Source organism: Ornithodoros turicata, chromosome 1, assembly GCF_037126465.1.
Source record: "Ornithodoros turicata isolate Travis chromosome 1, ASM3712646v1, whole genome shotgun sequence".
Classification (NCBI taxonomy): domain Eukaryota; kingdom Metazoa; phylum Arthropoda; class Arachnida; order Ixodida; family Argasidae; genus Ornithodoros; species Ornithodoros turicata.
Window position 1 is genome coordinate 217186408 of NC_088201.1, and position 144179 is coordinate 217330586.

Genomic DNA, 144179 nt, shown 5'->3' on the forward strand with positions numbered 1-144179 from the left:
GGTTGTTTCGTATCTTTTTGTTTCCCGGAATACTGACGGCACTCATTTGAAACACGTCAACTGATGAGTTTCCTTCATCTGGCCGCTTGGGAGTTTGGGAGTTGCATTTTTGCCTTAATTACTCGTTCATTCTGTGCAGTCTACCGTCCTTTCGACAACTGCGGATACGTTGAGGTCCGCATTCCGAGCACGCTTTATACTGAACCAGCAAGAAGAACGGGAAGTCAAAGTAAAGCGTTGAACACGCTATGTGAGTTGAGTTTCGTTTTCGTTTTAGCGACGCTCATTATACTGCGGCTATGAGTATGCTGAGAGCGAAAGCGATTCAATAAAACTCCTTATAACCTGTCACCCTTAAACGAGTACTTGAAATGGTATACAGCTGCGCTTACCGTGCTGTTGTATGCAACTGCGTGCTGCACAGTGTGATAACTACGCGTTGTACTGGTTTCGCCGAGATAAACTTCGATAAACAAGGTAAAAGAAATGAGAACAGTGTCCGAAAGCTAAAGTAAACATTAGAGGACGTATTATGCCCCAAAATTTGATGTCAATAATACCGCTTGTTCTGTTTCTCTGCGGATAAATCGTGAAAATTGAAAAACCGCCGCTGCCTCATCGGTTATACTTCTGTTTCAGTTCCTTTCCGTCAGATGGCGAAACGGTCGAGCGCGCCGTTGCATAGGACATCGAAACCAAGTGAACATGTGGAACTGAATCCAGACTTGTATTCTGCAACGCCGCATTCGACAGTGTCGCTATCTGACGGAAAGAAGCTGAAACACAGGTATAGCCGATTTGTCAGAGGCGTTTTTTTTTTTTTAATTTTTACGATTTATCCGCAGAGAAACAGACCAAGCGGCATTATCGACATAAAATTTGAGGGCATAATACGCGCTCTAACATCTACTTTAGCATCCGGACACTGTTCTTGTTTGTTTCATTTTCGTTACAAACCCCGAAGTTTATCTTGACGAACCCTGTACACTATATTGTAAAGGCTAGGGGCTGCAACGTCTTCATTAAAACAAGCGGGATGTGAGCCATTGAAACAATGACCAACAGAGTGACTCTTATTGTATTTCACCTGTCTGAAAGTGAGCCGTTATACTTCCTCATCGATTGCGTCGGTCGCATGAAATCCTCCTATCTTTCCGCCAGGTGTCTGGGTGTGCTTTTAAGAGCTCCCTGTCACACGATAACTTGTCAGACTTTGTGGAGTTAGGCCAACAAACCAGGGGCAGTATCCAGCCGTCACTTGTGCAATCGTTGAGTTTCGTGGTCGTGACAGGATGCCGGCTGTCAGGAGTCAGTGATTTTCAGGACACTGTAAGTCAATTATTCTGTTTCTCAGATTGGAAGATAGCGAACGTCGGCGCTAATCGTGGTCTCTAAACATACACCTGTACCTTAGCTTCTGTTAAGTATTTAACTTATGTATCTGAAATACTTTTGCGAGTAACTTGGTGTCTTGCGATACTTAGTCAGTATTTAGTAGAGATGGGCCAACCGAATCAACCAATCCCCAGGCAGGGATTTGAGATTCGGGAAACCGAATCACAGCGCCCAAAACGGCGAATCGGATCTTTCGAATCTTTCTGTAGAACATGAGCCCTGGACCGGTAGTCCAGAAGATGTGGGTTCGAGTCCTACAGCTGGCTAACCTTTTCTTCCATCTTTCGGGTTTCTTTGTTGTTGTTTAGTTGTTTTGTTTTTATATTGGCGCCTCCGGAGACCGCCGAAAGCATGAATGGCCTAAAATGTTTCTGATCACACTCCTCATCGACAGTTTTGTCAGAGGAACTCTTCAGCACATATGGTATCGTGGCTGATAAATAACGCAGTAGGAGCGACTGAGAATTCTGGTGTTTCAGCACAAAAAAATTGCAAACTTTCACCGGTGTTTTCTTGCTTGTTTATCTGCATTGCTCAACTGAGTGTGTTCAGCCAGGGACTCATACATTGCAAGTTTGAAAATAATATGGTTTTCTTTTTGGTTGTTTCTCAGCTTTCGGGAAAGAATTCAGACTCGATAGCTTTGTGTATTTCCTGTAGCGCATGAGTTAAATAGATTACACTTAAGAAGTGTATGAGTATGCTTCCTCTTGAAAGTGAATCATTATTGAATTTGCATTTCATTAAACTAAGTTGTCATAAATTAAGTTGTTGTGAAATTCTGAACCATAACACATTTCAGTAGGAGTTTCTTTTTTTTTTTTCCTGGCTTGTACAACTTTTTTTTTTAAGTAAAGGATTCGTAAGACCCGTGGACTCGGAGGACCTGCTTTGGATTCGCATTCGGGTGCCAAAAATTCTGGATCCGTGCCATCAATACTATTTAGTTATACTACTTAAATACCTTTCCGAGTCACTTTGAAGATATGAACGTGCCAAAAGATTCTTTTTTGTCTTAGCAATTCACCTTGTCCTGTACATTTGCTTTAGTGTTTGGGTTGTCCCGGACATCCATTTGGGGAAGGGCCAGCGTACGGTACCTCGACTTCGGGAGCTTGGGTGAGGCGATGTGAATGCGGGAAGTCACTGAAGCGGCGTCTCTCAGGCAAAAGAGAAGACTCGTACCGAAGGCCGTAGCAAGAGAGGGCACGAATAATATTAACTCTTCAGGTTGAAGCACCGATATCGAGAACACCCAAAGTAAATTACGTCGTTTCTGTAGAATGCCTGTGCCTGTGTGTGCGATTGGATAGACATTTTGAAAAGCATTTCCTACTGGCTAATAAATGCTTTTTAGTATTGCCGTTAATAACTTGACGCTATTCGTATTTCTTTGATGGAACATTCCAACTGTTCGTCAAAGTGTCCAGCAACTAACGATTTATTTTGAAAATTATTTAGTACTCAATCTAAAAGTGTCACTACGGACAAAACCTCGTGTCTTCAGAATTCCACCAAAGTTATGTTGCTGAAATCTTGTCTCACTTTACATTCCTGAAAAATATATTTGCTCTACGTGACGCGAAAGGTAGAGGAAAGTAATTTTTATTTTTGAGAACTGTGGACGTCATGTTAGACTCCGACGGAGCGCCCGGCTGTCATCTGGCATCATTGTTGTCCTTGGCGTCTTCCGGGGGGCTCATCTTTTGCACTCCGTAAGCGAAGCCCCACGCGACATATCCTCCGACCTTCGAGAAAACACAACGAGAGAGAATACATTTCGACAATTTTCGCTTCTTTCGATCAACGTCACGTAACTTCTCCACCACCTGACCCACCTCGCACGCCGGCGTCGTGGCTAGGAAAAGAGTGCCCTCTCCAAACCATGGCATCATCATAATTTGTGGGCTTATGATTACGTAGCCCGCTCCTGGCGTCAGCGAAACTCGTGGAGGATCGGGAGACGTTCAAAAATTGACAGAAATGCACAGCCTTCGCAAACAGGGTTGAAATCTCGTGTGTAGAATCCTTGATGCACCTTCTTTTTCTGGACTAAATAAAATAAGCGCTGTTTTCCGAGTCTGGAGTGGCACTTTAAGTACTTTTGAAGACATTGTATTTTTACTCTACTCAGTTACCTTTTTGCCGGGTACTTAGTAACTTCAATTAAACACGTTTTGCGGGTACAGCTCGGACCAAAAGTTCATGAAACTCGGCACCTGCGTATTTCGTCATCCGAGTGGCCCCCTGCTAGACATGACGAGGACACCAGAAGGTTGTCGCTCCAATGGCGAAATGCAACACGTCGGAGTTCCGTGAACTTTTGTTCGAAGCTGTACCTTGTACAAGCTTGTAAAGTGCCCGTTTCTAATTACAAGCAATCTAAAATATTATTGCATAAGTACACGGCCACAGAAGGAACTCTCTTGGAGCGTGAATATCATTAATCTTCACGAATGAGGGTGTTATGTGCAATGACAACATGTGTTCCTTTTTGTGGGCGATGCCGTTGCTGCTTAGAGGAAAAGGACTGAGCCGGTGTATAGGGAATAGTCCCAGTAAAACCATTCCCAGTAGTACCCAGTTTACCCAGTAGTACCATTCTTGCAGGTGTCATGTTGTGGTGCACTAAATGCGGATACGTGCGTGGTGTATTTAGATCTTGTTGCGTCCCGCAGCCCGCGACACTTCCCTCCACTGAGACAATGTCACGTAGATAACAGAGGCACTCTCTCGATAACGTTACGTACCAGGACCGGCTACTATACTTTTTCAAACGGGGGGGGGGGGTCTCTTTTTCGCGCTTTCCGTGACGTAATATGTATCGATGGCCAACAGGAATAGCAGGGCCGGTGCCTGTCGTAACAGTTCACGGGCCTTCCGTTATCTTTGGTAACATTAGAGACGTTGTAGAAATTATGCAGCAAAAAGACAGGGCCACACAGGAGGAAGACACAACACCAAGACTGCAACTCACAACTTATTCACAGAGGAGAACAACATGAACGGTTAGGGAAGGGGAGGAGAGAAGGTTAATGGGGTAACACAGGTCGCTCGGTTTTGAGGACCAGCGTCCGCAGTGTCCCAAATACTCCATTTCGGGGACTGTCAGGGTAATGGGCAGACAGCTTATGCAGCGTTCCGTTCCAAGCTCGGTAATGAGGGATGATTCTATAATTTCTCTAGTGGTCTTGTCCTTTGCCCTCGCCACAACAGAAGTCTGTTTGAAGAGGGATGACGTCCCCAACTACTCCAACTATCAACAGTGCTACAGCATTAGACAGTTTTAGTCCATCGTAGGCTATCGCCTTTGCGTACGGAAATGATGATGGTCGTGGTTCTGCGCACGCGCAAAACATAGAGATTGATTGATTGATTGATTATTTAAAGAAAACCAGGGAGAAATTGAACTTGTCTCCTGACTAGTTCTGCTACTCCGAAAACAAAACAAAACAAACAAAAGTACATTCCTCATCCCCAACAATTAGAGAGTTTCGCGCGTTGCGCCAACCGTTTGTTTGCCGTTATTGTTCATTCCGTCTCTTGTGTTCTGCATTCCTTTCCGCATTCAAAGCACAGTCTATAGTGAACAAAAAAGAACAACGGGGTGTCAAAGAAATGCGCTGACCCGTAATTCCCTGCTTTTTATTTGCGCTTTCATTTCTCGCTTCCTTCCTTCATCGCCTTGTGAGTGTAGTTCTTGATTTCCATTTTTCAGCGACCCTCTTAAGCGCCTAATAAAAGGCAAGATGAGTGCAATACCTGCCTTTACGGCACACGATCATGCAAAAGAACACAACAAGATAATACATTAGATATAGTTTTTCGAGAAATCCAGTTGGAACGGCTGTCGCATATTTTCAGCACACAATTTTCAGAAGATAATGATAATAGCTTCGCACGAAATATTAACCAGAAATCCGTTCAAAAACTGTATAGTTTCCTTGTGCCCCGCAGAACGATGCAGTGCTGTTGTGTGCCGGCAGTGATTTACCCAGACCCCCGATATCCCCTGAGAGGTTGATGACAACTCCCAAACCTCTTTACCTGCGCACCACTTATGGAGAAAGTGGGTTGCTCTTTCAGCTCTTATGACATGGCGGTAATGATACGATAAGCTGCTGTGACGCAACTGAAATAATGCTTCCCAGCCCAATATTTTGCAACCCCATCCATGCTTGGATTTCCGAGGAAGCTACCGTCTGCCAGCAAGAAGCTACATCTTAAGTGTTGCATCATGAAGCCCGTAAACCTCGATATTCTCTCTCTTCCATATAGAGAGCTCTCTATCGACGTTGGAATTTGACCCTCTAGAACTGATTGCCAAGCTCTAGCTTCCTATCTCCTTATCACAAATGAGGAACCACTCGATTATCCCCTTTCTTTCACTGCGTGTGTATAGACACGGAGTCAAAACTCATTAAATGAGTAAGATAAGCACATAATTAGGTGTGTGTGTGTGTGCACGAGTTTGTCGTTGTTTTGTTTTTGTTTGTTTGTTTGTGACGTTAAGTTCGGCTCTGTTGTAAAGCACGTTTCAGTATGGAGTGCGCTTAGAACACGTACTTCATCGTCAACCTATACCCATACCAAACGTGCAGACAAGGGTCCCAATAAAATATTTTCTCTCGTATTGAAAACACTACTTTTTTTCTTTTTCTTTTTTATTATTCTGTGGCAGAAGTCTTGTTCTGTCGAATGACATGGACTGCCACACACTGCGAATTGAACTTTCGTTTTCGTCTTCAGAGATTGTTCGCTGCTCCGCTATAGGGTGCTCGCTACAGACCACACGATAAGCAACCGCGAGATTATTTGACCCGCGAATTTTAAGGAAAAGGCGCTAACAATGGCAAGCAGGCCGTGATCGCGACTTTTGCGCGCAACGTTTGACGGCGTGTGAGATACACAGGGTGCATACCGCGCCTTCGAGTGACATAAAAAAATAACGCCTAGTAGGTGATGAGACTAGCAGAAGAAATAGAAAAATAGGAAAGTTGTGGGTTACACTAAGGGACCGAAACGAATCTAGGTTCGGTTACGGTTACCGGATTCGCCATTTGAAAATTTGCGGTTACCGGTAACCGAAAACTTGGACCGGTATGTCTTTCGATTTGCCCCAGGATGTATCTGCGGGCTGCCTGAATATCGCAAAATAAGCCACAAAGTGCAGGCGGGTAAAAATGAACATATTTCTCTGTTGCGCTCCGAAACGGTGGTGCAGTGCCACCTGTCAGGTCGAATAAAGAATGGCGCACTTATGATGTTTCCGACATTCCCCGTAAAATATTTCTTGGGGTTTCTATTATCTCGTGCGCGCGTATTTGACTCGTGCTGTAACAAGCTACGAGTGAAGCAGTTAAGCAAACAGATGTGGAGATAAATATCGTCCACCGCTCGGTATCTTAGATGATTACAATACAGATCATAACTGAGAGGGGACGTACGCATTACATGTGATACGATATGTTATCCGATAATGCGCATAAGATGGCGTGTTCTGTACGCAACTTCTGAATGAAAAACACAAGACAAAGAGATCTGCTTTATTAGAAGCCATATTACACTACTTAACACTAATCACAGTTATAAAGCCATACAAATATTGCGTTCGAAGTTGTTCGTGTTCATGCTTTAATCAATTCATCTGAAGCGGTAGCCGGAATAACCCTTTTCGGTTTAGGTTACGCTTTCGCCTAACTGTCAATGGTAAATTCCAAAAACGTTTCCAAGTTACAAGCGGTTTTCGGTTTACGGTTCGTTTCTGGTTTCTGTCCTACTATAATTCCTGCTATCCTCTCTTCATCTCTCCACATGTGTCCGCGTCTCGTAGCCGCAGTTGTTTCGCGGCGCTAACGCAGAACTGTAAAAAAAAAAAAAAAAAAAGACTAGGGATGGGCCAATCGAATCTTCGAATATCTCGAATGCTGGGCAAGGACTCGACATTCGGGAATCTGGATCCTACTGTCCAAAACGGCGAACCGAATCTTTCGAATCGAACAACCACGTTTCTTTGCGTCTTTTGAAAATTGGCGCGTCCGGAGTGCACCGAAAGCGTGGTTGGCCGGAGGGCCCCAGGGCGCCCCAAAACCGCAGCATAAAGCTCCGACATTACATGTTTGGAAGTAACGTGGATTAGCTTTTGATTGTTTCTTAGTTTTGTGGAAAGAATTCAGACTCGACAGTTTATGTATTTCCTCTAGTCGATGAACAACATGTGAAATAAATTACATTTAAAAAGAACTACACAGGTATGTTTTCACCTGAAAGTGGACTGTTATTTCATTTGTTTTTCTTTACACAAAGATATCAAATTCTGCTTCAAAACGCTTTCCAGCAGAAGTGTCTTTTCCCCGGGCCTTTTCAAACTCTTTTTCTTTTTTTTTAAGAATGATTCTAAATATGCGAGATTCATCAGATTCGTGGATTCGCATAACATTTCTTGGGTTCTAATTAGGAAATTCTGAATTCGTCACATCTCTAGGAATAAAAAAGAAACAATCATAGCGCGCAGGAAAACCTCAGCGCAGCAATGAAGTCTCCGGTGAGAACTATATCAACGACGCACGCGCTGAAGCACACACAGTAACGATTTCCATACAGCAGACGTGCCGACAGAACGCCGAAGTGCATGTGAGAACTTGCCAGTTGCATCCAATAAAAATGGTGCACTCTGACATCGAAGTCGGGTGGGAGAGCCCATAGTGATACTGTAAAAAATACTGTACAAAAATGTAAAAAGTGAATAATATTTCATATTTCTTCACATTAAACTGTATCGTGTATTAAACATATTTGCCAAATCAAGTAAGGGCATTTTCAAGAGGACATGGACATAGATTCTCACACTACCAACATGGTGATTCATAAAGGTTGCACACTTTACACCCCTAGCACATCCCAATCGCATGTATTACCTCCCTACACCCAATTTACACTCACATCTGGTAGGATTTTTGTTGAATGAGTGTAGTAGCGGTGTAGGTAGGGTGTATATGGCAAAATACACCTCTCTTACACAGACATGGGTGTAAAAAAAGTTAGTGTGTGGGGAGCCAAGCCACCTGTTTACCATTCAACAAGTTCATATGACACCCCACTTTCAATAACGCAACTGAGCGAGTGTCTAAGGAAGTGCGATTTCTGATCACGCAGGTGCCAAGGCCCCAGGACTTTCTTCCCTGAACGAGTGCACGTCCTTATGTTTCTGAATGACCTATCCTGTTCATGAAATGAATGTGTGTGAGCCTTTTTCTAAATCCCATCATTTCCTCCTACAGTTCCCGCACTTACGCATCCCAGGAATGAAAATGCCTACACATACAAGATTTACTGGCAACGGGGCGGTAAGTGCAAGTGGGGGTACGCTTACGGGAGGTGCATGCTACAAGTTCGAGTACATCGTAGCGGCATCGCTTCTTCCCGGGTTAATTTCAGTGCGAAAAGTCAGACACTGTCTTCAGTAAATTTTGAAGCTTAAAGTAAAGACTAGTGGTCTGTTCTTGTCGATACATTTGTTTCTCTTTCCGGTGCTGATTAGGGTTGTGCAACGTTAGAAAATCGAGCGGACCGGTAAGCGGACCTTAAATGCGTGCCTGTGCTAAATGTTAAATGTAAAAAAAAGAAGAAAAGAAAAGAAAACACGGCAGCTACAGGCCCACTAAGCCAACGACAGCGACACGGTGCTTTATTCGACCTCGCTTTTCTCTATGTGTATCGCTCCCCATGTTGCAGCTGGCGCTGAGAAGAAGCGGCAACCTCCTCTGTCGCTTTGTCTGACGTGACATCACGTCACAGACAACAGTGACCCTCCGAAATGACCAATCTTCTTCTGACGCCTTTTTCTCGTTTCTTCTCTTTATCTCGATCATCCAGGGAATTGTCCCGTAGGGCTGCCCAAATTAGCTCCTCATCGGATGTCACTGCTGAAACCGTACATGATATGCCTTGAAACAAAGAAAAACGTCCAGTATGCATATGTGAAACGATGCAAGATGATAATCACCATTTGTGCTAACTGTGTTCATCTGCACGGGAGCTATACAGAGACGAAGTGGAACCAGCCTAAAGAATACAGCAGAAACCTTCCACGATTCCTAATCAGTACGGAAGAACTCAACTTCGCATATGCAAACCAAGCCGTCTCCTGGAAACATGCACTTCAAAATGCCTTTCTGAGACTCAGGCCGAGTTTCGCCAACGTTGGTTAACTTTAAACTGAATTCCTAAAACTTCATGTTAGCACTCATTTCGTTTTTTACAAACGTTAGTTGGCGAAGTGATGAATGTTTCTGTGACAATAACTCCCTGTATGAGGTAGAGTTCAGAGCAAAATTCAAGTTAATGGACCGCTGATCTCTGTTGAAATGTTAATCGGCGTTGGTGAAATCGGACCTCAGTCAGCCAGGAAATTTCCGCTACTCGTATAACTGAGCTATGAGATCATCCCGCAAAGGCTATGCAGATACACTTCTTACCGTCCATCACTGTTGAGGTATACATGATGCTTGTTCCAAACTAAGAAAAAAGCTGCAGTATGCACGTGTGAAAATATAAAAGTTGATAATCCCGATTTGCACCAGGCGTGCACTACCGTATTTGCATTTGTATGAGAACCATGCAGAAGCGAATTGAAACGAGCTACAAGAAGCAAGCTCCTCACAGACGCACTTGGGTTTTTCAAGTTGAGTTGTTTTTGAATAACGAAACATATTTATGGGAATAACTGCGCTCCTATACGTATTTACCACGAAATATGGCAAATGACGTGACATAACAGTTCATGACAACATAACAGTTCAATGGTACATCTATAAGTCGCAGTGTGCAGGCAGCCTGCATGCAGAATTTCTGCAAAATTTCTACAGGGGATAACGCTAAAGAAAGTCCCGATATGTCGATAAAGATTTGAGTAGACTTTGGACACAGGAAGGAACAAACCACAGAAACACCACCGGCTACACAAAAAGTACGCTTGACACCTTTCGAAAGGTGGTACCTGCCATTGTAAGGGGATACATGTAAAATAAGCTGTGAATTATCCCCGTAGGGCTACTCAAATAATCTCCTCATTGTACGTCACTGGTGAAAGTGCACATGATACGCATTGTAACAAAGAAAAACGTCCAGTATGCATATGTGAAACGATGCAAGATGATAATCACCATTCGTAATCGTAATAATGAATATGATCTATGCAGGACCTACGGGAATCTACAGCATGTCCGGTCGTCGTGCGTCCCCATCACGATGCCAACTGCTTCGAACTTCGGAGTGATAAATTATCAAGTCTTCTCACCAACAGCGATATTGCTGACCTCCCTGTGGTAGTCTTGTCAGTCGCAGGGGGCTTCCGACTCGGAAAGTCATTTCTTCTCGGATTCTGCATCAGGTGCGGACTCGTTTGTTTGTTATTTATTTTAATTTACGCTTGTTACGCTACATTGCGCTGTGGCATACCGTAGCGGAGCCACAGAACTAAGAATGAACATGTAAATAAAATTACGACAATCGCTGCACTAAAACCGTCATGGAAACGATCATAGTTCATAAAAGGCTATAAATTAGTTACAGGAGAGAAGGTATATCATACTCCTCAAAGCTGCAAAACCTAACCAAAATTGATGAATTTTACTGCCGATACAGTTTCTATCAACACAGTCAGTACTCATTACATTATTGACAGTAAAATATCTCTTTCTTGCAAGAGTAATGAGGAGGAGAGAGGTTAAGTCGATGAACTTTACTGCACACTGTAGTTCCAGTTGTATACAGTTTTTTGGGGGGGACATGAATGCCTAAAACTGTGTGTTCTGCGAAGATAGCATGTCAACTTACTGTGGTGGTCTAATCTTGGTGAGATAAACGTGGGAGGGCTCAGATACAGATCCTTTCAAATACCAATCTTATCATTTGTGATATCATCCACAAACTTAAGTCGCAGCTCTCTTCTTCTCGACGATAATGTATCCAACCGAAGTGGATGTGGTTAGGGCGATAGCGACCCTCGTGGAAGATGGGGACGAGCGGCAGGACTTCAGCATAGATAACTGATTGATTGTGGATCCTCCGAGTATGTTTTCCAGCCTTTAGCAATGAGCTGCGGAGTCTCCCATATTGTCACTATTAGGACCATCTCTTAAAACATACTACTGTCGAATGTAACATGAGTGTTGATCGTCTTAAATGGCGTGGAATAGGGTCAAATGCCACATGTGTCAAGTGACTTTCTCTCCATGTACCGCTGGGATGGGCCTAAATACATTTTTCTCTATTTAAATGTGAATACAAAATATCTGAAAGAGGTATTTAAATGTTGTGCATAAATACTTCAATATAAGAATTCAAATGGAAAACATAAATACAGATTTTCAATACCACAACTACTACCATAAATACTGTGAGGAATATGCCACCTGGAATTACAGAAATGATGATGAAACGATATAGAAACGATGAAACGATATAGTGTGTCGGCGACCGTGAACTCTAAGCGGAACATTAGCTGACCCCTACACCCATTTGAAGTGTGCTGAATATAAGATACGTGCTTATTTTCACATCCGCAGTATACCTTCCAACTACGATAATTCCTGGTTCGACGTCGCGAGACACGTACGCTCTGCAACCCCATCGCTCTGAGCATCTTTAAAGGGCCCATGAAACGGTATTTGACAAGCCTACGATCAGTTTCGATTTGTTCTTCTGTACTCTGGCATTCACCATGTGGAATATGACGTTGAAAATCGTCCAAATTACGAAAATATTCTGTAGTAACCACGGCGTAAATGGCGGCTGCTACGACACGCCAGCGAGGTGAGCTGCCCGTGACATCATACGCAGAGGATGTTGCCGATACCAGGCGATCACTTGCCAGTAGACTGCAAGATTTGCAAGCAAGCTTGCAAACTCCGCCGTGCATTATTTTTTTAACTTGACCTGGAGCTAAGATCGTGTATACTCACTGACAGGAAATCCAACGAGAAGTGTAATTGTTAGGCTAATTTCTCAGCATAGTTACCGGAGCACGTTTCCGTCCCTGCGCTGCTTCTTGGTTAGAAAATGGCGTTGTCTGTGGCCTTTGTTTCTTTCCATCTGTGTCTGAATGATCTGAACCACAATCTTCGTTCATTGTTTTGTTCCGGGAACGCAACACAGCAGCTACGACCGGATTGGTATGCTACTTGTCCGCTTCATGCAGGGTGACGTAACACGTTGGCCTTCGGAAGGGAAAGTTTTTGAGACTCCTTTCCACATTCCTGTTTCGGTTTGATTTCTCGCTTATTTGAGGCATAATTCGTCACACGAGAAAGAAATCGAGTTGATGGCAGGTATACTGTAGCTGTTATGCACCAAGTAGGATGTGCAGCAATTTTTTTCATCGATCGTTCCGAAGTATCCCTTTAAGGTATATTCATGGCATGCCATGTGTTCATGCCAAATATCATTCTGAGGCTCGTACCACTCCCGCTTGCCGTACTTCGTTTTGGTGGTGCTTTCCTGTGGGAAGCGGAACAATCGCACACCGACATCGCCTTGAATGTTTCGGCAGTCCACGACGCAACACATTACAGGCATTGCGAAAAAAAAAGCTTCGCCAAGTTGCATCACAGCATAAACCGTACACAATTCGTCATGATGCTTTCATGCCAACAAACACGCCCTTGGCCGCCTGGGCCTGCGCAGACGCGCACCCAGAAATGGTTCATTGGGTGAAAGGACTGGACGTTGATGACGTAAGCCCGGCTTCGAAGGGCTGTATCCGGCGGTCGCGCCCCGATATCTTTGTGCGGTAACTGCGCCCCCTGTGCATCGAATACGGCTAAAAGTCAATGTGTGTATGACAGTGAGTGACCGTCATGCTTCCGGCAGAGTAATCGGAATTCGCGAAAATCATTTCATGGTCGCTTTAACGGTATCCCGAAGTTTTACGGTGCTCCATGTATGTTGAACCAGGCTTTCTGAGAAACTGTTATCGTACGTGAATTCTATTAGTAGCTGAGTGTAGGCAGTCACATTGCGCGAGTCACAGCGTATATTTGTCTAATTGATTAATTACCTTCATCTACATATGCATTTGCTAATTCACTTTAGGAAACGAATGTTAGTACGAAAATGGAAGAGGGCGCACAGCAGGCACCTCGTCAGCTGCTTCCGATGAAATGCCCCTCGCCTGATTGCTTTGCCAGGCTAGCGCGGAAGAGAAAGAAAGATAAAAACCGCACAAGAAAGTTCGCCCCTTGTCAATTTTTTTTTTTCGCCGCCCCTTGTCAATTAATTAGCGGTAATTAATTTTATAACTTTTTAATTATCGGTTTTAGCTCTCAGGTGTCAATGAGGAAGTTGTAGTACATGTCGAAAAAGACGCAACTGAAGTGGTTCGAGGTCGCTATGACTTGTCGTTTCGTTTTTTCCCGGGTTTAAAAGTTGGTGTCAGATGCCGGGCGGACCGCAGATCGCTGCCCACAATCCGGCACCCGCGGGCGACGATTCCAGCGCCCTCCGGCGTACATTGACCTTCAGATTAGCGCTTGGAGACCATCCTTGAGCCACGTCACCCAAGAGGAAGATATTTCACCTGTTTCACGGCACACCTATCAGAGTGCACTGCAATCGTCGCGCGCGGGCGCCGAATTATGGGGAGCGCTCTGTGGTGCGCGCGGCTTCTGAAACCAATTTTTAAACCCGGGAAAAAACAAAACCACAAGCCATAGCGACCTCGAACCACTTCAGTTGCGTCTTTTTCGACATGTACTACAACTTCCTCATTGACATCTGTGAGCTAAAACCGAAAATTAAAAAGTTATAAAATTAATTACCGCTAATAAATTGACAAGGGGCGATGAAAAAACATATTTTTGGATAGACCACACAACTGCCAAGCACGTACAGTTGGTTTCATATGTGTAGTGCACTCCGTTTTTTCTTTAGCCCCTGGCCCTTTTTCGGTGGGACACCCTGTATATATGTGTATATATATCTTGAAAAGTTGGAGTTGGATCGGACGGCTACGTAATTATAGTTGAAATAAATGGGAGACAGAAGACGAAAGTAGGGGACGTAACAAAAAAAGGGTTTATTAAAACTTAAGAAATTATAAAAGTTAGGGAGGATGTCTACGTTACGGCGGAAGCTCCGCCTTCTTCGGGACAAAAGAGCTAAATGTGGTCTAAATGTGGAGAATTTATTGGCTTATATTGGCTTGGAGAATATATAGGCTTGATATATATATATATATATATATCTATATCTATCTATCTATATATATATATATATATATATATATATATATAGGGCAGCTAAATAGGAGACGCGGAGAGTGCATTTTGGGAAAGTTGGTATAGTGTAGGCAATGGAATGGAATGCACATAAAGCACGATACAGAATTTCTTCAGAGAGAGAGAGAGAGTTTGCTTTCTAACTTAATTGAAATATAGAAGTGTAGTCAGGAGGAGCATTTTACTCCAAACAGCTCTCGTGAAGGATCTTTCGCTTGAGATTATATTATATTTTCAAAGCGATTCGTACTGTGCCGCCACACCTTCCAGTGTGTGCAGATCCATAGGGGAGGAGAAAATGAGTGTGCCGCTGCGTGAGCTTGCATGGCGTTCACTCAGGGGTGGTCGCGTGGGAACGAAGATGGCAACCAACAGGAGGCCGCGAAGCCTTTGCCTGGCTTAGCGTGGCCTGGCGATGAGTGAGGACGCCATCGTGACATCACAGCGTTGTCTCATCAGGCCGCGCGTATGTTTCTGTGCCCGGGAATTTCAAATCGTGCGGATTCCAGTGCCTTGGGATGCCGCTGCTACATTATACTGTTCAAGCTCACGCAAGGTAACGCATGAACCTGGTAAAATAGGAAGCCCACTACAGTCCTTAGAAAAACATACAATGCGATCCTCTTGAGGGCTCCCTTTCACGATTTCGACAGTGCGTCCTCTGAAATGGTCGGCATTGTATTGTCACCAAGTAAATTACATTTGCTTCTGGACCGCGAGAGGAAATATTTTTCATCTAATAATAATAACATAGCTAAATCTATAAATAATTATTACATACATATAGACAATGCTCCAAATACACACGCACAATAGACCACAATACCAAAATTCCTTCACTCACGCTATCTGAATGGCGTCAGTGTGCAGCAGGTTTTATTGATGCACGATGTAGTACTCTTTCTTTCTTTTTTTTTTCTTTCTTTTTTCGGAAAGCATTGTTGAACCTGTTGGAGGCATCCCGTATATTTTCAAGCTGGTGGTTAATACCTAGCATTGGTCGTCCACAATATTGTACGATATACAACCACACTGTAAAAAATTTCACCGTAAAATAAACGGGCAAATGCAAGGAAAGTTGGCTGCCAAATATTGGCCGTTTTTTTTACGGTGGCCCCGTATAAGTTTTGCCCGTGAAAAAATACTGCATTGTATAGTAATTTTAACAGGGATACTCCATGTAGCGTTACTGTGCTGTGGTCGTTAAAAAAACTGCATTGGCCAGTAATTTTAACTGGCATATGCCGTGTAGCCTTATCGTGCTGTGCCCGTCCCTGGAGCCCCTCTTTTTTTTTCTACCCACATATAATCGTAGCAATGAGAGCAGTTTAAGCAATGACCATTCGCAACACATTGTCATGCTTGTCACATTGGGATTTATTTTCTATGTACATAGTGATGAAAATGCGCCAGTCACCTCTGGCACCAAAACCCTGCAAAGAGAAAGGGAACTGTTACAGGGAGCCGGGCAATTGACGTGCAATTATACTCACCGTTTATTTTTTTCAAAGGAGGAACATACGAATGAACCATGTGCACCCATCAGTCAGCTCTGGCATCAAAACACTTCAAAGAGAAAGGACATTAGACTCACTGTTTTATTTTTTCTTCAAAGGAAGAACAAGAAGGTGCACACAAAACGCGGAGACGACACGGAACTTCATCTGGCAGCGTTCATAAGGACATCTGATCATGACCTTCTGTACACACTGTGTACACACATAATGCATGACAGCACGGTATTCTGCTCACTTCATGTACACCTCTACGGTGGTCAACTAGCCCATCAGAGTGTAGAAAGCACAAGGGCACCTTCCGCAACGATACATTACAACAAGAGCGCCTTGATCATCCTACGAGCCAGGACGTACACGCAGAATTAGGGAAACGCCTCACAGCAAACGCGAGCCACGATTTACTGGTGTCACATAAGTTGAACAAAACCAGGCATACGGTGCACCACGCTCAAATCGCAAAGAACAGGATGTGCGAACAGGAATGTGCTTACCTGTCTACGTGCATTCACGAGATTTACAACAACCGCTTCGTCCTCCATCGTCAGCGCACGATGTTCCGCTTCCGGCGGTTGCGAACATAGAGTTAATATAGGAAGACTCTAGAGAACGTACTTGGCGCGCCGTCAATGGGATTCTCCTATCCCCGAGCGTGACCGCCCGGGCGCAGCCATCCGTTGGTCACGGACAGTGTTAGCGGACGAATTTCAGCCCCCTAACTACAGCGGAGCTGCCCCGTTTGTTGCCAACACTATGCCGTCACGTGGGATGACAAACTGTGAAACGAGCCGATGGAGACAACGGCGTCCACCGTAGGAAGCGAGGCGGCGAGGCCCGCCGGGTAATTGCGTTGAGAACGCACGAATCTTCGGGATACGTACAGAATTGAGTAGTGCTATCGGAATAACAAGGTAAACGTTGCCATATCAAACGTGAATCATATCTTATGTATGAGATTACCTGCGACACCGCCAACTATTTGCTTTCCACCGACACGGATGAAGATGTTTACCGCCTATGACGTGTTGAAGTGGCGTTTGTATGCTTTGCGAGCGAAATCAATAAATCGTTACCCATCGTAACAAATGTAGGCGTGTATTTCCGAAGGCAACAGAATTCCAAAGATGAATACACACAGTAAACCGCCATTTTCATGCTGCTCTGCAAACCAACCGGAACCGGAAATGGCAAAACCGAAACCACCCGCCATTCCACGCTGTGGTCTGTCGAGTTTCGTGATAATAAAGTGGTGAACGAACGGCAGCACACAAGCAAGTGATATAGTTGGAAAATATCCACTGCTTATTTGCTTAACAAATACATATGAGATACGCCCATAGTACGCGGATTTAGATAGCAAGTGATGCATTTTGGAAAAGGAGGACGTCCAATTTAGCGGAATGAAGCAGCCAACGGAAGGCAACACCTTCCACGACCAACGGATGGCAGCTCCCGTATGGTCACGCTCTTTTGAGCGAGTCCGACCCCCCTGGTTGCGAATGACGGCAATGCCCCGTACTTGGCTTAGCCTTGCCTCCGCATTGAAGTTTTTGGCCGGCGCATGATGATGTCGCCAGCGTTTTATGTAGTTTTCGCAGTATATGTGATCACGGTAACACGCCGTCGTCAGATACTATTAAACGCCCGTAGAAATCACAGTATTTTTTTTTTACAGTGCATGTATATCAGTTGAACGTGTACATAGTACAGACTTTAAAGTATGCGAGAATATCGATCTTGTGGGCTCTACTAGAATCTGTAACTTGTTCATACGTGGCTTACACTTCTCCGTGCAGATGGAACGAACTTGTTTGCTAAGAATCAGTAATTTTCCTCGGCCTAATATATCGGAGAGCTGCATGTTCAATCTCGAAAACAAAACAGTTAGAGAGGGTGGAGATTATCCCTGGAGATATCGTGTGATGCAATTTACTGACATACATTGCTTGTATCTAACTTGTATGACCGACTTAAGCTTACGTTTGTCACCCTTCTGCGACCTTATTTTTCTTTTATCTGACGTTCCAGGTACCTCAAGCACCTAGGGATGTCGTCAGACCCATCAGATTGGATGGACGAGGACAATATACCCTTGACAGGCTTTTCTTGGAGGTACGGCAGCGAAAGGGAGACCACTGGTATTCAGCTTTGGGGCAAAGTGTTCAAGGTGAAGACGCGAAAATACGGGCTAGTGGCAGTCGTTCTGATGGACACAGAAGGCTCATTCGACAACAGGTCCACGATGGAAGGAAATGTCACAATTTTCGCAATGAGCATGCTACTGAGTTCTATCCAAGTGTACAACCTGACCAAACATATAACGCAATGCAATCTGGAACACCTGGAGGTGGGTGCGAATTTACTTATGTCGTTACTTGAAGGTTGTTTCGCTGTTCACTTTGGGCATGCAAACGCGAAGACGTTGTAACAGCTACGAGAGTGTAATGAGAGCTTCGTTTCTAACATATGCGTGTGGTGTCCAAACTGTCTGAAGCAACGCTGCTGTGGTGTGTCTCCCTTTTCCCCGTTCTTTTACTTTCTATCGTGATTGCTCGTTCTTTGAGCTCCTAGTTGTAGCCCAAGCAGTAGAATGACCTTTTACAATCTGTCTAGATTCTTACCCACTATTCATGCACAATCGTTATACCTAACATGAACGAGTTACACTTCCTAAAAACGAGAGTGTGCGTAAAAGTTTAACATTGTGAGTTGCAGATCTAACGTTGAGCAGTGTGCATAACATATGAGTTGGACATGAGAGAACTGATGTTCTGAGGCTGGAACGACATAGAAGGGACAAATACATACAAAGCCTCAAATTGCCTAAGAAATTAACGATGAAAGAGCCCTGGACCGGCAATCCAGAAGATGTGGGTTCGACTCCCACAGCTGGCTAACCTTTTCAGTGACTTTCATCTTTCATCATATGAGTTGGACTTCAATGCGCACGTGGCGTTCGAGCAACCACATATCCTCATGTATTGCATTCAGGCTGGAAATCGTACCACTGAAAATATCTCGGAAATCTCTTAAAACTCAATTGGGTGTCTTGCAGGCAAATCCCATTGATAATCAAAAGGCTTTCCAGTCCCAAATAGACTGTATGAGACAAATATTACGTTGAAAGAGCGCGGGTTTTTAAAGTGTGTCAGTAAGACATCATCCCTTCTCTTCCTCATCCAACCGCTTTCAGCCGGTCCCGGCTACCATCGACTTCTGCCGGATTTCGTACCTGCTGCCGGAATTCGGTTTTCGAAATAAGAAAGCACTGACTTAAAGGCCTGATATATTGGTGCACTGCTCATACAAATCGCATTGCGTTGCTGACACTGTGTAACGAAGTTCGAACTTGAAGCAAAACGAACATGCTGTTCAATTCGTAATACCGAACCAGTCGCATTAGTGCGTACCATTTCTTGATGATTTCCTGCTTGCAGTGCGTCACATATTGCAGCGAAGCGGAAAGCACTTGTGTGGCACACAATCATGTCTTTGTTGTCAGACCTCTAAACCCGACGGCGCCCGAACGTGTTATTGCTCCTCCAACCACTCCAACTCATGAAGCATTCCGGTTCCGCACTTGATAGACTGTTCGTTGTATCCAGAAACATCACAACACGCGTTGAGTCACCCTCACGCCTGAATAAACCCACGAATATATTTCTACAAGCTGTGCTGTCGCAATCGACAACACCAGAACGCGGAACACAGGACGGCACCGTGTTATATCGAAACCATGCTGAAACGACCGAGACGCTGCACGCACATGCGAGCGTACAAAATTCGATTTCAAAACAGTGTCGACCAATCGGAGTGCGCACCTCCCGGATAATTATCTAGCGACGACACTTGTCTGGGCGAAGTGGTACATACTCCAAGGCCAGGGCCAAGCCTCAGAGCCCCCAGTCTTCGTGGCAGTAAAAAAAAGACAATGTTCACACGTCATAACCACGTGGTATTACTGCGTCAGGCATCATAGTAAGTACCCATTGGGCGAAGGATGTTGTGCGCTCAGCGATTGGTTTGCAAAGTTTCGAAATAGCATTCTTTCGCGGGCAGCCGGTCTGGCAGTCGGTTACGAGCAGCGTCGAAGCATATCGATGTTGTCGGTAGAGAAAACCGTAACCGTATAGTTATTATGTTCTGTTATCGTGTATTGGAGTTGTGTTCATGGATTTCTTCGTGTTAAAGTGACTCTGCGTGTTTTGTGATGCTTCCCGACATTGGTATCATCCTTTCGCGGGCAGCCGGTCTGGCAGTCGGTTACGAGCAGCGTCGAAGCATATCAATGTTGTCGGTAGAGAAAACCGTAACCGTATAGTTATTATGTTCTGGTAAGTAGTAATGTATCAGCTCAAGTATCCGGAAACTCACATCTTCGTCTGGACGCCATTAATTAGCAATTAGAGCTAATTGGGACCCCCCACATTAATCAGGACCCATCAGGGAGTCATTACACTAATTGGGGATCATCTAAGACACGTCCAGACCACTGTGTGAGTTTCCGGCTACTTGAGCTGATAAAAAATAAAAAAATAGGTAGAAAATAAAATGAAAAGATAGAGATAGAGTGGAGAGAAGGAGTTTAGTCGAAGATCAACGACGCCATCTTGTAGAAAGCGGTCCGGAACGGCCGCTGACTGTCGCTGGGCGACGGAGCACGGAGGCAGGTTGCAAAACATCGCAGCACCAGTTCCGGACATCCTGTGACGTCAGCTGTGACGTCATCATGGCATGTCTGGGCAAGTTAGGACAGCTCTGGACATGCAAGGAGAAAAACACTCGTAATACAGAGGCTGGGAAAGCAAGAGTATGCAAACCATCAATAGCTAACAAGAAAATAGAACTAGTTACACAACAAATGATCCCACCACAACAGGAGCGCAGAACCATGCGACTGCTCCATCCGAGAGGCAGGCAGAAACTGACTCGTAATGTTTTTTTGTCGTGTATAAAGCCCCGCAGCTGCACCCCCTAGCGGTTACTTTCTCAACTAATCTCACAACAAAATTATTAAGAATCACGCCAGCGCTACTGCCGTTCCCAAGGCAGAAGATGATAGAAAATGCGGGGGATGCCCGGTCAACAGCAACCAGCACTGGCACGAAAATCGCAAACAAAGCGGGAACAAAATTGACAAAAGCATTAGTTACGCAACAAATCGCCTCACCACAGCAGGAGCGCAGACCGATGCGACTGCTCTCCGTGACAGCCCGCCAGAAACTGAGCGAGCGCGGGGAGCGCACGTCTGCTTTCTGCGACAGCCGGAGAGAAACTGACTGGGGCGCCACTCCGCGGCCGCTACGCATACGCGCTCCTAGCGCCCTCTGGGGCGACCACCTCCGAGAGGCTAAGAGTGAACAGCATTCCAGCGCCCTCTTCTCTCGTTGCTCATTGGTCGTGAGGCTAAGTGAGAAGAGCATTCCTGCGCCCCCTGCTGGCCGTTCTCATTGGTCGTGACGTCATTCTATTGTCTCAGGGCTACCCTGTTTTTTTCCCACTAATGCTCCTTTGGTCAATCTACAATGAAGCCACAGTATGACGTCATCATGCACCTGCGTGGCTCAAGGACGCGTACACTGTACACAGGGGACCTATTATTTATTGAATCACTATCCCATGATTATTTCCTTTATTCTTCTATAACGATTGCATAGGAAACTATTGCAGAAGAGCACCATGCATGAAAGCTGATCGTAGGAATTCCAAAGTCTTACTAAATGAGACTTGCAAAAGAACAAAATATCCTAACACGTAACTCCATCAACGGCAAATAAGAGGACTAGGTACTCAACAAATCAGCACAGAGTACGGGTAACCAGGAGCGCAGAACTCAGGGCAGCACTATCGTCAAGACAACAATGTTCCTTGTCAAAAGAGAAAAAAATACTAAGTGTCAACAAAGGAAAGCATGCATATTGGGGCATGTCAGAACACGTCAGGACAAATCGTACGACTGCTGGGCAACAGAGGAAAACAAACACTTGAACAGAGTGAAAAAGGCACTCACCATCATTTTTCCCGTTCACAGCATTCCCTCATTGTAAATCCGCTCGTCACAAAATCCACCTGCATCGTCGAACACCATTCACCAGTGACGAACCACATCCGCACCCCATCAGAGGCAGACAGAACCCCACCGAAGCTACGCTCTTCCACTGACGGCCAACGCCAGGAGCAGAATTTGCGTGTCGAGACCCGTCAGTGTCCAAGAGAGAAGTGAATCCTTGCGCCCCCTGCTGGCGGTTCTCATTGGTCGTGACGTCATCCTATTGTCTCAGGGCTACCCTGTTTTTTTCCACTAATGCTCCTTTGGTCAATCTGCAGTGAAGCCACGGTATGACGTCATCATGCACCTGCGTGGCTCAAGGACGCGTACGCTCTAGACAGGGGACCTATTATTTATTGAATCACTATCCCAAGATTATTTCCTTTATTCTTCTATAACGGTTGCATAGGAAACTATTGCAGAAGAGCACCATAGACAAGAGGAGATTGTAGCATTTCATTCCCAAAGTCTTACTGTACAGGAAAAAAAAAAAGAAAAAGGTTCAGCAAGACATAAAGTCACACACCTGTCCCCCTCGCGGTTACTCTCTGAACTAAATGAATCGCAAAATTATTAAGAATAGCTCTACTCCCATTCAAGGCAGCACTATCGTCAAGAATATGCCTTGTACAAAAAGAAAAAAACTACATGTAGAAGGAAAGCATGTCAGAACAAGCCCAGGCATGTCAGCACATGTTTGTCAGACAAGGGGGAAAAAGTGAAAAGAAACAAAGAAGGAAACCAGCATCAAACTATTTCTAAGCACACGCACTCCTCTTATTCAAAAACAGTGCTCATCATAAATCTGCCCAGGACAATACACACTATTTTTCTATTGCCACACTTTTTTCCAGTAACGGTCAATGCATTGCTACAGACTGCGTGACGTCATCACATCCTGTCTGAAGAAGGCACCGACAAAGACTCCTATTATTTATTGAATCGCAATATTATTTCCTTTGTCCTACTCTTAATGACATTGATTCTCTCATTAAAATTCAACAAAAAAGCACCCCGCATATTAACGATTTTCACCCCAAAGGCTCATCATGGTCATTAGAATTACAGTAAACTGCCACTGCTCTTTTAAAATAATAAGTGAGACCACTCAACATCACCTCCAGGCTTATGTAATACGTGACCCTTTCTATGCTCATACATTCGTTGTCTCAGACTACACCTGCGAGCAAAAAAGGCGCGGAAGCCGGGTGGCCAAAGTTCCATTCGCGCATTGCGAGCATAAAGGCGGGAAAGCCTGGGAGCAAAGTTCTATTCGCGCATTCCAAAGCACAAGACAGAACGCCTTTACGGGAACACGATAGCATTCCTATACTATATTAATGATTATTGCATTGCAGTTTAGAAAAACTACAACTAAACTATAATTTTAGGAGCCCAACTTGCTATGGAAACTATAATTGCCCTATTACTTGGATCGCTACTAATGAAGCGCTCCAATTTTTTCTCTCTTCCCATTTCAGCCTTGTCATGCAGGGAAGCAGACTCATATCCAAAATAATTAATTTACACTGAGGGTGCCGTGCTTCAGGAATTCCTATCCTGCGCTCAGATGCAAGCATTTCTTCACGGATACCTTTAACAGCTGACTTCCTCAACATATCGAACACCCAACAAAATCAAACAAACAATCAGAGAAACCCTCTTCTCAGCTGCACCATGCGACTTTCTTCTGCGTAAAATCGGTGATCTGAGGAAGAGAGCAGCGAAAAATTGCGCGCGCTTGTGCTCGACCTGAAGCATATGCCAATAAACCAAGAAAAAGGCACTCATGTCTGGTATCTGATAGTGCCACATACACAGACGCATTGCCCTTGCGTAAAGAAAGCACAGGACACGGATACACAAATTTCCTTAGGTGAGCAGGGAAAAGGCTTAAGACCACAGGTCACGACACATCGCCACGCGGCTAGCACAACATGACACCAACAAGATACTAGCAGCGGGAAGAACTGCAACACTGCTAAACAAGTCCAGACATGCCACGATGGCGTCACAAATCAGGAAAAAAAAAAAAAGCACACGCACGCACGCACGCACAGAGGACAACGCATTAAACACACGGAGCGCTCAGGAATAATCGTAGCGTCACCGCACATCGCTACGAAGCTAAACGTCTAACACAAGACGACACCAACAAGATATTAGCGAAGGGTAAAAATTGCAACACTACCGAACAAGTCCAGACATGCGACATCGCATACAAAACACTGCTCATCGGGGAAAAGGCCTAAGCCTGCGGCGGATCATCATAGAGCGTACACAACTTCATTTTTTCTATTTTGCGTAAACTAAACGCGGTCTGCTTGGAAAACGACGTACAAATTTTCTTAAGGAGCAGAGAAATATTTCTACTCCGTGCTCAGATACCAGCATTTCTGCTCAAAAACCTGCAAAATTAAACACTGCTTACTTCGTCAAGATATCGAACAAAATCAAACAAACAACCCCACTTCCACTGGTAGAACACTATTCAGCTTTTACGCAGGAGGCTTTCTTCTACATAAAAAGTAGAGAAAATAAGAAAAGAGCAGCGAAATATTACACGCACATTTGCTTGACTTAAAAAACCTGAAGCATATGCCAATAAACCAAGAAAAAGACACTCATGTCTGGTATCTGATAGTGCCACATACACAGACGCATTGCCCTTGCGTAAAGAAAGCACAGGACAGGGATACACAAATTTCCTTAGGTGAGCAGGGAAAAGACTGAAGACCTCAGGTCACCACACATCGCCACGCGGCTAGCACAACATGACAGCAACAAGATACTAGCAGCGGGAAGAACTGCAACACTGCTAAACAAGTCCAGACATGCCACGATGACGTCACAAATCAGGAGAAAAAAAAGCACACGCATGCACGCACAGAGGACAACGCATTAAACACACGGAGCGCTCAGGAATAATTGTAGCGTTACCGCACATCGCTACGAAGCTCAACGTCTAACACAAGACGACGACAACAACAAGATATTAACGAAGGGTAAAAATTGCAGCACTGAACAAGTCCAGACATGCGACATCGCATACAAAACACTGCTCATCGGGGAAAAGGCCTAAGCCTGCGGCGGATCATCATAGAGCATACACAACTTCATTTTTCTATTTTGCGTAAACTAAACGCGGTCTGCTTGGAAAACGACATACAAATTTTCTTAGGGAGCAGAGAAATATAGAAATTTGTACTCTGTGCTCAGATACCAGCATTTCTGCTCAAAAACCTGCAAAATTAAGCTCTGCTTACTTCGTTAAGATATCGAACACCCAACAAAATCAAACAAACAACCCCACTTCCACTGGTAGAACACTATTCAGCTTTTACGCAGGAGGCTTTCTTCTACATAAAAAGTAGAGAAAATAAGAAAAGAGCAGCGAAATATTACACGCACTTTTGCTCGCATAGCTATAAGAGAAAAAAATAAATAAAATAACGACGCACACGCTAATAAACTGTGACAAAGACACCCATTTCTGCTATCAGATAATTATTGCATAATGCTAAATATTCATTTGCATTGGCCCTGCGTAAAGAAACCACAGGACAGGGATACACAATCTATCTTAAGCGAGCACGGAAAGTCACTTCTACTCGAACAGCTTAATACCATAAAGTCTGAATTTTTGCAAAGAAAATAAAGCCTGAACAGCGCTACGAAGGTGACAGACACATACAAACATACAAACAAACACTTCTTCGAGTCTGTATTATCTTTTAAAAAATAACGAAAGCACACATAAAAAAAAATCAAATCGGCTAGGTAGCCTACCAGACGTTGTGCCTTAAAGTTGGCTGCACGCAATGTGCGGAAGCATGCTGTGAAGCCAACTTGCGGTTTTGCTGGATGCACATGAAGTCCGATTCCAATTGGAAATCGCGCTAAGGACGTGCCAAACGTGGAATTTTCGCAAGATTAATCCCAATACCTGGAATTCTGTTCATTTTAGCGGGAATGCTGGCGCTTGTGCTCCATTATTCGAAATTTTCGAATATTCGAATTTCTCGATTATCAAATTTTCGAATACGAATAGGGTTCGAATATCAACAATATTCGAACAATATTCGAAATTTCGAATATTCGCACACCTCTAGTGAATACTGACACTCAACGATATATAACAAAAAAACAAACAAATTCCATTCTCATGAACTCTCCTCTGCCGAGCGGCTTTCTCCTGCTCTACCTGGATGCTGACTTTTTCCCCCCTCACCTACATTCTGCGTAAAAACAGTGACAGAAGAAAAGAACCGCGAAAAATTACACGCATTTGTGTCACAGGACAGAGATACACAAATTTCCTTAAGTGAGCAGGGAAAAGGCTTAAGTCGGTACCGCTCAGGAATAATCGGAGAATCACCGCGTATCGCTACGCGGCTAGCGCTTGAACAGCGCTACGAACGTGACAGATACATACTAACAAACAAACAAACAACAGCAGGACCGGCGTCGGGCACTCATAAAATACCCTGGCCAAAACAAAGACTTCGCCAGGTTCGCGAGGCAATTCCATTAAAAACGCTCGTCCTATCCTACAGATAGCAATGCAAACGCGACTGCCCTTATTTTTTAAACCACTATTTCACGCAATAGTACATAAATGTATCACTCGTGCCACACGAAAAGGCAAACACTTACTTGTCAAGTGGGGTCCCAGCGCGTGCGCGCGCGCACACACACAGGCACACACACACACACACTAACATTTTCACACTCACAAACACAAAGTCTATTTTCACAACCACATAAATCCATATTATTCCTCAGGTCAATAATTATCCTGCCGTCGTCAAAAGACGGCACAGACATGTATGCTTACGCAAGACAATCGGTCCTCGTTCCGGATGTAATAGGATATCGTCACTCGGCCGGCGCGAACCAATAAAGAAAGAAAGGAATGCATGTTCGCTATACGAAGAAAACGGTGCCGTGCTTCTACGCAGCGATCATTATACAGACGCGTAAATGTGAACATCATTCGCTACACACTGTAGCTCTCATCATTTTTAAACCAAACCGTGTTCATAGGTCTTCACTAAATAGGTGAGCCGATAATGACTCCAAATAAAATAAAATAAAATAATCATTCCAGCATCGCTGGCTGCAAGCTTGGGTACCCAACAGAGCAGCGCGCTCCTATCAACACGCCTTGGGCTGACCTTACACACCCGAAGCCTTTTCTGAATGCATTCTGCCGGCGCTGGAATAAAAGATTTATCGCGAGGGTACTACGATGTCAGCTCTGTTGCTGTTGAAGTGATAAAACAGTGCGCTTACTCGGGCAATCGCGCGCGTCCAAACCGCGAGAACGGGTCCGCGTTGCGCTCGCGCTGCGGGGAATCGCACGCGTCGCGAGTCCAAACCGCGAGACCGGGCCCGCGCGCGCGCTTCGCGGTTCGGGCGCACTGTTTTATCACTTCAACAGCAACAGAGCTGACATCGTAGTACCCTCGCGATAAATCTTTTATTCCAGCGCCGGCAGAATGCATTCAGAAAAGGCTTCGGGTGTGTAAGGTCAGCCCAAGGCGTGTTGATAGGAGCGCGCTGCTCTGTTGGGTACCCAAGCTTGCAGCCAGCGATGCTGGAATGATTATTTTATTTTATTTTATTTGGAGTCATTATCGGCTCACCTATTTAGTGAAGACCTATGAACACGGTTTGGTTTAAAAATGATGAGAGCTACAGTGTGTAGCGAATGATGTTCACATTTACGCGTCTGTATAATGATCGCTGCGTAGAAGCACGGCACCGTTTTCTTCGTATAGCGAACATGCATTCCTTTCTTTCTTTATTGGTTCGCGCCGGCCGAGTGACGATATCCTATTACATCCGGAACGAGGACCGATTGTCTTGCGTAAGCATACATGTCTGTGCCGTCTTTTGACGACGGCAGGATAATTATTGACCTGAGGAATAATATGGATTTATGTGGTTGTGAAAATAGACTTTGTGTTTGTGAGTGTGAAAATGTTAGTGTGTGTGTGTGTGTGCCTGTGTGTGTGCGCGCGCGCACGCGCTGGGACCCCACTTGACAAGTAAGTGTTTGCCTTTTCGTGTGGCACGAGTGATACATTTATGTACTATTGCGTGAAATAGTGGTTTAAAAAATAAGGGCAGTCGCATTTGCATTGCTATCTGTAGGATAGGACGAGCGTTTTTAATGGAATTGCCTCGCGAACCTGGCGAAGTCTTTGTTTTGGCCAGGGTATTTTATGAGTGCCCGACGCCGGTCCTGCTGTTGTTTGTTTGTTTGTTAGTATGTATCTGTCACGTTCGTAGCGCTGTTCAAGCGCTAGCCGCGTAGCGATACGCGGTGATTCTCCGATTATTCCTGAGCGGTACCGACTTAAGCCTTTTCCCTGCTCACTTAAGGAAATTTGTGTATCTCTGTCCTGTGACACAAATGCGTGTAATTTTTCGCGGTTCTTTTCTTCTGTCACTGTTTTTACGCAGAATGTAGGTGAGGGGGGAAAAAGTCAGCATCCAGGTAGAGCAGGAGAAAGCCGCTCGGCAGAGGAGAGTTCATGAGAATGGAATTTGTTTGTTTTTTTGTTATATATCGTTGAGTGTCAGTATTCACTAGAGGTGTGCGAATATTCGAAATTTCGAATATTGTTCGAATATTGTTGATATTCGAACCCTATTCGTATTCGAAAATTTGATAATCGAGAAATTCGAATATTCGAAAATTTCGAATAATGGAGCACAAGCGCCAGCATTCCCGCTAAAATGAACAGAATTCCAGGTATTGGGATTAATCTTGCGAAAATTCCACGTTTGGCACGTCCTTAGCGCGATTTCCAATTGGAATCGGACTTCATGTGCATCCAGCAAAACCGCAAGTTGGCTTCACAGCATGCTTCCGCACATTGCGTGCAGCCAACTTTAAGGCACAACGTCTGGTAGGCTACCTAGCCGATTTGATTTTTTTTATGTGTGCTTTCGTTATTTTTTAAAAGATAATACAGACTCGAAGAAGTGTTTGTTTGTATGTTTGTATGTGTCTGTCACCTTCGTAGCGCTGTTCAGGCTTTATTTTCTTTGCAAAAATTCAGACTTTATGGTATTAAGCTGTTCGAGTAGAAGTGACTTTCCGTGCTCGCTTAAGATAGATTGTGTATCCCTGTCCTGTGGTTTCTTTACGCAGGGCCAATGCAAATGAATATTTAGCATTATGCAATAATTATCTGATAGCAGAAATGGGTGTCTTTGTCACAGTTTATTAGCGTGTGCGTCGTTATTTTATTTATTTTTTTCTCTTATAGCTATGCGAGCAAAAGTGCGTGTAATATTTCGCTGCTCTTTTCTTATTTTCTCTACTTTTTATGTAGAAGAAAGCCTCCTGCGTAAAAGCTGAATAGTGTTCTACCAGTGGAAGTGGGGTTGTTTGTTTGATTTTGTTGGGTGTTCGATATCTTAACGAAGTAAGCAGAGCTTAATTTTGCAGGTTTTTGAGCAGAAATGCTGGTATCTGAGCACAGAGTACAAATTTCTATATTTCTCTGCTCCCTAAGAAAATTTGTATGTCGTTTTCCAAGCAGACCGCGTTTAGTTTACGCAAAATAGAAAAATGAAGTTGTGTATGCTCTATGATGATCCGCCGCAGGCTTAGGCCTTTTCCCCGATGAGCAGTGTTTTGTATGCGATGTCGCATGTCTGGACTTGTTCAGTGCTGCAATTTTTACCCTTCGTTAATATCTTGTTGTTGTCGTCGTCTTGTGTTAGACGTTGAGCTTCGTAGCGATGTGCGGTAACGCTACAATTATTCCTGAGCGCTCCGTGTGTTTAATGCGTTGTCCTCTGTGCGTGCATGCGTGTGCTTTTTTTTCTCCTGATTTGTGACGTCATCGTGGCATGTCTGGACTTGTTTAGCAGTGTTGCAGTTCTTCCCGCTGCTAGTATCTTGTTGCTGTCATGTTGTGCTAGCCGCGTGGCGATGTGTGGTGACCTGAGGTCTTCAGTCTTTTCCCTGCTCACCTAAGGAAATTTGTGTATCCCTGTCCTGTGCTTTCTTTACGCAAGGGCAATGCGTCTGTGTATGTGGCACTATCAGATACCAGACATGAGTGTCTTTTTCTTGGTTTATTGGCATATGCTTCAGGTTTTTTAAGTCAAGCAAATGTGCGTGTAATATTTCGCTGCTCTTTTCTTATTTTCTCTACTTTTTATGTAGAAGAAAGCCTCCTGCGTAAAAGCTGAATAGTGTTCTACCAGTGGAAGTGGGGTTGTTTGTTTGATTTTGTTCGATATCTTGACGAAGTAAGCAGTGTTTAATTTTGCAGGTTTTTGAGCAGAAATGCTGGTATCTGAGCACGGAGTAGAAATATTTCTCTGCTCCTTAAGAAAATTTGTACGTCGTTTTCCAAGCAGACCGCGTTTAGTTTACGCAAAATAGAAAAAATGAAGTTGTGTACGCTCTATGATGATCCGCCGCAGGCTTAGGCCTTTTCCCCGATGAGCAGTGTTTTGTATGCGATGTCGCATGTCTGGACTTGTTCGGTAGTGTTGCAATTTTTACCCTTCGCTAATATCTTGTTGGTGTCGTCTTGTGTTAGACGTTTAGCTTCGTAGCGATGTGCGGTGACGCTACGATTATTCCTGAGCGCTCCGTGTGTTTAATGCGTTGTCCTCTGTGCGTGCGTGCGTGCGTGTGCTTTTTTTTTTTTCCTGATTTGTGACGCCATCGTGGCATGTCTGGACTTGTTTAGCAGTGTTGCAGTTCTTCCCGCTGCTAGTATCTTGTTGGTGTCATGTTGTGCTAGCCGCGTGGCGATGTGTCGTGACCTGTGGTCTTAAGCCTTTTCCCTGCTCACCTAAGGAAATTTGTGTATCCGTGTCCTGTGCTTTCTTTACGCAAGGGCAATGCGTCTGTGTATGTGGCACTATCAGATACCAGACATGAGTGCCTTTTTCTTGGTTTATTGGCATATGCTTCAGGTCGAGCACAAGCGCGCGCAATTTTTCGCTGCTCTCTTCCTCAGATCACCGATTTTACGCAGAAGAAAGTCGCATGGTGCAGCTGAGAAGAGGGTTTCTCTGATTGTTTGTTTGATTTTGTTGGGTGTTCGATATGTTGAGGAAGTCAGCTGTTAAAGGTATCCGTGAAGAAATGCTTGCATCTGAGCGCAGGATAGGAATTCCTGAAGCACGGCACCCTCAGTGTAAATTAATTATTTTGGATATGAGTCTGCTTCCCTGCATGACAAGGCTGAAATGGGAAGAGAGAAAAAATTGGAGCGCTTCATTAGTAGCGATCCAAGTAATAGGGCAATTATAGTTTCCATAGCAAGTTGGGCTCCTAAAATTATAGTTTAGTTGTAGTTTTTCTAAACTGCAATGCAATAATCATTAATATAGTATAGGAATGCTATCGTGTTCCCGTAAAGGCGTTCTGTCTTGTGCTTTGGAATGCGCGAATAGAACTTTGCTCCCAGGCTTTCCCGCCTTTATGCTCGCAATGCGCGAATGGAACTTTGGCCACCCGGCTTCCGCGCCTTTTTTGCTCGCAGGTGTAGTCTGAGACAACGAATGTATGAGCATAGAAAGGGTCACGTATTACATAAGCCTGGAGGTGATGTTGAGTGGTCTCACTTATTATTTTAAAAGAGCAGTGGCAGTTTACTGTAATTCTAATGACCATGATGAGCCTTTGGGGTGAAAATCGTTAATATGCGGGGTGCTTTTTTGTTGAATTTTAATGAGAGAATCAATGTCATTAAGAGTAGGACAAAGGAAATAATATTGCGATTCAATAAATAATAGGAGTCTTTGTCGGTGCCTTCTTCAGACAGGATGTGATGACGTCACGCAGTCTGTAGCAATGCATTGACCGTTACTGGAAAAAAGTGTGGCAATAGAAAAATAGTGTGTATTGTCCTGGGCAGATTTATGATGAGCACTGTTTTTGAATAAGAGGAGTGCGTGTGCTTAGAAATAGTTTGATGCTGGTTTCCTTCTTTGTTTCTTTTCACTTTTTCCCCCTTGTCTGACAAACATGTGCTGACATGCCTGGGCTTGTTCTGACATGCTTTCCTTCTACATGTAGTTTTTTTCTTTTTGTACAAGGCATATTCTTGACGATAGTGCTGCCTTGAATGGGAGTAGAGCTATTCTTAATAATTTTGCGATTCATTTAGTTCAGAGAGTAACCGCGAGGGGGACAGGTGTGTGACTTTATGTCTTGCTGAACCTTTTTCTTTTTTTTTTTCCTGTACAGTAAGACTTTGGGAATGAAATGCTACAATCTCCTCTTGTCTATGGTGCTCTTCTGCAATAGTTTCCTATGCAACCGTTATAGAAGAATAAAGGAAATAATCTTGGGATAGTGATTCAATAAATAATAGGTCCCCTGTCTAGAGCGTACGCGTCCTTGAGCCACGCAGGTGCATGATGACGTCATACCGTGGCTTCACTGCAGATTGACCAAAGGAGCATTAGTGGAAAAAAACAGGGTAGCCCTGAGACAATAGGATGACGTCACGACCAATGAGAACCGCCAGCAGGGGGCGCAAGGATTCACTTCTCTCTTGGACACTGACGGGTCTCGACACGCAAATTCTGCTCCTGGCGTTGGCCGTCAGTGGAAGAGCGTAGCTTCGGTGGGGTTCTGTCTGCCTCTGATGGGGTGCGGATGTGGTTCGTCACTGGTGAATGGTGTTCGACGATGCAGGTGGATTTTGTGACGAGCGGATTTACAATGAGGGAATGCTGTGAACGGGAAAAATGATGGTGAGTGCCTTTTTCACTCTGTTCAAGTGTTTGTTTTCCTCTGTTGCCCAGCAGTCGTACGATTTGTCCTGACGTGTTCTGACATGCCCCAATATGCATGCTTTCCTTTGTTGACACTTAGTATTTTTTTCTCTTTTGACAAGGAACATTGTTGTCTTGACGATAGTGCTGCCCTGAGTTCTGCGCTCCTGGTTACCCGTACTCTGTGCTGATTTGTTGAGTACCTAGTCCTCTTATTTGCCGTTGATGGAGTTACGTGTTAGGATATTTTGTTCTTTTGCAAGTCTCATTTAGTAAGACTTTGGAATTCCTACGATCAGCTTTCATGCATGGTGCTCTTCTGCAATAGTTTCCTATGCAATCGTTATAGAAGAATAAAGGAAATAATCATGGGATAGTGATTCAATAAATAATAGGTCCCCTGTGTACAGTGTACGCGTCCTTGAGCCACGCAGGTGCGTGATGACGTCATACTGTGGCTTCATTGTAGATTGACCAAAGGAGCATTAGTGGGAAAAAAACAGGGTAGCCCTGAGACAATAGAATGACGTCACGACCAATGAGAACGGCCAGCAGGGGGCGCAGGAATGCTCTTCTCACTTAGCCTCACGACCAATGAGCAACGAGAGAAGAGGGCGCTGGAATGCTGTTCACTCTTAGCCTCTCGGAGGTGGTCGCCCCAGAGGGCGCTAGGAGCGCGTATGCGTAGCGGCCGCGGAGTGGCGCCCCAGTCAGTTTCTCTCCGGCTGTCGCAGAAAGCAGACGTGCGCTCCCCGCGCTCGCTCAGTTTCTGGCGGGCTGTCACGGAGAGCAGTCGCATCGGTCTGCGCTCCTGCTGTGGTGAGGCGATTTGTTGCGTAACTAATGCTTTTGTCAATTTTGTTCCCGCTTTGTTTGCGATTTTCGTGCCAGTGCTGGTTGCTGTTGACCGGGCATCCCCCGCATTTTCTATCATCTTCTGGCTTGGGAACGGCAGTAGCGCTGGCGTGATTCTTAATACTTTTGTTGTGAGATTAGTTGAGAAAGTAACCGCTAGGGGGTGCAGCTGCGGGGCTTTATACACGACAAAAAAACATTACGAGTCAGTTTCTGCCTGCCTCTCGGATGGAGCAGTCGCATGGTTCTGCGCTCCTGTTGTGGTGGGATCATTTGTTGTGTAACTAGTTCTATTTTCTTGTTAGCTATTGATGGTTTGCATACTCTTGCTTTCCCAGCCTCTGTATTACGAGTGTTTTTCTCCTTGCATGTCCAGAGCTGTCCTAACTTGCCCAGACATGCCATGATGACGTCACAGCTGACGTCACAGGATGTCCGGAACTGGTGCTGCGATGTTTTGCAACCTGCCTCCGTGCTCCGTCGCCCAGCGACAGTCAGCGGCCGTTCCGGACCGCTTTCTACAAGATGGCGTCGTTGATCTTCGACTAAACTCCTTCTCTCCACTCTATCTCTATCTTTTCATTTTATTTTCTACCTATTTTTTTATTTTTTATCAGCTCAAGTAGCCGGAAACTCACACAGTGGTCTGGACGTGTCTTAGATGATCCCCAATTAGTGTAATGACTCCCTGGTGGGTCCTGATTAATGTGGGGGGTCCCAATTAGCTCTAATTGCTAATTAATGGCGTCCAGACGAAGATGTGAGTTTCCGGATACTTGAGCTGATACATTACTACTCTGGTATCGTGTATTGGAGTTGTGTTCATGGATTTCTTCGTGTTAAAGTGACTCTGCGTGTTTTGTGATGCTTCCCGACATTGGTATCATCCTTTCGCGGGCAGCCGGTCTGGCAGTCGGTTACGAGCAGCGTCGAAGCATATCAATGTTGTCGGTAGAGAAAACCGTAACCGTATAGTTATTATGTTCTGTTATCGTGTATTGGAGTTGTGTTCATGGATTTCTTCGTGTTAAAGTGACTCTGCGTGTTTTGTGATGCTTCCCGACATTGGTATCATCCTTTCGCGGGCAGCCGGTCTGGCAGTCGGTTACGAGCAGCGTCGAAGCATATCAATGTTGTCGGTAGAGAAAACCGTAACCGTATAGTTATTATGTTCTGGTATCGTGTATTGGAGTTGTGTTCATGGATTTCTTCGTGTTAAAGTAACTCTGCGTGTTTTGTGATGCTTCCCGACATTGGTATCATCCTGCAAACAGTCTCTCCAGTTCAGGTCTGGAATGCAGTGGTGAGCTGGCGCCTGAGAAACAAATTTGAGCCCCGTCGCATTTTCAAATTCAGTGACATCTGAGATACGATTCGGTGTTGGAGCAACCCAAGCATTTCCCCTTTCGTTGAAACCTCTGATGCTCCTCAAGGAACGAAAGAAGATGCTCACCATGAAATCGCATGCACTCATGTGGGCGTTGCTCGCTTCTGGGAATAGACTGTGTGTGTGTTTTGCGAGTTCAAGCTTGGCTGGGTTGCACTCTCTCAAGAAAGGCAACGCTTTGGGCCCCGTACGCACAGTGAATACTTGTGTGAGACTTTCCAGTCAATACGATGCAAAAAAAAAAATGTGTATTTTGTCAAAAGTGTAAGACGTGAAAACCAGTAAAGGGCGATGGCAGTCAGGACCGCCCGAAAGGCGAGCCAAACTGAGAGACCCTGATTGGCCAAATGGTAGGCAGCATATATTTCATTTGCATTGGGTGCATGCCCAGTGTTGCCAGAATTATCTCAAACTATGTGGTCTACGGCGAGCTGTCGCAGCTTGGCCACGACGGCGGGTAGCGGGTTCAGTTCTCTGTTTGGCTACCGCTGGGTATGGAGGTGTCGCGTGTCGGTCTTCGCGACCGTTGGTGGTGGTGATGACGGACAACCTATTGTGAAGATGGTATTGTGTGGTGAATGCATGCATACAGTTTGCGCTTACCTAGCCTAGTGAGCAGTTTCCTCCATGTCCACTACAAACAAAGTATTTACCTCGTTAAATTTGTATAGCTGGTTGCAAAAATGCAAATAATATTGCAAAATATTTACACGCAAAAAATATTTACCCCGTTGCGGTTACTTTGTAGTTATTCTTGTGCATGCATGCCCGCACATGTTCGCGATCAGCAGTGTGTGTTCATGATGAGTAGTGTATTCTTGGACTGGCCTGCAGGTTTTTCTGTTGGCAGCATGTTCGCGCGTGTTGTTCCCCTCGCTAGCACTTTTTTTTTATCTATTCCACGGAAGCCGCTGTGAGGACGACGGTGCTGCCAACAGACGTGATGCTCTGCAACAAGGGGACGCACCTGGTATGACGCATTGCGAACCTGTGATGACGGTGCCCATGTCCTGATGCTGTTACTGAGCCTCATGCTACTACTGACTCATTAACGAATTCATAGTGTATAATAACTGCACAGGTTGTTGAGGAAGGGAACAAGGGAGGAAGATAGAAAGCTGGAATAAATAGTTTTTGTGGCACCTTCTCCAGGAAAACGGTGGCGGATTTCGCTGCTCCTTTACCGAACCTGTTGCACGTCATATTATTCACTTTAATTGTTAAATGCGTTTACAAAGTGTATTCCTGCATATGTGCGTTTCATTTTGAGCGCACGATTTTCCTCGATATCGTTAAACAGATGTGGACATGACACGTTTTCTCCTCTCTCTTTCTTAGGTTGATTTCAAAACGCATTTATTGATTGAAAATTATATTTTACGATAGGAAATTGCATCGTTGTTCAGTTAGAAGTTGAATAAAGCGAACATTTTGAAAAATAAATCGAAAAGCTCAGAAATTGATTTTTTAATTGGATTAATTGTTAAGAGGAAATGGGGGCAAGACGGCTCACGTTGGAATTTACTTGACCTTGGAGCACAAACACGTTCCAGCAGATGTGAATGCAGCACCGATACGTGAGTTTCATCCAGAACCAGGAACAATAGAAGTCGTTGATCCATTCGCGTCAGAGACAAACCCCGCCTAGGACCAATGGTGAAACCAGTGTGCATGATGCGGATGTCTTGTGGATATATATGCCGAACATTAAGGAAAACAAGACTAGAAAACGCGTTTACCCATTCTTTGTCAGCAGTCTGTGCTCTTTTTTTTTCCTTCCAGCTATTTGCGGAGTATGCTAGCATGGCTAAAAGTGCTGGTGGCAAGAACAAAGAAGTGTTTCAGAAGCTCCTCTTCCTCATTCGTGATTGGCAATATCCCGGAGAGAAGCCATTTGGACTGGAAGGAGGACGAGCGCTGCTTCACCCTTTCCTTCAAAGGGACCCCACACTGCCACGTGAAGTATCCGACTTGCGCGAAAAAATCAGAACCAGCTACAGCGAAATGGCATGTTTCCTCATGCCCAGACCCGGTGACGCGGTGGAGAACAAGAGGTTCGACGGAAGGCTTCGTGGTAGGAATGCTGTATATTCAAGCTTTATTCATCCCCGTAGTGGAGTATGTAGGAGGTCGTAAGAAGGAAACAGTAGTCCAGGTTCGTGCATCCCATAGATTTTCCCACAAAAGGAAAGGTACACGGATCTCGAAGTGACTGCTGCACGAACACATGTCGTAATGAAACGTGCCCAGAACGTCGCAATTGGTTATCTTTGATATCAAAGTGTGATTCACGCGGAGTATGCAGTTTCCCTACCCTGTAAGCAATATGTGCTTCGAAATCGGTGGCGGCGTGAACCGCAAGCGCTTTGTACACGGGATTTATAACGCTTTTATTCGTGCGCCAGTTCAATATACCGCGGAAAGGTGCTAAGTGTGCTAAATGTCATTCCAGGGCCCTGATCTTGAACACTCATGCAGCGACCGTTACCGTCATATTTAAAGTTCCCGTGATCAAAAGCCCATTAGGTATGCTCGCGCAAGAGCTCATGGCGTATCACTGGACGAGGTGACGCATTAAACGTGCAGCAGCTCGCGTCATTGAGTTATTAGCGTGCCGGCCATGTCACTTCGAGACAGGGAGGTATCCTGGTTTAAATGCAGGTGCCCGTTCTCCTGTTTGGGTTTTTTCCTGGGTTTCCCTCCAGTTGTTTTCAGGCACAGTTTCTTAAGAAGTCGGCCCAGGACGCACATTTTCAAGCACGTCAGTCGTGACGTTGCCCCCGTATGTGAGGCCGACAACGGCTAGCGCTTTCACCAGAACCACCACTATTTAACGCGCGTTATGAGATAACGAAAAGTAGGAGGTGGTGGCCTCGAACAGTTCTCGAATATGGACAGGCGCGGAATTTAGTGAACTGATCAGCACATTTGCAGCGTACAGGGAATGTGGTGTTTTTGTAGCAACCCGTCAGGGCTCCCGAAAGGAAGGCCAATTCCGATGCTGCTGTGGTCATTTGGAGAGCATTTAGTACAGAGTGATAGAACATTTTCGAAAATTGAAGGAAAAAATCACAGGACGGTTACGGCTGTGTAACGTGCATTCCAGCGACAGCTGTTGTAGGTGAACATTGACAATTATATTTATGTTGAATGCACGGCTACTACAGTGAGACAAGTGCTGCCTTGTGATATGTGATCACTGTGAAGTGTGTCACAGTGATCACTGTGTGATCACTGTGAAGTGACTGTTGATGTGGTCCATATACTTGACGAGTTATTGGGTTTGGAAGAGCACGTCAATGCCGCTATAGGTTGCTACGGCCGCTCTTCAGCCGGCCAGGTCCAACATCAACGTTTCTTATAGGCTCGTGATAAAGTTTGCGTTCTTCTGCGTCGATGTTAAATCCCCCAGCAGCAGCATCGACGATGGCACGTGGAGACTGCTAAGGCGTAGGAGAGGTGCGACGCAGACGGGAAACGAGGCACTAACATCTGTTGCTGTAAAAGGGAGACGCGGCAAGTGCTCCTGATTGATCAAAAGGCGAACATTTGCGTCAGCACACAGCATCTCTGTCACTGACATAGAAGGAAACTTAGATTTCAACAGTAGCGTAGTCATGCATACAACTGTCTTCGAAGTGAACACTGGGTTTTGGGCTCGAATAAGATTATATGACTATCACGTATTGCTGTCATCGTGGCCGTTTCTCGAGTCGCGGACATTTACAGATCAGATATAGGAATCCGTTTCCTACATTGAACGTTTTTCCTCGTTGCGCATGGTTTCCTACATCACTACCTCCACAATGCCGTTCTTCATATTCAGATATATCTCAAGATTTTAAGCATCACTTGAAGAAGCTTGTGCCTTATCTTCTTTCGCCCGAAAGGCTGGTTCCAAAAATGATCAATGGAAGAATTGTCACCTGCAAGGAGCTCGTGTGCATGTTTCACGTAAGTTTCGTTCGTCTACGTTGACTGTCACAGAATGTGGACATCGGCATGGACATCGGCAACCTTTGTTTTTGTCCGCTTACATTTACTATATGTGTTCGTTCGTATGTATGTATGTTCGTCTGCATGCTTCATTTCACTGCCTTTAGCCGAAAAATTTGCCATCTGCTGACGCAACTTTTCACGCATTTACCATTTATCACACTCTAGGAATGATACGACTTATTTATATTGAACTCTGTGCTTGAAAGTATCGGTGGCGAAATACACAATGAAAACTCTTTCACATTTTTTCAGGCTTATTTCAACGTCTTCAAAGGAAAACAGCTCCCGGCACCCATGACGGTCTTCAACGTAGGTTTGACAACACGCCATCTTAGTACTATAGAAATGGGTTACAAGTGACGTTTAATGTGATATGCATTATTGGGCTAGCTCCTGAGAAATTCATGAAGTGTGCGCCGGAAACTCAGCTCGAACGACAGATGGCGCCACAGGGATCACGGTCTGAAAAAAATATTATGCCAGGGTGTTCAACGTGGCTTCTCCCGTTACATGCAGCTCGTGTGCAAAGATTCGCTTGAGAACATTCTGACGGCTAGGAGTTCCTAGTAATTCATAGCATCGGACGTGTTTGCTAGGTGAAGTTATTAGGAGGTAGCTGCGAGTATTGGAATGTTACGTTGAATTACACCTTGCAAGTCAGACTGCCAATGCGGGAGAGCGGCGTCTTGCTTATTGGTGGCTTAGGCCTGTCGACATGAACAAACGGTCGTGTTCGCACTTCCCAAGTTGGTGGCCGTCGTCTACGCGTTACAGAAAATCAAGTTAGGCCTGTCATCATCCTCACGACATTCATATGAATGCTTCATTTAATTCATTATCAATTCTATTCACAGGCAACTGCATCTGTAAACAATCAGCTGGTCATCGAAGAAATCGTCAATTACTATGAAACCGAGATGAAAAAGGTAAGCTACTTATTGACATGTGTCTCACATCCGATTTTTTTTTTCTTTTTTGTAAAGGGGCACAAACGGCCGTATGCCACTACAGAGCACTTTCCGTCCGTCATGCTAATATCATCCTGGTCATCGCTCGCGTACTTCAACGAACATATATATCTTACGAAGAGAGGGTAGAAAGAAAGACGGGGAGGAGGATCGGAGGTGTGCAAATAATTTGAACGGGGCTCTTCCTTCTCTCAATGTATGCGCTCGGAGCAGGCGCAATTCCGAAAACTGTTGGCAACACTTGCTCCGCAGAGGGAGAGGAAGCATTAAGCAGGCCTTCTGCATCTAGGTGGCGCTGATGTGCGTCTTTCGAAACCATAGCAAATAATAGTACGCCCTCAGGTTACGCGGGAGAAAGCAGCCGTGGACTGCCAGCATGACCCTCGCATGGCGACTTTCATCTGTATGTGTTTCTTTTTCAATCACGCACTGGTTACACACGCTTCAGTTGCGCAGATATATGTCACGAGTCACACACCGCGGCAATAGGTTACGTCATGACGTACTGTCCTCCTTTCCTCACTCTTCTATCCGCTCTTTCAAGGAGTGGAGGATTTCTGAGAGGTCAGGCGGAAAACTGTAGCAGCTCGTCCGCTACAGGTCACCCGTGCCCGCTGTTGTTTCATTCATGATCAGGTAAACACGACGCGAAAGACGACCTCATTCCCCTAGCTGCAACGCTGGCGTCCGGGCGGGGGGGGGGGGGGGTCACGTGGTGGAGAAGTCACGTGACACTAATCGAAAGCGAGGAAAAGGGGAGAGGTACGTGTCTTCGCCCTCCTTTATGTTTTCTCGTAGGTCGGCGCGGTAGGATGATATGTCACATGGGGCTCCGCTAACGGAGCGCAAAAGGTAGACCCTCCGGGCGACGCAAAGAGCAACACCGTTGACACATGGGAGCCGGCCGCCCCATCGGGGCGTAACATGACAACAGTTCTCGAAAAATTAATTTTCTGTAGCTTTCGCGTCACGTTGAGCGAAAATACTTTGCAGAAATGTAAAGTGTGACAAGAAGATTTCAGTAACATCCCTTTGGTAGGATTTTCGAGACACTGGATTTAGTCCGTAGTGGCATTTTAAGGCTATGTTTGATGGATTTGACAATGGAAGTGCGGCTGCCGCGCCCAAGTACAAAACGAGCGGTTTTAGTTTGTACAGATTCAATCGAGTCTGAAAAGGAGTTCTGGCCGGAGTCCGATACGGAAGATGCATATTCCAAGTTGGTTACTGAACACTTAAAGCGACTATCGCTTCCGGTGACGTATGTTTGAGACGGATACGGTAACATTCATCACCGCTTCATAGTCAACTTGGCCAAGTATTCTCTTCCGAGATAGCTTGCATACTAAATAAACCAGTTTGAAAGATTCGCAGCCCTTCTGCAGGTAACAGCATGATGACGAAAGCCAAGCACACGAAGGGGAGGGCAGCGCAGGCGATTCTCTCTGAGGTCGTCTGCTTGACGTTCATATCGCAATATACTAAGCGAAATGGCCTCACGTAAACTCGCCTACTTTCGCTTACGTGTTTCAGTTCTACAGTAAATGTTTTTTTTTTGTTTTTGCTTTTGTTTTTTCTGTGAACACGTCCGAGGTTAATCAGAAACAATATTCCGGAAGAGCATCACAGAGCAGAAGCCGTTCCCTAGTATTCCGACTCCTCAGCCCGCCTGTCGGTCGGATGGTCGCCAATGGCACAAGGGTCTCTTGAGCCGCTCCCCGATTGGTCTCGTCCGCGCCAAAGGCCGCTCACTGATTGGCCTCGTCGGGGTGACGTTTCCAGAGAGGGAATCCTGGAATACTCTCAGTATGCGTCGTCTGCCCTTGCGTTGTGTTACACGAAACTGTGCAGGAGCAACGCCACCAATTCGCGTTCATTTTTCGGCGTTTGTATCAGTGGGAACAGCACTGTAGTTTGGGGATCAACTAGGACGGATGCGCTTAATGTGTAAACAGTAAAAGTAGACTGTGCTCCTAAGATTTGTACAGTACGGTTGTCACATCTGGGATCGATGAAAAGTTCGGGATGCGTTGGTAATTTAACATGTCACAACGACGTGTCTCTGTGTCGAGGAATTGGACGACGTGTCTCATTGAGTCCTGGCATATTGTAGGCTGTCACCAACTTGCTGGCGTCATTTCCCACTGCGTTTTTTTATTTTTTATTTTTAAAAGGGGGACTCGAATGCGTCGAGAACCAGGCTGTCAATTGATGGAGAGATGCTGCAGCCAGGAAGTGTCGCACGCGCATTGATTTCAGCACATAATTGCTTTTGCAGATCGCCTGGATGGATGAATTTCCCGAATGTGACACTAACATCAAAAATGAACATGATACACTGATGATGGAGTGTTTGTCAATGTTCGAGAACGAAACCACGCTGGGAAGCCACGACACAGAGCTTCGGGAACAGCTCGTGAAGGTGACGTACCGTTGAAGCTTCTACGTTCGCCTCTCAAGAACATGCACAACATGGTGCATATTGCAGTAAACATGTAGGTTAGTTTGTGCTGAAAAATATACTTTAAAAAGGCAAGGGCAGCATTAATACCATCTTTGCGGCCTGTGTATGCAGACATGCGAACGTCTTTTGGAAGGGCGCATGTAAGTACTGGACAACTAATTAGCTAAAACTCACAAAAAGTACTAATTGTGTGATTTTTAAATTTGAGTTTAGAAGTCTCAAAAAATATTCCCGTGGTCGAAGATCGTTTCGGGAAATACGAGACGTTGTTGGCACCGATCACTAAAGGCAATCTCTGCTGTACCTACGCGTTTCACATATTTGCTCCTGTGGACTGTACCCTATAGCAGTGGCAGCTTTGGTGATTCTGCTCTTGTGATCCTGTTTTATCTTTATGATTTAAAATTGATGTTCTTTTCTTCCTTTGGGCCAGAGAATGACCCCTTTTAGGTCATTCCAAAGGACCGTAGTACAACATGCAACACCTGAAGGAAGGAACGTATATAAGGGATTTTGTGTAAAGACAACACTTAAAGGCCGATTGTGATTGTGGATAGCGAATAAGATCTATAAGATAATTCTAATAAGATAATTCTACGCGATAGAGGGTAGAGATGAAAACTAGGGATTACGAGACTATTATCGATGAATGCTTGTGAATATGGGAAAGAGAAGAGGTTACAAGGCTAACACACATAAAACAATTTAGTGGCGATTAACCATGAGAAGCTTTATTTACTGAAAAGGGACAGCACATACCGATGCAATGCCGTGTTTGTGTCTTCGTTGCAGGATCTCACTGCTCGCTACGACATGAGCCAACGTACTCGTAAACTGTTGAGGGAGCATAAAGAGGTAAGTCCAGTTGCGACGTAGCGATACTAAGGTTGCATGGCGTCCTATAAGTCTCACTGTTTTCTCTGCAGGAGATGGAGCAACGCATTCGGATAGATAGAGAAGAGGCTCAGCGTCTTCATGAAGAAGAAATCAAAAGGGTATACCCTTACCGCGTCGCTTTATGTGATTTTACCTGTCGGCGGCTAATCTGTAGTCGCTTCTATAACCAAGGTTGGCTACTGAAACTAATAATATATCCGATCCCGTTGCGGGATCCTAGAGAAATGGAATTTCTGTTTCTGCCGTTGACTCTGAGACATTTCCTATGCTGGTTTCGGCTTGCAGTTTGCTTAAGGTCGTTCTGTCTGCTCGTGGTATTACGGTTCAGATTTGTATCAACGCGGTGTAAACAGAGGGACAGTATATCGTATTCGCCACCGTCACTGAGTGGTTTGATGTATAGTTTGTCAGATATATAACACATTTCACTAAATTAAAATAAAAAATAGGCAGTGAATTCGGTTTCTCATATCGTTACCGCACTTCAATTTCGTTTCCATTCCGGTTTTTGGCGAGGGAATGGAAAATATCTTGGTTCCTCTTTCTGTTCGCGTTTCCTCCCGAAATTCGTTTGGTACACGTTTCTCATTTCCGTTACCGTTTCTGTAACGAACGCTAGCTCCTAATAAACACATTTCATTTCATTTCTTAACATTTCTTCGTACTTAATTTGATGCTATACGAATGCAGAATATTTATCTCGATTGCGCAACGAAATTAGTAATATTTCACCTGAACATCGGAATAACTTCTAAACTAGCTTCCGATAACATGTGAAAAGCACCGACGCAACGAGGGCAAACGTAGTAACATGTAGTGAAGAAGCAAGCGATCTGGCGAAGTTGGTGCATAATGTAAAACCCCGAGACAAGGAAACCCAAAGGGACAGACACAGCACGGAGTTTCAAAAAGAGGGAGAGACTTCGTGTTGTGTCTATTCCTTTCTGTTCCCTAGTGGCGGGTTTTACATTATGCAATTCTATTTGTTTCTGTGAAGCTGATGTACCTGTGCAGGTGCCTTTACTTGACCAACTCATTATCGCACAAATGCTGACCAAGGTGTCTGCCGTCGCTTTTTTTCTTTTTTCGCTTAGTTCACGCGTAGTCCAAGGAGTTCCTGTTGTTGTGAATGCGAGGTGGTGCTATCGGGAGCATATATTTAATGGATGAAAAAAAGCGGAAAGGTTAGCCATACAAGCGACATGCTATTCGCAAAAAAGGAAAAAGAAGCAGAGGAAAAACAGGAACACAGAAAAAATACAAGGTCTATTAGACATTGTCGGATTACTCTCAAACCAGTAGTCTCCGTGCGCTCCTTGGCCTTGTATCCAGCGGCAGCTCAACAGGGGTGGACTGCCAAAATTGCTCTTCCCATTCGGATGAATGCTGATGGTCGTCGTCTTTAATGAATATGAGTGACGATAACGTAACGTTGTCATTCGGTAAACATTTGAGTCGCGTGTCCACGTTCGAAAGACGAAGGAAAAAGAAGATTGCCCGCATGCAATATGCGCTGTTGTTCACGAGAGGAATGCTGGCCGACGCGATATCGTTTCTGCACTGGTTCCCGATGGGACAAAACGGTCTAGCACGAAATGAACACAAACTAACACGAAAGTGAACGCAAACAAACCGGGAAAAACGCAGGAACTCGGCATACGGCACTCCACACGTGCACTTTTTCCTGTGACTACAACGGGGTGGCAGCGCTAATAGCGCCTTGAATCGCGATTTTCTGTAGATACGAAGACTAGCTCAGTTAAGGGTGGTTTAGAGTCTGACGGAGCGGTGCGTAACTACGCGCGGCGCACCGCCGAGCATCGCCAGCCGTCGCTGGTGAGTTCATAGTTCGACGACACTCGGCGAAGCGCGGCGCGGCGGCAATGCGCGACTACGTCAGCCGCCGTCGGGGAAGTAGAACAATGCTCTACATCTTGCGGTGGCCAGCGAGCCGTGCACGGCGTGGGCTTCGGTAGACTCGCATTTGCTAACACGGCGTCACCCATTGAGCTTCTGATCGAAACTGTAAAGGAACATCCATGCCTACATAATAAACGACGGATGGACTAGAGAGACAAGCAAAAGAACGAGAACAGCTGGGAAGACGTGCGACTTTCTTATTTAATTCGGTGTTCATGTTTTGGGGCACCAAACGCATTACAGTAATATAAACTTAACTGTGCCAACGATGGGAACACGGATTATCATTAGTCGGATTCCAGCACGCGGATACATATATGGCTGCTTTCCCACTACGAAATGTGCTGCTGCTCTTTTAGTTGCGCTACGCCGAATCGCGTCGGGCTATATGATCCCTGTAGCATGAGGAAGCGCGGCGTAGCGAACGCTGGCTGTCGGCGCGCAACGCGGGCGGCGATGGGCGAATGCTACGTCGGACTCTAAACCAGCCTTTAATGGTTTTCTTATCGTCATACTACGCCTTCGCTGCGGCTTTTGTTGTTAGCTATGTACTCGGTTGTGACAGCACTTGAGCCCGTGGGTCACTATTGAGCAGCACCAGCGTTCGGCGAAGATATGCTGTTGAGGGTTATGTATGAGGGTTATAAGTAGGGCCTCACTTTTTCGGGTTTTATTTTTGGCCAAATTCGGGGGGTAAATATCGTGTGATATTTTTCATTCGAAAATCCGGGTGTATTCGGGTTAAATCCCGTTACGGCATATTCTGTCGTCAGGAATTCGGGTGATTTTTTTTCTTTAATAAAAATTTGTCTTAATATGGAACTAATGTTTAGCAATGTTATCAAACTTTATTTTAATGCACGCTTATGAGTGTGCCACGCGACCCGGATGTTTTCGGGCAGACTCGGGTTAAACCCGAATTTTACAGATTTCGTTCGGGGGGTAAATATCGGGCGGACACGGGTTTAACCCCAAAAAGTCAGGCCCTAGTTATAAGGTGACATTTGTATGCATGTATGTACGTACGTGTGTGCATTCCTCAAGGGCGTTACATGAGGAAAGCAAAAACGATAACATGTCAAGATAACATAGCAACTTGACTTGACAACATATCATAACATCGGAAACACAGCGACATTGACCAAATAAACATGAACATGGAACAGGGCCATGTATGGATCAAAACATATGAAATATATGGCGTATATAAACAACCAATCATGAGTACACAACTATGGTATGCATGTTAGACGTACACGGATAGTGAGCGTTTGAATGTGACAAGATCTGTGATCGTGTGAAAATAAGTACTGAGCCGTATACGTCCATCGATGGGTTCTAGTTTCAACGAATAATCCAATCGTACGGATACATAATAAGCAGGCGAAAAAAAAAAGACGTGCATTTAACGGGTGAGTTTAACGTGGACGTAAACCTTGATTAATTTGTCGTACTAAAGCGGACGGTCGGCGCGATCAACCTGTGTCTTACGTCCGTGTCTTATTTCCTCAGTCTCATGTCTGAATATTTGAAAGTTTGCGTTTCCTGATCGGTAAACCCTCAGCATGAAAAGTAATTTGGCAATGCACATGCAGCTTGTGTTGAATGACATTGCGGTACTTTGTAAACGTGCGGTTTGAGAGTGTCTTGCACTGTGCAGTACACATACCATCTTATTGCAAAAAATCGAAAAACATGCATCCAAATATGTCACTAAACAGCCATCACGAGTCAAAACGATGGAGCCATGCGCATGACATAGTACGAACTTAATGATGAAAGTTCAAAGTCACTGAAAAGGTTAGCCAGCTGTTGGGCTCGAACCCACATCTTCTGAACATCCCACATCTCGAGAACATGAATTGTCTCTTGTTCATAGTACGAGCATCGGGTCTCCCCCTCTAATAAGCTGTCTCTACCGCACTAGGTGATTGAAGAGGAGAATGCGAGACATAGGGAAGAGATGGCTGCTATGGAAGAAAGACAGCGCAGAGAGATGGAACAGGTGAATTCAGAGCACCCTCCTCTTTTCACAGTTATAGCCCAAACGTTCAGCCGTCACAGAGAAGGGGCAAAGATTCATAGCCAGTATTGAGCCAGGTTAAAACAACTCCCGAAATTCCATGGAAGTATTGGTGAAGCCTTGTTTAATATTCACGAGCTTTCATGCATAAATGTAGACTACTATGTCAAAGCTTGTCAATATTAAACGAGGCTTAATCCACTCCCTTCCACTCCTTCCTGCTGCCCTCTGTCCATCCGTCCACGTGATGTACGCCGCTCATAGTCATAGTTGCTTCGCGGCGTTAACATGGGATGAAAAGAACAAAAAAATAATAAGGCTTCACTGTTCGGCTTCCTGCATATCGTTACTATCGTGGACGCTGGCTGGTTTTTTTCACTTTCCTCGGAAGTTCAGTGATCAGTGATTAGTTTCCGGGATACCGTCATGGCACAAAAGACCAATACTCTAAATGCTGGCAGCACTTTGGAAGGCAATTCACTATCTCTGGGAACGAACAACTGCAGTTGCGCTCTTTGTACAGACAGCTTTAAACTATACCCCACACTGTCTCCAAAGTTTGGTGCTGCGCATGTTAGCTGCTGTACGAATCACGTGCTGGGATTTCATGGTACGAACTCATCTATGGCTGTTGCACGGAGGCGTACCCATTAGGACAATGTGGTCGTATTGTTAGGGGTTGCACGTAACATAGCTGAAGGGAAGACTAAAGGGAAAACATATGCTACACTGCAGTGGAAAGCACGGAAGACAAAGAAAACGGAGTTCGAAGATGTGTAGGTGCCTTTATAAATGCACTACGTTGTTGAACATTTTGATTTCTAATCCGAGTTGAAAGTGCTAGCGCCGTACTACGTTTCTTCTTCTCGTAATCACTACCAACAATCCCTTCCACTTTCGCATACATATGTTTTCGCAGCTTAATATGTTTTTTGGGACATATTGTCGATTTCATAATTCGTCCTTCAGTCTTCTTCCATTTGCAGTATTTATCGTGATTGTGGTAAGGGGTGTTCTGCAAAAACCAACGATTCGGAATTTTCCTGGAAATCAGACATTCCCAAGAACAGGCTCAATTCGATTTCACTCACATTTTATTGTAGATGGTTTACACTAGGGTTGCGGATTTGCCACTCCGGAGTTGGAATGATTCCATAATCATTACAGATTTATCGCAGCCTGGAATGGAATGGGAATGGAATGGAATTAGGCCTTTTTTTCGCAGGAATGGAACCGGAATTTGCGCACACGCACCGCACGTGTACACACGGCCAAAAGCGAGATAATATTGTTGAATATTCGGCATGTATAAACGGGGCTTCCTTTCTCCATCGTTTGGGAAATAATAATACAAGGAAACTCTCCGCGGTCACGCAGGCCTCCACACAGCTTCAGCATACGTAGAACGGGTATTTCCCACAGTTTCGCATATTATGACAGCACAACGAAGTTGGGTATCGGGCACATCTTTCCAGCACCTCATCCTCGTGTTTGTGAACCGGAACACACGATATCACTGATCAGCAAGATTGCTTACATGTGCCTATATTTAAAAAAAAATGATCATCACCATTACTAGTGCATCGATGTTGTTGTGATGTTGGGAACCTCTCCGCACCTTGTCTTTGTGCTTTTTCCGTGCTGGGTAATGCCAACATCATCTAGTGAATTATTTTTCGGTTGCGCATGTTCTTTCGCAGCACTTGGCTCAATGCAAAGACCACTCGCTACAGCTGGTTTGGTCCAAGTTTAATTATCTGTGTTGTTCTTCCAGATCCAGCGATCGCAACCCAGAGATGATGATGAAGATGATGATGATGAAGATGAAGATGATGATGATGATGATGATCATGATGATGACGACGACGACGACGATGATGATGATGATGATGATGATGACATTTGCGTTATCCTTTGACAGTTAGAGGCGACCAGGCTGTCCTCTCTGTGGACTATTCGATCAAGAAATACTCAGGCAGCAGTGTGATATTCGTACTGGTTGTGTGATTGGTTGGCTTTGCCGATGTCGTACTGGGGTAGATCGAATGGCGATATTGGTCCAATTTGGTTACTGCAGCACGGCTCAGTTGGGATCAGTATTGCATGCTGTCACTCAACTCTGCCATTGCCAAAGTGGTTACGATCAGGCAAACCCTTACCATAATTCGTTAACTTTTACTTGCAACATACCCAGTGTCCCTCATGGATGTTTTAGCCCATGCACGACGATCACATGAAACTTTGCCATAGGGGGGGGGATATGTTTATTAAGAAAAAGAAAGGAAAGGCTTTGCCATAGATTTTACAAAAAAGTTGCTGTGTACGCAGATTACCAGACATATGATGAGTTACTAGATTTCGTATGGCTGCTTTCGGGTTAGTGTTTTTAGTTCCCAGTGAATAGATTTCCGTTAAGGAATGTCCTTTACATTATTTTCTATTGTGTGGAAGAGCCTACTCGTTCCCTACTTCACCTCCGGTGCTTAAGATTGTCTATGTCTTTGACTTCCCGTGAAAATAAAAAGACCAAGCCTCTGGTATTCATATAATTGGCAACATGAGTGCATTGGTGCGCCGTCTATAGGCAACCGGAACGGTTGTCACACGGTTCATTTGTCCCTTACTTTCCCCAGAAATCGACCTTATTTGGGGCGGAGGTGACCTGTTTGGAAGCGGGGTTATATGTTTAACCTGAGATACTTCAGAGGGTGTGTTGTAGAAAACCATGGGGAGTGTACCGACCCTTGGAGTGTGCAGGAAAATCCCTGCGTTTGTCCGTCTTCCTTTTTATCGCCATCTTGCACTCGCAAATTTCACCTAGCAAGCTCCTAGGCAACCATCATTCCGAATGACATGGTTATCTCTCATCGTTTACTGAAAGCGGGACGCCTTTTTTGTGACACGCACTGCGCAATTGTCACAAGAAAGTCCCACGCTTCCTATTTTCATCAAATCAGGGTACAGAACGATACCATTCGGGATGATGGTTGGCTACGTGTGCATGCTATGTGGTGAAGTTGATTCTCAAATGTGGGACAAGTGTCTAGTAATATTTTGCTCGACGAACATCCTGTCTACACATAAGCCGACAGTTGCTTCTTTAAGCTTTCGTCGGTCCCGCAACGAAATCCTCAGAGGGAGATCAAGGATGTGTGTGCTCGAGGAGGGATGTGTACTATAACCATTTTCAAATCTTTAAACGTGTAATAACGTGCACGGCGCACACCCTTTTAGTGTAATTTTGCTAATTTCATAATGGAGTAGGGTTTAGCACGAGCACTCTTTCAAAACCTCAACATTGTTGAACAGTACTGTACACCCTTACACGTGCTCGATTACCGGTAGCGATGCATATTGCCATTACCACGTCTCTACGTTATCCCAGACATAATGAAGGCAATGTTTGCGCTGATACCTAGTAGAAATGTGGATGAATGATAATGAAGATGACGATTCCGGCAGTGCTGTTGCTGTGATCCTACGGTCGTGGATGGATCCAGATGATGTCAGCAGCAGTTCCGGAAGGGTTCGGATGTGGATGTGGTCAATGGAAGAGTCAGACCCATTGGTCAATGGAGACGCCAATTTATTTTCAGTAATCTACATGGCGTCTCGCAGAAACAAGCCTTAGGTTGATTTCCAGAATATCTCCACAAAGCCATGCATCTCCTTTTAAAGGAACGCGGTGCATGTTGCGTCATATCCCGCCCACATGTTGACACCAAACTAATAACCTATAAACACTCATGACTTGGGGACAAACTTACTTTTCGAGTAACGTATGAATCACATCTCCAGGAACTGATATGTGAAGGCCCATCAAATCGGAAGTCGTAAAACTCCCGCAAATGACAACGAAGCAGGGAATTCCAGGGATCGTAGTGAATGTGTTACGATTCTCAGGAAGGCGGTGATGATTAAGAAACACAAAGCCTGACCACGCTTTTCCTTCATTGGGAGTAGGCAGCTTGTCTCCCCCCATCCCGTAATCCACATTCTCCGTAACTGTACCGCAAAAGTGACTCCCTATTGAAGTCCGCAGCTTAATGGGCATTGTGGGTTAACCCTGGCTTTCTTACTTTGGGCATTCGCGGCACTTCGCCTCGGCTAAAATGGCGTACAGCTACATGTGGAATCATTTACATCTTCGGAGAAGTGAAAAAAAAAAAATAATAATAATAATCACGACGTAACACACGTGATTTTTTGTAATGCTTTCTAAATTTTGTAAGATATGACCCTGGAAGTACATTTAATTAAGTACAACTACATTTAATGTGCATGACGCACACCTTCAATGGTGTGAAAAAGTTTACAGCATTGGGCTTCAATGAATATGCTTATTCCATGCGTTTTGTATTGTGCATGAAACATAAAACACGGTCAGTTGAAAACGACACACCAGACGAAGTGCTACACATAAACTGCGCTTCAGAGATGTACGAGTGTGACCTGTACTCTGACAAAAAATAAAATAAAAGAGGAATCCCAGGTGATCCCCCGTTCGCGCATGCATAAGCCGGCATTCGCCAACTCACTTCAACCTTTGGTTTAACGACCTCAGGATCTAATTGATCAGGTGAACTTCCCTACTGTGATGACTGAAAGCTTGAACATGACCGCAGCAGGTGCGCATTATTCGCATTGTTACGAGACGGGCGAGGAAAGGGAAGTGATAAGGGACAAAGTAGCAGACAGCAGATGGAGTTCGAGGGTTGAGAGCAGGGAGCGTCGCAGCTTAAGGCGGCCACGGTGCTCGAGCGAAACACGGCCATGTATCGGTGGTTTTGCATATCTCTGTAGGAGATACAGACATGATGCGGAACAAGATAATTGATGGCGGCATGCCCATACTTCCCGGTATAGCGTTATTCTTGTGGAAACAGCATTACCCACTTCTCTGCAAGATATGCGTATGGCGGCGCTCCAGGTGTCTGTGTTACAGGAGACGCACAGTAATCCATCACTAACTTGGAGCGGTCCACGGTGGTGAACGTGGTGTTTCTTGTCTACCGTATGCTCCTTCCTCATAATGTGACAGAGCCAGTGATGGGGAAAGTACCTCAAAATTGTACTTCAAGTAAAGTACTAAGTAACTGGTGCCATTAGTACTTCAAGTACAGAACAAAGTACCCAATTCCAAATGTAGTTCAAGTAAAGTACAAAGTACTAAGCAAAATACTTCAATTACTCATCAAGTACTGGATCAATTTAATTTATCGCTTTGCATTTCACTGTTTAGCATCTTTGTCTTCCTTTTTCTGGCAAAAATTTAATGAACATTCTTGACAAATGCTCTGAAACCATAAAGTCCTAGGTTAAGCGCTAACCCGTGAAAATGAACTTGATCAGATGTTACAATTAGCAGTTACATGTAGAGAGGTAATCAGTCAGCTGTAGTGCGGTTACGCAAAATAGTATTATACCCTGACTGATCCAAAGTCACCCACCTAGTGTGGTGTTCCGGTACTAATCTTCGGGAATGAGAGGCTAGATAATTTCAGGGGGGAAAAGTACAAGCCAACAGAGATTATATATTTCTGGGCATTCCTTCCTCCTTTTTGGAATACAACATGTTTTAAAAAAAACGAATACGAAGAAATTCATGTGACCAGTTAAAAAACTGTAAGTATAAAAATGAAAGCATGTGTGTTTTTCAGAGTGTTCATCGTGTAATGCAATCACACATTGTGATATAAATTGATTATTAATTGCCAACGAAGGAAACAATATAAAAAAGCATAGAACCTTGCATTGGCAGAACTGAAATTGCAATCGACCAAGTGACTGTGCTGCCGGTTGCAGTATCATAATGTGTGCGTGTCGTTCCATTCCATTCGTTTTACATAACCATAGAAGCGTTTATACTTTTTCAACATTTCAAGCCTCTCAATAATGGATTTGCTTCAACAAATATGATGTTTAAACGCACAAAAGTCCTTTTGGTAAAATGGCATACTGGGAATCTTGTACTGCATTCCACTAGAAGCGCTAAAATAACGCTAAAAAAGCTAAAAAAAGCTAAAAAAGAGCTAAAAAACGCAAAGATTTATAGCCCTATCTGCGTGTTTTCGTCGTCGTCTTGTCATTTTAGCACTTTTAGTAGGGTGCATTTCTCTACTCGCTTATGATTTTTTGTCTGTAGTCCAAGTTTGGGTACTTCAGTACTTGATTGGAAAGTACTCAGAAAAAAGTACGTTAAGTACAGTACAAAGTACACGATCTGAAATATACTTAAAGTAAAGTACAAGTACACAGAAATGTACTTAAAGTACTACTTGAGTACTTGGTACTACAAGTACTGCCCAACACTGGACAGAGCGAAGGTGCAAACCTTGGAAACGTAAGTACGCGTACTGCGGCACATTGGGGTATGACTCAGTGCGCCCAACTACCCATCCATGCGAGTGTTGCGTGGGAGGGTTGGCTGGTGCTGTAGTCCACCGTGGTAGTGCCGGTGCAGAGCTGTACCTAATTCTGACCTCATTCCTGTATCTGCATGTCTACATGCAACATCCTCCTACGATTAATCATTCGCTGAATCGGTTGAAGTCTTTGGGCGACAAATATTCATTGTTACAATATGACTGCCTGCTGTTATGATGAAACTTTTTTCGCAAATTAGGAAACTCACTGCAACCTAGTGTATATTATTGTCGTCTGGAATCAAACCTGATACATTAGTTATCAGGGACCTCGACATTGCGAAAAGCGAACGTCACGCTAATATCATGCATTACCACCATTACCAAGCTAATTAACCGGTAGGATATTTCTGCTCCCATTGGACCCAAAATATGTTACCTCAATTTCATTTCTGACGACCTCGTGAGGAACACAAGCGATGCGCTCGCCCCATAAAAAAAAAAGAGTTTTGTCATCAAGAAGCACAGACGTGTCCCCGTAGAGTGTTAGGTTCATGATACTGCACTGCTGCAGCGCCTGCGCTCTTCACAACGCCAAAGAAATAAAACACAGAAACTGCAAGAAAGCTTGTTACTCTAATAAACAGTAGTTTGAGTGATTTCATCTTTTATTCACTTGTGTTGACCGCGCTTGAGAAAGTTTCTGCATTCGTCGGTTGCTATATCCGGATGCTACAACAACCCTTCCTGTGTCAGCTTGCTGGCGCCGCGACGCCGACCGAACCGGAAAAAAAAAAAAAGACAGCGCGCGTTCCACTATTGGGCAAGACACATGCTGTCAGCAAGTGGAGGCTGAGGAAAAGACAATTTCTGACCCGCATGATTCAAAACTCCGCACATTGTATTGGCTAGCCTCGGAACAACACATTTTAATGGCTATACTGAGAAAGAAATATATGTTGTTTTAACAGAGAAGTACTAGAAAAAAATAGTCCAGAAGTCCTGTTAGTATCCTGTCCATATGCCGGTTCAAGAAATCTACAGGGACTCTTGATATAATCGGTATTGTCTGTTGTAGCAACATGATTTCCTGTTATTGCATTAGAACATGTCGATATAAACTTTACAGGGCCCCAGTTATACGTGTAACTGACGTAAAACTAACGTATATTACATGCTTGTTCTCTATATCACAATTACAGCACTCTGTCCACTACCTTGGAAGGATCTCTTTTTGCAAGTAAAAAATCTGCAAGAAACTTGGTGAAGTTGTTGACAAAACCATCAGTTCTAGAACTGCTCGTCTTTAATGAAGGTTCTCCTGTAATGTCATACATTTGCAATAATAGATTCACTCTTCTCATGTGCAGAAGAACTACCCTGAATATCTTTCTTGAATATCTATATTTATGTAGTACATATTTTGACGGTAGGTGTGTAAAAATGTGCGCTTTGTACCGCAGGTTGGAATTGCTTGCAGAACAACATACACTCAAAAGGTGTATTCAAGAATCCGGGATTTTGTTTCAGGCTGCTTGATGCACGCAACAAGACAACCTTCTCTGCCAGAGTACTCAAACAATGCTTCTTGCGCCTTCATATAGCTCCAGCCCGTGGATAGATCTCAAGGAAGAATCCAAAATGTAGTTCCCATCCAAATTACTACATCACCAGGAGCAGGTAGCACAAATGACAGCGCAACCGTACAACTCTAATGTTGGGACTAGGTACATAAGCTCGGCATTGTTATGTCTGCATATGTTTGAAGGCTGTATGGTCCAAGGTATTCAAATCATACGTGCAAATTGTCATTTGCGACACTTTCGTACTCTGTGCGTTATAGTTAGCAGGAAAATAACATGGATGAATAAAATATCGGAGGAAACTATTGGTACGAACGTTTCTCAGCACGTCCATGATCTCTCCAATGTTTCTTTTCTTTTCTTTTTTTAGATTCCGGAACGAAAAGTGCACTACTATAGTGTGCTTCATAATGCAGCGGAGCACACCTGGCTTCAACAACACTATCTTAGCACATAACTTGCGAATTTTTAATATGACTGGCGTGGATGGAACAGAGAAATACTGAATTCGTTGTCCGGCCTGAAAAGCAACGTGCACTACTATAATGTGATTTATAATGCAGCAAGCACACGCTTCATTAACGCAATCTCAGCACAAAGCTTAGCTGCATGGGACAATTAGATATTTTATGCTAAATTTTGTCAGTACCTGCAGTATATGTATGTATGTATATATATATATATATATGTATATGTGTATGTATGTATATCAATTCTGTCAGTACCTGCAGTTCTTCAAGAAGGAATGATTCACTCTCCTCCATACTGGAAATCGCTGGAGCCGGCAGTTGTTGCTCTTTACGAGCACATTTTCTTACCAGTGAGAAGAGAAAACCGAACATGAAGAAGACGCCTCGCATTGTGTTCAGACGCATAACGTGGATACTTATGGTTGCTGATATTAAGATGTTTCCCTTGATACCTAACGTAACCTGTACGTGAAGTCACCGATGTTGCAGCTTGTATTTGTACGTATCAGTGAAAAAAAAAAACGAAAAAGAAAAAAAACGCGTAACTTACACATACCGCGACATGAACAATTATAATACGCTCAATAAAATGTGTGAATATCGTATACAGGAGCAGCAAGAATCACGAACACAACACCATACCAAATGCATCAACACAGCTTTCCTTTTGCTGCCGTAATCGACGTACGAACCGAATGGCGCAGTAACCCTACGAACACCAGTGACAGCGTCTGCTTTTCGCCTGCGGGGTGTCTAGTAGGAAACACCATATCTCTATTCTAATCAATGTATGTGAACAAGCGCAAACTATCGTTACCGGAGCTATTCGTTGCAATTGCAGCACTACGGGAACATCAAGTGAAGTGTACATACCGACGCTTCAATACGATCGCAGGGCAGGCAAAGAGAAAGGCGAAACGAAATCACGGTTGCTTGGGCGTCCGTGGGCATTTTGAAATGTTACTGCGGCTCCTGCAGTTCTTGCTTCCTGCTTCAGTCTTCGGGTTCTTCTGCAGGGTCACCTGACTGCTGCAAAAAATACTCCTACTCTCCACGGCGGAGACCGCCCCAACGACCATTTTTGTTTCGTTTTACCGAGCAGCCCTGTTGGAGCAGATCTACAAATGGTTCAGTATTATTTTACATTTAAACGGTTCGTAAATATGTCTGCTTTCCAACGAAATTTCTTAGAGTGTAGTTGCTACAGTGTATTCATTAAGATAAGCGGGATGCGATGCTGTTTAGCGTAGTTGGCTAATAATGTAACAACGTGCTTCTTGTTAGGTTTCACCCTGTGTAGGACCTAGCAGCCACTTCCTCATCGCTAACATTATCGGTCTTCCAAGAATAGCGTAACCCATGGCAATCTTGAGATATAAGTCTGCAATGTTCCCGCCGGTTCACGCAGAGCGCTTTCAAGAGCTCGCTATCGCAAAATAAGATAACGCTTTGAGTGCATTTGAGGTATTCTCATTCAAGCGGCAGTATAGACAGCGATCACTTGTGCAATCGTTGAGTTGCGTGTGGTCTGGACAAGAAACCGATTGTCAGAATTCAACGATTTGCAGCAGGTTGTAAGTCATTTATTCCACGTCTAATCTTGCATGATATCGGTTGCTCGTGCTAACAGTGGTGTGAATTTTCTAAACATAGGAAAATGCCCCTGCCTCTCCCTTACTGTCTAGCGCTGCGCCAAGAAGACGCGATTTAGTCACTGTATTACACTGTTTAACTCGTTTCTCTTACGATAAGCGTGAAACAAAATCACATGCCCTTATTGCGGGGTGTGTCACGCATAACCAAAACGAGTTCCGTGTTTCTATGAGTGGTGCCTCTTGTGCAGGCGACTTTGGAAAACGGAAGTTTTGCAATTCTCTGAGTTCTTTATTCCGACTTTGGGAATATGACGTTTCAGCTGATATCTACAATACTGCATTCGATATAAGAAAGCTTCTTGCGTCATGGCGCTAACAAAAACTAAAGAATAAGGTTTTTGACGATGATGATGATGATAATTCAAAGTTTAGTGGCGCAGCGGTAACTAACGTTTCTTGAACACACAACGTTCTTTATTTATTCTGTTTTGGGGGGCACTGTTGGCACTCATCTGAAACACTTCCGCTGACGACTTTCTTCCAACCGCAGGCTTTAGATAACTGCCCTGGAGTTTGTGTTTGCCGTATTTATTCGCTCAACCTGTACAGTTTACCTTCCCCTCGGCACGTGAAGTACACATTGAATAATAATGGTGCCCTGATGTTACATGTATGGCTTGTCTGCCTCGCGTAGCGAGATGTTGCACACACCTTACGCCACACCAGGCAGACAAACGCCACGTGGGACATCACGGCGCCATTGAGGTCGGCATTGAGGTGTGCATTCGAAGCACACGCTCCATACTGAACCAGAGAGAAGGAGGTGTAAACAAATGGTGCCGACACCGAATACCATGCTTTTAGTGTTCTCATCATTTATTGCCTGCTTCCTTTACCGCGTCGTGCGTGTTGTTTTTCTATAGTGTTATTTACTGGTCCTCTTTGCGGTGCACATGAGAGGCAAGTCGTGTGCAAATCCTAGCATTGCGTCCGAAAGAGAACCGATAAGGAACACATTACGGGAATAGCGTATTTTCCGGCGCATAACGCCCCAGTTATACAGTAAAAAGCAGTGGTGGGCAATATGTAACTACATTACAATTATATAACAATATGTAAATACAATACAATTAAAGTACTATTTAAAATATAAATGCAGGCATGTATATTTTGTATTTAAATACAGACTCGAAAAAATGTACTTAATTATATTTAAATACAAATTTTTGGGATATTTATTATTGTATATACTTTATAAATACTCCTAACTACAGTATATACTGACTCATGTCTTAAAGTCCCGTGCATTTGACCTTTCAGGAAGACGGGCGAGTTTGCGGCGCAGTGTTTGAGCTAGCATGCATGCGAGAAATTATTTTCGATGGCGAGTTTTCAGCCGTTGTTGCGGACGATGGTCGCGGCTGATTACCTTGTTGTACGAAGCATCCTTATCAAATTTAATAGAAGCCGTAGTTCATCGGCGCCTGTGGAGGGGTGTTCTCCTTTGCGAATCTGATTGTACGGCCAAATACAAGACGCCTAACAGATGCGGTCGTCGAGAAACTTCCAATATTAAAATCCCAATTATAATCTAATAAATACATCCTATTGTTCCTTGCTGATTTGTTCTTATGATCATCGTTATTTCTGTAATTCCAGATGACATGGTCTTCACAGTATTTATAGTAGTAGTTACGGTATTTAAATAATGTATTAATATTTTGTATTTAAATATTCGTATGAAAAGTATTTATGAACAGTATTTAAATCCTGTTTCAACAAAGTATTTTGTGTTTATATTTAAATACTAAAAAAAATGCGTTTATGCCCATCTCTGCTAAAAAGTGCTCTGAAGAGGTCCCGCGTGTTATCTAACGGTGGGCGTTATAGACGGAAATATTTCCCTGCAGGGTTCATTTTCAGGTCAATGACGTAGTTATAATTAAGCTACGCTTCAGAGGATTGACATTGAGGCAAAAGGACGAGTTGGAGCCGCCATGTTTTTTTTTTCTTTTTTTCGTTTGACCTCTGGCTCCACCTCTACTTCGGCAATAGAAATAACGAAGTCCGGCAGTGGAAGAAGACAGCACTTCCTACGGCGCTCCATGTATGGCGCTGGAGGTCAAACGGAAATAACATGGCGGCTCCAACTCTCCCTTTTGCTTCAGAGTCGATACCAATGAAGCGTAGCTTATTTAGTAACTCAAACGAATTCAAACTTCTTCCAGGATGTGGTCTGGCGATCTCCCAAATATCTTAGGGTCAGTTGACAAAATCGGCGCACTGGACTTCATGAAAGGTTAAAAAGAGATCTGTTGGAACTGGACGCATCCACAAAGAATACAGAATGGTGCTCAGTTTTGAGAACGCACTGACCGCATTTGTTCTTGAATCGGGCTTTTCATGTCCCTGAATTTTGCCTTCGCTCTCGGTGAATAAGCAGAAGAACGTTCGTTGGTCAGTGTCGCCTATTCTTGCAGTGCGCCTCACCTGATATAAAAATATGGTCTTCTTTGGTAGCATGACATGTTGTCACTAATGTCGTGGGTAACATGCTCATACGATACAACGTCTTGGTATCTTGTGCATACTGGAGCTTCTAGCAACATTGCGGTGCGCGTTGTACATCGAACTTTTTTTTTTCAACTTCGCCCTGTTTTTAGGTGTGCGTGTTATACACGAGTGCGCGTTATACGTAGGAAAATATGGTACGTTAGAGAGAGGCTTTGGACAAATTGAGGTCGAACACATGTTGCATATTTTATACAGGGTGTTTCCTTTTATCTGTAGCAATTTTTCATTAAAAAGGGGAGTTGCCTTAGGGCAGTTTTACTTTTCTCATTGGATTACTCGACGAGGCTGCTAATATGAAACCAATTTTCTTCTCAATTGGGGGACTAATTAACAGATATATTTTAATCAACTGTGTCATTATTCACTTGAGGGAGCAAATTGCAACTGCAATATTAAAGCCTGAGCTTCACACGATGTAATCTCAGCGCGTGCTATACACCCAAGTCTTTCACCTCGGCCGTCCACTGGAATCAGAAAATGATCGCCAAAAGAGTGACGTCGATGTCTCCGCCCTCACTTAACGTCACAGAAAATCGCCATGTTGGAAAGTGGTTGGCAAACCCTTATCGCGGTATGTTTGACAATATCTGTATTGTTTTTCGTTTTCCTTCCTTTCGTTCCTTCATGTGTTCGCAGTCGTTTGCCTTACCAGTCATTTCATGCTGCTGAACACGGCTCTTGCCCTTCCGCGGTACGATAGGCGCTGACACGTACTGCTGAAGCGCAAAGCTCATTGGTAGAAATAAAGAAAAACAAAACAAAACAAATATCGTGAAACATTACGCTTTTCTGTGACGCAAAGTGAGGGCGGAGATATCGACATCACCGTCGCTTTTTTGGCGATCACTTAAAGGGAGGATCCGCAACGGTTGTGCCCAAAATTAAGTGAAAGTTGATTTCAGCAGAGACCACCCCCAGATGCTGACAACAGCCTTCGTTTCGTATAAACGTCCGCGTATAATTTATAAACAGCGAAAACGATAAAGCGAAACCGAAACTCTGAAAGCAGGCGGTGGCATCGGAATCGAGGAGCGCCACGCCGTGACGTCAGTCGCGAGATTCGTCTGCCGTGATTCCCATGTGTTGTATTGCATTGAAGACGCAAGGAAGCAAGTTACGCTCAACGTGCAATCATGGAAACCGACTCCGCATCAGAATAGAACTCCACGGGACTTCAGCCCGATTCAGACGTCTATTCTAATGAGGAGATTGACTTGACCGTCACCATAAACCACAACGACTCGCCGTATTCGACGGACCCTGTACCAGTGCGCGCGTCGCTTGAAACCGAGGCCTCGGACCCATACACTGAAGACTGTCGAACTCGGAGTAACTAATGATGAGTTTCTAATAGGTTGTCACACATTCTTATACAGGGTGTCCCAGAAAACGTGTCATTGAATTATAGTAAAAAAAACTACACCAACTAGAGTCATGCGGTCAATGGCATTTGTTCTTACTGGGTTTTTGCCTCCTCCTCATGTGAATGTCGTGTAACGTAAGTTTAATTATGTAAATGTTTGCGAGCTTAAGTCGGAAATTTGCCTATTAAAGGTAACTTTGTTACCCCACCAATGTGAAGAGCGTGTCTAATTGAGTCAAATTAATGATAATTGACGGGGATATTCAGGAGCTATCCCATTGGAGAAAATAGCCGAACATCATACTCTACGGAGGTCGCACAGAATAGCGCACGATGAATTTTTCAGCGCAATCTTTGTCAGTCCGACGAAAGGAGGTTGGAAATCCAGCCCTCCCCGACATCGCAGAAAGAGATAAAACAGGCACGGCTTATCACGTCCGACTTTCGCTGGGATTTTGCTTTCCCTCTCCCAATTTTAGGAACTGTTACTTTTTCTACTATCACTCTGTGGGCTGACTTCGGAACCTCCTTTCGTCGCACTGAGAGCGATTGCGCTCAAAAAGTCATCGCGCGCTATTGTCCGGTGCTCCGAAAAGCATGATATTCGGCTATTTTTTCCGATGGAATAGCTCGTGAATATCACTGCGAATTATCATGAATTTGAGTGTATTCGGCACGCTCTTCATATTGGTGGGGTAAAAAAGTGACCTTTACTTGGCAAATTTCCGAGTTCAGTTCGCAAATATTTACATAATTAAACTTGGAGTACATGACATTCACATTAGGAGGTGGCAAAAACTATGCTGTTGACCGCATGATTCTAGGTGGCGTAGTTTTTTTATTATAATTCAATGACACGTTTTCTGGGACACCCTGTATATGTGCCACGGGTGCACGCGTAATATGAAACATGTTGCAGGTGCACGTGCGGTCGGTGCCTCCGGCAGGTGCCCGCAGGTGACGTTGTTTGGCCGTCGGAAACTGGAAATATGCTACGTCCCTTGTTGTATCCGACCTGTTGCCACAACTGATTATACAGCATGTCTTACCGGCCATCGTGGTGGGTGTAAGATCAGTGTGCGACGTAACGAACACAATTGCTACGGAAAATTTCCTTCGTCAAAACTGCCCAAACACACAGCAAAGCAAGGCGGACGGCGCGGGATATCTCGCGACTTGCATCACGCTCGGTGTTGCTTGCAGAAAAACGCTCGTGGCTCGCACTACCCTGTCACCGAGCGCGTCATAGAAGAAAATCATTTTTATCAAGTTTGAGTCAGTTTTCGAAGGAGATATTTTACAGGCATGGTCGTTGATGGCTAAAGGTGACGAATATTCGAAAATCTCGGAAGGGACCTTATGCTGATTCTCCCTTTAAGGTGCGCGACACTCGGCAGAGCTCAAATAATTAGGTCTGTGGCGCGCGCTGCGATTGCTTTCGTGGTTCGTCAGTGGTTCGAGCGCGTCGTGTGAAGCTCAGGTCAAAAGAACTCCGGGTGATCCAAATGATCCACAGTCCTACCCTGCGGCACGTGCAACCATGTCGCCACACTGCGCAGACAAACCTTACGTGGAACATCGCAGTACCATTATTTTTATCACGCTCTAATATTACAAGTACAATGTGCTCCCTAAAGTCTATAATTAAAAAGTTGATTAAACTCGACACAGCAGTGAACACATCCTTTTCGGGTACAAATTTTATGGTCGGCACACGTGTTCAAGCACACCTGGTAACGTTCGCTATTCACGAAACGTGTCGAGACACCGCTGAAGTGCAAGTCAGACCTTGCGAGCTGCATCCAATGAAAAACGCGCACTCAGACTGTGAAATAATAAATTATAATTCGCACGTACTAGGCGGTGGGATAAAAGCCAATGTCATATGTGAAGTAAAAATATGGCAGTCATTTACACTCCACTATGTTCATACCAGGGACTCAGGCCACCTGCTCATCTAGGGAACCAGGAATGACGTGAGATGACACGGCGCCTTCAATACTGCTCAACTTAAGCTGGTGTCACCACTACGTCACTTCCATTCCGCGGAAATTTCCAGCACCGTGTGTGGAAGACTTCCGGTGCACGTCAAAAGAACCAAATTACGTGGTCCAAATTATCCGCGGTCCTGCCCTGCGGCACTTGTAACATGTCGCCACACTGCGCAGACAAATGTTGCGTGTAACATCGCGTTGCCATCATCATCATCATCATTATTATTATTATTATTATTAATTATTATTATCTCTTTAACCAACTCACTCCCGTATTTTTGCTAATCGATTCAAAGTTCAGTCTGAAAAAAACAATTACGTAAGCTGTATTATTGCCTGTAGTGTATGAAGAGAATTGTTTTCTTTACTGCCTGTTTAAAAATCCCGTGAATTATTCTGTGAATGTCGCTAGACTGCCTCATGCCCAGTGTCACAAGCCTTTCGGCTTAGACGGGCCTGCAGTAGTTTGCAATTGTATATAGAGTGGAAAAATAAAATTATTATTATTACACCTGTATCGTTCCTTAATTTTACTGTTAGTGGAATACACGTCTCCAGTGTGGAACTCTCTTTCCTACAGTGACTCGTCACGAATTGAATCTGTCCCGAAAAGAATTCTACACATTGTACATAGCGTATTTTTGAGAAAGAGCCATGACTTTAGAATGTATGTCTATAGAGAGATAATGTCATTTCTTAACTTTGAGCCACTCTCAACGGGACGCCGTTTTCATGACACTGTGTTGTGTTACAAGAGAGTGTTACAGTTTTCTCGATACACCATCTTTATTACATCAGCTTCATATCATCGTACGTGTCGATGTAACCAGACACTCTAATATATTATACCTATCCCACCATATGCCTGCAAATCCGATCAGACGTATTCAACAAATGACAAACGCAGTCCACCCCTCCTTTGATTCTGTAACCCCCATACAAACGTTTTCAAAACTCTCCTCTGGCGTTCACTCAGTAACATGTGAAGTTGTACAGTTGTTTTCCATTCCCTTTTAGTGTCATGTACTGTATATCTGTGTACTGCATGTATCAATGTAAATATCTTCCTGTTATGTTCCTGTTCCTGAATATGCCCTGGATATGTTTTGTTTTGCTTAATCTGTATGTTATGTATATATTCAGGGTGCGGCACCAAACGTGTCATTTGACCATTATAAAAAAAACGGATCAACAGAAAAATATGGGGTAAGCGGCTGCCTTTCCGGCCATTCAATTTGCCACCTATTAAAAATATTTTTGACGATGTTTAATTGAAATAATTTTTTTAATCGAACTCGGAAATTTTTTTCCATTCAATGTAACGTCTTTTTTGCTAAATCAGATAGGCCGTGGTTGAATTAGCCAAACCCACTGCAAAATACGTTATGTAGTACTGCGGTTATGTCCAGAAAAGTGGCCATAGCACATTTGTCAGCGACGCACTAATTCGGCCGTAAAACAGCGGCGTGAGGAGGGCATATCACTTGCCACCTGACAGAGCGATAACGACGGCGGTGACCCCCATATGTGATATCCGTTGACAGCAGCAGACTACATTGTCGCAACCCTTCCCTTATTTTTCAGCTGCTCTGTGTATCAGATGGAGAGTGGAGACCCCCTCACGGCGCTGTTTTAGGGCCGACTTTTTGCGTCGCTGAAATATGCGCAACTAAACCTCAAGTTTCGGACGACTTTTCTGGACATAACCGCCGTACTACGTAACGTATTTTGCGGTGGGTATGGCTAATTCAACCACGGTCTATCGATTTAATAAGAAAAACGTTACATTGACTAGGCAAATTTCCAAGTTCAATTTAAAAAAAAAAATTCAATTAAAAGTCCTAAAAAATATTTTTAATATGTGGCAAATTGAATGGCCGGAAGGTAGCCGCTTACCCCATATTTTTCTGTTGAGCCGTTTTTTTTTTATAATCGTCAAATGACATGTTTCGTGCGCACCCTGTATGTGTAAGTACTGTAATGTCTACGTGCGCCAATACCAAGGCTTTGACTGTTCTTGGGTACGTTAATAAACAGTATAATTATTAATTATTGGAGTATAATAATTATAATTATTAATTAGTATTATTACTATTCAATCACGAATGTGACAATGCCCAGTGTAGCTCCGTTTTGAGTTCCTTTTCTCTGAGAGTGCAGATCCGGGACCCTTATGTTTCTGAATGACACCGTTCTAAAAAATGAAGCTCGCTGTGCCTTTTTCTAAAACCCTATCATTTTCGCTTGCAGTTCCCGCACCTGCGCACAACCGGAAAGAAAATGCCTACGTATTCAACCTTTGCCATCAACGAGACGGTAAGTGCATATTAACAATTTGGAGTCGATTTACTGGAGGTGAACGGTATGAACTCGAGTGCATCGTGGGAGCAACGGGGGTACCTGAAATCCACCATTGAGAATATACTGCTTAAGACTAAAACTTTCGAGAATAAACCGCTTACAAATACACGGATAAAATAACCTCGCAAAACCTCGCAAAACCTCGCCGCTTAAGATTCCTCCATTAAAAATGAACTGTTTCAAAATCCCCTCATCATCCAGTACGGAGGCGGATTGATTGTATTCTGCATCGGGATAGATCAGGTTACGTTAGGTTAGTTTAATTTAGTTTCGGTTAGTCTGGATTAGCTTGGTCTTGTGAGGTTAGTTTAAGTCCCTTGCTTGCAGTTCACGATACTTGCGGAAGTGCGGGCATAAGACTGAGAGCCGGTGTCACCTCACATTTAAAGGTATCTTTTTAAGCGTAGGTTTTGACGACTTACTATTAACGGTGAATAGCTACGACGTCTATTTTTAGAAAACCTGTAATATCTATGGTGAAAATTGGTGTGGACTTGGTACAGAGGAAGGGACAAAATACACAAAGGTGTCGTTCGACCCGCATCCGCCACACCTTCCTCCTATCCTCTTTTCATCTGCCCACATCTGTACGTCACTCGTAACCACGGTTGCCTCGCGGCGCTAGCAGGATAAAAAAAATACACAGAGGAAATATGAGCAGAAAATGCGCTGGAGCTCCCTGGAAAGGTGACAAATGCTGTGTGAAGGAGACACGTGTAAAACGGCGCTGTTCGTAATAATGAATATGACATATACTCCTTTACAGGGACAGCTGGACTCTGGAGCATGTCCAGTCGTCGTGCGTCCCAACTACGACCCAGATTGCTTCGAACTACGGAATGAGAACTTGGCACGCCTTCTCACCGACCCCGATGTTGCAGACCTCCCGGTGGTAATTTTCTCAGTCGCAGGAGGTTTCCGACTCGGAAAGTCCTTCCTTCTCGGCTTCTGTATCAGGTGCAGACGTGTTGATATAGACGTGATAGACGTGTTCGGCTCGTAACAGTGGGCCGCTGAGTATCTCAAGCTGCATGACCTGTGTATGTCACTTTCAGCACGGTTGCTAAATCCTCGTAACATCGGATTTAACTGATTGTTTATTGTGTTGAACGTCATGGATTAGAGCCGAATGTCATGGATTAGAGTCGAATGTCATGTGCGTGAAGCAGTGGCGCAGCGGGGTGTATCGCTTGAGCCTTGCCGGATTAATAAAGCTGTTTCAATATTCTTCCTTACAGATAATGTATCGTGGGTTGCCACTGACGTAAATCGCGAGTGCATAACAGGCAGGAGAGTAGCTCCTAAGTTTCTTCGAAGTAGCTCCAAGTTTCCAACTGTTTGTAACGCTTTCGAAGCACGAGAGGAAAGCAAAAGCATGGTATAGAAATATTGTCGGCTTGAGTCAACTGGTGAAGATCACAACTGCTAGCTCTACTCTTCCCATGACGCCAACCGCGGCAAATCGCGGTCCTGCAATCCTGATACCATTACCAGTGCCAACGACCAAATGTCGAGCACCGTCCGACAACAAGTCCGTTCGAGGGGGTGTCTTGGTAGACGGTTAGGTTACACTCGTGGGTGCTGAACCGAATCCTGTTGGAGGAACCTCAGGTCAAGGTTCGCGGAACCCCGGTTGAAACACTGTCTTAGACCATATCTTAGAGCACTCACTTGAGCGTAGATTTGTTTCACCAATGTGTACTTGTGTGTCTTCCGTGATGTGACAGGTATCTGGAACACTTGGAGACGTCTTCATACCCATCCGGTTGGATGGACGAGGACAATATACCCTTGACAGGCTTTTCTTGGAGGTATGGCAGCGAAAGAGAGACGACTGGTATCCAGTTGTGGGGAAAAGTTTTCAAAGTCATGACACGACAACACGGACTCGTGGCAGTCGTTCTGATGGACACGGAAGGTGCATTCGACCAAACGTCCACGCTAGGAGGAAATGTCACAATTTTCTCAATGAGCATGCTGTTGAGTTCTATCCAAGTGTACAACCTCTCCAAACAGATAACCCAGTCCGATTTGGAGCACTTGAAGGTAGGTACCAGTCACGTATGTCGTTATTTCGTCTACCCACTGTAGCGTAATCACAGTATTCACGCCTAACGGATTCCGTTAGTGTTCAAGATTTGCCAAGAAAGCCCACTGTGATGTGACTTCATTTCTCGAAAGGTGTGAAGGTATCAAAATTGCAACCTCGAAACCCGCTATTTTTCCACACCTGAGGTTGCTCTTGTGTTTTTTTTTTATGATTGCGGGTGCTTGCCCCCTATGCAGGCACAATCGCGATTTCTTGTCTTAAACTTCGTCAACGAAAGTGTGCGTGATAGTGCGCGTGGCGTGATAACTGAAGGGCGGCGTTACCAACGGTATACTAAACTTCGCTAATTGCGAGTGTCAGTAGTGATATACGATAGTCCATTATGCTACCGCGTATGCCGCACCATATCAACCAATAAGAAGCTCCATACAGGAAGGTTAACCCTTCGAAAAATCCTGGGCTCATGGCCCTCAACAGCTGATTGCCACACTGCCTGCAAGCTCTTACTAGATTATATCAATACATGCAACCTACATGAACTTTAAAAGAAAATACAACTTAATCAAGTGGGAATGAGCCCCAGGCTCCTCTATACACTAGACAGAGTTATATCATGATCATTACATTCCCTCTCCCTCCTCTTGCCTTCTAGATAATATACAGACACTCCCATTTTCCCTCCCCTAACTCACTCCTCCCAATCCCCCCTCCCCCCCCCCCCCCCCCCGATAAGAGTAGCTGGCCTGCTGAGCATGGCCGATCATGGCTGAGCATGAAACGAAATGAAACTGTCAGCCATGCTCTCTGTAATTTATTCCAGTAGGCACGATGAAAAAAGAAGAGAGAAACAGGGATGCGTGGCTGGAGCGAAGCCACTGAGTTGAGCTCTAAAAACGATACCGACGCATGTTTCCCGCGTTCCTTCTTTTTTTTTTTTATTTTTTTTGTGCAAACTAAACGAAACGAAATATTCCATCTTTTGTAGATTATTTGCTCAACATTTCATTGTGGCGTATGCCGACCTGTTTGAAGCTCATAGAAGCAGAAAGTATCGCAAAAACTCCTGCTTGCAGTTTTATCTGTCCATTCTAGCCTTTCATAGAAATTCACTTGTGAATCTACCGTTTACCCTATATTGCGCTTATTGTGTTTTCAGATGGCTGGTCATGCAAAAATCTGTAGTGTATTTTTCACTCGAGTAATTTGATTTCCCTTTGCATATTAGCAAAACCCCCGAGACTGGGGAGCTACGAAAACAGACACACGCGCACAGTGTCCGTCTGTTTTCGTAGTTCTCCAGTCGGGTTTTAGTAGTATGAATTATAATCTTCAGCTCGGTGGCTTTTTAACAATTCTTTCATTGTGATTTTTGTGTAACCTTCGTATTGATGTACAAGTTGTAGGCGCCTCGTCCTAATAGAGCTTTAATTGATTAGTAGAAATTTCACGTTTTTGCGTCGCGGTTTCGTGTAGGCTTAATTAGCGTTGCCAATTTAATAAAGGTAACATAATTAAATTACGAGTCACCAAACTACGTTCTACTCCAAAAACCCTTGCGAACCTCTCCAACGAAAAGGTCTCATGAGAAATTCTCACAGAAATTCCCAAGGCTGTAAGGTGTACCAAGGTGTGAGGCCCTATGTTGAATCTCAAGATTCGCCAATGTAAAGCTACGGCCTGGTCTGAGGTCTTGAGGCGGAACCTTAAAAGAACCACAGCAAGGCCTGGGGTCCTGAGGTAGAACCTCAAAATTCCTTGAGGTTTCCTGGAAAGTGCGAAAGCGAGGTGTGAGGTCCTCAGGCAGAACCTCAGAATTTCTTGAGCTAACCTTAGAAGAACCACAGGCAGTTCTGAGGTAACCTCAGAACGATACAAAAAAAAAAGACTGCCAGCTACACAAAACACGGGAGTAAAAACCGGGACTGCTGTACTTAAAAAGGTACCTTAAAAGGTGGTGTACTTAAACCTTTTTAAGTACTCCAGTCCCGGTTTTTACTCCTGAGGTAACTTCAGACAACCTTAAGATAACCTGAGGTAACCTCAGGATTTCTGGAGTAACATCAAGACGTTTTTCCAATAGGGCACGTTCCATTAATAACAATGCCTCCAAGAAATTTATCTCGGCCGTATTGATACCATTGAAGGAAAATGTAAGCTACATACATTCGTTGCTCTTTACGAACGTTACTGAGCAAATGTGGTTCCCATCTCGCATAGCTTTCGTTGACAAAGCTGAAGGAAATTTGTTCCCATGAGTATCAGAGTGCAATACCAGTGCCCGCCAGTTTCCGTTAACAATTCTCGGAATTTCAGAAAAGACACTCTCTCTTCCTTTCCAACCATACGGTATTTTGTAACACTCTCTCCCGTTCACTCCTCCCACAAGACCCCCACGCTTGTATGTAAGTTGTTAAGAAATGTTTCTCCTCCCCCTTATCATATTATTTGTTAATTATCTGTACTTGTGTGAACGGACTCCCTGTTTCATGCTTTAATACTCGTTTTCATATAAGTTTGTACTGTTGTCGTTTCTTTATTTTCCTGTTTACTTACTGCTAATTGTGTTGTTGTTTTTTGCTTGTTTATTTGTTTCTATCAAGTTGCTGTAAATGCATCTTACACTCCAGTTCCCACCCCCCCATGTAATGTCATCCGGACCCTTGGGGTTCTCGAAATAAATAAATAAGTAAATAAACGTTGTTCCATGATGTTATAGCTGATCTCCCAGTGTACTGTTCATTGTGCAAATTTTCGCCGACCCTTTATGAAGGACACACCATTTCAAAGCTTGTAAAGTGTTTCCTATAAACAGGTGTTAACTGTCAGTGGATGTTCTCTAAAGCACTTTTTTTTTTCTTTAATGAAAAGTAGGATAGCTCTTTCTTCACGGCCTGACATACTCGGAAGTATTAGATCCATGCTTGAATGCCTGACACATAAGTGAACGGCACTTCATTAACCAACGTCTCTAGTGCCGGGATGTCACACCCAACTACTCCACCATTCAGTTCGTCCTAGTGGTATTCCGTTTGCGTAACAAATATAGGGAAACTTAGTTTCGGATGACCTTCGTAATTCCAGTTCACTTTCTTCATTTGGCTACATTTTTTAGATTTCTTGTGGTGACTCTTGTGGACAGATACAAACTTGCAAGACTTAATAATAATTGGGGTTTACGTTGCGAGACAACTGAGATCATGAGCGACGCCACAGCAGTCGGTCTGTAGATTGCCCACCTGAGGGTCCTTTAATGTGCAATGAATGTTCACCACACAACACACCGTATTTAATGTTCCTTGCGGAAGATGGCGTGTCTAAGTAACTTCTATCCTGGCACCAAGTTGATGGCGTCCTTGGTCGGGCTCGAACCGGCGATCTAGGGATCAGAAGGCGAACACACTACAGGCTCAGCCACCAAGGCCAGTTCATGAACAACTCGAACAACATAATTATGAAAGATAAAAGTCACTGAAAAGGTTCGCCAGCTGTAGGACTCGAACCCACATTCTGGATTGCCGGTCCACCAATTTCTACCAATTGAGCTAAGCTAACACGCCTTCTCAGCGACTTCCAGGTTGCGTCATCTGAAGGAACAAACCAGCCACTCTCTCTCACTCATCCTCCTTTCACTCTTGCATTTTTGCTCACTCACACACACACATCCATACGACGGGATCGACGCAGGCGGCAACTGATGAACATGAAAGAACTGATGTTCTGAGGCTGGAACAACATAGAAGGGACCTTTAGGGGGGATCCTTATAAGGACCCTTGGAAGGGACCATAGAAGTATCGTCTATGTTGTTCCAGCCTCAGAACATCAGTTCTTTCATGTTCAACAGAATTATGTTAACTTTGTCATCAAGTAATTCAGTTTCCTGCATATGTTTTGTAACAATTGAACTTGAGTTTTGTCAGCCTGAAGGCTAAGCTTGGAACCACCTCTTATAATTTATTGACTATTTCATCCGTGAATGTATTCACACCTGCTGAAAACATAATAAGCCCCTTAATAAGTAATAAATTTATTAAGAAATTAATAAATAGCTCATAATAACAATTCTGCTCTACGGCTGCGAGCCCCGCTGCTTCTGTGAACGTAGGCTAACCAACCAAAGAGTGTTTACCTGTTCCCAGTGAGCAGTATGTAAGCGACTTGCTTTTTTTCCTTCCAGCTATTTGCGGAATATGCTAGCATGGCAAGAAGTAAGGAGGGCCAGGGCAATGAAGTGTTCCAGAAACTCCTGTTTCTCATTCGTGACTGGCAATATCCTGGAGAGAAATCGTTTGGACTGAAAGGAGGAGAAGCGCTGCTTCGCCCCTGGCTGGAAAGGAACCCCACACTTCCACGTGAAGTATCCGAACTGCGCGAAAATATCAGATCCAGCTTCAGCGAAGTGAGATGTTTCCTCATGCCTAGACCCGGTGACGCGGTAGAGAACACGAGTTTCGACGGAAGGCTTCGTGGTAAGATCCCTGTACACTCAGCTTTCTTACATCCCCCTAGGAAGAGTATGTAGGGGGTCGTAAGGTGAAAACATTCCTCCCAGTTTACATATCCATATAGCTTTCAAACAAAAAGGAAACGGACACTAATTTTAAGGCCGCCACCGCACGGACACCCGTCGTAAAGAAGCATGTCCACAACGTCGTAATCGGCATATACTTTTACATCTAGAGCGCTTCACTAGAAATGTGGGAGTCCCCTATTCTGTGAGTATAGAACGATGTCGATATTAGGACAGTGTTTTATGCGTAATACGTGCTTCCATATCGGTAAAGAGGTGACTGGAAGTTATGGTAATATCTATGAATAACTATCATTCCATTCACTGAACGTATAATGATTTTGTGTTCTATGGTATGTTTTTTTCTTACTGCTGAACTTCATGCCTGAACAGTTATCGCAGACCGACAGGTGCGCAATTTTGCAAATCAACCAGCACGGCAGCAACGCAAGGATAACATCAGGTTTCTGGGGCAATATGTCAGAACTCGCCAATGGGAAGGGATTTCCGCTGATACCGTGATATGAGCACATTTTCGAAAACAGAACCACGGTCCTGAGTGGTCAAAATGGGAGCATGTACGTCAACAGAGCATCTCTTTCACTACCATAGAAGGAACCACAGTCGCTGTGTGTGCTTAAAGAGGAGTGTAGTCTTGCGAACAAACATACTGAAAGTGTTCGCTCGGTTTTGTGTCGCCTTTAAATGCGTCTCTACGTATTCTTTACATGGTCACCATTTTCGAATCAAGCAGTTGGAGGAATCTGTTTGCTACAGCACCCATTCGCCGGAACGTTTGTCCTACTTATACTGCTTGCGACACACTTGTCAGGAATATCCAGAAGGTGGCCCGCTTGTCCCCTACCGGTGGTGTCGCTTTCGAAGGATCCGTACCATTATAGGCTCCAAGGGGAAATCGTGTTGCACAAAATGCCACCAACCGGAAGAGGTCATATTTGATATTTGAGCGTCGTCCGTCTTTATGCCTAGCATGGAGAAGAAATAATGCGAACAGACAACGCACAATATGCTCGAGTACGAGAGAACGTTTCTCTGCGTTGGTGGGGCTATGTCAAACAAGGCTTCACCTCGCAAACCATAATGGTATGGGTTTTTCGCACACGACACCGCCGACACGGGTCAGGTGGACCACAGACATTCTAGACCAGTATGCCGCAAGCAGTGCATTGTTTTCTAACTACGCACCGAAGTGCATCAGTACCTCATAATATCAATCTTCATTCACAGATCTATCTAAAGATTTTAAATACCATATAGAAGACCTGTTGTCTTATCTTCTTTCACCCGAAATGCTTGTTCCGAAAAAGATCAGTGGAAGGATTATTACGTGCAAGGAGCTCGTGTGCATGTTTCAGGTGAGCTTCGTTCGTTTGTAAGTTGTAGAGGGTGTGTACTATCATGGGATGACGACAGTCTCTGGTAGTTAATTATGAGAACGTGTCGTGTTGTCTTTTTCTGTTCCGTGTCTCTGGTTTTATCGTCGTTTTTACAATGTACCAGCTCTCCTGCACCCTTGCACTTCTACCTCTGGTAGTCCGTCCATTTGTTTGTTTCTTAGTGTATGACTATATGCTTTTGTCGAATAATTATTCATCGTTATTGATAATAATTAATAATTATTCAATCATTCATGTGTATTTCGGTATTATTTGTGTAGTATTGCCTGATTATTATACAGGGTGTTCCAATTTAACCCCCGGGCTAAATAATTGGTGCACCAATCGGGTGCACCAATCACCTAACTTACTTTTTTACGAGCATCCGTCTGATACCACCAATAAGCTGCAAACAATGTAAATCAGTGGGAAGCGCTCATTATTTAAATTTATATAAATCTTATTTATTAACATTATTAGAAATTAATATTTATTAATTAACATTATGATGTCTTAAAAACATCATTTATTATATAAATATTGACGCGAGTTTCGTGAAAAACAAAACCACTAAAACAGGGCGCCGTCGGCACCAATGGTTGGTACTACCCCTTTTGGGACCTTCAGTAGACACCTTTTAGAGAAGGATCTGCCCCGTGCACAACCAGTAACCGCCTGTCAACATCCCGCGGACGCAGCGCTGCGGATGTGGCGTGCGTCCGCGGGACAATGCATTCTGTTCAAGTGACGCTTGTTGCACGTCCCAACAACCATGCTAATTAAGCAAAATATATGCGAAATGAACGTCCCAGGTTGTCCGGTTTCAGTCCCTATGGGCCTGGTTTTGAATCACTTTGTCTCTTCATACATAACATACATATTCAATGCAAGCAATCATTTCTACGATCAGCGTCCTTATCCTTGAGCTAGAGCAATGCATTTTCTTGTAAGCGCTGGCTGTAGATGAGAGATAATGACACTGGTCGCCGCAAGTACACTTCTCGCTTCCAATAATAATGATATCTCACAGTGCAGTTACCAACAAAAGACAAGAATACACGTTTCAAAATCTTTTATTTTCGTATTTTGAGCTCCTCACTGCGTGTTATACGCAAGAACACAAACATCAATAGAATAATGATGTCATGGAGGGGGGGGGGGGGGCTATGTTTATTAAAGATAAAGGAAAGGGGGAAAGGTCATGGGTCATTCACCGCCGCTAGGACGGTCGCCGGTATGGGGTCGACGGCGAACAGGTGGCCTCAAGCGCCCACCTGTGCACGTAGTTCGGATGGGGTGCGCACAGCCTCTAGAGGGTGACGTATGTGGGACGTCTGCTGCTGTATAGCATTTGGGGCATCCCAGCTAAGGCGTCCCGGAGGCGTTCAATGCGGATGCTCGGACCCTTGTCGGCTGTCCACGGGCGATTGTGAGTTGTGTGGGCACGAAAGCGGGTCATTTGTTGCAGTAAATAATTGGTTTCGGTATACATATTTTTGTGGCCGCTGGTCGCGCTAAAGTGCAAAAGGAAGTTCTTCCACTCCCGTATCCACGAATGAATTACGCGTTCTTGAGCTTACATCGCAGCGGGGAGTGCTGAAGAAAAAGTAACAGCGTTAGACAGGCTTCACCCGTCTGCCACCCCGCTTATCTGATCTATATGGGTCCTTTCTGTTATGATCCCACGGACCAAGCACAGTTTAGTCACGTACTACCTCGATATGACATTCTTTCCACTAGCACAGCACTGGCCAAACTTTTTCTGCGAGACTCTTCGTTGCGAAGTAAGCCCAAGAACGCGTAAGTCATTGGTGGATAAAGGAATGGAAGAGCATCCTTTTGCGCTTCACCGCAACCAGTCGCGGCAAAAATATGTAACCCGAAACCGATTAATCACTCCAACAAATGACCCGCTTCGGTGGCAGATTTTTGTCCGAAAGGTGTTCCTAAATGTTCCGAAATGGGCAGCACCATTTTAATGCCGACGTTCCCCTGCTTTAGAAATTACGTTTTTCACGAAACTGATTTGAATTTTGACTTAAATAATGAGCGGCGCCCACTCACGCACACGAATTATTTAGCCTGGGGATCGAAGTGAAACACCCTGTATAAGTGACATGACAGACGCAAAAACTGTTCTCGATCTTTTCAGTTTTCATGCATCAACACCTACTGTCCGCACCACTCTTTGTTATATCTACATAACATAGCTGTTCGTCAGAATCGTGAAGAATACAAGCGTCTTTTAACGTTTTTTTTTTTTTTCCTTACTACATCAACTTCTTTTATATATGTTTTCATTACTTTAGACGAGATGTTCACCATAACCTGAAGTTATCATGACTGTTGTGCACTACTGTGTAGGCTTTCGCCATTGGTAGGCAATTTTGAAATAATGAATTATGAGAAATTATTTTCCATCGAGCACACTCTAGAGATATTAGGATTTAGATATATTGATCTCTGTGCGTGAGAGTGCCAGTGGGAAAATCACTATTAAAATTCGTTCATATGTTTCAGACTTATTTCAGCGTCTTCGACCAAAAGGAGCTCCCTCAACCCATGTCTGTTTTCAACGTAGGTTCGACTACACATGATTTTTCGTAGTATATAACAGAATAAAAGTGACGTAGTTTTGAAGAACAACGTACCTCTCATATGTTAAGGGGAGCAAATTTTATACAACGAAGAATTGTAATCTTTCCCTGTACATTCTGCATCTGACACATTTTAATAATGAGGTAGGAGTGATCTTCAGTATATTTACTTTATTCACAGGCAACTGCATTTGTCCACAATAAGCGAATCATCGACGAAATCGTGAAGAAATATGATGCCGCCATGGAAGGGGTAAGACACCTATTAACATATTTCTCTCGCTCGAAAACGCTAAATACACTCGAGTTATCAATGTGGACATTTCAAAGCCCAGCCGTGAAACCCCGTGGCTACAGCTGTTCGACTGCAATGACGTAGTTGCTGAAAGCTGTGTCACTATGACGTGTATTGCAGAGTCTGCTTTCTTGAACTCACTGTAGTCGTGTTCAGTTTAAGAAGACACAAAAAAATAGTCCGTCAACTGCATATGCCGTTGGAGGCAAGGACACGCAATAGCGCGCCACGAGAACTACCGCAGCATCACCATGCACCATCAGTGGGAGATCACACTTTCCGCTACAGCGTGGTGTCATGCGACCAATCTTAACAGCGCCAATACGGAATCGGAGCAAGTACAATGGATAACATTATCAGGCGCAGCAATTGAGCGCCATGCTACTTATCTGCGGCGCAGTAATATTTCCAGAGCTGACAAACTAGATTTCGTTTGATTCTTGAGTTGAACACGGCCTTAGTAAATTTGGCTGAATAAGGCGTCACACTTCCGCTCTTGGCTCTGTCGGCAGCGTAGCGAAGATTAATAAGGCATTAGTTTAATACGGTGGTCACTGGTGGCACCGTAGCTTATCATTCCCATGGACCGAAATCACATGCCATTTTTCGCGTGTCCTAGCACTTCGATACTAAAGTAGAAACTGTAACAAAGGGACGCAGACAAGCGGGTTAAGACAACAGATACAGACTACTAAACAACAGATAGACCTGCAGATTCGCAACTAGCATAAGTTTGCTGGATAGAGACAATATCTAAAGTACACAGGTCCAACAACGAATGGAAATAATGTATATATTGTCTTTATCCATTAAACTTATGCTAGTTGCTAGTCTGCAGTTCTGTCTGTTGTTTACTGTCTCAACCCGCTTGTCCGCATCATTTCGCTGCAGTTTTTATTTTAGTATGTAGTCCGACCAACCACCCATCTCAACCCACTTGTCCTACCAACTTGCTGAATCGCAACTCAACGATCGTAGTAAAGAGGCAATCAGGAGATATTTCACCCGTCTCGAAGCCCTGTCGCACTCGTCGACTGCTCCACCAGGACTCACTATGCAAAATGCAAAATGTGTTGGCTGTTTGGTGTATTGTTACTAAAAGAAAAAACGTTGGGCATCTCTATCCTCCAATGACGTCAAAATGGTCCGGTAAATTCGTTCATTTCTGGTCAGCTCTCGGGCCTCTTACACACGGCTGGGCCGCGCAGAACTACGTCACGAGCCCCATGCGAGGGGGATAGGATACGTCACCATTTACCCTCTACCTTCCTTCTTCCTTGGATTAGCTCTCTCAAAGAGTAATATATTGCTTTAGAAGTATGCAGAATAGAGGTCCCCGATCGCCCGCTGAAGATCACCTGCGCCCGTCGTTGCTTCGCAGGAGCTGGTTTTATTCGTTGTACTACACGCAGCCAGCAAAAATATAAAAAAAGAACGAACAAGAAAACTTGGGGGGGGGGGGGTCACTCACTGCTTCTTTAAAGGAGACATTAATTCCTTGATCTGCCAAATTAGCGGTTCAAGCCGCAACCCAACTGGTAACTCAATGTCGATTTCGGATTTGATGAATAGCTTGTTCGAGGAACGCTGTTTACTCCGCCCGACTCTCAACGAGCACTTTCAATGCCCCTGCCTGCAAACAATAGCCTATCCTCGTAACTTTTTAATTAGTTAGTGAGTATTAGCATACACATACTGGCAACGCAACAGATGACAATAAAAACTTAATATCACGTTGAAATTCATGTTCAGGTATCATCGCCTGGTGAAACAAACCGATATGTCATTCCAGGTCGTCGTATACAGTGAACCCTCGTTAATATAACAACCACCGTACCCGCAGATTTTGGTTATAAAGCGAACTGTCATACTAACGAGAAACGCACCCTCCGCCGATCGCGGAGACCGCTTCGTTTCGGTACTTCTGACATGCACGACAGCAGCAACTGTCCCGATAGTATAACCGAGTCCCTAGAACACTGCCATTTCTATGCAGTACAGTGCTTTGGCAATCCGAAATTGGAAAAGTTACTTATAGTGAAATGTACCATGCAGATACGATGATATAATATATAATAATTATATTAATGTAGATGTATATGCCGACGTGTTCCCGCATGCAGGAATTCTAATACGCCCGTCCATTTCATTACATAACTGCTTTACAGATCGTCAAGAGGAGTGTTCATTCCGAATCTGACACTGAGATTCAAATCGAACACGGCAACCTGATGAAAGAGTGCTTGGCACAGTTCGAGAGCGAACAGAAGCTGGGAAAGGTCGACGCAGCCCTTCGAGAACAGCTAACGAAGGTAATGTACCGTAGCAGCGTTTACGTTCGGCTGTCAAGAACATACAGCACATGACGCCATTAGTGCATGCGGATTATGCGGCCAGGCAGATATACTGTGGGAAGGCATATGTAGCTCTTGAGCTATTGATTACCTAAAATTCGCCAAACGTAATCATTAGATATTTCCGAGAAAATGCGAGATAGCAAAATTGGAGCCAATAATCATTTAAATCCACCTGTCACAAAAATTCAGAAACGAGTACGTGCTTTGATATAGATACAGAGATACAGTTGAAGACGGACTGCATATTGTTACCAGTGGTGTGAGGATATTCAAACTATTTTTGCTTTGCAATTAGTTAGGCAATTAAATGAACTTACTTCGTTTTTTTTTGTTATTATTATATAAGGACTGAAGTCAAAATGTCAGGGAGGAAGTTGCGCCGGGCGATACAGTGACATGAAACCCGTTAATTGGAACTTTGAACATCTAACGGATCCTTCTTCTTCTTTCTTTCTTTTTTTCACTGCTCCAAAGGATAACTTAGGGGCTTGCAAAAAACAGACGAAAGATCTGTCGCAGGCTCGCGGGGAGCGCCGGGTGACTGCGCTTCAAGAGTCCAGTTATCGAACGACATCTTACATTAATGGTTGACATTGACTCCTGGTGCGTCTGCCACAGATCGCGCGTTGTTTTTTCTCTGTACACCTTTCTCATTGATATTTTGGCTCTACTCCTTCCAATTAAAAAGAGTGACTAATTATTTTCACCTAATGAACGAAATAATTACAAAACGAGAAATAGTTTGGGTGTCGTCACACCACAGGTAAGACTATGCAGTCCGTCTTTTTGGTGTGCGATGAACCTTTTTTTTTTTTCAACAGTTTGGCGCATTGTCCGTGAAACACCTTGTATATCAAAGAACGTGCTTGTTTCAGGATGTTTATGAAAGATGATATGCTGAAATAATGGCTGGTTCCAATTCTACTGCTTAGCATTTGCCCGTGAAAACGTGCAATTAATAAGCAAATTAATGAATTTAGGTAAGCAGTCGTCCAATACATGCGCTTTCCAACAGAATGTCTGGCTTTGCCGCATAACCGCCCCCCCCCCGCCCTATTCCCCCTACGCCGCTATTCTCGCTGATTTTCCCGCTGTGACCAAGCCGTGCAACCTTGAGGTTACGCCCACGCACTCAGTCATGCACCACATCCAGACCACCGGACCACCCGCGGTATCACGCCCCTGTCGGCTCTTCGGTGAGCGTCTCCAGATTGCTCGCCGTGAGTTTGACCACATGCTGCAGCTGGGGCTCATCCGTCCATCGTCCAGCCAATGGTCATCACCGCTACATATGGTACCGAAGAAGAACCCCCGGCGATTGGCGGCCTTGCGGCGACTATAGAGCCCTGAATTCCCGCACAGTACGAGACCAGTATCCCTTGCCGCACATTCACGATTTCACCAGTGGCCTTGCTGGTGCGACCACCTTCAGCAAGATCGATCTGGTCAAGGCCTACCACCAGATCCCGGTAGCGCCCGAGGACATTCCGAAGACCGCCATTATCACACCGTTTGGCCTCTTCGAATTCGTCCGAATGCCGTTCAGCCTTCGGAATGCTGCACAGACTTTCCAGCGCTTTATCAACGAGGTCATACGAGGTCTTACATTCGTGTTTGCGTATCTAGACAATCTGCTCATTGCCAGCAAGTCTCCTGAGGAACACGAAGCACACCTGCGCCAGGTGTTCCAGCGCCTGGACGACAACGGCCTTGTCATCAATCCCGGCAAATGCCTTTTCGGCGTTCCATCGTTGGAATTCCTCGGCCACAGCGTGTCGGCGGACGGCATTTCACCGCTCCCGTCCAAGGTACAAGCCGTTCAAGACTTCCCCGTGCCTTCTTCACTGCGGAAGCTCCGCGAGTTTCTCGGCCTCGTAAACTTCCATCGCCGTTTTATCCCACAATGTGGCGACCTCTTGCGACCCTTGACAGACCTGCTTCGTACGCACACCAAGGCGAACTCCCCTCTGACTCACTACTCAGAAGCTCTCACTGTCTTCCAAACCATCAAGGCGGCCCTTGCATCAGTCGCCATGCTCGTACATCCGGTGTCTTCGGCACCTACACGCCTAATGGTGGACGCCTCATCTCATGCCGTTGGCGCCGTTCTCCAGCAGCAGCAGTCCGGCGATGATTGGGCCCCCTTGGCTTTCTTCTCTCAGCGGCTCAAGCCATCCGAAGAGAAGTATAGCACCTTTAGCCGAGAACTCCTCGCCATCTACTACGCTGTGAGGCACTTCCAGCATTACCTCGAAGGCCGGCGGTTCTACGTTCTCACGGACCATAAACCTCTTACGTTTGTCTTCAAGTCCAACCGTAACACATACCCCCCGACCGACCTCCGTCGTCTCTCTCTCATCTCGGAGTACACCACCGACATCCGCTTCGTTCGTGGTGATCAGAACGCTCCGGCCGACGCACTGTCACGCCTCGAGGGTGCCACGTGTTCGGCTGCCATGACCTTCGACACTCTGGCCGCCGCGCAAGCAGGAGATCCTACGCTTAGTCACCTTCTCTCGGACACGACCAAGCACTCCCTACAGCTTCAGAAGGCGCCTCTACCCTTTTCGTCGTCTGACATATGGTGCGACCTCTCTGGCCCCGTCCTCCGTCCCTACTTGCCGCCCTGCCTGCGCTTCCCTACCTTTCGAGATCTTCATAACACCAGCCATCCTGGGATCCGATCCACGCAGCGACTATTGTCATTTCGCTTTGTGTGGCCGGGAATAAACACGGACGTTCGACGTTGGACGAGGGCTTGCATCGCTTGCCAAAAGGCCAAGATCACACGTCACACCAAGACACCCGTTCATCCCTTCACCTTGCCTGACACACGGTTTCAGCGCCTTCATGTCGACCTCGTTGGTCCATTACCCCCGTGCCACGGCCATCGCTACCTTCTTACTATCGTGGACCGCTATACATGATGGCCGGAAGCGGTTCCCCTTCCCGATGCGACTGCAGATACCGTGGCGCACGCTCTCCTCTCCGCCTGGATCGCACGGTACGGCTGCCCCGCCCGCATTACCACCGACCAGGGACGGCAGTTCTAGAGTGCCCTCTTCAGGCGACTCGTGGCGCTCCTCGGCATTCACCATCTCCGTACCACAGCCTACCACCCCGCTGCAAACGGTCTGGTGGAGCGTTTTCACCGCCAGCTGAAGACCGCTCTCATCGCTCGCCAGGCCGGAACTCATTGGGTCGACCATCTGCCCCTAGTCTTGCTGGGCATTCGCTCCGCCCTGAAGCACGACCTTGCCTGCTCTGCCGCAGAGTTGGTTTTCGGCACGACCCTGCGTTTGCCCGCTGACTTCTGGTGCCCCGGTCAAACTGAGCAGCCTGTTCCCCCGGCCGACTATGTCCACGGCCTCCGACGCTCCTTCCGTCAGCTTGCTCCGACCCCCCCGCGCCAGCCCACCACTGTCCCGGTTTTTGTTCCCCCAAGACCTAAAGTCCTGCACACATGCCTTCCTGCGTCGTGACACCGTTCGCCGTCCCCTGGCCCATCACTACGAGGGCCCCTTCCGTGTGCTGTGCCGGTCTGACAAGACGTTTTCCTCGTGAATGCACGAGGAGCACCGTCACGAAGCCTGGGACGGAGTTACGCCGTGAATATGACAATGGCGTATTGATAGCGGTGCGCTGCAGGAGCGTGGTCGTCAAATGCCAGGTCGTTGAACGAGTAGGATGACCACGCAGCGAGTCATCGGAGGAAATAGGCACCATACCTTCAGCGATGGTATCCGCAGTGGTTCGTGAAGTCGCCGCCAAAGTTGGGACGGTAAAAGGCCGAAATACGCCCAACATGGTGTCCGTTGATGAGGTCACTAAACGGAGAGGAAAATAGTGTTCCTCTATACGAGGCACACCGGCTACGATGAAATGTCCTAGCGGGCAGATGTTCGCGGGCTCACACTATCAAGGAGCCAGTACCGGTGCCGGTATCACGCGGTTGGCTCTGTGGCTCGCACAGCGGAGCGGGGCAGCAGATGTGCGCCGTGTTCGTCCACGGTCCGCCACACACGCATTGCGTATTTGAGTCGTGTTTACAGATGAGAAACTTTCTTTGCTGATGAAAGATAACAGATACTAATGCAACCATGGTTTATACCTTCCTTGCAGGATCTCAATGCCCGGTTCGACATGTGCAAACGTACTCGTACAATGTTGAGGGAGCACAGCGAGGTAAGTCCAATTGTTATGTGCCGCTACTATGGTTGTGTGCCGTCCTATATGTCTCACTGAATTCTGTGCAGGAGATGCAGCATCGGGCTGGGAAAGAACGAGAAGAGATTGAGCTTGCTTTTCAAGAAAAACTCAAACAGGTTATCTTGATAGTATTTCTTTATATGATTTCACCTGCCGGCATCTAACGTGTAGTCCATGTAACCAGGGTTGGTTCCCGAAAGTAATGACATTACCGATTATGTTCGAATACCTAAAGAACCCATCTTTTCCTTGTTGTTGTCGCCCAGAGATATACAGGGTGTTTCCTGTAACATGTCCGTGAATTATATATAAAGAGGTTCATGTTCTACAAAGGTGCCGCTTGCTGTATTGGCACTTTTGCCACTAGGAAAGACCGATTTTGTCAATTTTCAACTGCAATAAATCGAGTTTTTAAAATTCATCTCGCAAATTTTCCAAATCAACCCCGCGTTTTCCTAACGATAATGGAAAGCCCAAGTTCGATTTACCCCGAAACATCACTGATCGCATCCAGCATCACAGGAGATAAAAAAAAAGAAAGCAAAAAACGCCATTTTGGAACTCGTAAGTTGCCCGGCGCGCGTATTTGCAACAAGCGGTATCATTGTACAATGTCTAGATCTTCTGAATGTAATTCATGGACACGTTACGGCGAACACCCATTATACGATACTCGTTTTGGTTTCTGTTTGCTTGAGACCATTCCGTCTGTTTCGGCATTACGTTGCTGTTCTTTTTGCAACGTGGTGTAAACAGAGACACAGTACTATTAGAGACAATCGCTGATGAAACTCCATGATAGAGCAGCGTGAGCGATTGACACAACACACACAGACGCGATGGTTTGCGTGCTTTTAGCACATCGCTGTGGGTCGCCTATATATATCATGTACTTCACCCACGATCTAACCGCTATCTATTTACTCGCCATACTGTATCAAACACTGACGGCTTAAATGGAAAGCTTGTCACGGATGTACTAACGTGGTACCTCAGATTAAAATAAAAAATGAGGAGGGATACGATAGGCGACTTCTGTTTCTACTGTTGATACCTGTGGTGTCTTACACCGTATCGTACAGCATTGACGAGCCAGCCAGCCTCCTTCCGTCCCAAACTTTATTCTACTTTCCCTCGTGCCGTGAGGTCCATAACTAAACGAAGCCACAGTGCTATAGTGTTTTCCACACGAACATCAAAACAACATCGACACTAGCTTCCGATAACGCATCGGCAAACATCTTTGCTAAAAGCCTCCCTCATGAAAACAAGAGCCAATGTTGTAACATATGGGACATAACAAATATGAGTGATCGGGTTTCACGTTACCGTCTTTATTGCTGTGATCCTCTGTGCAGCTGCTGTGCTTGAAGGTCTCCAAATCCCACCAGCTGGCGCTCCCCGTCGTCCTTTCTGAGCTCATTTTATTTTCAGTAGGACGCGCCGCGGCCAAAACAAAAGAGTAAATTGCGGGAGAGAACCTTAGTACGCCTCTCACGGCGTGACAAGCGCTGGTGGGCTCCACACCTTTGAGGGCGCATTCCTTGCGGAAATCAGTCTTAATGTACCCCGACGTATTACTACGTGCACTACAGTGTAGTAGTACAGTGTGGTCGGTGTACAGCGAACATTGCCACGGACCTACGTAATAGTTACCGGAAAATTGTCATGGACATTTAAAGTTCATTCGTATTCCCTATCCGTTGTCACAGCATCACGTCTGAATATTTCAAAGTTTGTGTTTGTTGACTGATCACTCTCAATGTAAAAAGTGACTTGGCCAATGCACACGCCATTTCTGTTGAAAGACTCCACTGTACTTTTTGAGCGTTGCGGCTTGTAAGTGTACCGTGCTGTGGAGATCTCCTCTAAGAGCATCTCGTTGGCATCTCGTTGATGACGAGCTCCGACATTCCACCTTAATGCGCAAAATCGCACTTTACATTGTGCACTGAGTATCAGAAGACCAATTCGTCGCAAACCGGAGCCATCCCGAACCGTTAAGACCGAGACAAGTGCTTGATCGGGAAGGAAAATGGTCTTTTCCCCTCTAATAAAGCGTATTTTCTGTGTTAGGTGATAGAAGAGGAGAGGACTAGACACATGGACGAGATTGCTGCTATGGCTGGAACACACAAACTAGATGTAGAAAAGGTAAAGCTCATCTTTCTTTTGGCAGTTATCAGAGATATGGTACAGTACACATCCTGATGTCATTTCGAAATTTTCGCAGGTGAAAAAGGCGATGGAGGGTCAATCAATACAAAATAAGATATTGGAAGTTCTGGTTGGAGCAGTAAAAGCTGTGCCCAGCGTGATGCAGACCTGGAACAAATTTCTGGAATATAAACAAAAGATGACTAAACAGGAACCAAAATAAACGCGTAAGTACCCACTGTTACAAATATATCTCCCAGAATATACGCTTAAAAATCAACGCACAAAAATAACCGCCGAAACATCCCCGTTTAAATAAAAACGCTAAAGAATCCACGGTTAAGAATATATCGTTCAAAATAAATCGTTTCAGAATCCCCCCCCCCCCCCCAATCCACCCTACAGTTGCTAGAGTCATGTCGTATGACCCAAATCAAGGTGAACTGCAAGCAAGGGGCTTAAACTAACCTCACAGTACCAAACTAGCCTAAACTATCCCCAACTAACAGCAACAAGAACACACAGAAGACATATGGCAGCCATGACAGACCACAAGATAGAGGGTGAGGGCTAACAAGGGCAGAAACCGCGAATATAAGTTACGTCTTACTGCTGTCCTCTGCGTCGAAATACACACCTATCACTCTGCTGTCATGTTGGACTACAGGATATATTTTAAAACCGTTTATTTTAGCGATATAATTTTAAACAGTTTATTTGTAACGACATATCTTGCAACGATATATTTTCATGTTGGATTCGTGAGCGATTATTTTTTCGGCGGGGATTTTTGCGTAGTTGATTCCTTACCGGGAATATTAGGCGGTTTATTGTAAAACAATATATTTTGAAAGAGTAGTTCTTAAATGATTTATTCTTAAAAAATTATTAGTGTGACCCCCGTCGAAACTGCGGGAGAGTACAAGTACAACAGTGTTGAACGAATTCCAACCGCACACAGATCTTGAAAACTTTGCCCGTAATCTGCGCCTGAGGGAGTTTTTCCACGATGAAGGGAACTCCAGATGGACGACTTCCCATTTCAAAACATGTTCCAGTTGCCGACCCCCACTGAACACAGGGACCGCCATCTCGATGATTACATCCAGGCTGTGCGAAAGGACATCCTCAAAATAACGTCCAAAAGAGGACCGCCACGGCACAATCTGTCAAGTGAAGAACAGAAAGCACTGATCAATCTTGCAGAAGGAAATGAGATTGTCATGAAACTTGCGGACAAGGGAGGTGCATTTGTGATCATGGACAGTCACGCATATACTGGCGAGGAAGCCCGCCAACTGTAAGACACAACCTTTCATGAGAGGCTTAATCGCGATCCCACACCAGACAATGCGTCAAAGATCTAGAGGACCTTAACGACCTCCGTGACAGGAAAAAAAATATCATGCCTTGCAAAAAACCTCACTGCAGGACTTGCCCCCTTCATATTGTCAGCACGGGAAGTTACCAGCACCACCACAAACTTCAAATTCCATATTAATGGCACTTTTGACTGCGGGACTCAAAACGTAATATGCCTTCCGCATTGCACCATATGTCAAGCTCAATACATCGGACAAACCTGCACATCATTCAGAATTCGCTTCAACAACCACAAGTCCCACACCAAAACAAAACCGGAGCTTCCGCTGTCTGGGCACATGGTCCTTCCTGTTCATGCAATCGAGAAACTCTGTAGTGCCAATCCGGATTCAAGAGCGATAGGGATCGTGAAATGAAGGAATCCTTTTTAGTACTTAAATTCAATCCGAGCCTAAACGAACACCCAGGTTCGTTTCCGCTGTTCACTGTGAAAATCATGAAGAAAAAGTAAGGCCTACAACACAACAGGAAGCTACACCCGTTCACGCGACGAAAATAAGTCCTGCGTTGGCTGTCTTCCACGAAAGTTCTCCCTAGTCGCCTGAAATGATAAAAAGAGAGACGGCAGAACGAACGGAGGAGGGTCGGGGGACTTGGCGTATGAGCTAAGGTTGCGAAGTGCAGACACTACGCCGGGGTCCTCGTTTATTTTGGACTGGAATTTGTGGATTAGGAATGATTGGAGCGCAGTTTTCCAAGGGAGTAATGACCCATATGGGTCACTATGGGAGCACCCTTTATGACTATGAACCACAACAAGAATGTTCAGAAAGAGCTAGACTAAAAACAAAAAAACACAAATTAAGATGGTCACCGACAATAAGAAGAAGTAGCGAATAGGCCTTTCTGTCGTCTGAAACCATTGTGTCCAGTGTGTCAATACGCCTCGTTTGTACGAATTTTAATGGTTTTTGTTCTACTTGCAGGGCCTGTTGAGTGGCAGCAAAAACAGAAGCAGCTACCTGCTGGAAGTGTTACAGGTTTAATAAAAGAAGTATAAGAACTATAATACAAATAACTAAAAGGCTATGGCGTTGTGGGCTTGGTCCTCGTAGCTGAACATCGTTCCGTATTCTTCCTCCAGGTCGTCGTTTGGTATCAACGGTCTCTATTTCCTCGTTAATTTGCCGTAGTTCGTTGTCGTGAGCCACGAGTCTATTTTGGTAGCCCGGTGAGACGTTCACGTCGCTTCGTAGCTCTGTCACCTCGGTTACCACCTCTGTGATCTGCGGTCGGCGCACGTTTGTGCTTGAGACGAGCCATCTTGACTGTATAGTGCAGTCCGTTAATCCCGGGTTTCAGCACCATGATGTTGTGAACCGATAGAAAATCACTCGAAGTGGGACTTACGGAGCTGCGCTCCTAGTGAGTGGACTCTCGAGTACTCCAAGTAAGTCCAAGTATCCAAGTACTCCGAGTAAGTCCAAGCACACTCCTTGAATTCAACATGTCGTCCATACAACTATAAGCCTATCAATCTCGAATGGCACTCAACACACACATATGTTTTTTCTGTAACCGGTGTGCAGCCTAGATCACCACGTTCACATAATCCCCTCCACACTCTAACAAAGCGGCCATTCACTCCGGCCGTAGAAGCCTGTACACTCTAAGAAAACGAAGTAGAATTTTGAACCCTTGCGGGTACAACGGCAGCGTTTCTACCTCCCATGAGCAGTTCCTCCGCCATCAGTATAACTGGGCGCTTCCCTCGCATCTTCTCCTCTCCACTGCGTCAGAACCCAAGTGCGGTTTGCTTGTAACAGGTACAAGTGAGTGCGAGCGGTACAACGGTTGTGAATGGCCGCAAGATGTCGTGGCTGAAGCAACGATGGATGATTTCGATGAATGTGTATTTTATTTTCTCCTAACTCATATTTTTTCACAGCCGTTTCTGCATGTTATTTTGTGTCCGAACAGCATGTCAAGTTGACATATTTTTCGGAAGATGGAAGATGCCGCTGACGGCTACGGGATGCACTGTGTTGCGGTAGTGGGGTTGTAAATAAATGTTCTGCTGGTTTTGCGTCGTTTGGTCTGTCCGCTATCGGTGCTTCAAGCAGTCATGAGTGGATATTGTGCTGACAACGGAGGCCAGGGCGATTGCGCAGGTGTCGGTAAGGCCCTTGCAATCACTTGCAATGAGCAACGACGCAGTCGTGGACGCAGTTTACAAAGTCTTCGCAAAACCCGCATCGAAGACATCGGTGGTGATTCCGCTTTTAGCTTTTCTTCGCTATCTCTCCGCGTCATATTTGATATCGAATGCCGAGCATCCCAAGTTGTAATTGCGGCGATGGTGGAAGTGCTTATGGAGCAGATGAAGATATGGTGGAATGTGAACGTTGCTTTGTTCGTCGTTTCGGTCAACCGTGCCGTCCCTATACCTGTGAATCCCGAGAGCAGGAGATGAATGCATCTCCTGTATGCGGACAGTTCGCTGCGAGCTTTTTCGTTTTGTTTGACCTGTCGTGCAATGTGTTGTGCTGTCTGCTAACGGTTTGTGGGAGTGACATGGCCACTATGCGCGTCTTGCGCAAAGTCAGTGAACTACGCCCATGCTTACGGGCTTTGTGCGACACACATGCGTTTAACAAATGCATTTTTTTTTTCACAACGTAACTCGACCCACCTTTGACAGATGGTACATGCGTTTGCAACGCTGCAGTGATTTCAATGGTCCCCGTTATCTGGTCAATCGGGGGGGGGGACATATGACTTGCATGCAGAATGAGGCATCTAAATACTGCCAAGTGAACTGCATGACATTGTTGGCAGTTCTCGATTAAAAGTGTTACATGTAAACCGGAAACAAACGACAGAAAACTGAGGCTCTTCTTCAAGAGTGCAAGCACTGCTTTGACATCTTGATGTTCATGAAGACATGTTGTTGGAATGAGTACGATGTCCTCCGGCTGACTGGCTTCCAAACGTACTTTTTAAACCGTGCCGTGAAAAGGGGTGGCAGAGTCTCCCTACTTGTTCGAGACATGCCATGGGATGTTCTATTACCATGCAGTGTTCGCAGTGCTAATTACGAAGTGCTTTTGCTGTTATCTGGGTAATACAGGATCATGACAGTAATACCTCATTGTTCTTCATTTTCTTACAAGGTTTACTGTCATCAATCAACTGGTATCAATGACACCAAACTGACTATTTTTAGGTGTATCTAGAATGTCAACCCATCAGATGACGCTTGCTGACTGTTGACTGAACATAACGGTTTTGTAAATTTAATTGGTACTCCTACCTGCATTGGATCCACTACAAGTAGTTCAATCGATGTATTTATTTACAATTATTCTGCAGACATAGTAGGAGGCACGGATATCAGTGACCATGTAATCATATTTTCATGCTTTGGTAAAAACCGCTGCAGAGACAGAATGCCCATAAAGCAACAGGAGATTAACGAAACCAACTTGCAGAAGTTTAGAGAAAAGATACAGTCCATTGAATTAGCCACATTCTTGTGTGTCAGGATAATATTTAATAATTGGGAGTTTTACGTCGCGAGACAACTGAGATCATAGTGTGTCAGGAGCCAGATAATACGTACAATACAGGTAACATGTCAACAAAAAGGCAAAAAAAGCTAAGCACGACTACAACTTTGCTGTTTTCCAGTTGTGGCAACTTGTCTGCGATATGGCGCAATGTAAATATGTTACTACACGGCGGAAAGCCACGCAAAGGTCTGAGACACATTGACATGGACGGTGTTCGCTACCATGGGCAGGACATGGCACAAGTTTTTAATGATTATCTGGTCAGCCTACCCTGTCAGGGAATAAGCTAGAGTCACACCGAGAATGCATGCAAACAAATAACCCAAGTCCAGAGCAGTTCTATATTCCTGAGCCCTACCGACAAATCTCAAGTGTTTAATAGCTTTATGAATATAAAAAAATACCAAGGTTTTAGGTGTCGATAATATGCAGATAGGTTCAATTAGAGTAGTGCTTGACCTCATAATATATTATCTATTGTTTATTTTCAACCTTTGTATATGCACAGGAGCGTTTCCTAAAAGCATAGAGGTGGCAAAAGTCACTGATTTACAAGAGCGGCAACACAGATTGTGTTTGAAATTACCACCCTATCTCCATTTTATGATTTTTTTCAAAGGGCTTCGAACATACAATTTATACAAGGCTTGTCGCTTTCCTTGATAAACATCACTTTCTGTCCAAATGGCAGTTTGGTTTGCGCGAAAACTGTTCAGCCGAACTAGCTCTATTACTACAAAAAGAAATTATTATATACTGAATAGAAAATATTGAATGTAAGCTGCTAACACTGGGGGTGTTTATTGACTTCACCAAGGCTTTTGATTTTGTATCTTTCAGTGTATTACTGCAAAACCTATCCCATTATGGGATTCGGGGTCCTGCACTTTCATTGTTCACAACGAATCTGCCGGACCGTTATCAGAAGGTGGTCATTAATGGGTACTCATCTACTCTGCGTAAGATACAGTCTGGGGTACCACAAGGGAGCCTATTGGTCCCGCTCCTTTTTTCCATCTATCTAAATGACAATGTACTAATAACAAATGAGGTCGAGTTCATCATCTATGCAGATGACACCAGTCTATTTTTTACTGACAATGATCCTGACACTCTAGTACACAATGCAAATCACGTACTCCAGGAAGTAAAATCCCTGGCTGATGCTAACCCGATGACAATAAATGCCAACAAAACTAAGGCTGTTATTATTATTTTTTGCTAAAAATAAGGTCGTAGAAGCAACAGTGCCACTTGTAATTAATAACTAGAGCCTGAAGTTTTCGGGGAATATTTTTTTCACAATTCGGTAAATATCTGGGATATCATCATGTGCTCTAAATTCATGCAAATTCGGGTGGAAAAACTTCCGGTACGCTAAAATTGGGGAGAAATCGGGCTCTATTACTCAAACGAACTGTACCAGTTTGGTACAAACGGTGATGTAATTGCGTTTGCTGCCAAAAAAGCTAGTGTGCATTCCTACAGATGTTTCGGTAAGGACAATTTGCCGGGTAAAAATCGTGTTTCACCCTAAAGAGGCCACCTACGATTCTGGGTGCAAATTCGGGGAAGAAACGGGTTTGACCCTAAAACTTCAGGCTCTATTAATAACACGGTTGTGGATTTCGCTGACACTGTGAAAACTCTATTACGCAAATCTTTCCTGGGCGCTACACATCAGTCACGTTCACTCAAATGCTTCACAGATATTTGGTTTTCTGTACAGATATTGAGCGCACATGACGAAGTCTGTTGTTCTATTACTCTACTATGCATTAATTTACTCACAATACAGCTACTGCTTTTTGGTGTGGGGTACTTCCGCAAAGTCAAGATTGAACATTCTGTTTGCTCTCCAAAAGAAATTTCTCCGAATTCTGGACAACCTACCGTGCCTCACATGACTCAAGGGCTTTTTGAAAAATATGGTGTGATAAAGGTACATATTTTATACCAATACAAATTATGTAGTTAACAAACAGCATCAAAAAAGTTCTTGACATATGCCCATAAAGCAACAGGAGAGTAACGAAACCAACTTGCAAAAGTTTAGAGAAAAGATACAGTCTACTGAATCAGTCACGTCCTAGTGCGTCAGGAGCCAAGTACGTGTTGCACCATGCATTGCATGGGAAGTTGACCGTAAAATGTAGAATGTTAGTGGAAATGAGACTGAGACTGACATCTATGATGGTGCGTGCACAATGCATCGATGCCAACCATCCAACCATCTAATGACCTGCAGCAGTTACCAACAGATACATTACAGATATAACAGAGGTACACGTAAACAAAACGAGAGGCAATGAGCTGGACTCGTGGTGCACAAAGTTTGTTCATTCCTTAGGGCCCAGCACTTCGTTCACCAGATCAGTGACATCATCCCATCACATTCAGAAAATGGCCCATTTTGTGACTATTGCGTCTTTGTAATAGTCAAGAGGTGGATGGCCCACTTCCTCTCCTGGACGTATCATTCTCTGGAAATTAGTTGGCTTAACAGTGAAGCAGAACTTGTGTCGACTGAATTGAACAGTGTGTAAAAGGTCCACCACAATGTAAACATCACCATGTGACACATAAATTGCCTTCACATGACCCATTAAAGGAATGGGCCCTTCCTCTAAGATCAGTACATCATTCCTTCGGTAACGGCACGCATGAACAGTAGCTTCTGTAACTTCGTATAAGCTGCTGCCCACAGAGAGTTCAGCAGCACAGGGAGGTAGGGAATCACTACGGACAGGTTTTCCTCGTGATGTGGATATATCGTCAACACAGATGTCGCTTTGCAACTCAAAGCACTGTCGGATTTGATGCCTGGCAGATAGCGTTTTGCATATATTCTTGAAGTTCTTTACTCTTGATGGTAGCTGCTTGAAGTACTGGTGCTTTGACTCAAAGCGCATGGTCCAGTACTGCTGAAGAGGGCCGAACATAGAGATAAAGCGAGGATAATGGATGAGGAAGTGAAGTTTTGGTATCATAGCTGCGTCGGTGTACCGACTTGTGAAGCGTAGGAGAAATTCCTGGATCTGGACCCGCAGATAGCCAATGTACTCCAGTGGGATACTCCGAGCAAAAATAATGTCAGCGACCTCGCGGAAGAGCAACAGAATTTCCCAATCTTCATTCCCTCCAGGAATAGCGTCACCCAGCATAAGTGGTATCAGCCTCAAAAGGCACCACCTCTGTGATGCCGTTCCTATGAGATGTGCCTTTTCGCTGACAAAAGCTCGTTTCAATGGCTCCGGTCGATTTTTCTTGTCGTGGAATCCATAGTCATAGGTAGTTATGCTTTCCAAGTCGTTGTACGTAATGACCTTGTCATTTATAAGATTACGGAGGGCCAGACGCAGCACATGTTCCCAACCACCCTCAAGGATGTCATGCATCACGTCTGGCAGAAGCTGGCATGTCACGTCGAAATACTTCATGTCGAGCATTGGTGAAGCAGAGTTCACGCCATACATTCGCTTGCATTCAACACTGTTCACAGAGATAGCTCTCAGGTGTTCTTGGTGAATTTCTGCTGTCCGAACTTTGCAATGCTCTTCACTGGTCAAGGCCGCAAGGCTGTTCTTTGAAGCGAGGCAAAATCGACACACTCTTCCCTTGCTGAAGCAGCATGTGAATCCGCCAAGTCTGTTTGAAGAAAGATTATCTCCACAAAAGGCAAACACACGAATCTGCACTTGCTGGATTCTGCTTCCTAAAGTAACGGATATGCCTGTGTCCTCCAGATGAACCAAATCTTTCATGAGCGGCTTCAGTACTTCGGAGAGTCCAAATTGTTGCACATGAACATATTTTGCAAGGATCAGCAAATGGATTGAGTGCACCTTGGAGCGGTATCTCGGGTGAATGTTCAAGAGTGTGGCATACACACATAGCAGTTTGTGCTTGCCGCGTTTTGATCCCAAAGGGTTCACAATTTCTACTTCATCGGAATAGAGCAGTAGAAAGACTGTGTACAGACTACCATCAGGGATGATGCTTTGGCATTTTTCTTCAAAAAATGTGCCATCCATAAAACTGCTTAGGACATCTTGGGTGTCATCGGGCTTCTTGGGGTGCAGTCTCAAACTGGCTTCAACCTCGGGCAATTCGCAAAGGCGCTTCAGCAATGGTTCCAGCGGTATGTACTGGTACGTTGCGGTACTGCAGGGAATAACCTGCTCCTGGGGAGCGACATATGGTAGGTGTTTCTTTGCATACTTCTGTCGCAGGTGGGAAGTTTGAATTCCTTCGAATGTGTCCAAGAGGAAGTCGCACTGCAATAATACGCGTGCATCTTCAGGGATTGGAAGGCCTGACAATTTCTGTGTTATCTGCTTTGCATATGTCTTCATCACATAACACAACATGAACTTGAACTGTTCGAAGAGCGCATTGCTTACGCTGTGAGGCAGGCTGTGCAATTCAGTGGCATTCAGGAAGAACATACATATTGTTTTCTTCATGTCGTTGCAGAAGCTTTCAAATGAAATTTCTGGCTGCTGAAAGTCGTCATTGTCTGTAGCAGAGTTATCGATTCGCTCGCTTTCTGTGGTGCCGGTGTCGTTAATTTCATTCAAGGTGTCGGTGGCGTCATATCCTTCTTCCACTTCGCGTATCCTATCACAGCCTCCAACGTTGCTTCCGTGTTCTCGCAGCGCATGTGGATGCTTACGATACAGATGGCTTTTGAAGACGCCGTATCCTTTGTACCTATTTGGGCACCCGTCAATACCACATGTGACAGCGAAGTCGGCTTCCCATGCATGATGGGCCCAGATGTGGTTTATGACCGCGATTAGCTTTCGCGAAACGAAGGAGCATTTCGGGCACTGATTTATACCCATAACTAGACTGGTCTGGTGAGGCTTCGTATCATACCTAAATACTTGCACTACTTGTGACAAAGGACGACCACGGGCTAGAGCCAGTTCGTCGAAACATGTTCACCGCCTCACACACAGAACGCGCCATGTTGAGTGTCAGTGTTGTTGGCACAAAAGTACAGATTTCTGGAAATGTAACCGAATCATCTGTCACCTCAGCGGCTGGTTTTTGGCAAAGTTCACATCGTATAGTTGTAGCTGTCTGTTTTATCGTAGTTGTGTGTTGTTACATGAGTACATTTTTCTGGATCGCTTTTGCAGTGGCCACGACCGAGACAAAGCACATTTAGCCTGGTCGAAACAGAATTAGAGTGTTCGGTTGTTAAGTTCGAACTTAGAAGACGTATTATGCATCGGAAGTTAATGCGAAACTCGTCACTTGATCGAATTTCTCGTGGGTAAGACGAGACAAGCAATGGTGGAACCATTGGTGGAACCGAAGGCAAGCTGCGTAGTTTGGAACGATTCCGAATCCGAACCACCACTCAGGTGGAGCGCAGGAGTGTATGTGCTGTGAATGGCCGTGAGCCCACTTTTTACGGAGGAATGAAAGCTTCGCGTGCTGTAGCACAAATGCATCACGAAAGAGTGGACTGTGCATCATGCTGTGGCACCCTTGAGTGTTATGGATCCCGGACAATTGCTTACCGTATAACTGCATGTGAAAAAATGGCTAGGAAGCAATCGAGCTGGTGGAGGTCATGCATAATGTGAAAAACCCCGAGACTAGGGAACACGAAGGGACAGACACAACACGAAGTCTCGAACGTTGAGAGCTGTGTTTGAGACTTAGTGTTGTGTCTGTCCCTTCGTGTTCCCTAGTCTCGGGTATTTTTACATTATGCATAACTGCATGTGTTTGTTGCTGAAAGGCCCCCTAAGGACATGAACTTCGAGAGAGCGTTTTCCGAGGCCGAACCACCGAGTGAATTTCCTTCCGCGATATGTGCCGCTTATGGCCTTCACAGCGCTTAGGTGTTAAAATATTTGTGAAATATTTCAAAGATCTAGCAACTATACTGGTGTGATGTTTCACACAATTTTATCATGCTTTGACAATGCAATGTCTTGCGCAACTGTCAAGCAAAGCGCGATATGAAATCCGTCAGCTGATAAAGGCAGTGAGTAATTGTCCGCCTTCAGCGGTACCGTGGTGACCAATTGTCCGGTGAGCAATTGCACTTTTGCTCAGCATTTGCTCACCACAATTGCTCACATTATTGCTTATGTTTGTGAAGTGTTCTGTTTCCAATAAAAACAGACACCCTGTATAACGTGCGCTCATGAGAATGACCGGCAACTACACTGAAGAAAGGAATTTAAAGAAAATGCGTTTAAAAACAAATAACGATGATAGAAAAAAGACAAAGATTTACGGTTAGAAGCATTCACTCAGGCTACTTTGAAGTAGAGTCACTAAATACGGCTGACCGTCCAGCATCCAGTCTTTGGACATTTTTGCCGCCCGCAGATTGTCATGGTGGTCCGTAAGTGGGTTCATCTCTGTAGGTGAAGCTGTTGGACAATCTTTTACAATTCCGCTGCCATTCCCATTCCGCGTTATAATTTCATCATTTACTTGCTTACTTGCATCGGGGCGCAGACAATCGCTCACCGGACAGTTGCTCACCCGACAATTGCTCACCAAAAAATTGCTGAGGCCGGTCAATTGCTCACCACTGAACCATTGAAGCCGGACAATTACTCACCGCCTCTTTCACCACACTTATATTTATGGCGCTTGACTTTTTCATGTGAGCTGAACTTCTTCTTTAGGTGTCTAAGTTGCTTCAAATATATCTAGGAAATCCACCAATTTAGAGGGTGAGGCGAGAGGTCGTCCACTTGCATGCACGCCGCAGCGTCTTTGTCAGGACCTGCGTCCATGGCGCGTTCCTATAGGATTTTTTTTTCCAAGGGGGGGGGACAGCAAAGTGCTTCCAGGGGGGCAAAGCGTGCAACCACGTCACCTCCTTCCCTGGAGACGGACGCTGCAGACTGTGCGGGTGTTCACAAGTTCATATTATTATGAGATCTTTGAAAAAAATCATGACTTATGAATAAAGAGTGCAGAATTTTCACCTTGCCCCCCTCTCAATACGCCCATGCCTGCGTCACCAGGATCTTCCAAGACACCAGCCGGGGGAGATTTAAAAAACACTTCACTATGCAACCACTGAAATTCACGAATTTTCTGTCTGTCCAAGTCGGTTTAGCGAACGAAGCCACATTTTTGCGCCTGTCAGGCTTAGCAGGGCGGAGAGGACTGAACAGCACGTTGGTTAGTTTATTATTAGGTTCGTCCAAGTTTAGTGTTTGCATTACTATGTCCAGGTTAGTCTAAGTTCGCTGTTAGCAGTTTCCCACGCGCGACTGTGCATTTTATAGTCAGATTTATTTACAGTAGTTTATTTTGCAACGGGGATTTTGATTACTTTATTTCGAGGTACACCCAAGTTCAGCTAACATAAAAAAGTCAAGTATATGAGCGCCATAAACATTAAACGAGAAATAAAATCACATCACAGAAAAACGCGAAATAATATAAGTGGGGTGAAAGAGGCGGTGAGCAATTGTTCGACCTCTGCAGAATTTCGTATTGAATAAGAAAAAAAATATCACTCTATATAAACCCTCACCCCCTAACCCCCCACGCTCAGAAAACAACAACAACACATGTTCACAGATCGCCATGTCCATTGGGCAACTCGTATAGTCTCAGCACGCTTTACCAGACGTTTGAATGCACCCCGCCATGAGGATGGCGGTGGGTGTTTTAAATTTGACTATTACCCTTCACTTGCAGAGCCACAGTTGAGCGATACCGGTTATTTATGCTTTTCCTTTTCTGTGTAGAGTTCTTCTTTTCGTGAATATATTCGCAGGGGAACAAAAAGGAAGGGACCCGCGGTAGCCTTGCTGACGTTTTTTAGAAGGCTAAACGTACACACCACCTCATCTAATTGGGCGTGTTATATGTGAGAATTTTTCGAGATTTCGTCATCATGACATTGACAGTGCCTGTAATGCATTACATGTAATGCGTGTAATCAATGCGGAATGCCTGCAATGCGTAATGCGTGCTTTGCCCTCACAGTCCCGCTTTCTGTACATTTGCAATATTGACTAAATAAATATTACGATTATTATTATTAGTTTTTCCGAAAGGCAAAATGGAAGCACAGTATACTGAACTTGTGCTGCCTTTAGTAAAAAGAAGAGCGAAGAAAAAAAGCAAGCAAACGAAAGGAACAAAGAAAAGTAACTAGTGTGGCGAAAAGTGAGGCTTTTTTTTTTTCCTTTTCCCGTTTTCTAGAATGACACGTGGTCCTGCATACTCTGTCCATTATGTTCGCGCCCCAGGGTCACCCCGGAGCAGGAGAATTCTGAGAATGACCTGCTTGCGACGTAGATGAACTTTGTCGAAAGAGTGACCTTGTTTTCAGCCACGTCCTTTGTGTCCCTAAACACTTCTTTCCCTTTTTCTTTCCACTCCGAGTAGAGGGACGGGACCATTTGTGTAACCCCCGTGTTGCTTTGCTTCAGTAGTGTGTCGATCCTAGTCAAGCCCACACGTTTAACGCCGTCCAGTCTGTATCCGCCATTTACGCCGGCATCCCCACCCCGCCTAATGAACGCGATTAAAGTATTGGTTTCGTATAAATCCCGCAAGGTATTAATCTCCGGGCAGGATGGCTGCAACCTCTGCGACCTTACTGTTTCTATATCGGCAGCGCTCGGTGTGTCACAAGAAGAACTATGCTCGCAACGGCTCATGGTAAGTGTCATCTTGAACAACACGTGCCTGCCTTGTCGGAATATTGCATTTCCAGGAACCCTTACCAACAATTAGTGCCGATGTGTGGCATTGTAGGTAGACATGTGTGTCAGTCGTTTATTTATTTATTTGTTCCCCCAGATTTACGACAACGATTTCCAAACGCATGTCGAAATAACCGATGCAACGACATTCCACAACAAGGACCGCATACTCGTGGAGGAAGAGGAGACGCCTGAATTGAGGTTGTGCATCTACTAGAGTTGGTCATGCCCTACCACATTTATTTATCTTTGTTATGTTACGATTCGTTATTTATGTTAGTTTTCACGTTTCCGATTGCGTGTCGTGTTTGCTACCAGCATTCAGTTCTTGCTGCTTGGACCCACATGACACGGAATGAAATTTTTTTGCAGAATCCAGGATGTACTTGCTGGGCAGGAGGCTGACACGTGCACAGTGCGTGCACGACCGTCCGCGGAGGACTATGTATTTCCTAGTTTGCCGAGCGACCTTCAAGAAGCCGCCGCAGCTCATAGACAGGGGCAATACTTTGCCCAGAGAACGAGGCTTGTAGCACACCTTTACAGGGATATGTGCACATATGATGGGTATGTTTTGCATAATTTCTGTGGGACATGGGGAAGCTACAAACTATGCATGATTCTCGTTCTTAAATTAGTGTTGCAGGAAGCAGGCTCTATGAAGTCGTATCACGGAAATTAGTGAAAAGATTTCCGGCATTGGGAGACACACTGGGTCTGCCGCATGTAAGTCATCCCAATCGCTGCTCTTGGTTGACGTATCGATTCCTATATCCATATATGACGAATCATGTTTTTAATTCGCATTGCGCTCTTATTTTTGAAGGGGTCATGGAAGGCAGCCTTGATATCAAAGGGAAAATATGAGAGGCAAAAGTTGAGGTTGCTGAGCGGCAGCACGCCCGCAGCAGGAGAAAAGAGGCCACATCGGGAACCGCCAGCTTGTCCGCCTGCACCCAAGCGAGTGTGCAGGGGCTTAGAGGTAGAATTTACTGTTCTATAACAGTCTACAATGCCACCGTCACGGGTAGCGGGGACAGTTGTGCCGGTCGGGCATATCTTATACCTGTCCCTACCACCTCTCTGACATTAACATTGGAAATTGCTTTCAATCACAGACATTGACAGCCAACTCCCACGACGCTGTGGGAGCAACGCCCAGCAACGCTCTGCGCTCAAAGCTCTTCTGACATTTCTGGACACCATCGGACTTCGATCGTTATTGTAAAGGGGCTCGTTATTTTATTCCCCCCATTCCACCAAGCACTGGGGTAGAGTATCGCCTGTTGCGATGAAACTCCCCACTCTCCAAGGCCGAAAATAAAGTTGTTGTTGTTGTTCCCACGACGCAGAGGACGAGGAGACCATCCAAGGTCACCTCAACATTATGGTAAAGGAAATGGCGAAGAGGGATCCGTGTGCGCTAATAGTACAGGACAGCATGAGGAGAACATCAAAGCACCGTCAACAATGGGTTTCTGAAAACCCTCCAGTAGACGAGATCTTCCGGATGTATCCAGCCCTGAAGGATGCTCATCATGTACGTTAATCTTGGCCCAGCGCACACCTGTTACAATTACAACAATGAGCTTGACTTGCTTGGCATCGAACAAGATGTGTGTGGCACTGTCATATGTATACGGGTCAATGCATCTTGTTTACACGACTTCCTTTTCAGATAATGATGGAGTTCGAGTGGCTCACAGGAGTAAACATCGCCACAGCGCTTTATGACAGCCTCCAACCAGTCAAGGAACGGGTGCTCATGCAAGCGCGAAAGAAAAGACACATGAGACCGTTTTTCGAAAATTTTGACAAGATGGATACCTCGGAAAGTAAGTGCTATACCATTTGACCAATAAATACGTAAATAGTAAATACGACATTCTAAATTCACATTTTAATACATTTTCTGTATATACAGGCTGTTACACCCAGAGTGATGAAAAATTATATTTAAAGAGAGCCATAATAGAGAAACGCGTGCTACTTTTCTGCTAAATAAGTTACAAAGAGGTGCTACTTTTGACGTAGCACGTGCTTGTAATTCAAGTAGCAGAAACGTAGCACTGGTTTTTCTTTTATTGCTCCCTTTAAATGTAATTTTTATCACTTCGTATATAGTATGTGTGACACCCTTTTGCTAAGTTTTATCCATAGGCAACACATGACTGTTATCGGTCTCTGCGTAATGTTCTACGAAGCTTAACTTGGTCGCGTGAATTATATGTTACAGGCTTGCTGCTGGACGGTGTTATTGTGTGCCTGCCATCACTTGTTAAAGAGAGGAGTGAAGCATTCATTGGCCCTGTGGTATGTTTTTTATGTAACTCATATATACCCTTCTGTGTTCAAGAAACTTTGTGTTTTGCGGTACGGAATCGTCAAAGAATAGGTTCTTACATGGGTGCATGGAGGGCCCGTCCACCCTTAAATATACCCTTGCTCGCTGCATACGTCAGGTCAATTGATTCTGTTGGAGGGTTTCCCCTTTTTATTCTAGTTTTGCGTGGAGTAGTGTGCAAGTGTCCAACACACATTTTTCACACGTTGCTCCAGATTGTTGTTATTGCTGTTCATAACTGTACACACTGTCAAGATGCATATCGAGTAGATAGCACAAGCGTGGGCTAGATGGTGGCCGAAGTCTATAGTGATGAGAAGTCAGACCTACGAGCACTGGTGCCGCCAGGATTTTTTCCAGAGGGGGGTGGGGGGGAGTCGTAGATTTTGACCCCAAAATGCCTTCCCACTGCAATAGTTTCTGCGGCAAAAAAAGGGGGGGGGGCGCCCGTGGTTGCGTGCTTACCGCACGCCCATAGCTCAGGCAGTTCAGCGCCACAATGCAGTTCCATTCCGTGCTTGTATCGTCTATTCGCGCAATTCGTGACGAAATTTTGCAGCTCATATTGCTACCATTTCTTTCTTTTTCCTTCAGAGAGAGCAGAGGTACGTCTACCCATCCATTGCTTTCCAAGGGAGTTTGCTAGAAGGAGGACCCTTCACCGTGTGCTTAGAGGACGTCAGAGTGGAAGCTCCCAGCCTATTAGACGCTCTTGCAGTGACATTGTCACTGTTCTGGGTAGTGAACATGGAGTTTCCCCCCAAGGCTACAGCAACATTCCAGTTGATCAGCTCGCTCGTGAAAGTCAATGTAGGAGCGGTGACATCACTTGTAAAAGTGGCCCTGAACGGGCTTACGTGTCAATAATAGATAATAAACATCAGACGGATATGTAACTCAACATTGCTTTGCTCGTAACTTTTTTGGCGCTTTGCAGACATGGATACATGCGTTTGCTTTTACTGTTCATATCATAGTGATCATATATTACATTTAGCAAACATGTAGCCACCAGGTTCAACCTTCATACCAGAAGAGTTCTGCTGTACTGGACACAAATTTCTTACCGTTGCAGTACAACCGATGTGCTGTCGCCGTAGGCCGGTTACACTACACGAGTATAACTCTTTCACCAAAACAGTATGCCTGTTCTGCCTTCTACAGTAGAACGTTTGTACGCCTTCTAGTGGAACTGATGTACCAAAATGGGTACGACTGTTCCACCTGCTCGGGAGAACATTTAGGCTCCTTTGCGTCGAACTGTTTCTCCTTTAAGGTAGAACGTTTGTACCTCATCCCGTTTAAGTGTTCGACCAAAGCGGTACGACTGTTGCACCTTCGCGATACAACATTTGTACTCTTCCAATCATATCTGCTGGACCAAAGCAGTATAACTGTCCTACCTTTTACGGTACAACGTCTGTACTTCATCCCGTACAAATGTTCGACCAAGGCAGTACGACTGTTGTGCCTTTTTCATACAACATTTCTACTCTTCCGCGTATATCTGTTGGACCAGAGAAGTACAACTGTCCTGCCTTCAAAGCAGGACATTTACACCCAACCGAGTATAAATGAGCGACCTCCTGAGTACAACTCTTCTACTAGCATTTGTACCTGCTCGAGTAGAAACATTTCTACTCGTACAGTTCTACTCGGATGGGTACAATTGTGGTAGCAATGCAGTTCTACCCGTAGAGGTACAAAATTCTACTTTTTTTTTAAGAGTGTACGGACCCTTTCTTCCCTGCGGGCTGTTGACCCACAATTCGCATGAACCTTTAAACACGTTCCACCTAACCCTTTCAATGCCATGCCAATGATGAGGACGGTGCCCAGAAGAACAGTCTCTGTCCGAAATATCGGTAGCTTCTGTCCTGAGGCAACTCCCTTCCAACACACATGTTAGTTCGTCACAAAACGTCATCCTCTTTTTCGTTCTCTTCCTCTTTCTCGCGGTTCCTTCAAAAGCTAAGAAAAGAAATATTTCCGCAACAGGCACAAAGGCGGGTGACGGCCTAGGAGGGCGGTAACAAACGCCGAGAACAACTGTGGCATAACCGAACAATAACCGGATAAAGAGTATATCGTGGTCATCGCATTTAAGCAGAAATGAAGACGGGATGGAGTTTTCCACAGCTATTAAAATACCGCTTCATCTTCCGCTCGTTTTGTCACGTCTGAACACGCTCCAATTTCATTCCACTGGGAATAGCTCATGATCCTCTACATCGTGCGTCAAGAAAGTTTCCGTTAAAATAATAATGCAAGAGTTACTTGAAGTGATACATTCAGTCAAGTCATCCCGCTTCGGGACAAAATTGCGGTTATTCATATATAAGAAGTTCTAAGCAGACGGTCTAGTCGGTTTACATAATTGCTATTTCACTTGTTCAAGAACAGCATTCTTCTGGGGGTCGAACACATATTCCTTGAAAGAACTGATGTCCTGAGGCTGGAACAACATAGAAGGGACAAATACATACAAAGCCTTAATTTGAAAGATTCGCCAGTGTATATGGCTGAATGGCTGGATTGAAGGAGTACTCCTTGAATCCGGATATACAAATGACATAACATGAAAAAATCGTGAATCCTACCTGATCTCTAAATTTTGCTCCCTTCAGCCACATGGGTTAAACATATACGCTGGCTCGTTAGAGTTGTTCAACTTTTAATTATGCTTCAAGTGGGTCGTCCTTCCGTTATCCAGGAAGTGTGGATGTTGGGGGTGGATGTGTTCGCCGGCCAGGGGGGGGGGGGGGCAGCGCGGCCGGCTGGGGACCGCGGAGCGACCTTGAGCCTTCCCCGAAACTCCTTGTTACCCAGTATTCACAGGAGTCAGTTTTCTGCCGGCTGACGCTCAGGCAGCAGGGAACGTCGCCGCTCTCTGGTGCCACGTGACCGGCGCCTTTCGCCAGCGTTACTACTTTCTGGTCTCCGGAGCGGCAGTCGGAGGCAGCCGGATATCTTGTCCTCCCGGCACATATTCTGACGACCGACGGCGTCTGTTGCGGGCAGAAGAGAAGATGACGCAGCGGGCCGCAAGCATGAGCAGCGCGTTTGTATTCGATTTGATCGGAATAGTAGAGCAACATCCACCCCTGTGGAAGCTGAGCGACGAACAATACCGGAATGCTCCCAAAAAACACCACATTTGGGAAAGAATATGTGAGGAACTTAAAAAGAAGCACGCAGACGTCCACATAACAACAGGTGGGTGCGCATAAAATGCGATAATTTTTGCTTTTGCCGCATCCTCGTAGTTAATTTATTCCATATCTATTTCGACTTTCAAACGTGACACCATTTTTAAAGTGTTCCGTGCATTTCCCTGAACATATATTGTGAAGAATCTTTTTTCGTCGAAACGGCGACAATATCAAGACGAGAAGCGCAGAAAAACAACGACAAAGAACGGATCCGCGGCACCAGTATACACTGGCAAATTGCAGTTTTACAGTGCCCTCGCATTCCTTGATCAAAACTGCCCGTCTGGCCCTGTCATAATTACTGGATTGCAAGAGGTAAGCGCTTGAGAATCACTGTATTTAGGCGTGTGATAGCAAATACAAGATGGATGAAGCATGGATAGAGCTGGGTGAGGGATCAGATTAGATTTTTATTATGGGCTAAACTTTTCTGTCCGCGATCACCCCCATGGTATATGCAATGCACATTGTTCTGAGTGAAACTGTTTTGCCTTTCTGGCTGCTTGTGTCACCCAGGCACGGCAGCGGGATGAGCAGCACAGGATACCTCCTCAGGTTGAGGAGCAGGATGCAAGTGTATTGCATTCCCTGGAGCCTCTTCGGCTTGATGAAGAGGAGGAAGAAGAAACAATGGGGCAACAGGAGTTCGACTAGTTCGACAGCTCGCCGGGGCTAGATTTTGAACTTAGCGCTATCCCGTAACGCTTGCTAAACGCTCGTGCTCCCCGGTCGACGGCCAATGCGCGTGACGGAATGAGCGCGCAAATTTTGAAAAATAGCTATAACGATCGCTATGTGCAGATCAAGATTGAGCCGGGCTCAATCTTGATCTGTAGCTTGATGTAGCTTGAGATCTTGATGATGTAGCTATCGCGTCCCCATGGCTTCCTGCTCCTCGTCTGCGCAAGAGGAAAAGAAGCAAGAACAACAGCGACGAATGCAGTGAGAGGGCGACGGCATTAAATGAAATTGCAGCGGCGCTGACCGCACCATCCCCACAGGCCGGTAAGTGTAGATCCTTTGGGCAAATTGTTGAATGCCGTCTACGTCAAATGCCTTTGACACTACGAAACGAGGCGGAATTAAGGATACTAGCTTTGCTAAATGAAATCGCAGACTGATTGTGCCAAGTATGATCTGTAATTTGTGCCTTGAAGGACAATAAACAAAAGTTTTAATGAAAAGGTGTTGCCTGCTGCAAATATATTTGCCAGACGGGTTCAAATAACCAACCAAACAAACGTACAACAGGTTTCCTGACCAAGTAAGGAAAGCAGACAGGGATCTAAACAACCCATGGGCAATCGCCACATAAAAGATAACAGGGTCAAACGGTGCGGGTACATACCGTGGCATAGTGGTTAGGATGATCGCTTTCCACGCCGAGACTGGGAGGTGACACGGGTTCGAATCCTGTCACCGGCTGTGCTGTCTGAGGTTTTCCCTGGGTTTTCCGAAGACGTTCCAGACGAATGTCGGCACAGTACCCCTGGAGTCGGCCCAGGACGCATACTAACCCCTCTGTCCCCCACTCCTTCCTGATGTCCTCTCTCGATCTGTCCACACCTGTACGCCGCTCATAGCCACAATTGCTTCGCGGCGTTAACACAGAATTTTTTTAAAATAACGGTGCGTGAGAATTGGGGTTAAAAGGTGGTGAAAACGAGGGCACATGTATGGGAAAGAATGTATTGTTGCTGTTAAGGAAAAGGAAGAAGGGGGTGCTCGCGCACGCCTTCACTCATTGTACAGTAGTTCTAATCATATGTTCATTAAAGCCTGTTCTGTTCCCATCTCTGGCGCTTCCTCAACAAATGGTGCCGAAACCCGGCCTGGGCCCGCGGGAGGTTCTTCGCCCAGGAAAACAATCAGGAGGACCACTTCAGGCCAGAGATATGATGGAACAGGAGTTGCTTCTCGTGAAGAGAACCTGCACCCGTCGGAGGTTGATTGCGATACTCAGCGAGGCCGAACAAGTCATTGCAGAATCACACGACAGTTCGGACCACGTCAGTCACTGTGAGGTGCTGTTACAAAGGATTAGGACGTTCTCCACGAGCCTTACGGACATTGAGAGCAGGCTAAGTACTCTGTTCACAGTTCAAGAAGCACAAACGGAGTTACATATGCAGCGCTGGAATGGCAAAACCGCATATTTCAAGTCATTTGCCTTTTGAAGAAGAGACTCGCCCAGCATGCGGGAGCGACGTCCACAACGGCGACTTGTGGGTCGACAGCGGCCAATCGGATTTCGGGGCTACAGGGTTACGCTTCACTACTCAGGTTTGATGGCCGCCACGAATCATGGCAAGAATTTTGAAGCCGGTTCGAGGCACTAGTCCACAGCAGTAGGTGCTTGGCCATCGCAGAGAAGATGCCGTACTTGGTAACCGTGCTCGTCGGGGAGGCCGCAACGTTCATAAAGGGTCTTCAGCTCACCGATGCCACGTACGCCACAGCGGTCAAGGTGCTGGAGGACAAGTATGGGAATCCGGACACGCTGCCATCAGTTGTCCCACTTGACTCAGAACTTAAGGGTCAAATCACAGAACCTGAAGCACCGGTAGACGCTCCGCAAGCAACAATAGGTCTGACAGCAACGTCATCAGGCGTGCCTCTGCAGGGATTTCCATTAACTGAACTTGACGAGGAACGTGCACCAGGACGCATCAGTCCTGCAGAGGCGAGGTTGGCTGCGGAGACGTCGACGGAGAAATCACCAGCTACTCTATTTGCGGATGCTGAGAACACACTTTCTCCACCTGAAGACGTGCTTCACAGTGAGAGGTCACTTACGGATGTTGACCAGAGGAAGGAGTTTCCACTGACGGCTTCGCTTGTTGAGACGCTGCGCTTGACTAGGGAGAGCCATAGTACCACGGGAGCGCTGCAACGTAAACTGGAGGAGGCAATGGAAGAAAGTCAGGTTGTGAAGCACGACGATAAGTTTGGGCAGTATCGGGAGACAGTGGAAGCGCCGCATGCATTACCCAAGAGACGATGGTACGATACGCCGCCTCCCGAACGAGGACCAGTACCAGACGATGCAGCAGCCATATCACAGCAACCGGTGAACGCATTGGTGAGAGCCGGTGCGAGAGAAGTTGACGAACGGGAAGAACACGGTACGCTACCCCATCTTGGGGAGAATAGACTTCTCGAGCGTTCAGCAGAAGACGACCCACCAAAGTGTGTAGAAGCTGGTTGTAGACAGCCTGAACGTGTTTCACCACGGAACGACGAAACTGATGTAGGAGAGCCTATGTGGATGATAACAGAGCATGAGCTGGTCCAAATCACGGAGTACGAGACGCCAGCGTTGACAGGAAAGAGCACAGGGAATACAGCGCACGGAATTGTATCAGCCACGTATGTGCCAGCAAAGGCCAACGACGATCAGAGTACGTTGGATGAGAAGCCGGAACGGAGTCTCACTACATATGGGCCTCACAGACTGGGAAATAGCGAAGCTGCGGAACTACAGAAACCAGCAGTCGAGCATGCACGTCAGGAAGACGGAGCATTATCGTGTTACGCGACGCACCTCGGAAAGCACTTTCAAAGCTTTGACGGAGATTTAAGTTGTCAAATGGGGCGTCAGCACGTGGTTGTTCCACCCATGGCTGCTGGCAACAAGGACATCAGAAATGACGTCACCGGATCGGACGACACGGCGGGGAACAACAGAGAGCACGTAACAGCCACATGGGACCCTGGCGGAGAGAAGGAACCCCGCAGCGAGACTATACACGCACCAGCACCGGCGTCGATCGTGGACGCTAACAATCTTGTTACGACCTAGACGCCAGGCTCGCTGTCGGGTGTCCCTGCACGAGTCGTTCATCATCGACCGTCAGTACAAAGTCGAGACCACCTCATCAAGTCGCGGGCCGGAGTGTTAAGGAAAAGGAAGAAGGGGGTGCTCGCGCACGCCTTCACTCATTGTACAGTAGTTCTAATCATATGTTCATTAAAGCCTGTTCTGTTCCCATCTCTGGCGCTTCCTCAACAGTTGCATTGCGTGGGAAAGCCTAAGTGACCATAATTACTCAAAAGAAAATTGAGATATTGTGAAGAATGCACAGCTAGAATATGGGTTGAGCAACTGCAGGGGACCGCCGTACACGTTTAATCCCTGTGGTTCCAAAGAAAGAAAAAAGTAAATTAGAAAACATATTACGTGTGCAACCAGCGCTGTAGCCAGATCCTAGATTTTGAATAGACAGGTGATAGCCAAAAGGTACACATTTTAATGTTAAAAAAATAACACAAACTCAAAACAGGTTCCATCATTGCTGCAGAGATCCATTTGTGCTGAAGTAAGTCCTCAGAGTGTCGCGCACAAAGGCTCCGCGCGATGAATATCGTGCGCGCGTTGGAGGCATATCAAATGCCCTTGATTGGGTGACGCAGTTAGCTTCTGCAGTTCGCGTGAAGGAAGGGTCATACTGCTTGAGCAAGTTATGGAGAACGCAAACTGTTTGTATGAGCAAGGACACATTCTCTGGGGAACACTTTCAAGGACATTTTCTCAGGATTTTTCGTATGAAAAATCCTGAAACGATTTGAAAGCACTCCAAATGTACTCTCTATAATGATCCGTGCTCTTGATAGCCTATAGTTGAAGGTCCTCTCTTCCGGGTTGAGGGACAGCCCAGGGTAGGGCTTCATGACATTTTCGGACAACGGGAAGGCGTCATCAGCTACTATCACGGCTGGCAAACACAGGGATGAGTTGGTGAGCTTCACACTTGTAGGCAGGTTTGCGGTGCCGTTGGAAACCTGCCTTCCAAATGGCGTTCTTGCCCAGACGCCACCATCACGTGCACAGCCTGGTGTACCAATGTGAGCATACAATATGTTCTGCCGCGCATCGACGAGTGCGAAAAGTATCATACTGAACGACTTCTTGTAGCTGCAGTACAGCGATCCGCTTTTTCCAGGTTTTACGATTTCGACATGTTTGCCGTCCATGGCTGCCACACAGTTAGGAAACTGCCACAACATTTGGAAGTCCTGGGCTTTGTCCAGCCACTCCTGTTCGCTTCTTGGTAGCTGTATCAAATGTCCAAATTCGGCTAGAATTGCCTGGCATGTGTCCCATAGAATGGTGTTCATTGTACTGTGGCCCATTCGGAACTGGAACGCCAACGATGCTTGGCTTTCCCATGAAAATGATACAACACACCTGTATAATATCTGCTAATGCGGCAGCTTCGGAACAATTGTCCAATGCATAGATGCATGCCTGCAATGCAGTGAACAGTATATATAAAGTAAGAATGAAAGCTGACATTTCTTTCCGTGAACAAACTTTGACTACATATAATATCTTGCTTGTACCATTCCAATACAGGTATATATATACAGTACGCATACCATAATTACAAGCTACTCTTCCAACCAAAAAGGAACTAAAGATTTAAGTTAAGAAAAGTAATTATTGCCTACCTGTAGCCAGATATCGCAGCGTCATCGTCAGCCGGTCACTTGCCGGCACACTATCACGCATATTCGTGTCCAACTTCGAGATACGCTTCTGTAATTTGTGGAGTATAACATCAAATGTCTTAGCGTCCATTCTCGAAATACTCCGATAGGTGTTTGGGTCGTCCGCACGGAGATCTGGGACGAGACAGTTTTGCATTCCATGACGCTTCTTCAATATCCGTTCTTTTGCCCACATCTTATCTCGGTGTTTCATGTGCCTGCACTCCTCGTCATCAATGAGGAGTGCCAGTGCAGTAAGTTTTCTCTTTCGTTGATCTATTTTAAGCTAGACACAAACAAGATGCCAGTGCAACGAGCCAAAGGAGGACTGACGGTCAGAAAACCGACTCGTGTGAATGCTAGAGGACGAGCGGGCGTCTTCAGACAGGTTGTGACCCCGTTTTTCTTGACCACCCTCTCACTCCTTCAAGACGGTCTGCCGGCAGGAAACTGACTCGTGTGAATACAGGGTTACAGAGAGCATCGGAAAGGTCGCCTTGCGTTTTCCGGCTGTCCGCGCTGTGAACTTTCCCCTGCTATGTGTCTGTGACACATGACCCTGGGCTGTATTTTTTGGTCTTGTCTGGTCTGCTTCGCTTTTTACTTATTGTGTTTTCAACTCCCTCAGTTAGATAAGTGTCTTCGATTGTGTTTTTGCTTGTCTATTTCCCTTTCTCCCTCCCTTTCTACTGGTATATATACGTCCGGTTGTACGGCTACTCTTTAACCTGATGAAGTGCAGACTCTGCACGAAAGTCTTGTTCATCTTAAGGCTACGGTCTCACGGTAGCCATCTTGAATTTACTTACGGACTTCCTAGGGAGCCTCCTTATTATGAATAAAGGTCGACACAGTCTTGAAATGTGAGTGCATCGCATAAATGCGTTTCGAAGCAGATATCGCCCTGAATGCCTCTTCACAATGTACGCAGCACGCTGCCCGAAATATACCGAAGATTCATTGCACCACGTAAGTGTTCACGAAGCTCAATGAGCTTGTTGTGGCTTTCCGGAGATTTAACGCAATTTAATTCAATTTAACGTAAATGACCACTGAGCAACCGGAACACACGGTACATACTGCACGCTGCAAAGGTGCTTGCTTACCTCGCACACGTACAAGCTCCTTGTTGATTCCCATTCTGCTCTCTTTACTTGAGCGAGCCAAACGTCTTTCCGCTTTTTTTATGCTGGAAAGCGATACAAACGCGAACCTTTCCGAGAGTGATTGGCACACTTGGGCACACAGCACCCTGGCATTTTGCTGCACGACGTATCATGCGAGCAACGCGCATTGCAGATCTCCACGCACGCAGGTCTTCCTCCACCAACCGAATGTATTTGCTCAATCAAATAGGAACTGCTGAAACAAGAGCGCACGCTGGTTGGTGACCTAGCTCTTTTCCGACAGATCAGCGACCTCATACCAACAATACGGAGATGAACTCAGCCCTAGCAGTGGTTCTCAAAGAAATAGAGAAAAGAAAGAAGGAGCACTTTCATGCGTAAAGTCCAATGCAAAAAAACTGTGACCCGAACGTGGTACACGCTGAAGAAATGGGACGGAGCTCTGGTATTCCCCGAGGAAATGATTCGTGGAACGACCGATTTCAGCAGTACTAATAGAGGCAGTTCTGACACGCTTGTTGCACGCCTGATTTAAAATTCCGGAAGGAAGAGTTGCGATATTTGTTCCCAAAACATACAATGACGCATAATGTACAATGACTTCGTGTTGTGTCTCTCCCTTCGTGTTCCCTAGTCTCGGGGTTTTTACATTATGCATCATCTTCACCAGCTCGCTTGCTTCCTAGCCATTTTTTCATGGTCATACAATGACGCAAGATACAGAAGAAATGCATTCATTTGCGTGCACATGTGCCGGATGGCCGCTCGAACGCGCAAAATGCACAGCAGGTAATGGGCGCAGCAAGTTGGGAGTCAAAACGCGCGCTCCGTGCGAGGGCGAGGAGGAAAGGCGGCGTTGACACGGTTATAGGGTGTCTCCTCCCTGAAAAGCGGAGAAGCCGCAGCAACCCATGGAGGCTCCCTAGAACTTCCTACGGCGGGGCGCCGCCGTCGCGGTTTCCGTGGATGACTCCGTTAGGGAGAAACGCGCGTGGGACAGCTGCTGACTGGATCCTTTGACCTTGAGTCTCTTATCTATGCCATTCTACCCGGTGTTTATACGTGTGTAGAAGGGACGATTGTCTCGTAAAAGTCTTCTGAAACTGTCCTGCAAGACGGCGAGTTGATTTTCGTGCTTTCGTGTTTTGAGTAGCACGGGGGTAGCTGTCACGCGCGTAGCGTGTGACAAAGACTGTGCAAAATATAATATATTTGAGATATATAAAAATATATATCTCAAATGCAAAATGGTCAAACAACCGTCGTAAAAACTGGACGCAAATACTAAATAATTGCAGTCAGCTGTGAAGAGTCTGTTCACGTGCCGATCGGTAGCAGTTTTATCTCAATACAGCTTACAGAAACAGGATTTCTTGAACTGAATTATGAAATTACCAGTTCTGTTGAAACTAGAAGTTCAACTCACAGTGCGCACACAAAATGATAAGAATGAAAGGAATGGCATAACCGATGTAAAATAGGGAAGTCGACGATTATACGCTATGTAACCTGTCCGTATTCCGCATAGTAGCGGCTGTGACTAGTTGTAGGTGAAGATAACTTTTTTTTTTTCAATTTGGCTGCGATTTGTGTTATCGCTTTGTGAGATGACGAGAGGTGTGATCTTTCGCCATGAAATGTGGTCATTTCACTAGCTCATTTCAGTCGTCTCCATCGCATTACGCGGCGCTGATTGCCCACAGTTTGTCGTGAGACGATTGTTGTACTTGCGAGTAAACGGAGGATCCGTCTACAGACTTCAGAGTTCAATCAAGAAAGCAAGATAGTTATCGTACGACAAAGATTCCTCGTAGCAAAATGGATGCGACAGCACTCATTCCCTTTGCCTACATAATAAACGTTTACCCTGGTGCCCCCTCCTTCGATGCTCCGCTTCTTCGTTCACTTCCCCTACTTGTAGAAAACAAAGAAACTAGTTGGAAGGAAAAAAGGAACGAGACAAAGACGCGCGTGCTCTGGGGAAGGGGATTGGCTTATATTCTTTTCTCTCTGGGCAATAGTATTCACGCCTAGCACTGACAATTGTTTTGTAACAGCGTGCTTTCCGCCCCTAACAGGCTTCGCTGTCATAGAAGTTGCCAGTGGCACTGGGAGACCGAAGTTGATTCGTCATGCGCAGCGAAGGGCGCAATTGTTATGATTCGAGCCTATTGTGATAATCGCAGTTTCATTGTGATAAGTATTATAATAATAACGAGTACAGTTCTAATGTTCTATATGCCATTTGACAGCAAAGCTGCTTGCCCGTCGCGTTGCGAAAAGATTGCAAAGAAACAGCTGTTGTACGAAATGCCGCAAGCGTTCATTGTACACGCACGCATTGCTTACTAGGGGCAAAGATAGGATGCTACGATTTTTAGTTCTGTCCACAACAGTTGTTTCGATCCAATGCCAATATGTCACTCTGTGGAAACCTTGCAAGAATGTCAGAAATACAACAGAAGGGAGACTCAAGAGCCAAGCTCTAAGCAACAGCTTTGTTGCGTTCCCCTGTGATTCTCTCTTACAATGAGAAATGAGATACAACAACCGAACTAATGTCAACGCGTGCTCATTCTCGTTGTTTTTCCTCGGTCGTTCATCCTGTGGCCATGTGTCACGTTGACCCGGTTGCAGCAGCACAGTGGATGCCAATCTCCCGTAAGGCGGTCTATTTCCAGGTCTCGCGTAACGGACTGTTACACTGGTTGCACTGGTTATTTCAGATCTATCCGCTGCGCCGTGGAGCACTACGTAGAAGGTAAAGAGCATGTTGGTTGGATCTCATCAAAGGAAGACGTAACCTTTCTCGAGAAACATGCCCCCGGGTAGCGGTAGGGAGGATTTGTGTCAAATAAACCTGGGTTGCTAGTTGAACGCCGTCCGTGTCTGTCGTGTTTGTGTTCGTCCACCACGATGCGTCGCCCAGAAAGCACGAATTCAGCTGAAATCGCCCGCAGAGCGCTGTCGTCACTTCCGCACTTCGTTCGCAGACCATGGCGCAGACGATATCTCCAGGGTTCAACTGATTTCGGTATTATCGCTGCTGAGTAGACATTTCATGCTGCTCTCATTTGTTTTGAGCAACGACCGCTCGTCAAAAACGCTTAGGAAACGTTCCTGGGTGGGTTTCCGCGAATCTGCAGTTGTGAATGTAGAAAGGCGCGTGTAAAAAAGGAAAAAAATATATTTCCCCCATTTCCTGTCTTTTTTCTTTTTTTTGGCTAATAGAAAAATCGGGAACTCAGACTCGGTGAAAAGCATGGCGGCAAATGATGCGCAATGGTTCGTTGTGCTTTGTTTCTATTATGTTGTTTTACGCTTGATACACTTAACCAACCAGCCAAGCAAATACAGTCGACACTACAGTACGAGAATACAGTAGCATTTTAGTAGTTATATTATTTTTCTCTTTGGAATACAGCGTACTGAGGAAAGTAGACCGCGACAACGTCACACGCGAAACTGATACATTAGCGAAACGGCACAGGGAAATGTGACGGGGTGTTCATTTCGTCATTTCGACTGGGACATTTTACCCAACGCCGTTTCATCGAACGCCGATTTATCATCCCTTGCCTTTCGTCGTCCCTCGTCTCGGGATTTTACTGTCACGCAAAGACAATTCTCCAAAGCATCGGGGTGCACAATCGGTAATAAAAAGCAGAAAAGCGTGAACGCAAATACAAGAAAACGTACATCTGGTAAAAACGTCTGTAATCTTGTCAGCCTGCTGGCCGCCATGAGCCCCACGCCATCATCATGTCTTCGTGTGCGTATGTTGTTGTAATCTTGTATTTTGTTTCGTTAGAACGGATGCGGAAATATTTCTTCCCTGTTCCGCAATAATTATATTTGTGCCACTACACGAGGAGTTCCTCGTGGCATTCGCACTTTAGGAATTAGCTAACTCTGAAATTAGCCGCAGGAATACCGCTGGTAGCCTGAATAACGCGGTCATTCGGGGACATTTTTGGGGCGGGAACGGGACATTTCGGTGTGGAAGTTTCGGTGTACGGACGTTTTTCTTTTCGGAGATATTTTCCTACAACCATTCTTCGCTGTTTGCGAAGGTAACACAGATAGCTACTGTCATAATAATAATAATTCGAGGCTTTACGTCGCGAGACAACTGCGATCAGTTACTTTCATGAAACAGGTTTTCCGTTCATGGGCCTATCCCCTTTACTATATACTGAGCCTAAACTGATATTATGACAATAACGTGAAGGTAATGGCAAATGCTATGAGCACGATATGGAGAAATGCAACGAAATAAAAGCAAGTTTCTCACAGACATGTAGCTGATTTACGTACTGTCACTGTGACTTCCCTGAGAGAAACATGCGACGAATATGACACGCTACTGCTATTTCCGTTTCATGTTCACTTCCAAAATCGAAAATTCTCTTTCCACACCCAAGGTATTCGAGTATAGCTTTAGAACGGGTTTCCTAGCCAATTTTAGATAGCTTTAGCTAGCTTCTAGCCAGTTCGCCGCGTGACTCAGAAGAGGCACCCGAACATATGTATGTATATCCAATATCTTGTACATCCTCGAAGGAGGGGCAGCAGTCGCCAAGTAAAGATGCTCCAGAGCAGTCGTGTGTCTTGAGCATCTAGACGAGCGAGAGGTTGTCTACACATTGAACACGCGACCCTTAGGATATCCCGCAAAACATTCGTCCTGAGTGTCAGCTGGATAGACTGCTTGGAGGGGACCTTGCCCTAGCATGATAAAGTTCCGAGGGGCAGTGGGGCAGACATTCAAGCCCCCACGCAGTTGTGTTAGTGTATATCACACAAACAAATGTCGTTGACTAACAACGCAGTGTGGGGTCGGTATGACATTTCAGACGCGACGGAGCTACGGCAGACGAGGACAATACGGAAAAGGGCGGTGTGGTGCCTTTCCGTCCTTTCCGTACTGACCTCGTCTGCCGTAGCTCCGTCGTGTCTAAATGCCGTTGATCACACATTTTCCGCGGCACCCTTTTTTTTTCTTTTCTTCTTGTCTTTATGGGAAAGTTATGCATCAACTTATACAACTTCAGGAAGGTGAATTGCAATGTTGCATTTTTGATGATACGATATGCCATGTAAAACAGTTGACATGGTTACAGAAATACCATGTTTTTATTTTTATTTTATTAAGTGATTTAACTGACTAATTACCACGTTTTTGTGGCTTCTAAGAAGAACTATTAGCGGGGAAGCCACATATGTAAGGACACGTACATGTTCACTTGCAAGAGTCAAGGACGTCGGCAGATGGAAGGAACGTTATACGGAAGGTTTTCGAGATCGTGCAATGCGAAAGACAAAAATACATAACACAGAAGTAGTCCCACAGCATATGCCTAATCTAATTTTATGAATCTGTTATCTAGAATACTAATTGTTCGGACTTGTTAATGGGAATGAACTTGCTACCATTGCTTTTTGTTCTGGACCAATCGTCCAAAACCGTGTTATTCTGATTCACTTATCCTGGAAACTTGTCAACAGCCTCTGTCCGCAGCATTTGGTGGCAATTCCAGAGGCTTGTTATTTTCAGTGACTCTAGTCACCCCTTCTGGAAGCCTCCTGTTCTACTTTTTAGCCTCTTTTTCTCAAGGGTCATTCCTTTTAGACCTAAATAGAAAGGCCGTAGGAGTGCTCTCCAGAAAGCCATAATAGTGGCTAATATTTGGTCGGCTATCCAAACTGTGATCTACAACATTCCACTGGAAGTGGCTTTGCCTTCAGTTTCCTCAGGGAAGGCGAAATGATTGTGGACTGACAAGCACGATTTAGTCGTAGTTCAAGGATTTGAGATGTATAAAAATACTGTTTCATGGGCATCATTAACGAAACTGCTTTACATAAGCAAGGTTCAGCACTTGGCTGCGCGTGTTCCATAGTGTGCCATAGTTTCACTCGATTCGGTTATCTCGAAACTCATTCGGATGACAGGGGATTGGCATGGAGGTGTCCGGATAACCAAGACATGACTGTATTTATGTATTTGCCAAAACTGTTCACTCTACCAGTAGAGAGGTGACATAGATAAAGTGACTAAGAGATTGACACACTAAAGTAGTTTCAGATGTTTGTGTTGCATGATTTATTACCAACACTAATCACACGACGGATGCTTAGTATGACACATTATCTCATTAGGCAAGTGTCTTTTTTTTTTTTCATTTACTGCAGGCAATATTACGCAAACATGTACAAGAACAATTGCCCAAAAGATTGCGTACAGCCAATGAAAATCTATACAATGCTTATGGTAAGCTTTCATGTTTTGATGCATTCAGCTCAAGTGCTCATACTGTTACGCAACAAAGAAATGTTCTCTGAACACCACCAGATAGTATGTCTGCATGGTTCTTCATTTTCAGGATTTTAATTTGGGTGTAGTAATGGAACAAGAAACCAGGTATGCTACTCATTATTCAATGTGCATTTGGGAATAGGTGAAACCTGGAATAAGTCACATCTCTGATACGTCATTACTAGAGCCCGGATTTTTAAGCAAGAAAAAACTTTGTTTTAGCTGCTATAAAAGGCCCTAAAAATCCCGATTTAGGCACTGAAAATGGCATTATAGGCACTATAAATTGTCGCCTTTTTTTCATCTATAGCACTGAAAGTGAATAAACCAGTAAATAACAAGTGGACTAAAAACAAAGTGAATAAATCAGTTCCTTCTGCAAGAACAATACCGTAAATGGGAGTTGTGACTGTTTCGCTGATCTTTCTGCTGCACGAAATGCAAAACTGAGCTTCGAGCATCGAAAGCTATAGTCGCAATTTCCTTAGTCCTCGAATTTTTAAAGACCCACTTTCTAGAATTCGTTTTCAGTATTACCACAAGGCTCGCAACAGGGGGAATCATGTCTTCTCACACTGGACGGGGCGTCATTCTTCGCTCGTGTGACTTATTGGAACTGATTGCACGAAAAGAGGTTAGTATCCCAAGGTTGTCAAACCGTATGGGTTTTGCCTACCTTCGTACGTCACATCCCCTCCCCGGCATTTTACCGTGTGTCAAATTCATTGCACAAAAAAAAACATACAATAAAAAGAAGAGAGAAGGAAACTAAAAAGCTCTTTTAGATGTAAGCACGCAATAGCACTGAGAGTTCTAGATTTTGACAGAACCATTACGAAACGTGCCTATATTTTATAATAGCGACCCACGCAATAACAACACAATTCTGGAAAGGAGAGAAAGGCTGTGCGACTAAGTGACTGTATTGAGTAACCGATTTTCAATTCCCAGCTTACTTTCCAGTACCCTTAAGATATCGATGGTTTCAAAATGTCGTGCGAGGTGCCCTATGTCAATTTCGCTTGCACAACGGACTATCGTCACTTCGTAAGGGCCATTATAGGCATTTTTCGATGTTTAATCGGTGTTTTAGGCACACACGCCAAAGTAAGCACTAACGCCTAAATAGGCATTGATATGCACTGTAAGAACTATACAGGGGAACCTCCAGCACCCAATTCATGATCCTGTATTGAAAAGGCACTATTACAACCACAAGAAAAAAATAAGCATTTGCCTAGGAATCCGGGCTCTAGTCATTACCATTACTATAGCTTGTATGGAAAGTGTGTTTCGAAAGAAAATATAGGACTGAACTGGAAAACGAAGAAACCAAAATACAACATGCACGCACAGTTTAAAAAAATGAAGCAAGTGAAATATCAACTGAGACAATGATCAATGTTCTCTGAACAGCACCGACAAAATGAGACTTAACAAAATCAGAAACATACACAATGAATTAAGTGTACGCAAAAAGTTGAAACGGTGAATGAACAGCGAACATACACGAGACTACATTCCTATAGTGGTTCAAAGAACTCAAACTGCGGTACGATCTCATACCCCCGCCCACGCGTGCACAGGTCTAACGGGTGGTAGCTGTATTCTTCTCCAGGGGAGAGTTGTACACAACAGTCTGTAAACTCCACGTGGTACGACTGCCTATGGCGTAAGAAACCAGACGTGTGCATGACTCTAAGAAACATAAGGAGTGACCCTCTGAAAATTATGAGCCATATTATCTGTCCAAAAACAGGAGCTTCATTTTTCCATTTGGTGCAAAGAATGTCCCCCTCATTGTAGATGCACGAATCAATGGTGGCACTTCAAGTTTTTCGAATTATCTCTTCAGGCAGTGGTGTCACAGGAAAAATGTCTTTGATCAAAGTAGGCAGACTCTCCTATTGCACATCCTTAGCGATAGGAATAGTTAAAGGGTTACTGATCTCAGTGCAGAGGGCATCATAACACTGTCCCAGTTGCACTCTCGTGGCTATTGTCTTTCCAACATTGAGGAAGCTTCTTGCCCGCACTGCGATTGTCTTGAGCTTAGCATGCTGGGCTTCAAACCTCATCAACCAGAAGTTTCGTGGGGGTCCAAACAGCGATATATAACGGGGATAGAGGACGAGGTAGTGTAATTTTGGTGTGATTTTCTCTTCCGGGTATGTATGAACAAATGCCCTAAGGAATAATGCTATCTGCACTTTAAGATAGTTTACACAGTCCCCAGGTATTTTGTGGGACAACAAAATATTCACAATCTCGCGATACTGGAGATACACTTCCCAGTCTGAGTTTCCCTCTGGGACTTTGTCTGCAAAAAACTGTGGAATTAGACGGAAGGGGCAAAGCATTTGGCTGGCTGTACCCTAGATGTTCCGAACTTTGTTGGTGTTCGTGAAGGGTATAGCAAGGAGCTTGTTCTCCTTGTCATGGCGTTCATAGTGAAACTGTTCCACCACATTCAAGTCAGCTCTATATACCAGCGGCATGGCCGAGTGGGCTAAGGCGTCCGCTCGTTGGTGGTAACCAAGGTCGTGCTGAAGACTGGGAGGTGGTGGGTTCGAATCCTACCGCCGGCTGTGCTGTCTGAGGTTTTCCCTGGGTTTTCCGAAGACTTTCCAGACGAATGTCGGCACAGTTCCCCCTGAAGTCGGCCCAGGATGCATACTAACCCCCCTGTCCCCCACTCCTTCCTGCTATCCTCTCTCCGTCTGTCCACATCTGTACGTCGCTCATAGCCACAGTTGCTTCGCGGCGCTAACACCCAATCAAAAAAAAAAAGTCAGCTCTATAGAGCACTTTTGAAGACAACAGTGAGTTTAACACAGCTTTAAGGACGACATTAATACCGCCTTCCAGAACATCATGCATCAAGTCTGGAAGAAGTTAACTTGTTACATCAAACTCATCCAATGCAAGGAGGCAGGAGCGTTCTTTCACACCATAGAGCCTGAAGTTGTCAGGGCTCAACTCGACAGCTGCAACATGACTGTTATGCACTTCAGCAGTTCTCAGTGTGCACTGGCTTTCTTCTGTAAGTGACGACAGCTTTTTAGTGCTTGCCAGACAATACCGGCATATTCGGCCAGAAACAAAACCACAAGAGAATCCCCCCAGCCTGTTCATGGAGAGGTTGTCACCGCTGAACCCAACAACAAGAGCTCTGAAACGAACACTTAACCCATTTAGTATGACTTGAATTCCATTGAACTGCAGGGAATTCAGATCTGTGATCAGCGGTTCCAGGATTTTATGGAGGCCATACTGCTTTACAAGTGGGTACTTCGTCACAAGGACAAGGTAGATTGAGCCTAGCCTTGACCTATATTTGGGGTGCTAGTTCAGCAAGCTGGCATATATATACAACGAGAACTTTATGTACTCCACTGGCACCACCAAGGGGATTGACTACCTCCAGCTCATCAGTGTACAACAAGAGCAGTATAGTGGCAGCAGCACTTTCATCAGTCAGTACACGAGATTTAACGAAGCTTCCGTCGCACACGTCTGCAAACACTTGATTTGGGGGAACACATGAAGCACTCTGCTGTTGCCTTCAATAGGCACATAGTAAAATACTGGTCTACCTGATCGTGCTTGGTAGGTCGCATCCAAGGTGACTTCTCGTGACTCTACAAAAGGGAAGTGCTGCCTCACATAATTCAGTCGCGCGTGCTCTGACTCAATCACATCCCACAACATGCCCACCATGTCATTCGAAAAAACTGACCACAGGTCATGTTCAGAAGTCACAGCGACGCCTTCATTGGAGACATGCAAGTCCAAGTAGGTCCTGCAGGCTTCTAGGAGAAGTTCAAAGAGCATCTTGACGTCCTTGAAAATGCCGTCACAGACACTATGAGGAAGCGTGTGACCCTCCGTCAATTGCAAGCTGAACAGCACTAGATGCCTCTTCATTTTGCTGAGCACGTCACTCATGTAAGACCTAGAATCGTGAGATTCGTGGTCCCCCGTACTCGGCGGTGGCGGTCCCGCATCCATTTCACCTTCGTCGGGTACGTCTCCGTCGACGTCTGCGCTGTTTTCGACAGTGGACGCTGCACTTCTTCTCATTTGCGGCACCACATCCCTGTGCTTTCTCTGCACGTGTTTGCGGTACGTGTCGTACTTCGTGAACGTATTGCTGCAACCGTTGAGTCCGCATGTCACGCTAAAGCCATTTTCGTGCGAATGCACCAGTGCGATGTGGTACATAACAGAACGATAGACAGGGGAGAAGTACGCACAACTTGAGCAAGTGTACACCTTCAAAATCTGTCGACCTTTGCTCAGCTTTCGAGAGTTCGCCAGCAAATCAATCATACACAGGGTAACAAGCAACTGCGCCACTTCTCGCAACCGTGACCGCAGTCGCAACATGGCTGCAAAGTCTCAAATACAGTGAGCTATAAAGTCCCCTGACTGCACACGCTTGACCATACGGAGAAGGGGAAGAGAGTCTGTGGAAAATGAAGTCATGGCTGAATGTGAGTAGTAATGACTGGACACAGACTGTCCGCAACTCTACAAGGCTTCTGGACACGTTTAATTAGCAATTAGAGCTAATTGGGACCCCCCACATTAATCAGGACCCACCAGGGAGTCATCACACTAATTGGGGAGCATCTAGGACGTGTCCAGACCACCCTGTGCGTTGCGGACAATCTGTGTCCATAAAAAATAAAAAAATAGGTAGAGATAGAGTGGAGAGAAGGAGTTTAGTTGAAGATCAATGACGCCATCTTGAAGGAAGCGGCCCAGAAAGGCCGCTGACCATCGCCGGGCGACGGAGCACAGAGGCAGGTTGCAAAGCATCCTAGCTATGACCACAAGTTTCGGACATCCTGTGACGTCAGCTGTGACGTCATCATGGCATGTCTGGGCAAGTTAGGACAGCTCTGGACATGCAAGGAGAAAAACACTCGTAATACAGAGGCTGGGAAAGCAAGAGTATGCAAACCATCAATAGCTAACAAGAAAAAACAATTAGTTACACAACAAATGAGCCCACCAGAACAGGAGCGCAGAACGATGCGACTGCTCCATCCGAGAGGCAGGCAGAGAACTGACTCATAATGGTTTTTTTTCTCCTGTATAAAGCCCCGCAGCTGCATCCCCTAGCGGTTACTTTCTCAACTAATCTCACAACAAAATTATTAAGAATCACGCCAGCGCTACTCCCGTTCCCAAGGCAGAAGATGATAGAAAATGCCGGGGATGCCCGGACAACAGCAACCAGCACCCGACGTGCATGGGCACGAAAATCGCAAACAAAGCGGGAACAAAGTTGACGAAAGCATTAGTTACACAACAAATCACCTCACCACAGCAGGAGCGCAGACCGATGCGACTGCTGTCCGTGACAACCAGCCAGAAACTGAGCGAGCGCGGGGAGCGCACGTCTGCTTTCTGCGACAGCCGGAGAGAAACTGACTGGGGCGCCGCTCCGCGGCCGCTACGCATACGCGCTCCTAGCGCCCTCTGGGGCGACCACCTCCGAGAGGCTAAGAGTGAAGAGCATTCCTGCGCCCCCTGCTGGCCGTTCTCATTGGTCGTGAGGCTAAGAGAGAAGAGCATTCCTGTGCCCCCTGCTGGCCGTTCTCATTGGTCGTGACGTCATCCTATTGTCTCAGGGCTACCCTGTTTTTTTTCACTAATGCTCCTTTGGTCAATCTACAATGAAGCCACAGTATGACGTCATCATGCACCTGCATGGCTCAAGGATGCGTACGCTCTAGACAGGGGACCTATTATTTATTGAATCACTATCCCATGATTATTTCCTTTATTCTTCTATAACGATTGAGTAGGAAACTATTGCAGAAGAGCACCATGCATGAAAGCTGATCATAGGAATTCTAAGTCTTACTAAATGAGACTTGCAAAAGAACAAAATATCCTAACACGTAACTCCATCAACGACAAATAAGAGGACTAGGCACTCAACAAATCAGCACAGAGTACGGGTAACCAGGAGCGCAGAACTCAGGGCAGCACTATCGTCAAGACAACAATGTTCCTTGTCAAAAGAGAAAAAAATACTAAGCATCAACAAAGGAAAGCATGCATATCGGGGCATGTCAGGACACGTCAGGACAAATCGTACGACTGCTGGGCAACACAGGAAAACAAACACTTGAACAGGGTGAAAAAGGCACTCACCATAATTTTTCCCGTTCACAGCATTCCCTCATTGTAAATCCGCTCGTCACAAAATCCACCTGCATCGTCGAATACCATTCACCAGTGACGAACCACACATCCGCACCCCATCAGAGGCAGACAGAACCCCACCGAAGCTACGCTCTTCCACTGACGGCCAACGCCAGGAGCAGAATTTGCGTGTCGAGACCCGTCAGTGTCCAAGAGAGAAGTGAATCCTTGCGCCCCCTGCAGGCCGTTCTCATTGGTCGTGACGTCATCCTATTGTCTCAGGGCTACACAGTTTTTTTCCACTAATGCTCCTCTAGACAAGGTCAACCTGAAACAATAGTCTCTCGGTATGACGTCATCATGCAGGTGCGTGGCTCAAGGACGCGTACGCTCTAGACAGGGCACCTGTTATTTATTGAATCACTATCCCTAGATTATTTCCTTTATTCTACTATAATGATTGCGTAGGGAACTATTGCAGAAAAACACCATAGACAAGAGGAGATTGTAGCATTTCATTCCCAAAGTCTTACTGTACAGGAAAAAAAAAAGGTTCAGCAAGACAAAGTCACACACCTGTCCCCCTCGCGGTTACTCTCTGAACTAAATGAATCGCAAAATTATTAAGAATAGCTCTACTCCCATTCAAGGCAGCACTATCGTCAAGAATATGCCTTGTACAAAAAGAAAAAAACTACATGTAGAAGGAAAGCATGTCAGAACAAGCCCAGGCATGTCAGCACATGTTTGTCAGACAAGGGGGGGAAAAGCGAAAAGAAACAAAGAAGGAAACCAGCATCAAACTATTTCTAAGCACACGCACTCCTCTTATTCAAAAACAGTGCTCATCATAAATCTGCCCAGGACAGTACACACTATTTTCCTATTGCCACACTTTTTTCCAGTAACAGTCAATGCATTGCTACAGACTGCGTGACGTCATCACATCCTGTCTGATGAAGAAGACACCGGCAAAGGCTCCTATTATTTATTGAATCGCAAGATTATTTCCTTTGTCCTACTCTTAATGACATTGATTCTCTCATTAAAATTCAACAAAAAAGCACCCCGCATATTAACGATTTTCACCCCAAAGGCTCATCATGGTCATTAGAATTACAGTAAACTGCCACTGCTCTTTTAAAATAATAAGTGAGACCACTCAACATCACCTCCAGGCTTATGTAATACATGATCCTTTCTATGCTCTTACATTCGTTGCCTGAGGCTACACCTGCGAGCAAAAAAGGCTCGAAAGCCGGGGGCAAAGTTCCATTCGCGCATTGCGAGCAAAAAGGCGCGAAAGCACAAGACAGAACGCCTTTACGGGAACACGATAGCATTCCTATACTATATTAATGATTATTGCATTGCAGTTTAGAAAAACTACAACTAAACTATAATTTTAGGAGCCCATTAAAATTCTACTTTCTATGGAAACTATAATTGCCCTATTACTTGGATCGCTATTAATGAAGCGCTCCAATTTTTTCTCTCTTCCCATTTCAGCCTTGTCATGCAGAGAAGGAGACTCATATCCAAAATAATTAATTTACACTGAGGGTGCCGTGCTTAAGGAAGTCCTATCCTGCGCTCAGATGCAAGCATTTCTTCACGGATACCTTTAACAGCTGACTTCCTCAACATATCGAACACCCAACAAAATCAAACAAACAATCAGAGAAACAATCTTCTCAGCTGTACCATGCGACTGTCTTCTTCGTAAAATCGGTGATCTGAGGAAGAGAGCAGCGAAAAATTGCGCGCACTTGTGCTTGACTTAAAAAACCTGAAGCATATGCCAATAAACCAAGAAAAAGACACTCATGTCTGGTATCTGATAGTGCCACATTCACAGACGCATTGCCCTTGCGTAAAGAAAGCACAGGACAGGGATACACAAATATCCTTAGGTGAGCAGGGAAAAGGCTTAAGACCTCAGGTCACCACACATCGCCACGCAGCTAGCACAACATGACGCCAACAACATACTAGCGGCGGGAAGAACTGCAACACTGCTAAACAAGTCCAGACATGCCACGATGACGTCACAAATCAGGGGAAAAAGCACACGCATGCACGCACAGAGGACAACGCATTAAACACACGGAGCGCTCTGGAATAATCGTAGCGTTACCGCACATCGCTACGAAGCTCAACGTCTAACACAAGACGGCAGCAACAAGATATTAGCGAAGGGTAAAAATTGCAACACTAGTGTCTAGACATGCAACATCGTCTAGCGCAACAACAAGTCTAGACATGCGACATCGAATGCGAAAACACTGGTGATCGGGGAAAAGGCCTAAGCCTGCGGCGGATCATCATAAAGCATACACAACTTCATTTTTCTATTTTGCGTAAACTAAACGCGGTCTGCTTGGAAAACGACGTACAAATTTTCTTAGGGAGCAGAGAAATATATAAATTTGTACTCCGTGCTCAGATACCAGCATTTCTGCTCAAAAACCTGCAAAATTAAGCTCTGCTTACTTCGTCAAGATATCGAACAAAATCAAACAAACAACCCCACTTCCACTGGTAGAACACTATTCAGCTTTTACGCAGGAGGCTTTCTTCTACATAAAAAGTAGAAAAAAATAAGAAAAGAGCAGCGAAATATTACACGCACTTTTGCTCGCATAGCTATAAGAGAAAAAAATAAATAAAAGAACGACGCACACGCTAATAAACTGTGACAAAGACACCCATTTCTGCTTTCAGATAATTATTGCATAATGCTAAATACTCATTTGCATTGGCCCTGCGTGAAGAAAGCACAGGACAGGGATACACAATCTATCTTAAGCGAGCACGGAAAGTCACTTCTACTCGAACAGCTTAATACCATAAAGTCTGAATTTTTGCAAAGAAAACAAAGCTTGAACAGCGCTACGAAGGTGACAGACACATACTAACAAACAAACAAACACTTCTTCGAGTCTGTATTATCTTTTAAAAAATAACGAAAGCACACATAAAAAAAATCAAATCGGCTAGGTAGCCTACCAGATGTTGTGCCTTAAAGTTGGCTGCACGCAATGCGCGAAAGCATGCTGTGAAGCCAATTTGCGGTTTTGCTGGATGCCCATGAAGTCCGATTCCAATTGGAAATCGCGCTAAGGACGTGCCAAACGTGGAATTTTCGCAAGATTAATCCCAATACCTGGAATTCTGTTCATTTTAGCGGGAATTCTGGCGCTTGCGCTCCATTATTCGAAATTTTCAAATATTCGAATTTCTCGATTATCAAATTTTCGAATACGAATAGGGTTCGAATATCAACAATATTCGAACAATATTCGAAATTTCCAATATTCGCACACCTCTAGTGAATACTGACACTCAACGATACATAACAAAAAACAAACAAATTCCATTCTCATGAACTTTCCTCTGCCGAGCGGCTTTCTCCTGCTCTACCTGGATGCTGACTTTTTCCCCCCTCACCTACATTCTGAGTAAAAGCAGTGACAGAAGAAAAGAACCGCGAAAAATTACACGCATTTGTGTCACAGGACAGGGATACACAAATTTCCTTAAGTGAGCAGGGAAAAGGCTTAAGTCGTACCGCTCAGGAATAATCGGAGAATCACCGCTTATCGCTACGCGGCTAGCGCTTGAACAGCGCTACGAACGTGACAGATACATACTAACAAACAAACAAACAAACAAACAAACAAACAAACAAACAAACAAACAAACAAACAAACAAACAAACAAACAAACAAACAAACAAACAAACAAACAAACAAACAAACAAACAAACAAACAAACAAACAAACAAACAAACAAACAAACAAACAAACAAACAAACAAACAAACAAACAAACAAACAAACAAACAAACAAACAAACAAACAAACAAACAAACAAACAAACAAACAGACAGACAGACAGACAGACAAACAAACAAACAAACAAACAAACAAACAAACAAACACTTCTATTCATTTCTATTGATAAAGGCGTAAACCACACTACAAGAACAAAGCACGCTGCTTCAGGAAAGCGTATCAAATGCATCGCAACAGGACCGTCTCTCATAAAATAGCCTGCCCAAAACGAAGACTTCACCAGGTTCGCGAGGTAATTCCATTAAAAACGCTCTCGGTCTATCCTACAGATAGCAATGCAAGCGCTGTTACCCTTATTTTTTAAGCCACTATTTACGCAATAGTACATAAATGTATCACTCGTGTCACATGAAAAGGCACACACAAAGCACTTACTTGTCAAGTGGGATCCCTGGTTCAGGAAAGCGCGCGCGCCCGCGCGCACACATACACAGACACACAGTCACAAACACAAAGTCTATTCTCACAACCACATAAATCCATATTATTCCTCAGGTCAATAATTATCCTACCATCGTCAAAAGATGGCTCACTCTTGTATGCGATCGCAAAGCGATAGGTCCTCGTTCCGGATGTAATAGGATATCGCCACTCGGCCGACGCGAACCAAAAAAGAAAGAAAAGAATGCGCGTTCGCTATACCTCCACAAAGAAAACGGTGCCCTGCATCTACGCAGCGCTCATCATACAGGAGTGAATTCTCTTCTTCGTTTTCCTTTTATTTTCTTGCACCCATATATTTTGCAAGAATACTATAGAGCAGAACGGACAAATGTGAACATCATTCGCTACACACTGTAGCTCTCATCATTTTTAAACCAAACCACTTAACATGTGTTCATAGGTCTTCACTAAATAGGTGAGCCGATAATGACTCAAAATGAAATGAAATCAAATAAAATAATCATTCCAGCATCGCTGGCTGCAAGCTTGGGTACCCTGCTTGGGTCTGCTGGCGCTGGAATAAAAGATTTATCGCGAGGGTACTACAATGGTGAGCTCTGCTGCTGTTTAAAGCTCAGCTCCGCCGATTTTCGACTGCGACACAATGGAGCCATGCTTGGGCTGTGCGTTCGTTTCCGCACAGGTAGCATACATGTGAAAAATTTTCACCCATTTGTTTGTAGTTTTTAAGAAAACAATTTTTTAAATTTCCCTGGCACGGCGGTCCTGTGGTCGGCAAACCCTGACCAATCCCGGCTTCGTCCTGGCTTAGCCCCGCTCGTGGCTTGGCTAACGCCAAATCGTCGATGCGATGGCGGAGATCTATGGGCGAAGGTGAATGTTTTGGGTGTGTACCGTGATAATTGCTGTCGTTAATAGCCTCAAAGATAGTTTTGCCGGTCTTCTTTAACAAGCCTTACAGGATGGCCCCGTTGTGCAACGACGGCCGTCGTGAGCGGACATTCTGTGCCGGCACTGTGCTTCATGCTACCAACAAGACCTAACACCTAACGACGTGTGACGTACACTTACGCATTCTCAATAGCTTTGGCAGCGCACTATGCGCGGACTTGCTGCGCGTGCAGAAAGCACCACCAAAGCTATTGAGAACGAGAACGTGCTCGAAGACGAAGTATTCCTTATAAGAAACATGGTAAAACGTTGCTGTGGTCCCCGATAGCTCGTGACAGCTATTTCAGCACGATACAGCGGCCATGACGGAGTGTAAACACAAACTGGTTGCCATGCAGAGCTGGCTAGGTGTGGCTATCCAATCCGCGCAGTTCCAAGTATGACGTCACAAGTGGAACCGCCGCCCGGTAGTTTTTCTCAAATTTCTCACGAAGGAGTATGGAAATTTGGAAAGCAATGTGCGTTTATGAATGAAGTTGGGACCACGGTTCTGAATATCACACCGTCTTCATACTTTCGGAATAGCAGCGGAGCTGCACTTTAAGTGATAAAACAGTGCACCTGCTCGGGGAAAGGGATCGCGCGCGTCCAAACCGCGAGCCCCGCGTTGCACTCGCACGGGGAATCGCGCGCGTCGCGTCCCGAGAACGGGTCCGCGCGCGGCTCGCGTGGGGCGCGGTTCGGGAGCACTGTTTTATCACTTAAACAGCAGCAGAGCTCACCATTGTAGTACCCTCGCGATAAATCTTTTAATCCAGCGCCAGCAGACCCAAGCAGGGTACCCAAGCTTGCAGCCAGCGATGCTGGAATGATTATTTTATTTGATTTCATTTCATTTTGAGTCATTATCGGCTCACCTATTTAGTGAAGACCTATGAACACATGTTAAGTGGTTTGGTTTAAAAATGATGACAGCTACAGTGTGTAGCGAATGATGTTCACATTTGTCCGTTCTGCTCTATAGTATTCTTGCAAAATATATGGGTGCAAGAAAATAAAAGGAAAACGAAGAAGACAATTCACTCCTGTATGATGAGCGCTGCGTAGAAGCACGGCACCGTTTTCTTTGTGGAGGAATAGCGAACGCGCATTCCTTTCTTTCTTTTTTGGTTAGCGTCGGCCGAGTGGCGATATCCTATTACATCCGGAACGAGGACCTATCGCTTTGCGATCGCATACAAGAGTGAGCCATCTTTTGACGATGGTAGGATAATTATTGACCTGAGGAATAATATGGATTTATGTGGTTGTGAGAATAGACTTTGTGTTTGTGAGTGTGAAAATGTGAGTGTGTGTCTGAGTATGTGTGCGCGCGGGCGCGCGCGCTTTCCTGAACCAGGGATCCCACTTGACAAGTAAGTTCTTTGTGTGTGCCTTTTCATGTGACACGAGTGATACATTTATGTACTATTGCGTGGAATAGTGGCTTAAAAAATAAGGGTAGCAGCGCTTGCATTGCTATCTGTAGGATAGACCGAGAGCGTTTTTAATGGAATTACCTCGCGAACCTGGTGAAGTCTTCGTTTTGGGCAGGCTATTTTATGAGAGACGGTCCTGTTGCGATGCATTTGATACGCTTTCCTGAAGCAGCGTGCTTTGTTCTTGTAGTGTGGTTTACGCCTTTATCAATAGAAATGAATAGAAGTGTTTGTTTGTTTTGTTTGTTTTGTTTGTTTTGTTTGTTTTGTTTGTTTGTTTGTTTGTTTGTTTGTTTGTTTGTTTGTTTGTTTGTTTGTTTGTTTGTTTGTTTGTTTGTTTGTTTGTTTGTTTGTTTGTATCTGTCACGTTCGTAGCGCTGTTCAAGCGCTAGCCGCGTAGCGATAAGCGGTGATTCTCCTATTATTCCTGAGCGGTACGACTTAAGCCTTTTCCCTGCTCACTTAAGGAAATTTGTGTATCCCTGTCCTGTGACACAAATGCGTGTAATTTTTCGCGGTTCTTTTCTTCTGTCACTGCTTTTACTCAGAATGTAGGTGAGGGGGGGAAAAGTCAGCATCCAGGTAGAGCAGGAGAAAGCCGCTCGGCAGAGGAAAGTTCATGAGAATGGAATTTGTTTGTTTTTTGTTATGTATCGTTGAGTGTCAGTATTCACTAGAGGTGTGCGAATATTCGAAATTTCGAATATTGTTCGAATATTGTTGATATTCGAACCCTATTCGTATTCGAAAATTTGAAATCGAGAAATTCGAATATTCGAAAATTTCGAATAATGGAGCACAAGCGCCAGAATTCCCGCTAAAATGAACAGAATTCCAGGTATTGGGATTAATCTTGCGAAAATTCTACGTTTGGCACGTCCTTAGCGCGATTTCCAATTGGAATCGGACTTCATGTGCATCCAGCAAAATCGCAAGTTGGCTTCACAGCATGCTTTCGCGCATTGCGTGCAGCCAACTTTAAGGCACAACATCTGGTAGGCTACCTAGCCGATTTGATTTTTTTTATGTGTGCTTTCGTTATTTTTTAAAAGATAATACAGACTCGAAGAAGTGTTTGTTTGTTTGTTAGTATGTGTCTGTCACCTTCGTAGCGCTGTTCAGGCTTTATTTTCTTTGCAAAAATTCAGACTTTATGGTATTAAGCTGTTCGAGTAGAAGTGACTTTCCGTGCTCGCTTAAGATAGATTGTGTATCCCTGTCCTGTGCTTTCTTCACGCAGGGCCAATGCAAATGAGTATTTAGCATTATGCAATAATTATCTGATAGCAGAAATGGGTGTCTTTGTCACAGTTTATTAGCGTGTGCGTCGTTCTTTTATTTATTTTTTTCTCTTATAGCTACGAGCAAAAGTGCGTGTAATATTTCGCTGCTCTTTTCTTATTTTCTCTACTTTTTATGTAGAAGAAAGCCTCCTGCGTAAAAGCTGAATAGTGTTCTACCAGTGGAAGTGGGGTTGTTTGTTTGATTTTGTTCGATATCTTGACGAAGTAAGCAGAGCTTAATTTTGCAGGTTTTTGAGCAGAAATGCTGGTATCTGAGCACGGAGTACAAATTTATATATTTCTCTGCTCCCTAAGAAAATTTGTACGTCGTTTTCCAAGCAGACCGCGTTTAGTTTACGCAAAATAGAAAAATGAAGTTGTGTATGCTTTATGATGATCCGCCGCAGGCTTAGGCCTTTTCCCCGATCACCAGTGTTTTCGCATTCGATGTCGCATGTCTAGACTTGTTGTTGCGCTAGACGATGTTGCATGTCTAGACACTAGTGTTGCAATTTTTACCCTTCGCTAATATCTTGTTGCTGCCGTCTTGTGTTAGACGTTGATCTTCGTAGCGATGTGCGGTAACGCTACGATTATTCCAGAGCGCTCCGTGTGTTTAATGCGTTGTCCTCTGTGCGTGCATGCGTGTGCTTTTTCCCCTGATTTGTGACGTCATCGTGGCATGTCTGGACTTGTTTAGCAGTGTTGCAGTTCTTCCCCCCGCTAGTATGTTGTTGGTGTCATGTTGTGCTAGCTGCGTGGCGATGTGTGCTGACCTGAGGTCTTAAGCCTTTTCCCTGCTCACCTAAGGATATTTGTGTATCCCTGTCCTGTGCTTTCTTTACGCAAGGGCAATGCGTCTGTGTATGTGGCACTATCAGATACCAGACATGAGTGTCTTTTTCTTGGTTTATTGGCATATGCTTCAGGTTTTTTAAGTCAAGCACAAGTGCGCGCAATTTTTCGCTGCTCTCTTCCTCAGATCACCGATTTTACGAAGAAGACAGTCGCATGGTACAGCTGAGAAGAGGGTTTCTCTGATTGTTTGTTTGATTTTGTTGGGTGTTCGATATGTTGAGGAAGTCAGCTGTTAAAGGAATCCGTGAAGAAATGCTTGCATCTGAGCGCAGGATAGGAATTCCTGAAGCACGGCACCCTCAGAGTAAATTAATTATTTTGGATATGAGTCTCCTTCCCCGCATGACAAGGCTGAAATGGGAAGAGAGAAAAAATTGGAGCGCTTCATTAATAGCGATCCAAGTAATAGGGCAATTATAGTTTCCATAGAAAGTAGAATTTTAATGGGCTCCTAAAATTATAGTTTAGTTGTAGTTTTTCTAAATTGCAATGCAATAATCATTAATATAGTATAGAAATGCTATCGTGTTCCCGTAAAGGCGTTCTGTCTTGTGCTTTCGCGCCTTTTTGCTCGCAATGCGCGAATGGAACTTTGCCCCCTGCTTTCGCGCCTTTTTTGCTCGCAGGTGTAGCCTCAGACAACGAATGTATGAGCATAGAAAGGGTCATGTATTACATAAGCCTGGAGGTGATGTTGAGTGGTCTCACTTATTATTTTAAAAGAGCAGTGGCAGTTTACTGTAATTCTAATGACCATGATGAGCCTTTGGGGTGAAAATCGTTAATATGCGGGGTGCTTTTTTGTTGAATTTCAATGAGAGAATCAATGTCATTAAGAGTAGGACAAAGGAAATAATCTTGCGATTCAATAAATAATAGGAGCCTTTGCCGGTGTCTCCTTCATCAGACAGGATGTGATGACGTCACGCAGTCTGTAGCAATGCATTGACTGTTACTGGAAAAAAGTGTGGCAATAGAAAAATAGTGTGTATTGTCCTGGGCAGATTTATGATGAGCACTGTTTTTGAATAAGAGGAGTGCGTGTGCTTAGAAATAGTTTGATGCTGGTTTCCTTCTTTGTTTCTTTTCGCTTTTCCCCCCCTTGTCTGACAAACATGTGCTGACATGCCTGGGCTTGTTCTGACATGCTTTCCTTCTACATGTAGTTTTTTTCTTTTTGTACAAGGCATATTCTTGACGATAGTGCTGCCTTGAATGGGAGTAGAGCTATTCTTAATAATTTTGCGATTCATTTAGTTCAGAGAGTAACCGCGAGGGGGACAGGTGTGTGACTTTGTCTTGCTGAACCTTTTTTTTTCCTGTACAGTAAGACTTTGGGAATGAAATGCTACAATCTCCTCTTGTCTATGGTGTTTTTCTGCAATAGTTCCCTACGCAATCATTATAGTAGAATAAAGGAAATAATCTAGGGATAGTGATTCAATAAATAACAGGTGCCCTGTCTAGAGCGTACGCGTCCTTGAGCCACGCACCTGCATGATGACGTCATACCGAGAGACTATTGTTTCAGGTTGACCTTGTCTAGAGGAGCATTAGTGGAAAAAAACTGTGTAGCCCTGAGACAATAGGAAGACGTCACGACCAATGAGAACGGCCTGCAGGGGGCGCAAGGATTCACTTCTCTCTTGGACACTGACGGGTCTCGACACGCAAATTCTGCTGCTGGCGTTGGCCGTCAGTGGAAGAGCGTAGCTTCGGTGGGGTTCTGTCTGCCTCTGATGGGGTGCGGATGTGTGGTTCGTCACTGGTGAATGGTGTTCGACGATGCAGGTGGATTTTGTGACGAGCGGATTTACAATGAGGGAATGCTGTGAACGGGAAAAATGATGGTGAGTGCCTTTTTCACTCTGTTCAAGTGTTTGTTTTCCTCTGTTGCCCAGCAGTCGTACGATTTGTCCTGACGTGTCCTGACATGCTCCGATATGCATGCTTTCCTTTGTTGACGCTTAGTATTGTTTTCTCTTTTGACAAGGAACATTGTTGTCTTGACGATAGTGCTGCCCTGAGTTCTGCGCTCCTGGTTACCCGTACTCTGTGCTGATTTGTTGAGTGCCTAGTCCTCTTATTTGTCGTTGATGGAGTTACGTGTTAGGATATTTTGTTCTTTTGCAAGTCTCATTTAGTAAGACTTTGGAATTCCTACGATCAGCTTTCATGCATGGTGCTCTTCTGCAATAGTTTCCTATTCAGTCGTTATAGAAGAAAAAAGGAAATAATCATGGGATAGTGATTCAATAAATAATAGGTCCCCTGTCTAGAGCGTACGCATCCTTGAGCCATGCAGGTGCATGATGACGTCATACTGTGGCTTCATTGTAGATTGACCAAAGGAGCATTAGTGAAAAAAAACAGGGTAGCCCTGAGACAATAGGATGACGTGTACGACCAATGAGAACGGCCAGCAGGGGGCGCAGGAATGCTCTTCACTCTTAGCCTCTCGGAGGTGGTCGCCCCAGAGGGCGCTAGGAGCGCGTATGCGTAGCGGCCGCGGAGCGGCGCCCCAGTCAGTTTCTCTCCGGCTGTCGCAGAAAGCAGACGTGCGCTCCCCGCGCTCGCTCAGTTTCTGGCTGATTGTCACGGAGAGCAGTCGCATCGGTCGTGGGTTGCGTGCAAACTCCCGTGGGCTACTGCGTTTCAGCGAGACGCTATTTTCCTTTAGCCGATTCCTGCTCACAGGGCCTAACCTCACAGACAAGGGCCCAGACAGTCAGAGTAGTAGCAGCTTTAACAACACCAAGACAGACGAAATGCATATAATCTAACGGAGCACCGCGCACAATGTCAATTGGAAGTTCGGTTAGAATTTACACACCCCGATGGTGGCCCGCATCATCATGTGCACGAAAGGTTGCATCTGTCCTCAAAGCGCCAGGGTCTGTCGAGAAAGACATTCGCTTCATACACTGTTAAAAAAAAAGACATTAATACTAGTGATTGTCCGTTAAAACTGACGGACGCTCGACCGCTTCGTACGAGTGGTGCATAACGTGTTCGTTTCCACTGGAATGGTGTGAAAAGCAGTTTTTTGGCAGAATAATCATCTGTATCTTTATTCCACGTTCTTCGGTATGCTTCAAAAGCAGGTAGAACGTCCGTATTCTCCCAGCGTTCTTTGCGTTAGAGGAAAGGGTATTGTCTTCAAAATCCTCCCACTAGAGCACACCACGGCTGTGCTGTTCACCGTTGACCTATTTTCCTTTTCAAATTTCCGACAGCGGTGACGGCAACAGACGCGTATCGGGCTTTTTTTCCCGCCTATGTCTAAATTCCTATACTTCCTATACTTTATTTTGATTTGATTTGCCACGTCCTTTAAACTAATTTCCAGTTTGTTTGGTCAAATTCACGTGTCCCATGTAGACTGGTATATACAGGGTGTCCACGCTAAGTGTGAACAGATTTTTTAAAAATATATATAACACTTTTTCCAAGATGAAATCAATTGCAATATAGCATATGCTGAAGGGCACCCCCTAGCAGGGCATTAGCAAAGTCCAAAGGCAATGTCTTAATTAACTTTCATTCATTAACTTTTTAATTATAAAAGCTACAAAGTTGTCCGAATGAGAACATCTGTTCCTTTCGGTCACCTGATATCGTAGCCGTTTTCAGAACAAAAATCCATTCGATAGATCGCCCGCAAAAAATTCGTGAAGGAACGCCATTTTTTTCTTTATTTTTGTTCATTGCGCTTCTTAGAAGACGCGTCTTTCTTTCACCCCCAATGTGGGAGCGAGAAAGAGCACAGTGCCGCCTCATGCGTCGAAGATGAGCTTTAACTTGCGGAAACAAAACAAAAACAAATGTATCGGGTGACTATCGGAACTGGCCTTATCTTGGGTTGCATTTTCTGTTTCCTTCTAATATTTTTCCAGGACGCGAGAGGCGATAGTGTGCTCTTTCTCCCTCTCACATTGGGGGTGAAAGAAAGACGCGCCTTCTAAGAAGCGCAATGAACAAAAATAAAGAAAAAAATGGCGTTCCTTCACGAATTTTTTGCGGGCGATCTATCGAACGGATTTTTGTTCTGAAAGCGGCTACGATATCAGGTGACCGAAAGGAACAGATGTTCTCATTGGGACAACTTTGTAGCTTTTATAATTAAAAAGTTAAATAATCAAAGTTAATTAAGACATTGCCTTTGGACTTTGCTAATGCCCTGCTAGGGAGTGCCCTTTAGCATATGATATGTTGCAATTGATTTCATCTTGGAAAAAGTGTTATATATATTTTTTTAAAAATCTGTTCACACTTAGCCTGAACACCCTGTATATTATACTGTGAAGCCAATGTGCATCTCAGTGCTTAGTCGGTCACTGAAACTGCAATTCGTTAACGGAAGAACCTTTATCAGCTTTACATTCGACATGTGTCTCTTACTTACATGCTTCGTGTTTCTTTCTGTAGACATATCATGAACCAGCAAGAGGAGCGTAGAGGGCTTTCATTACCTTCGCTTCCTGCTGTTTGCAGCGCCAGTAATCAAATGGATTCCAGAAGCTAAAATGTGGAGGATTAAGCTTATCAAGCACAGCCTGAGGTCGTTCTCTGTGAGTTTCGTATAATCGACACCGGATGATTATGTGAAGTGTGTTTTCCGGAGTATTGCATGTGCAGCATAACGGAGTTGATGGGTTTCATCCTGGAAAGTGTTCTTCCTGAATGAAGCTGACCTACGCGGATTTTGTGGATGGCCGTTTGCAGTGGTCTCTCTCCAGGCTGCCTGAGATTATAGCTGTCAAATTGGGATAGATGAAACAGAGATATCCAGTTGGTCGAGAGAAGCCTATTTCATGCTGTTTCATGGCGGTATAAGAACGTCACTGCGAATCCTAGCTACGATGCGCAGTGATGTTCTTCGGATGAACGCAACATGTGGGATATATTTTTAACAGACACGCGCGTAGTACGATGCACATTCATGACACCCTGAATGTGAAAGATTATGGTCGAGTGGAATAGCGCGTCCTGCTCGTTGGTGGTAGTCAAGGTCGTGCTGAAGACTGATAGGTGGTGAGCTCGAATCCTACTACCAGTGGGCTCAGGACGCACACAAAGCCGCACCCCTGTTCTTTTCTTGCACCCCTGTTCGCGTCCTATTTCAACTAGAAATGTTTTGGGTGGATAGTACATATCAACTAGTTTGTCGGTGTTTTCTTACAGATTCCGGACTAAGTTAATTTTTATCTCACAGTTTTATGCCTGCTCCTCGTTTTCTCACGCTTAAGTCACCCATTGGCCTGCCTTTGCTCTCATCACGTAGGAAATGTTCCCACTTTCCCCTCTTTCACAAACTCTACTATGCTTCTTCCATTCGCCCTCATTTCATACGTCCTGCTACCTACACCTCATAGAGGCTAGATATCATTCTTGTAAATAGAGCCCGTTCGTTGTTACAACTCATATTCATGCACTCGGTTTTTTTTTCTTAACCAGCGGCATGGCTTAAGGCGCCTCGCTCGGTGGTGTCGTGCTGACGGGAGGTGGTACGTTCGAATCCTGTCACTGCCTGTGATGTCTGAGGTTTTCCAAAGACTTTCCAGACGAATGTCGGCACAGTTCCCCCTGAAGTCGGCCCAGGACGCATACTATCCCCTGTGTCACCCCACTCCTTCCTGCTGTCCTCTCTCCGTCTGTCCACATCTGTGCGCCGCTCATAGCCACGGTTGCTTCGCGGCGCTAACACGAAAGCAAAAAAAAAAACACTCGTTGTTTTTCCCAAAACAATATGCGACTGGAACGATCTGCCGAAGTCACTCGTATCTGTTGCTAATATTACCTCATTCCGTCGTAATCCTGAATTTCCCGAATGCTAGAGAAAACCTGCATTAAGTTTGTATGCATATTTATTGCATTCCCCCCTCGTGTATCACCCCAGGAGGGCATTTCAGGCTTTTGTCATCAATATATATAGAGTGTGTCCCAGAAAACGTGTCGTTGAATTATAATAACAAATCTACGCCACCTAGAATCATGCGGTCAACGGCATTGTTCTTAATATGGTTTTTTGCCACGTCCTGATGCGCATGTCATGTAACCTAAGTTTAATTATGTAAATTTTTGCGAACTGAACTCGAAAATTTGCCAAGTAAAGGTCACTGACAAGTAAAGGTGCGGAAGAGCGTGCCGAATTTACTCAAATTAATTATAATTAACACGAATATCGAGGAGCTATCCTATCGGAAAAGAACAGCCGAACATCATGCTTCTCGGGGCACTTGAGTATGACGCGTGAGGATGTTTCGAGCGCAATCGCTGTCTGTCCGACGAAAGCAGATTGGAAACCCAGCCCACAGAGTGATTGTAGAAAAAGTGACAGCTGCTGAAATTGGGAGAGGGAAGGTATGGTCCCAGCCGAGGCCGGACGCGATAAGCTATGTCTGTGTTATCTCTTCCTACCATGCCGGTGTGGGCTGGGCTTCCAACCTCCTTTCGTCGGACTGACAAAGATTTCGCTGAAAATTTCGTTGCGCGCTATCCTGTAGGAGCTTTGTAGAGCATGATTTTCGGCTATTTTTTCGGATACGATAGCACCTCGATATTCCTGTGAATTATAATTAATTTGAGTAAATTCGGCACGCTCTTCACGTTGGTGCGGAAAAAGGTGACCTTTACTTGGCAAATTTCCGAGGTCAGTTCGCAAAAATTTCCCCTCCCCTACTAGCCAGGGAAATATCCCTGCGTTACCGTCTAAGCAAGGCTACTGGGTGGCGTATCGGTACTCTTCGCGCAGCAGGTCCGAACACACAGTATCACACAAGGTAATTACAGGGTGATAGTACTACCTGATATGCGCTCTAACTACAATATTTTGTGTTTTCACTATGTCCACTAACCACTGTATCAAACTGTAGTTTAACTACTAGTGTGATCCCATCACAGTTAGTTAAGTTAAAACTTAAGTTAAAAAAAGTTAGTTAAAACTACTTCGCATCAACTGGGTTGTAGTTGTTTAACTACATTTGTAGCTACTGATGTTTTGTGCGTGTTGTTATATCTGTGATCGCTGAGGCGTAGAAATAGCGCGTGGGTGGCTAGAGTGTCAGAAGACAGCCCAAGCAGCACAATGTACTGAAAGTTGAGTGAAATAGGGGTGGACGGGTAGATGAAAGGCCTTGAACAGACTCTTGGAACTAAAGAACATTGATAAGACACATACTGTCCACCCCTATTGCACTCGACTTTCAGTACATTTTGCTGCTTGGGAGTGTGTTCTCACACTCGGAACAATCATAGCGCAACACGTGCCTCTAAATACAATACTGATGCAATGACAAGTCATGCAATGGCCTCCAATATGACGACGGAGGGGGCGTAAGCTTTTCAAGGCGTGCTGTGGGTGCCGGTCGTCATGTACCCTGATTGGCACAAAAGACGTACGTTCTGCTCATGTGCCGTAACTTAAAAACTGGTGTCTCCATTCCGAATCTAACCAGTCTAACTCAACCAGTTTGACCAATGAGGCTTGTGCAGTGACGTCATGTTTGGTCACGTGACATTGGAAAACATAGTGCCGTACCAGAGTCCCAGTAGGAGGACATGCCGTGAGTTGTTACGGTGTGCGTGCAATTGCGAGAGAACATTGCAAAAAAAAAAAAAAGAACACGCTACTGCCTCATCGGTTGCGGAGAAAGACGCCTGTGACGCATCCCCGTGTTTTCCCATGTCACGTGGCTCGAAGGCGCGCAAAGGCTGCGCGTGACGTCACGTGCACAAGCGTCATTCTCCGACACCTGACGATCCTGTTGCAACGCGTTGGATGTTGTCCCCGTCGAAACCGCTTCTCGATCCACGCGCTTCGCGCTCTTGAGCCAGGCACACCGTGCGTTTCTGTGCACCTGCGTTTAGCATTGGAGTGCGTTATGAAATTATCTCCTCGAGTGGATGTGCTGAATGAGCTTTAGCTGCCTGCGGGGCTGATATTTGATGAAAACAATGAAAAAGAGAGAGAGAATTGTCGCTATAGGCCCGAGGAAAGACCGTGAAGCACACGGAAAGCAAAGCGAAAAAATCAAAGTAATTGTATCCCGCTGTAACTTAACTACCGTAGTTAACTATAAACAGTTTAACTACTTTTTAACTACCATGCTGTATCTGGACTACATGAAGTACCTACTTGAGTGAAGTTCGTCTTCAATATGCGTTTTGAAAACAGCCTTTGTTTTCGCTCTCCGGTAACGAAGCTGAAAGCGAATATGTCTCGGAGGACACGTATCAATAAAAAATGGAGTTTTGTACCCTCAGAGGGAAAGTTTACGGGGGCTGGGCACCCGGAACGAAAAGTCAGGGGGACGAACCCCTCCTCCACCCTCCGACGCCCCTACCTACGGCCCCGGTACACAACCGGAGTCAGAATATTGCGTTTGACGCGTTTGAAAAACGTTTGACCTGCAATCCCAAACAAAGGTACCAGGAAAATGAAAATATTCACGGTACCAGGAAAATATTCACGTCTTAGTGATTTGCAATCGAAACTACACACACACTCCAAAAAATACATATCAGACGACGACTCCACGTTCAGACTCATCTTCACACCCGAGACATTTCCCGACTGGAACAATCATCCGATGTAATCACACGTTCTAATTGTCGCGCCTCGTTAACATGAGCGACTCAAAATATTATACTTACATCGATAAAACCAACAGTACGCTTTAAGCCGTTTTCACTCGATGTATGAACCACATAGCTGAGCGCCCAACATTCTGGACAGTAGCAGAAAGCACAAAGCCTATATATTCCTCTCTACTTATGTATCCTTCTGACGGACATCCTGTAATGGAACACCACCGAGAAGGCAGTGGTACAGCCAGGGGAGGGGAACGAGGGGATATCCTCCTCTGTCATGTAAACTTCCCATAGAGCCCCTCCCACAATATTTTTCTAACTTCTCCACAGATAAGAGGAACTAGAGAGGGACGGAGGACAAAGTGTCCTGAACAGAATAAGGACGTTTTCTCAGCAGCGTACACGCTGTGGTTTGATGGGAAGAAGTGGCAAGGCAACGCCTGTCCTTGCTGACGCCGTGCTTTTTGATGGTAATGGCGATCAGCAACAGCGTATATTCCATGTCCTTACGCAAAAAAAGGACGTTACAATTCCTTTTCCTCAAATTGCTTTCTCTCTAATATTCTATAAGATAGACAATTTGCTTGATGAGCCTTATTATTTGCTTTTTCGTTGTTTTTTTTTTTTTACAGGGAGTAGTTTGAAGGTGACCTTGTCACGATTTCCTTTCCTCTTGATTTCCTCTTCGCGCCTTGGCTTCTAGCAAGTGTGCAGTGTACTAAGCGCGTAACCATTTCGTCTCAGCAGCTCAAGATGTCCTTGCCACACCCAATCTGGCATGTAGCAGCAGTTTGGAAATGGTCATTACTTTTCTTGGTTGCTAGTACAGTTTATTCAGACAGCTTATTCAGACAGTTTATTCAAAGCAAATCGAGAAACTGCAGAAAACACTTCAGCGGGACGCAGTACTGGACTTCTCAAACCGCGGCATAACGGCTACGTTTATCGTCGAGGGGGCTGCCCGGCGGGGTGGCTGGTGGGAGAGCTTAGTGCGCATAATGAAGCCGAGAGAAGAGTTTTATGGCGGCAGTGCCTGATATTCGAAGAAATGACAACTGGAAGAGGCTGAAAGAGGCTGAGACGGCAATGAATTCGCCTCCGCTGACGTATTTCCATGCATCAGCGGACGAGACGACGTGCATACCAGAGACAGTGAGAAAATAACAGACGATTATTTCTCGGGCACAGAACAAAATTTTAATGGCACCCAAGGTTTAAATACAGAAAAATCTCCGGAGAGCAGAAATGGGCAGAAAGGATGGGTTGCTGACCCAATTGCCACGTGTAGCAATCTACAAGGATTCCATAAGTAATGTTACCCTATAAGTCCATTTCTTAACACAATACTTCGGTTTGAGAAAAGATAGGTTCACATCCGCCTTTTAGGCCTTTTTCGCATATGACTTTTTTCGCAATGAATGATGAGGTCCAAAAACGTTAGCTTATGGGCCATGAGATGCTCACTAGAAAATTGCAGCTCTGCGGGAAATGATCTGATGCTGTTACACGAAAACTGCGGTGACAAGGAAGGAAGGTTGGTTAAAACAACGGTATCAACATACCACCGTACGCATATTAATGGGCCTTTTGTGGTGGTTGCTACCAATCCGTGAATGGCACGGTCCAGGGCATTGAGGTAAATTTCAGCCAATATGGGAGGAGCGGACGAGGCGATACACACACCTTCAGCTTGAATAAAGGGTTTCCCTTCCCACCATCTCAACCGTAGATTGCAAGTGTAATTGAAGAATTTGCAGACACTTCGCGGTAGGGCATTCCAACCGTGTTTGCAGTGATATGTTGATCAATCAATTCAGAGGTGCGTTTGAGTAAAAGAGGTATAGTCATAGAATAATAAAGGTCATTGACGTCGAATGAAAACATTGACATTTGCAGAGTTCGAGGTAACTCGTTACTGCAACTAAGTTCCTTTTTTCGGTAACTTGTAACTTAACTCGGTACTTTTGCGCCGTGGTAAGTTTCAGAGGAACTCCTTCCTTTTGTTTTGGTAACTTTGCCCAAGTAACTTAAGTTCCCAGTTACTTTTAACTCGCTTTTCACTCACGTCCACACATTTTCTTGCTTTCTCTCCTGTTCCTTCATGGCATATTTCGCTATAAAACGTGATATTCAATATTTTATTCAATATATTATGACAGTATTTTATTCAGAAAGTAAGAACCGCTGCCATTGAAATGGAGCTGAACCATTGTGCGCCCACAGGGGGTAAAATGCAAACCGTTCGAATAGACCTCTACCAGAGAAACGTCATCATGAGATTGGTAGACAGACTGAAAGCGAAACAAAGCGGAAGGACGGCTGGGTTCCACGAACGGACACTTGTTCGCCGTCTCCCATTGAAAGGTAGGACCGAGGGTCGCGTCCATTCAAGGGATTATGTCGTAATCCCCTCCAGACCGTGGCTTTCGGACGCGACCTTGTTCACCTCTAACTTCGAGCGTAGTTCAGTTCTACCAAATTTTGGCGCTGTCGAACACTATGACGTCATTCATTTACAAACACGGAGATGTTTATTGTTGGGCATAAAGGAAAACGATCTAAGGGTGTTGCACTCCTCCGCAGGCAACTCAAGGCCTAACTCAACTCCTCACACGCGCTGCATCTGCATAATGCTATTTTGTGTCCGAAGCAACTTGGAAGTAACTCGTTCTTTTGTTTTAAGTAACTCAGTAACTGCGAGTTAGATTTGATGCTGAAGAACTTCGTTATTAAATTAGTTACATTTTGGACGCGGTAACTTAACTTGTAACGAGTAACTTCTCAATCTATGCACATTTGAACCGTGAAATGGGGCTAAGTACCCAAGCAAATTATCAGAGTTTCTCAATGCGATCGATCCGGGGGAGCTGATGTTACCGGAGGGACTTCAGCGAAAAGTCCGAAACCATGATTTGCCACGAACCACGTTGACTAATTACGATACGCAACGGCATGTCCGGCTTATGGTGTTAGTCTTACAATGTTTGACGGGATTGTTGAGTGGATGTTGATTATTCGACAGAATCTGGACAATACCTGCATATATATATATATATATATATATATATATATTGATAATCCTTTAATAATCCTGGATAATTGATAATCCTTTTACCTCACCCTATATATATATATATATATATATATATATATATATATCAATGAGTAT

The 144179-nt window shown here is 44.9% G+C and overlaps 2 protein-coding genes and 1 long non-coding RNA gene across 4 annotated transcripts; 2 read left to right on the plus strand and 1 right to left on the minus strand.

Annotated features, from left to right (window-relative positions):
- Positions 1-1233: 1233 nt before the first annotated feature.
- On the plus strand, positions 1234-50129 carry LOC135376582 (atlastin-2-like). The gene is made up of 13 exons (XM_064609116.1): positions 1234-1329; positions 8676-8741; positions 10596-10786; positions 18215-18533; positions 37027-37318; positions 39071-39198; positions 39496-39552; positions 40098-40169; positions 42490-42633; positions 43468-43530; positions 43602-43670; positions 47420-47497; positions 49290-50129. The coding sequence occupies exons 2-13, from the start codon at positions 8700-8702 to the stop codon at positions 49431-49433; spliced, it is 1599 nt and encodes a 532-aa protein (XP_064465186.1). The 5' UTR covers positions 1234-1329; positions 8676-8699; the 3' UTR covers positions 49434-50129.
- A 7262-nt stretch (positions 50130-57391) lies between these two features.
- LOC135379048 (atlastin-2-like) lies at positions 57392-87797 on the plus strand. Of its 2 annotated transcripts, none has more exons than XM_064612299.1 (14): positions 57392-57507; positions 65710-65775; positions 66587-66777; positions 67548-67866; positions 72046-72337; positions 73627-73754; positions 76296-76352; positions 76554-76625; positions 78836-78979; positions 83147-83209; positions 83281-83349; positions 85310-85387; positions 85467-85617; positions 87700-87797. In XM_064612299.1, the coding sequence occupies exons 2-13, from the start codon at positions 65740-65742 to the stop codon at positions 85611-85613; spliced, it is 1596 nt and encodes a 531-aa protein (XP_064468369.1). In that variant the 5' UTR covers positions 57392-57507; positions 65710-65739; the 3' UTR covers positions 85614-85617; positions 87700-87797. The 2 variants fall into 2 exon arrangements, with proteins under 2 accessions (XP_064468369.1, XP_064468370.1); XM_064612300.1 differs by having other exon boundaries at positions 57392-57504.
- Positions 87798-108779: 20982 nt separating this feature from the next.
- Positions 108780-110329, minus strand: LOC135379049 (uncharacterized). Its single transcript, XR_010418685.1, has 2 exons — positions 110001-110329; positions 108780-109797 (listed from the first exon to the last, which is right to left on the minus strand). It is a non-coding gene; the product is annotated as an uncharacterized LOC135379049 (long non-coding RNA).
- Between the last annotated feature and the right edge of the window lie 33850 nt (positions 110330-144179).

Coding starts and splice junctions, on each gene's coding strand:
- LOC135376582 (XM_064609116.1), top strand. CDS start 8,700: ATGAAAATGCCTACACATACAAGATTTACTGGCAACGGGGCG. Junction 37,319..39,070: donor GTTCGACGGAAGGCTTCGTG/GTAGGAATGCTG, acceptor CTTCATATTCAG/ATATATCTCAAGATTTTAAG. Junction 39,199..39,495: donor AGCTCGTGTGCATGTTTCAC/GTAAGTTTCGTT, acceptor ACATTTTTTCAG/GCTTATTTCAACGTCTTCAA.
- LOC135379048 (XM_064612299.1), top strand. CDS start 65,740: ATGCCTACGTATTCAACCTTTGCCATCAACGAGACG. Junction 76,626..78,835: donor ATGATGCCGCCATGGAAGGG/GTAAGACACCTA, acceptor ACTGCTTTACAG/ATCGTCAAGAGGAGTGTTCA. Junction 83,210..83,280: donor TGTTGAGGGAGCACAGCGAG/GTAAGTCCAATT, acceptor AATTCTGTGCAG/GAGATGCAGCATCGGGCTGG.